The following is a 130000-nucleotide window of genomic DNA, read 5'->3' on the forward strand; positions in this document are numbered from 1 at the left end:
GGGGCTCCAGGGTGGGGTAGTGGTCCCGGAGGTCAAACAGCAGTAGAGGTGTCCCGTCTGGTCCTGCCGCTCTGGATCCTAGAGCTAGTACGCACTGCATGAGGTTAGCCACAGCTGACACCCCACACAGCTCCCTGAACACTGCTACTGAGTTCTGTTTAGAAGAAAAGAGACAACAGACAAATGAAATCTGCAGATTTAAACATGAGCACAAGCCTTTCCCCATCTTTCTCTTTCTTATTTCCTTTTTCTTATTTCTTTCTTATTTCCCTTAACATATCGACATAAAATAAACATAAAATCGGTGAAATCTCTTCCACACTGCCTACCACTTGATTTGTTTCATTCTCTCTCGCTCCCTCAAACACACACACACACACACACACCCACACACACAGGCAATCAAAAGCTACTCCAGCGATTTGTCTTTTCCTTCAACTATTGATTTGCTCTCCTGCTGTTGTGTTGTTGTCGTTTTGATTGAAATGGAAGAAATCAAGAGATGCGGATTCCAACAGTCTCACCACACTGACTGAAAGTATAATTACTGTTTTATTGCCCAGGGGTGACACAGACAGCCACAGACCCAATTGCTGCCTGGCTCATTAAAGTTGTGCTATTCACAAATTCTCAGTGGAGATGAACAATAGAGCTAATCTTTGTTTTCTTTCTTGACAACTAAATACACAATCAACACTGAATAAAATATGAATTCATTAATTGGTAATTATAAACAACATTGAGAAGTTCCTGTTACTTGTGATTATTATTAGGGCTGCAATAAACAATTCTTTTCCATATCATATCATTTGTCAACTACTTTTTATAAATAATAATAATAAAATAAATCTATAATAATAGATAACAGTTAGATCTTTAAATCAATCAAAAAGCAACATAATCACACATTTGGAACCAGTTAGTATTTTACATTTTTTTCAAATAAAAGACTCAGAACTGTTCTCCTCACCTGCATGTTTTCCTTCAGGTCAGTGGCTTCTCTCAGCAAAGGGGCTGCCATCTTGAAAACCTCATCCACAGCCCGGACCCCCAAGTCCCTCAGGGCTGTGTAGTCCCGCCCTTTCCGGGCCTTCCGCACAGACAAACCTCTTTTGTGAGGCTTTCCCCCTCCTCTACGATTGGTGAGGGCCACATGGACAAACAGCTTGGCATGAGGAAGGTCTTCTCCTGTCAGAGACTGGAGCGGTACGTGTCGGTAGCCTGGCTGAAGACACTCCAGAGGGATGGCATACTGACCTGTGGGGGCAGGGAGAGGAAAAAGAAAACCTTTTTGCAGTAAAAGAAAATGTACAGACTAATCCACTCCTGTAAACTATGAAATCACCACATATACATTGTGATTTGACCTTTGACCCTGACACCAACCTATGAACTCATCCACTATGAAGTCATCGTCCAGCACCACAAAACGAACCATAGCGAGCTCCGGCAGGTTGATCTGGAACTCAAAGCTCTCGTCGAAGATGGGGTTGTCTCCGTTCTGGAGAATCGTCCTGGTGCGGCGCTCTGTGCAGTCAGCTGGGATGCCGTGGATCTCCACAAACACATAGGGGTCCACCACATCCCCTTTGGTCCCAGAACCCCTCGGCTTGGGCAGGTTCTGGCCGCTAATCACCTGGGAGAGGGATCACCACATCATCATGATTTTAAAGGATCACTGCAGTTTATTACAACATAAGTCAACCTGCTTAGTTTTAAATCTGTAGGATCATCTGACTACTACTGTTTTTAGTGATGTTTCCAAGTTCTCACATTTGTAAAGAAAAAGCAAAGGTTGCCAAAACTAAACCAACTGGTTGTAATAAACCTGAATTATTAGTATTTTTAAAAAACAAGGGGTGTATCCACTGCAGGAGACACATTTGTTAAGTTGTGTTATTTCACCACACCTTCACATGGAGCAGCTGTGGAGCCACACCGGGAACCGTGTCTCTGGTGTCAGCACTAAAATAAGACACCTCCTGCCGCATAATGGCGGGCCGCAGGACATAACCGCAGTTTCCGTTCTGCTGGAACCAGGCTGTGTTGAGGTCCATCATCAGTCCTGCTGTTTGAAAATTCATAGACACAATCTGGCAACCGCACTTCCACAGGTCCTGAGGGTTCATGTTGCTTGAGTCAATGCGCATGGGGTTGGGGTACACTCGTGACAGGAAGTGCTTGTTATGGTTGACAAAGTCGCCAGGGCTCTCAGCAACCAGACGCACAGCCAGGGATTCATGAAAGGAACACAATTCCCAAGGCTTTTGGCTTTTAGACGATGTTGGAAAATCAATGAAACGGATTGAGTGGCAAAGGGTTACCAGGTCTGAGAGCTCCTTCAACAGTTGGAACCGTTTCGGAGGGAAATGAGGAGGATTACATTGAGTGACGGCTGTGAAAGAGACGCTTTTCTGAACCACGTCCTTTTCGCTTCCTCCAGGTGCTGACCCTCCACTGTCAGCTGCTTTCATCTTTTGACACATCTCAGCCCCTTCATCCTCCTCACTTACCTCCCCGTCACCCCCTTCCCAACCTGGCTCTAATTTCTTCCCCTTCAACAGGATCCGATGCCTTAAGGCATGTGGCGACGGAAGATACGACTCCTCTTCGTCTGCACTGTCTATATATAGCTTGTCCCCAAGTGTCCTCAAGAGATGCTGCATCATCACTTTCTGCTGTTGAGGTGAACAGTGGTTCTCAATACACACAATTAACGGATACTCCGACGCCACAAATGCAAACTTTCCAATTGCTTCTAACACACAACGTAGGGCAAGTGGTGGGGAAAGGGTGTGTCCAGTGCACACCACCGGCTCCTCATCAGGACCATCCCAAACATCCACTTCCACACATCGACAGCCCATCTTGAGGGCACGGATGTAACCAGAAATGTCAGAGGGACCTCGATACTGGTCCTCAATGAGGTAGGTGTTGTGGGAGGAGTTGATGTAGTAGTGAGACAAAGGCTGGGACATGTCCTGGCACACGGTGTCGTGCTCCCTGTCGAAGAGGCGGCACTCTTCTGAAGTGAGGTAACTGGTAAAGCCGTCCAATGACAGGTATCCCTGCAGTCGCCCCTCCTCCGATGGCTCATGGGACTGGATGACTTTTAAGCTTGTCTCCTCACTCACCTGGAGGAGATGAAGGAGAAATTGGACAGGGGAGTAATGACATACAACAGGAATGCTGACTTGTTTTCTGTTATTTGTATGTGTGATTAAATTGTGTTACCCACTTGAGCCATTCCCTGTTCAGCCTCGAGGAACCTCATCAGGTCTTTGGTGTCCAGGAACTCCTTGTTGCTAGAGAACTGCACCAACAGAAAGTAAATCTCCGGACGTGTGCAAAAGTCATGGAAGACCTCAATGAACTCCTGCTTGGTGACTTGTTCGTTTCTTCCTATTGGCCTTTTGATTTCACTGTAATCATTAACTCCTGATCCATTATCTAGTGTAAGCCCGTACATCTTCTCCCTAAGTCTCTGAAGCTCTTTAAACCTGTGCTCCACTTTGATACTGCTCACCCCAGGGTTCACATTTTGTATCAACTTTACAGCCGACTGCAAGCAAATCCCTTCTTCAGTGTCATGTTTGTCAGTAGCGGAGCAGAACAACTGCTCCAACCACCCAAGACGAAGGCTGTTTTGACTGCTGGCGAGCATGTCCAGGGCATGTTTTCCATACTGCATCAGATACCTGGAGGCAGATGAGAGAAGTGTGACCAAGGCTAACACACACACACACACTACATCACAAACATTTCCATTTTAATCTCAGGCATTTCACTGACATTCACATAAAGCATGATAACTGCAGCAGTAAAATCAGTTTGCAGCCAAGCCCTTTATCACAGGGAGGTCTCAAAGGACAATAAAACATTTTAAAAAGTTCTCACTCTACACCATAAATTTACAATACAACCAACACCCCTGAGAAAGCTAAACCTAAGACGCAAGATATTGTGTTGGATTGTTTAGGACTACTTGAAACACACACCCTGTGTATTCATTGCTAAGTGTACCTACATTTTTGCACCCAGACAATCATAAAGGTGTAATTTTTCTCCCTTTTTGGAACCCAGATCTTCAGACTCTTTTTTTCAGTGTTTTGTAGACTAACTACTGCTAATCAGTATTTTCATTATCAGTTAATCTGTCAGTTATTCTCCCAATTAATAGATTAGTTGTTTGTTCTATAAATTGTCATAATATGGTGAAAATGTCAATCACAGACTTTCACAGACTCTTAAATGTCTCAAATTGTTTTTATCCTGACAAACGGTCCACAACCCAAAGATACTCAGTTTACTGTCTGACTGACTTTTTTTCATTGACAATGACTCAAAACAATGAATTGATTATCAAAATAGTTGCAGATTAATTTAACAGTTGGCAACTAAATTATTTATCACTGCAACCTTAATGTCTTGACTGTCAATTAGGTTGATTTGACAATGATTGGTGAATTATTTCTTATTAAATTCTTTCTTATTAAATGCTTTATTTAACAGAGAGGAAAATGCCGGAAAACAGACAGTCAGCAGTCTGACTTGGTTGTGTTGTCCTCAGTAGGCTATACACTACTGCCAGATAAAATGTTATGTACGAAAAAGCTCTTAAAAGGTTCTCAATCTGAATAAAGAGTATACTTTGTGGTTAGGTCTAATTTAATAAGTGAACAGTGTAAGGCTGTTTTTGCTGTGTCATACCTTAGGCCTGTCACCCAAATATTAGCCACTTCTGCTGAGTTTGCCACCAGGTCCAAGCTCTCATACATCTCTCCATAGATAATGGAGAATGCACAGTCCTCTGAAATCTGCTCATAAACTCCACTGGTGCGGAAGGTTTCTGTGTTACGACCCGTCCGTACCTAGAATTTGAGGGGTGCAAAAGTTAACGTCACACACAATAAAAACAAATCAACTGTTGTCTTCCATATAATACAGGTTTGTAAATATTGTCATCGCCTTAGTCTCAAAGAATCAATGAGGACATTTATAGAAGCGATAGCCAGAGACACATGATTTAGAAAGCCCTTTATCTGGACACTGACCTCTCGTATGGAGGCCAGAGAGATCCTGGCTTTGTCTGACTCCTTCTTGGATGGTTCCCAGCACAGAGCCTGGAGGCCTGCATCCAGAAGGTAGTAGCGTTGGTATACACGCGAGTTGGGCCGCACCTTCTTCAGCTCACTCCCCTCAACCTGGAAGCAAAATATGGATGAAGTTGTCACCCGCTAACTTTCAGACTTCACTTCTGAACAAGCAGAGTGTTTGACAGGCTCGAATGCCTGTGTTCTACCAGAAATCCTTGATGCATGCATTGCACATTTAATATTTAATATACTGGTATGTATAGTCTATATTTTAAGTCACACAGTAGCTGACCCACCATAGAGTGTATACAGTCGGCAGCGCTGCTGATCTTCTTTTCTGAGAGGCTGCTACTGAAGGACACCGTTTTCTTCCTCTCCCGACCAGCACGTGACCCATCCTGAGGAGGAAGGAGGGAAGGAAGGATGAAAAGACAATATAGAGAGTATTCTTTACTTGGGCATGACAAACAGTTTTCCTGTCCAGCATGGATCTCAAAGGATTAAAGGGCATATCAGATTATATCATCATACATAAACACAGATTATTAGTCTACCACATAGAGCCTCCTCCTCCCAATCTGTTATTGTTTTTCCCAATACCATGCTAAAAGCCTTTGCTTGCCCTTGCCCTTGCCCTTCACCATTACACCATTAATCATACCTGACTAGACAGAAGCAGCAGGCTGCAGCATTCTAATTCTGGCCCGCCACATAGACACTGGTGGGCCCAATCAGTTTATCTGAGCTCACCATCACATCTCATCCATCTGATATATTGACCAATCAGATGTCACCCCAACAGAGAACCTTATACAAACAGATAAGATCATATAAGTGGGCGACTTTATTGAATTAGTGATATATTAGAGTCCCGATAAAATTAAATCAAAGACTTCATTGAAGCTAATCTATGGCAGGATAATGTAATTGTAGATGATTCAATCCCGGGTAAAGTGATTGAAGATGCAAACACCCACATACTCGACATACTGTCTCAGTACATACTATAGATATACATTTCACAAGCAGAGCACCCAAATCTAACTCCCAAAAAAACATCTTCAAACTGCCAGTTTATCCAACCAAAAGTCCAAAACTTTAAGACCTCTTCAAGGTCTACAGTTGTTAAAGAAAAACTGAAAATCCTCTCATGTTTGACATATCTCCTTGATTTTAACAAAATTATGAGATATAACTGACCAACAGACCAACTTTTCCTTCACTATAGATTCATTCTTCTCTTAGCTAAAAATGATTTGAATACTTAAAATTAATTTTGTTTGTTCACATATTTTTTTATCAGTGGAAGATGAAATCCAGCAGTCTGTTGCTCTTTGGCTAACAAATACTGAAAGTTTTCTGGAATAATTAAGACTTCCAATCAAACATCAGTGAGCTGACTAATATTTATAGTTAACATTTGTGGATACTGATCAGTGGCTAATTAATCTCTACTCATCAGCATAACTCTGGTTTCATTCAAATAAGAGTTCATATGAACCGTAAGAGCACTCTGATCTTTTATAAGAGAAGAAAGGAGGGAAACTTCATAGAAAAGAAATCTGGAGGGATACAAAAGGCAGAAAAAGACGCAAGAGAGAAAGAAGAATAAAAAAGACGTGTTTCATCTAAAGAATATGAATGAGGGGAAGCATGATTCAAAAAGGATGTAAAGGTTTCCCTCAGAGAGTGGGGGAGGGCACCTAACTGTCACAAAATCTCACAGAATCACAAAATTAAGGGTGGAGAGTGTTTCCAAAGGCGACAACTTCTTTCTTTCTTTTTTTTTTGAGCATCTGTGGTGAGGTCGGGGATGGCACTTTAAAAATACCCTTGATGCCTTGGGGCATGATAGAGGGAGTAAGAAGGGGTGTGGTTATGGGGTGAGAGAGAGAGATTAGTGTAAGCCATTCTTTAAACACTCCACCCTTCCATCACACCATTAAAATTGTAAGAAGAGAAAGCATAAGCAATTAATTTACCAAATAAAACACTAACTTGTAATTAAGCTAATCGCTTTTGTGTTCTCATTATAAACCTGCCCCCTCGGGTGTGCTTCAGCAACGCCTCTAAATTTGACTCTACCTCAAATAGGAAGACTCACATGCAACCACTCTCCCCGGCAGGGTGAAAATGAAAATGAGAAACGAATCAGGCTTCTCTTTCCAAAAAATGAAAATCGAAATGTTTTTTTTGTTTAAAAACTCACAAACCCAGACGCAGAGTCAACTCACAAATATGTATATCTGCACAGAAGCGTACAGTACCGCCCTATCATTCACACTTTCCTTTCCTTTCATGCAGTGCAGTGCAGTGCAGTGACAGGTACAGGAGATTAATGTTAGCCTCAAACTATATCTCTTCCTCTGTGTGTGACATTAGCAGAAATGGTCCCTCTGTGGCTGTATCAGCACCAGTCATTGTGCACACATTTGGCAACTTCACATAAATAAAATGCTCTCCACACATGCACTGTGTGACCACTAGCAAAGACATCATCCTTGATAAATAGAGGGGCAGTGGACAGAAATCATATTGAAGCAATGGATACCTTCTCTAAAAAACTAATAAACCTCATATACAGTAGTGTGCACCTGTCACAAGCTGTGTTTGAAGCAGTGGAACAACAGGGTTCTCCATGAGACGCTTTTAACAGCTGGGATTCAATTATCTCATGTGTGGAGGCTGCACATTCACCCCTGTTAGGCTACAACATAAATAACTGATGAAAAAGGAGACAGAGTTCAAACATACAGCCAAACAACGCTGACGTCACTGCAGACTCTAAATAAATTAACCTGACAAGATAAAACTAGAGGGCACAAATATTCACCAGCACCTGAATAAAATACAAAGATAAATTACTTTTTTTCTGTGCAAAAAAGCAAGAAACACTGTCTGAACAGATTAGAGTAGCTACACATACGCACACACATGCATAATGAAACAACACAAGTTTGGCCTGTATTCGCTGATAAAATTCTAATTGATAGTTATTTAATCTGTGTTACAATGTGCCGTATGTCTCTGTCACAAAGGCCCTCTTCTGTTTTCTCACAGACAGTGAAATGACTCTCCACAACCGCCACTGGGCTTCAAAACAGGAAGTTAGAGTTTCCTGTGACTCCAAAGAGAGTCAAGTGAAAGAAAGAAAGAAAGAAAGAAAGAAGAATACTGTTATACAGTAATAAAAGCAGATGTCACTCATTTCGTGTGAATTGCACATATATATACAACATATGTTTTTTGAAAATAATAACCCCCAATGTAACTTCAGCAGTATTTTAGAGCTCAAAAACCTACATCAACCCTTTTTTTTGTCAAACTGTTGAACAGCACTGATATATTATAGATCGTCTTTAAAGTTGACACAGCAAAGTTCATAGCAAACAGAAATATGTGTCTCTTTAGCTGCTAAATGCTCCTATATGATCACCAGCTTGTTGCTAATGTTGTCTCCTGTGTGGTGCTGTTCAGGTAGAGCACACTGAGTTTATCCAAGCATGTGTTGCTTCCAGCTCAAAATGAATGCTGATAAAAGAACAGATAAAGCTAAAACAGCTGAGGGAAAGTTCAGAGTGAGGTCAAATTCACATAACACTTGGTCATTTGATCACGAATTGATGTAGAAATATTGATCATAGCAGCTTTAATTTCAATATAAATCATTAAACTAAACCTCAGCTGGATAATAAAGGGGATATTTTTCATCTCTGTTAATACATTTTGATTATTAGTTACTATAAGATTACTTTTATTCCTGATAGGACATCTAGACAGGTTGAAGGATATGGACGGATGGGCAAATGGGGATATGTGTGGCAAAACAAATTTGATGCAGTGATTAGAGAAGATGGTAGAGACATCACAGAAATAAAACTTCATAAGAGGAAGTATAAGAGAGATAAAAAAAATATACATAGAGGAAGAATGGAGATAAGTAAATAATGAAGCTCTATTGCAGATTACTGTATGTACATTATGTAGACACTCAAAACTTCTGCACTTGGCATTTGCCTGGGGAAGCAGCATGGCCTCGAGCCATCATTAGCCAGCTTACATGCATGCATGGTATGATGCATGAGAGCATATGCGTATGGATGCAACAAGCCTGTACTGTGTCACTAATTACGGCACCTCCAAGTCAGCACAATGAAGATGTGGGTCACTGGTGGGTGTCGTCTTTGATCTGCTAATTAAGACAGATAGAAAATCAGAGAAAGAGAGATGGTTGTTGGATGAGAGAAAATAGTGAATACAGGATTGAAAATTGGTAGGGAGGCTGAACCTTCTTGTATGTGGCCTTGTGTGTTTGAGCAGATCATGGATGATTAATGGTATACTTAAATGCAGTGCCTCTCATCCTGGAGCTCAACATCACTGTTGGGTTAGGTGGAGATTTACAGGGAATCGTGAGATGATGTACGGAAAAAGTGAAAGAGGCTTTCAAAAGTAAAGTAAGGAAAAGCACCTTCAAGATTTCAACATCATTCTTTTATGTTCTTATTTTCTATTATTTATTCTAATTCATTTAAGATTGTTATTATAGATCCTAAATCTTTTTTATTACATTTTTATCATTGTTATTTTCTCCCACATGCATTGGTCTCATAACTGCTTTTGTCCCTTCATCATTTTTGTCGATTTTCTTCATGTTGTACTTGGTCTACACTTGTTCTGTCTTGTTATCAGCTTGCCAACCAGCTGTGAAGCACTTTGTACTACATTAACCTTCATGAAAGGTGCTTTATAAATAATTTTGATTGATTGATTGATCAGTTCATGTAGATGATATTGAGAAAACAAATCTTCACAACAATACGTGTTTCAGAGCTAGGGTGCCTACAGCCACCATCACATGTCAATCTAGCAATCTTAATTCTGATTGGCAGTGAGGTGTCTATTAAAACCATATATGAGGGCATATTTACACTCAAAAACAGCCTATGCCACTTCTGAGACAAGACAAGTTTCTTAGATGAGTATTTTTAGTTTTAGTTCAGCATCACTGTAAATGGCATGATTACTTATATCATCATCGTTTTGGACTGTTGGTCAGACAAAAAAGATTTTCAAATGATGTCACTTGGGATTCTGGGAAATTTGAATGGGCCTTTCAGCATTTTCTGGCATTTAATAGACTAAACAATTAATTGATTCATGGAAAATAATTCTGAAAAGAATCATTAGTTGCAGCCCTAATCAGGACACTTCTTCATGCACTATCACTTTCTAATCAGAAAGTGTGTCATGAACACATGCTGCGTCTCTGTGTGTGTTGGGTTGGGGGTGCACAGGTGCGTGACTGCTACAGAGGACAGAACATTAGGGTTAAATAGGGCATGGAAAGCAGTATGTGGTCAAGCCACTCTATCAACGGTTCAGTGTATGGGAATAATGTTCGAGAGGAAATGTGGTGAGTATTCACAGTAACTCAACTGCTTACTGACTATAAACCCCTGCCCTTGTGGCAAGTAGAGCAGCAGATGCTCTTTTACGCTTCAAACCTTTGAAGTCTCATGTGCGCGCACTCACTAAAACAGACACACACACACGCACAAAATGAAACAAGTAAAAGGTTGACTTGAAAAGGTCATCTTGTCAGAGAGCTAACCACGATTTCAGCTGACTTACGTCACACATGCATTTACCGAAGATAGCACTACCACTTAAACAAAAAAACAAAAAAAATGAGAGTCAGGCCTCAACTGCAGCATCAATACAGCAATCAAAGTGCAGAGCGGGGTTTCCACACGCTTCAGTGATGACTTAGTGAGCCTTGCTAACCGGCACAAACTCAGAGCTACATGCTACAGTAAGTTCTCATGCCTGTTTAAATGTGTGTGCATGCACATATTCTCAGTTTTGAAATGCTTTCGAGATATGCAAATATTCATGTCTTATTGTGCATTTGTTGGGAAGGGGGGTTACACATACTTCTCTCTACAGCCTTGTACATGCATGGCTGGATGTATATTATTAATGTAGAGGGTGTATGTGGAGCAACTCAATCATCACAGTGGCTCAGAGTTGGAGTATTTTCTGTGGCTCCATCACAATTGGGGAGAGAGTTTATCCACCAATCACGCATGGCCACACTTATGCAGTCTAAAATGGTTTAAAGCAGGCTAAAGATGTTGATTTGAACTGTAAGAGGTGCTAAGGGCTATACTCTGACTCAAACAACTACCCTCCCCAGCTGTGTGCTAACGCTTCTGGCTAATGCTGCCCGCTGGATTATATCAGATTCTCTGCCCTGTTTTCCATGATTAATAAAAAGCAGAGATTTTAGAGATATGCAGTTTTCACAGGACAGCAGTATACACACATGCACACTCCCGCACATACACACATAGACATGCCAACCTCTTATAATGTGTGCAATTATTAAAAGATCTGGAAAACAGATTTGTTGTGCCTGGTTGTGTGTTTGTGCAGGCAGGTCTGTACATGTTTATGTGAGTGTGTACATGTGTGATTGTGTTTGAAACGAAGAGAGAAAGGAATAGAGTACCTGATGCTTATCTACAACAAGATGAACTTGAAACAGACAGACTGAGTGGGCACCTGTTTCTGCATCTCATTCACGCACAAACAACTGAGACAGAATAAACGAGAGGACGGCCAGACGGCATGAAGTACATACTGATGAAATACAATTAAGTTTAGTCTCATTACCCCCGCAGAAGCAAACAGGAGCACACACACATACACATACACACACACACAGATATAGACACAAATCCCCGGACTCCTGTTAAAACCAGTCTGGAATGTCATGTTTCCTGTTTATCTGCCTACATACCACCCTGACCCCTATTGTGTGGAATCCTGATTTTCGGCATATGAGCAATTTAGCAAACAGCAAAACACACTGGTGTGTTGACAGGTGGATTTTTCAACAGAGCTCTATCTCATCAAAGCCTCGGGAGTTCATGATTCTAAACACAAGCACCTTTGTGGCGAAGGCGCAAACATATGTGGACTGTGCTAGTCGCTTTGTTGATTGCTGCATCGCATCACTAGTGACATAATTTTTTCCTTCACAGCATACACATACAGTAAACTGCATGTTTTCCCATGCTGTCGTGCATTTCCACTCTTTAAAGTACAGACACTACCCAGGGTGAGGGTGACGTCCTGAAGCCATTAAGCGCCGCACATCAAACATGGCAGTGGAAATTGCCAAGTTACTTAACGCCATTTCAGACCCAGCACGAAGCACTAGAACTTCACTGAAGCAAACAGAGTTTTTCTTAAATCATCTGTGTCAGGCTATGGTTGCACTGTAGAAAACTAACAGAAGAAAGACAAGAGCAGGCCTGTGTGTGGGCAGGGAGGTGAGAAACGCTTGAGCGAAGTGTCATCACCAGCTGCTCATGACTTAATAGCAATATTGCAACATGAACTGTACAAGGAAATTGGCCAACTGGCCGGCTTCCTGTCTTGCTGGGATCGAGCCAAACAGACCTAGATGAAAAGATGAAACCGGTGTCATGCTTAAAATTATAATCATGTCTTTGCAAGCAGCAGCTCTGCAGACAAGCAGTGACTAGAGATCAATACAAGACCTCCTGCATGCCTACAGGCCAAATCAGATCAGGGCAAAATCAGAGGATGAGTATTATTAATTAGATGTTAAACTGCTTTAAATGCTGTTTGGGTCCAAAACCAACAGAAACTGTAAATAAGCAAGACATCTTTATCAAAGGCTGTGTACAAATAAACTTGTGAGAGCCAGACCAGTGTAGGCAGCGGGGTTAATTGGACAGGGGCATTCAACTGTGTGCCACAGAGGGCGGAGATAATTCAATTTCTCATTCTAATCAAAGTCTACAGCAGGTGGTTTCCCTTATTAGTTCCTCCTCCTCCTCTCTAGCTGGATCCACATATGGAAAAGCACTGAAGTCAAGTGTTATTTTCTTTAAATTATAAGACTCATTTGAAACCCTGTGTGCTCATTAGACAAGGCATCTAAATGGTTGATAGGCAGCATTCAGATCTTAGATGTGATATGGCCCGGCTTCATCTTGAAGAGCAGAATGTTTCAAATGCTTTATCCTCCAAATTTCCTCAAAAGCACTGAGGTGAGGTGAGGCAACTGATTATTCTGCTGTTGGCACAGACTGAGAGGAAACTGGGAGGAAGCAGAGTCACACTGTATTAACAGTTTATTTTCAGGTGGCTGCAGGTTGATTAACATCCAGAAGTGTTGGGTGTATATGTATGACTGAGTGTCGGTTTTATATTGACTTCACTGTATTTCATATCATTTGTATTCTCTATAGCATCAACATGCCATTCCTTTAGGGGCTTATAGTTAGTTAGTTAAGTGGCTTTTAAATAATTCTATCATACTTTGTCATATTTGATCTCCTATGGAATCGTCACAGATTATTTTGTATGGTCTATTCTGGATTTAGAGCAGTTTGCATCCATTTTCTTATTCTAAAGTCTCTGTCATCTCTCCTGAGGGACATGGTGGCCTACCTTGATCAGACTGCTGCGTCGAGGGATTGGTCTGGTGGCTGAATCTGAACCCGCGCTCTCCCACGTCGGGGACTCGCAGCTGGATTCGCTTTGGACCCTCCTCGCGGTGTCTGTGCCGCTGCAGTTACCGTTAGACACCGGCTCTTCTCCGTGCGTCTCCAGGCTCATTCCGGCTCCTCCCGACGCAGCTTTCCAACCAGCAACCGGTGGACTGCTCTTGTTCTCTCCAAATTCAGCCATGGTGACACTTTGTGGGGTTTTTTTTGTTTTTTTTTCAGTTATCTTGAAAGCAGCAGGGCTCCCAATGCAAGAAAGCTACACACGGATACAGATGTGCCATCGTGCGAGATGAGCGATCAACGACCGCGCACGAAGAGCACAGGAAACTTCTCTCTCTCTCTTTCTCTCTCTCTCTCTCTCTCTCTCTCTCTCTCTCTCTCTCTCTCTCTCTCTCTCTCTCTCGCTCTCGCTTTCTCTCTCTCTCTCTCTCTCTTGCTCTCTCTCGTAACGTCTTCCTCCTTCACACACACATACACACACACGCATGCACACACACATAGAGGAAAGGGGTGGGGGGTAACAGGGCAGCTAAGCGACAGCAGGAACCGACACACCTTCCAGACCTCTGCTGTCAATACGCATCACGTCTGCGCGACACAGCTGGATGAGCGATTGTTTTCAGGAAATTAAAGATGCTGAAGACGAAACCTGTCCGTTCTGTCGCCGTCTACATCTAAATCTGCATCACACCATGCCTCCGAATGATGTAAACCATAATGATTTTTACATTTTGGCCAGCGCTTGCAGTCGCCCCTCTGTCTCCTCCTCGCTCCCAGCCTCCATCCAGAGTCACTGGGTTTGTGAGCGCAGCGGCATCGGCAAGCTTATAAAGTAATCATCTGTCACCAGCAGCCTGTTGTTAGATTGGTGGGTGGTTTTGCTTTTCCATCCCATCAAGAATAAAGTGCACACCCACAAAGTGTGTGTGTGTGTGTGTGTGTGTGTGTGTGTGTGTGTGTGTGTGTGTGTGTGTGTGTGTGTGTGTGTGTGTGTGTGTGTGTGTGTGTGTGTGTGTGTGTGTGTGTGTGTAGACCTACTTCTTCCCCACTACTGTTTAAAAAGCAACATTTCCCTTTCTAATGACGTTGTAACTTTCATGGTTACAACTTCATTAGGTTTCATTCATGCTTAATAAAAGATTTTTAGATCAGTTATCACTAAGAATAACTGTAATAATAACTAATAACACCAATAACTGTGGACAATATGTTTTATTCTTCTTTTATTTAGTCTGTCCTTTCTTATTCCCTGATTTGCTGGTTTGGTCTTGGTCTTAAAAATAGGAACAGGCAGGAAAAACATTGTCTTCGTAATTAGTTTACTGGTAGCCTACCCTTAATTACCTTCAGCACCTGCATCTGCATGAAGTAAGGGTCATCGCAAAAGGCACAGACTATTGTTCTGGACACTCAGCATCCTTTACATGTTAAGTGCCAGATGCTTCCATCAGGGTGGAGGTTTATTCTCCTCAAAGGGGGCACTAATAGCTACAGATTGTCCTTTGCTAAATCTGCTATTGGTTTTTTAAACAAACTATAACCTCAGATGTCATTTTTCTTTCTTTCTTTCCATGATTCATGGTGACAGTGTAGATACATGGATCTGTATTGTGCTGTGTTGAGTGTGATGTATTTGTGTTGGACTGTCTGTACAGCAAATTGTCCGTCTGTGACATTAAAGGTTTTTCTATTTTATTTTTGAGAACAACTTGGTTGTTCAGATTGTGAAAACTCCCTTTAACTGGTTATATAATCCTGCACCAAAATGTTTTTTATTAACAATCTGTTGCCATTTAAAACTGCACACATAATGATTAACACCCCATGTTAATGTCTTATTATCATTGAACAACTGCAGACTTCATTATTAAACCGCTTTATTAGTTACTTAAAACATGTGTAATTGTGTGATGTGATGAGTATTCAAGTCAATTACATTTGTATAGCACATGTCATACACAGGTAAGCTTAATGCACTTTACAATAAAACACAGAAAACATTAAACAAATGAGATAGAAAACACATTTATAAAATACTCCACATGAGTAAAATAACCACCCATACAACACACACGCACACACACACTTACAAACTACCAAAAGTGTGAGAGAAAAGAAATGTTTAATAAGGGCTTTTGAAAGAAGATACGGTTGCCGCAGATCTCAGGTCACCAGGCAGTTTGTTCCAGTAAACAGCAACATAGTGACTAAATGTACCTTCATCTGATTAAGATTTAATTCTGGGTACATTCAGGAGGCACATGCTGAATGATCTGAGGGATCTGATTGGTCTATAGCCGGTGAGCAGGTCAGGGAATATAGTTAGGAGCCATAACATTTAGAGCCTTGTAAACAAGCAGTAATCATTTGAAATCAATTCTATATTGTGCCGGGAGCCAGTGAAGAGCTTTCAGTACAGCAGCAGTGTTGTGAATACACCCTGTATGCATTAACATTTATATTAGTTCATAAATAACAAAATTGTATGAAATAAATTAACTCCATTATTACTAAACAATAGTCAGGATTCTTCCACAGCTTGCCAACCCAACATTTGTTCTTATCATGTTAGATTAAGAAGACATTTCTCATGACATTTTGGCTGCTGGGAATAGTTTCTGCAGTTTCCTGTGACCCTGTGTAGTTTAAAAATATGCAAATCTGCAGTCTGACTGTATTTGTGCCTGAAGGTGATGATACTGTGAAAATGTTTCATCCAACAAAGGTCATGTTTGTATTTCTGTGTTTTGACTAAATGTGAAATTTAGGATACTTTTGCATTCTGGTCTTTCCTTTCTTTCTTGATATGCACTTTCAAGACAGTCCTTTACATATATATATATGTATATGTATGGATGTCCCATCAACTACCTTTCTAAAATTTAACAGAAATCAAGGTCATGGTTTTTGCTCAAGGATTCAGGGGCAAATTATTGTGATGCATTGCTCAGGGATAAATGCCAGAATGCCTTCCTCAAGGGTAAATGCCAAACTAAATGAATGAGCTCCTCTTTTTTTCAGTCTGAAATGCAATTACATGAACTTTTTCACAGTAGGATACACACACACACACACACACACACACACACACACACACACACACACACACACACAAACAAACACACCTGTGCGTCCTTTTGGTTCAGTAGATTATTGCCCACATTTCTAGGGCTGCAGTATTTCTGAGACTCTCTTCAAGACTAACATCATGCTCTTAATAGCTGAAATGATTTTGCATGTTGACTCAGTTATTCCTATACCCGCACAAATCAAGGTCACAGCAACATTTACTGACACAAGACCAATGTGTTCTGTAATTTATGTGATGAAGACCTCCTCCATTTTCAGCGTAATTCCCCCCCACAGTGAAACACTACTGCTCATTTAAGGGAACCTTATCTGAAGAGACAGGAGGTTCTTCCATTCCATTATCAGCTCTACATTAACATAATGTAATGACTAAAAGCTGTACAACGCAGTGTCCTTGATCAAAAAACTGAAGTTAAATATCTGTAATGCAACACTGAGGGGTCACAAGTGTTGGAAGAGATGTCAGTTTTTCTGCATTATAAATGCTGATGTTGGCAAACACAATTCACTTTGATCATTTTCATTAAAGGGAAATGGTCACATTGTTCTCCAGTGGATTCTCTCTGGAGAACATTCACACAGCTTAGTTTAAGGAGGCCCGAGATGGAGAGATAGAGACGAACTTAACTGTAAATTCTGGTCCCTTTGTTCCGAATCTCAGAACTCTGTTATTCTTCCTTTTTTGAGAACAGCTGATATTCATACCAAACATAGAAAGCCTGACCCATCTTTAGCATTATTCTGTTTGTTGTTCGATAGTTAAAATCCAAAGTTATGGCTTTGAAGGCTTCCAGTATGGCTCCCACCACCACTACACACACGTCACTGCTTAAGTTAGGAGCATCCACCAAAGAAGATTCCATCAGCTGCATTTTATAATGTACAGATTTAATGTGGCAATATTTTATGCCATATAATCTAGGGTGGGTATTGATGCAGCAGCTAAATTTAGATGTGAAGGGAGTTATGGACTACTCCACAAGTGCTGACTGCAGGGAACATCAAGCAATGCCGACATAAATACAGCATCAACCAGGCAGCACCACTCACCAGCAACCTCATCTAAAGTTTCAGGGTTGAGTGTGAAAGGAGAAACTACAACACTAAGTTTATGTTGTAAACACCTCCCTTTACAAACATTTAGCATCCACCATGGAAAAGATCAATGGTGATTCATGTGTTAGGCCTGAATGCAGATTATCCAGTTCTTAATCTCAGCATTTTATAAATCATGAATCTGCTTGTTGGGATGTAAAACAATTTGGTCAGATCAGTGATGATGAGACAAATCTTTGGCCTTCGGAATCATATTGTCCCCAAGTGTGGCCTGTGATACACTCACTTTCATGTCATTCCTGTTAAAAGTGAGACCTCAGTAGAACACAGGTTTGTGTTTGCTGCCATCTAGTGTCTGCCTTCAGAACACACTGCAGGGGAATCTGTGAGTATACATATCAAGGCTACCATGAATAGTGATGTTTCACAAGGGTTTTTTAACTCAACAATCAAATAGCAATTACTGAAAAATGCTAAAGATGGGATCAGTTGCTGAGAGAGCACCATAAAACCTTTTTTGAACATTTTTGCCAACTTTATTCATCAAGTTATAAATCTGTATCATGAACAATCACCCTTTCTAAAAAAAAAAGAAAGTACCATATAGAAAATTAAACTGTGGACTAAAGTGCTTTATAGTGAAAATACACATCAATAACGCATTGGACTAGAATTAGTATGTAAAAAACATTACACACAGATAATCCTCTATTTTCTGTGGAGCCCAGAGCTTCAAAATGTAAATTTAGGTTTAAAATCTTGGCAGACACTCAAGTCCGTAGACATCAGAAAAAGTAAAACGCCAGTGTTGGTCACTGCTATGATACCAATCCTACCTATGATCTGGATTTATGAAGTACATTTTTCATGCACTGAAAAAAGTACATTTCCAGTAAATCCTGCTTGACATGCTACACAGGGGTGACCTCTTCCAAATACAATATTACTGGAAGATGTCACTTGCATCAACTATGGAAAGAAATTTAATTTGTGGTCATGGTTGCCAATATATGACAGATGTGCTTTCAGTCAACCTCTAGAGCCCTGACATCTGAGACTACTGTTATTTAATATGTTAGCCTGGCATACAAACATGTAGACATTTCTTTTTAGCATTTACAGTATTTTAATTGAATCAGCTGTTTCACGTTCTTAGTCATCCAGCTGACAGAGGCATGCCACCCCTCGGTTAATCCAGTGTTTCTGTGGCTTGTCAGAGGGCAACTCGATGGACATTACGTAGTTGGTAGAGTGGCCTGTGGTAGACAAGGTTCCTCGGCGGGCGCTGGTTTTGTAAACAGGACTACAATAAATGTTTTCATGTAGAAACTTGCCCATTTCTCCAGGTCTGAGCTTGATGATGGGCAAAGAGTCAAAGAGGATCTTGGGGAGGGACTCTCCTATGACCATGTTCTCCCTGTCCCAGCGTGCCCCCTCCATGAAAAGGCCCTTAACATAAGCTCCATCCTCTGGCTTCTCATCCATATGAATCTCTGCTTTGGTTACCTGCAACACAACTAAGAGTATGAATATCCACAACGAAGAAACAACTAAAAATAATTAATATTTCTACATATTAGTAAAACCACTGAGGAAGGTTAGAAGCACATGCCTCAAATTCAAAGCCAATGTAGTCTATGGGGATGGTGTACTTCCTGGCAAAATTCTGCGACACTCCAGTGAGAAATGACTGGGTGAAGTAGAAGCCGGAGAGCCAGAAGACTGTAGGTGGACCGTTATCTATCCAATCCTGCCAAAACAGACATCCAAACACATTCGAGTTAGTTAGCCTATCGAAAAAAAATGTTGCTTCACTAAAATCTGAATGTAATGAATTCGTTTTGTGTAATACCACTCATTTTGTGGGCTAGAGGTGATTTTATGTAAGTGTACATATATGTTATAACAAGTACTTTAAGTAAGTCCATACGTTCCCTTTCATATATTTCTTTCATTTTGCCAAGGTCTGTGTCACCTGAAACAATCATATTTCTTACTTGTAGGAACTGCAGCCTGGCTAAGAGGTCAATCACATAGCTCCCCATTGGCTTGAGAGATGGGTACGACTTGGCGGCCCACAAAGCTGGCACCTTGCCCACCATCATACTGTTGAATACGTTCTCAAGTTCAGCCGACATAACAATCTGACCTTTCAAAGCTTTGCGGGTGTTTACCAAGCTGACACGCACCACAAGCGTGAGTCTAGTGAGAGGGGAGAAAAGTAAAAATATGAAATGTAAATCTTTTCTCAATATAAACATATTAATGAACATGAGCTCCTCATACTAAACGTTTGTCTTTTCCAACTTAAATATTGTTATTACCTGTTAAAGCGGATTATTTCCTGCCTTAAAACAGTATTCATAGACTCCTCGTACATGACCGGGTATTTATCTATCACCATTTGTAAATCAAAGTCTGGGGGCAGCTTGGAAAGGATGTCCTCTGCAAGCTCGTCCACCACTTCCTACAAAACAAACAGAAGACAAGTTTACATTTAAGGCAACAAGTCTCAAGCCTGTAATATTTCCTCAGAAGGATAAACGAAAGCTGAAATGTTAAAATGAAAGACTGACTGCTCCAGACAGTAGTGCAAACCTGAGGAGATTTTGCCCCGCCTCCTGTCTGCCTGGGCAGAGTCAGCAGCACTCCATCCAGAAGCTGATTGGTCTCTTGATTATCTTTCGTTATGTCAGCATTGCTATGAAGTCCGAATACGCAGGGATCAGCACAAATTGGTAGACTGCGAATGTAGTTGAGATATGTCTGGAATAAAGAAAACAACTTGAAGACAACTTGTAATAATAATATTCAACACTGTGCCCTCAAGGCCCAAGATTATCTAGACTATTACAAATATTACACTCTGTGATTGAAACTATTAATTCTCCCCTGTTAACCTTGAAATCAGCTGCGGTAGTGTTTATTTTAAATGAAAGCAAGTGTTTAATTAGGCTATAAGCCGATTATACCACAATATAGCAGTTTTACATTGTAGCCTTAATTAGGAACTGACCAGATCAGAGCTTTGACAGTACCTGATAGGGGCCATGAGCTGGGATATAATACAGATCTCCCTCAGATAGGGGACAGCACTCTTGCTCTATGACCTCCCAACTGTAGAAGATGGACAGAAGCGACAGCAGCAGGCGCCTGTCTTTGTCATCTGTCACCCTGCCACCATAGTTGCACTCGCCTGAGAAGAGAGGGTTCATCAAAGAAAACATAGAGGAACTCATTTTTATGATTGGTATTGACAGGTTTTGGTCAAATTTTCGATCATGCTAATAAACACATACAGTACATTTTTATGTGTAGAGAGAGAAAGCCGTGATCTGCAACTGGAACTGGGGACCTCACAGTTACACATAACCAGTATACTTACCACAAGAATATTCAGAGTAATCTAATAAATACTGATAATATTGTGTTGTTTTCATTTCTTAGACCCTAAAAGGACCAAACAGAACATAAACTTGGGTTATGTGGCATGTTACTTCTTCTTATATCAGGGGTGACCTACATATGCAGATTATCACCTTGCTGCAAATTTCAGTGTTGTAAATTGGCTCCTTGTTGAGTTTCTGAAATCCCCACCTGTAAGATATGCGAGGGCCTCCAGTGGAACCTCCTCATACTCATCCAGGAACATCTGGATCTGCCTCATGCTGATCCTCAGATCAGACTCATTGAACTCATAGGGAATATTCCAACCTAAGGAATGAGAGAGTGAAAATGAAAAACAAGAGCAGGAGCATTTAAATGATCCAGTGTAGAAGAAGTTTCACAAAAAATAGCAGATAAGAATTACAGTTTATTATATTTCTCACCTAGAGGTCCAAAGTTCCTCCTTTCCTGCACGAGTGCATGGAAGAAGGTGAGACCAAACAGGAACTTCTGCCAAATGACCTGTTTCTTGGAGCTGCTGAAGAAGTCAGGATCAGAAATGGGGTGACTGAGGTAGGAGCGCATCAAGTTGGCTCTTATTCCTTTAGGAGGCTCATTAGTCATCTTCAGCCCATTCTGCAGGATACTGACTGGAAACTTGTCGGATGGATAACTGGTTAACCACAGCCTGGTAAAAAGTGTACAAAAAGAAGTAGAGTAAGTTGCTCTAGTGATGTTTCTCATGTAAGAGCATGGTTCAGTGGAGCTCAGTGTGGGTTTGTCTGTTACCTGAAATTAGTGTGTGCAGTTTCTGGAGTCACAGTTTCCTCGCAGATCCTATCTAGAGCAGGCATCCAACTGGTGGCCAGGTGGCAGTTCTGCAGTACCACCCAGGTGCCCTCTTTAAGGGCTTTATCTATCATCTGAGCTGCTATTGGTCCCTGTCCCTGCCCAAGGGAAATGGTTTGGGTCTTACTGCCCCCCATTTCTAGGTCATCAGCAAACTTTAGCAGACCTGCAGGAGCAATGGAATACTGGATTAAGTTTTTGTGGAATGCAAACATAAAATAAGGCACTGAGAATGACCTTTATTTTTTAATGTCGTTATCTCAAGATCATGAAGTAATTATTTTGTCATTTTGACAAAATGAGCTTTGTTATCTTGAGATTACAAGAAAATCAACCTGTTATCACAACAAAACTCTGACCTTTGTACTGTTTGGACTATAAAGCTGAGAGGTCATATTTTCTTGGATGTCTTGGAATACAACAACTGGACAACAGAGGTGAGAATGCTTTAATGAGTTATCTATTTCATGTGAACAATTCAACACCTCAGGATATGAAATAAATTAACATAACCATAACAATTCACTGCCTTGTGTACTTCGTTAGCTATCATGGTTCAGTTTTTACTATTAATAGTTTAGATATTTTAATTATCAATAATAATAAACCTAGAGTATTTTGTTAATATCAGAGATTCTGCTCTGTAGTCTAACTTTTGCCTGTAGGACAGTAAAGTTAGTCAGATGTGCTACCGCAGAGTGTATATCTTTTCAAACTTCTTGCATGGAGAAATGAAATGCATTGATTATCTTGTTATCTTGAAATAACAAAGCTTGTTTTCTCCAGATAACAAAATAATTAATTCATGATCTCTAGATAATGACATTAAGAAAAATACTTGCAAGTACAGCCTTCCTTAGCTTCTGAAATAAGGATTGTGGGGATATGATGTATTTGATTAATCACCTGCAGTTGGATCAGATCCTGGTGACAAGACAAAGATGAGAGGAGAGCAGCAGTTGGAATCTTTGTAACTCCCTGCCAGGTCAAAAGTGGGTGGTTCAATGTAAGCCTGCCCCATGTTATCCACTATGAAATCTTGAACGGCTGGAACCAGTTTATCTGGCCTGAAGCATCTGATCACTATCATTCGGTCCATTCCCACCACGTCATTCCACTGGTCGGGCAACTGGTCCTTATGAGGTTTTCCTGAATCATAGAGCTTCTTCCATTTGGGGATGTTGTCTTGGACATGTTCAAAGAAACCAGCAAGGTTTGGAAGTTTGGACGCCCTGACAATCTCTGACCAAGACTTATCAGTCAACCACTCTGGAGCGGGGTTGGTGTAAGGGTTATCCAACGCAATGCCACCTGTGAGGAGGAAGCGCCAGACCTGGTCATCAACCTGACCCTTACCCTGCATGATGCCAACTGTGAGCAGCAGGGAGAAGAGAAGTTTATCCTTCTCAAAAAGTGAGCGGCACACATTATTGTATATGCTGAGGGTAAAGTGCTCCAAAATGTTGTCAATTCTCTCAGTCACATCATCACTCTTCAAGCTATTGGCAATGGAACACAGGTAGAGGTTGATGAACCATGTGAGGGAGTACTGGTACATAGGTTCAATGTTGGCCAGTTCTGAGATGCAGAAAAACAAAATGGATGAGTGCTCAGCCACAGGACGGTAGCCCATTCGAGTGTCATCGATCTCTTTTTCTGTGACACTGGCAATTTTTTGCTTCTCTGAGATCTCCTCAGATAGGATTTTGGAGGATGACAAGATTTTAATAGCTGTTTCATCTTCCAGGATGTTTCCTTCAGAGGAGGAGAGCACTTGTAAGATCTTATCTTCAATTTCCTTCAGCTGCTTGTTGTTGGCAGCACTTTCCAGAATGAGCTGATTCTTCTTCTCTTCCAGCTCAGGTTTTTCTTTGGCTGCTACAAGCCCTAAAAGCTGGTCCTGTAGACCTTGTGGTGTGATCATGAAGTTCAGCAGACAGACTTTGACAGCTACCTCTGGAAGGTAGTGCGGGTTCCTCAGCCCGGTGGTCATGTAGAACAAAAAGTCTTTAGAATATTCCACAATATTCTCTCCTATTTTCATGTACTCTACACCCTGCTGTTTGAAGGTCTGTTTTAGCAACACAGACTCAAGTACGGGATCAAGCTCCTCTCCGACATTCTCCAGGAGAACCGGGGTCCCAAACTGGATGGAATTCTCCAAGATTCTCACATAGTTACCATCTGACATTTTGATGACAGCAAGCTTATTGGCCTTCTCCATGTTTTTGATCCACTTGTTGGCTTGACCCTGAGGGTCTATCATAAGGGGCCACCGACGGGAATTAAATACAATGATGCCATTGTCTGTGGAGAAGGAGTCTACTGGTAGCCCAGCGATCTGCCATGCCCTGATGGCCACTTGATTACCCAGAGTGTTAGTGAGAGTGAGGTCCTCAGAACAAGGTATTTTCTTCTCCTGGCAAAGGATGTGCCACTGTTCCTGGCACTCTATGCGGTAATCTACTGTAAATGCACCAAGGTAAGACACAGTTCCAGAGGAAAGAAGTATGTCACCTGTCAGGTTGGTGTATCTACAGAGGGAAAATAGAGTGCCAATCTAATGAATAATAAACCATGGGTACACCACAACACATGTCATTCATTACCAAATTCTATTCATTATCATCAGATAATATTAACTGAAATTAAATACTGTATATATACACACCATGAAATATATGAAATGTATCTACAAATATAATTTTGATGTACCTAATCCCAAATTGCCTGGCAGCCTCTGTCCACCTGTCCTTCTCGCCACCCAGTCCTCCTATCAGCTTTTCTGCCCTGATCAGCTTCTGAGAGCACAATTCAATGTTGTCCTCCAACTCATTCTTCTTGTTAATCATGGCCTGAAAGTCATCATTCAGGCTCTGCAGTCTGTCCTCGACTTCTTTCAGCTCGCCTCTCTTCACAGCCAACATTTCCATCTGTACACCCAGCTCATCCTCAGCCAGCTTCAGTTTCTCCTTCTTGGGGGCTACAACTTTGGCAACCCGTTCATATACTTCCATTGCCCGCACCCATTTGCAGAGACCCTCACAAGCTGAGGAGACATTTTTAATAACAGAGGGCTGGAATTCGGGGTTTTCAATGAACTTATCTCTGATTTTCTTAATGTTCGGGGCGGGTATGTTGTCCTTGTCGTAGGCTTTGAGGTTTTCCAAAAACTTCAGGTCTCCGAGGAGCTTCTTAGAGGGACCCCAAAAGTCCTCAACCATCTTACCTGAAATACAAAATCTTCATATTTAGCTGAAACAGTAATACTGCAATCATATTTTATATTCAGCTAAATATGGTTCATGATTCAAAGCTATATTAAGATAATTCTGTCAAAGCTAATACTGTATCTTACCTGAGCCACTAGGATCTGGCTTTCGCTCAGGTTTGATGCCCTTCATGACACAGATGGACTCCATCACTAGTTTGACAAGACCAGGTGGGTTCTGCATAGATTTAACTACTGTAATATCTGAAGGTTTCAAAGTGTCCAGGGCTGACAGAGCAGCCTCCAATGCGGGCATTGCTTCTGCTAGGTCACCCTCACACTCATCCTAAAAAGACAACCAGTACACCACAGTCAGTGTCCAAATTTGTAAATGGCTGCAAACCAAATACTGCAAGCTACCTTTTAACTTCCAGAAAGCAACTGAAAGATACATTTAAAAAAAAATGTTTTAACTCTGCATAAATTATGGATATTTTTTCTTCTGAAATACATGTGCTACCTTAATGGCTTTGGCTGCAGCTGCTGCATCATTAGCAACTTTCTCATCAGCAGATACTAGTTCTTTCTTAGCATCCACCTCCACTGTTTCCTTCTCTATTTTGACCATCATCTTGTCTGTCTCAGCTGAGGTCTTGATGAGCTCTGGCTGCAAGGCTGTCAGCTCCAGCTGCATCACTGACACCTGTAACAGTGTAGTAAAAACTTAGCTGAGGAAGTGCAAGTATCATCCATTTTGTCAGAGAAACAACACTCAAGGCACTATTGCTTGTCACCTGAGACGCTGCAAAGTCCAGCTTCTGGAGACCAACGATATAGCGGTTCCGCGCATTATCCACTTCATTCCTCTTAAGATTGAGCAGAGTCTTGAAAGTGAGGATGAGTTCAAGGTAAGAGGTTGGCGTGACATAGTTGTGTCTCCTCAGTCTAGAGAAGTACCTTTCAGACATATCCCTGACACTCATCTGGAAGGTCTTGCACATCTCAACCACCCTGAGATCACACAAAAACAAAAATGTAGGCATACTATGCAGTGCTAGTCACAATAGCCTGGCAGCTGGAACAATTACTACTTCTTGCATTGTTTGTTATGTCCTTACTCGTGTCTGATGTCACTGTTCATTTCCACATCTTCTAGGAACTTGTGAGCTACCATCTCCAGAGCATCATTTGGCCATGCATGGAACCAGTCAATCGTGCAGCAGTTGATAAGGGAGGGGAACATCCTAAGACGATTCCTAAACGCATCACCGATGGGACTCATGGCTGTTGAATACAATAATTCCCAATTACTTATACTTAACAATACATCAGTTATACAAAAGAACAAAATCCAGTTAAAGGTGCCCACCTAGCACAATGTGAAGGTTGGTCTTCACACGGTCAATGAAGAAGTTGTACATTGAGAGTGGAGTGGCATCAATCTTTTTTCCTTCAATCCGGGCAATACCCTGCGCTTTGTCAATAATGTCAGCACGCTCATCTGCAGCAAAGATGTTAGGCACATCACCAGTGTTCAGTAGCATGTTGATGTCTTCCAACATGGCCTCATCTTTAATTTGGCTGTCATTGAAAAGGAACACCAGACTCTTGCCCTCAATGCCTGCTTTAAGCATTATCCGCTTCAGGTCATCACGCCAGTCTGACATGCTATAGTTCTTGGTCAGCTCAATCTGGAACAGTACATAATCATTGATGTAGGTGCCCAGCTTTGTGGCACTCTGACGCCCTGAGCCACCAATACCGACAAGCAGAAGGTGGCCATTGTCTTGTTTCAGCACACGGCAGATGCGGGAAATGTGTTCAATGGCAAACTTGAACATTACAAGGGACATGGGTGCCTTGGAGCAGCTGTTGTACTCATCTAAGTAGAATTCCATCACTTCTTGCAAGGCATGCAAATCTGTGATTTCATCATAGGCCTTAGTGTCCGCATCAGGCTTGGCATAGTCACCGAAGAACAAGTTTCTAACGGTCTCATCTGCTACCTTGCCATCAGGGCTGAGATGACTCAGGAGCTACACAAAAATAGGAAAGATTTAGAATTAAAAACTGGAGCTACAGTCTTAAATCTAGACCATATTTAATTAAACAAAACAGCTGTTTGTCTAACAGTTTGTTCATTGTTCGCGTTGTGGACCTGACCCTTTAAAAAAAAAGAAGCTTGTGACTGCATTTCTGTTTAGTGGATGACTAAGTCCTTAGGCTGGTATTTTTACACTAATGCAGAAACAAATATCTCCACCCAAATCTGCTAAACTGTGCTTTTGCCACAAAATTTCATTGTCAGCGTTTTTGAAATAACATATACTGTACAAACAGAGAGACAGAGACCATAAGCTGTGAAATGATTTTGAGTGTGTGTCCATCTGTACATGCACTAATCAAACAGGTACCTTTTCTATACTCTGCTTAAAGAAGAATGAGGTTCTCTCCTTGACGATGCTGAAGAATGTCTCCTTGTCCTCATTGTCAATGAGCCGGTCACAGAAAACACGGTAGACCTCATGGATCCACAGGCGGATTAGTTTGTCTCCATCCTGACATAAATGGTACACATGAACAATGAACAGATGTCAGTGCATTAACAATTCATTTAAATATTTCTCTTTTGCTCCCACTCTTACCTGCATGTGTGTGTGTGGAGCTAGAAGTACACCACGTATCACTCGAGCAAAGTCCCGCAGGTTGAAAATGTAGTGAGACTTAGATGGGGTCGGGAGGAAGCTGTCCATTGTATCCTTATAGACTGCCATGGTGGCCTGGACCATGATCTTGCCCAGCCTAGGACATTTATATTTATATATATATTTAGTTATATATATATATGTGCTATTTTATAGCATTCTACTACTGTATGGCAACAAAATACATATTTGACAAGTTACCTGTAGAAAGAGGCATCAAACCCCTTACTGAAGTGCCAGTCTGTAATGGAGCTGAATATCTTGGTCAGTGTTTCATCATCAAAGGAATCAATTAAGATGACATTCAAGTGACGGGTGAAGCGGCCTAGCATTTCAAACATTTTGTCAGTTACAGTAAGCCTTGCAAGTGCTGCTTTCTTAAATCATGAATATTATTAATCATTTCAACAATACCTGTAATGTCATTCTTCCCACCACCAGGAGGGCCCATTGCAGACATAAAAAGCATGTCCACTATGTTCAGTCTGGAGGTGTCCTTCTTGTCATACCAGTGGTGGTGGTCTATCCACTGTCTTAGCAGCTCAATTGGGGGCTGTGCACCATATATTTCCTTAGCAGGCATGTTCAGATCATCTACATAAGAGCGATAATAACCATCAGTTTATACATGAATTGAAGGACTTTTAAACATTTTTAACATTTTTTGACATCAATAATAGGAATGGGGATATTAGGTATGTGCATCCTTCTTTACCAACATAGACGACACACTTCTTTCCCATAGGAGGTCCGAACACGCCCTTCCTTCTTCGATCCAGCTTGGCCATGATGATGTCTTGGGTCTGATTTGCAGAGGTGCGGGCTGAGAAGTTGATACAGTTTGGTGTGTACTGCTCCTTAGGAAGTGCAACCAAGAAGCTTTTATTGATGACAGATTTGCCTGTGCCAGTCGGCCCTACAAACAGGGTGGGTATTTCATATGCCATGTAGGTACGCAGGAAAAAAAGCTGACGGGCCGTCTCCATTGTGGGGATGATGAGGTCTGACACCTGGTAGTTAAAAACAGAGTTTCAGAAGGCATGGATGTCAGTGGCATCTTTGGCAGCAGTAACGTGTGATATAACTCACATTGGCTCCAGCTGGGATCGTGTTCTGTTCATTTGTGATTGAATCGGTCCACACATTCCACTGCCCTTGCCCATCCTTATGGAAGTAGTAGTCATAAACAGTTCCTGCAAAACAATAAGACCACATTATGGATCACTAATGTTAAAAACTGTATGATTATTACATGTATACACAATAATTGTTCAAAATGTGTGACCTCTCTCAGGAAAGATGTTGTTTTTCTTGAGCTTGATACTCTTGGGCCGTGGGTTCTCATCGTCCATGCCCATGATCAGATTGCGGTAGAATACATCAAACTTCTTACGGCTGTCGCCAGATATAGTTCCACCCAGAGTCCATACAGCTGCAAACAGGAACAGGCCCTGCAGCCACATGGTTATTTGCTGGCTGGACATACTCTGGTCACCACTGGTTACTGACGCAGTAATTTCATCTAGGTATAGACAGGGAAGTTAAAACGTATATTATCAAAAAGAAATATGTGCTGATTGATCAATTAAATGTAATTCTTACTGACCCATCAGACATGTATACAGTTTCATGAGACTGTAGGCCAAGTGGATTGGAGATGTTTGAACCACAAAGCGACACTCCCTGTCTATAAAGTCCAGACAGGGCTGAACTAGCCAATCAAATAGGTCCACTATCTATGGGAAAAAGATCAAACAAGCAGAAACAAGACATACAATATATCAAGATAATGAAATAGCAAATACTACTTAAAGCATGCGGACATGCAAGTTTGTAATCTCACCAGTTCTCTATGTTCAGCGCTCAGGCTCTCAGGTAGTGTGTTCATGTAGGAGTCTCTAAGAGGAGACCAGCCCAGCTGATGAGGTTCCATGTAGATCATACCACACCTTTAGAGTGATAGATAACAGTCAAAGAAGGAGCAGCAACTAATCATACGCCTTTCAAAATGAATGCTTTCTATTTATATACGGCAGATACTGGTTCAGCTTCTGTCTTGGCTGCTTACCTACTGACGGTAGCTGGAGAGGCTTGCTCCAGGTCAGCAGTCTCAAAGATCAGACTCATCTTGGCACTCATTTGGATGATCTCACCACTCATCAGACAAAGCTAGTAGAGAACACAGTGAGTGTCATCAGCATGCAACACCTGGGAGAACTTTTGGGCAGCAGTAAAAAACACAAAACAATACAAAAACAGACAGCATCAAAATGGCCAGTACCTTCTTATTATCATCCAGCACAGTATTCATGTTCTCAATCCAGACAGCATCAATGGGCCCATCAAAGATGATCCACTGTCTATTTTCTGACGTGGAGATAGCCTGATCCCTGAAGGTGGTGGCCAGGACACCATCAGACCACTCGTGGCTGACCGGATCAAAGCAGCCATACAGCTGACCCATAGTGATGGCCTTGGGGTTGATAATGCAGTAGTTCACTGCAAACTCCTCCATCAGTTGGGCTGAATGAGGAGAATGACAGAGTATACACATTTATGCAAATCAATAGCAAGAAGTTTAAAAGTAAAATCACACATCTGTATAACTAAACAATTTTCAGCTAGAGATTTCTAATGACTTACTAGGGGTGAATACATAGATGTAATTACCTTTGAAAAGGTCTCCAAGGGCAGCAGCAAGAACTTTGTAGGCAGAGGTCTTTCCTCCTAAAGGGTCTCCTACTATCATGAAACCATGGCGTACCAACATCATCTCATACACCTATTCAAAATGACACAACAGAATCTGTGTACATTTTATGTAGCTGAGGTGTTACAACTAGACAAATGTTATGAGTCTCATCAGTATTAGAGAGAAACACTTCCTTGATTGATACCTGGATAATTTTGCCAATGAACCACGGGACAGGCTGGAGGTTTAGCTTAGCGATGTTGTCATTTAGAGCCTTGAGGAGGAGATCATAGTCTGGTTTGGGAAGAACAACTCCGGGGAATAAATCAGAGATGATACCCTGTGGGCAGCAGCAGGAGAAGAAAACTGAATAATTAGTAGCCACTTGATAAATAAGAAGTTTCAGTCGGATTAATTAAATGTAATCACCTATATAATCACTGTCCTATACAAATGTATCACCTGAAAGAGTGGAACATCCTGTGAGAGAAACTTGGCCATGTTGACATCCATCAGCGCTCTAAGTAAGAGCACACTCTCGTTCTCTTCAGGGTAGTTCAGTTTCAGATTCCCTGCTGCAGTCAGCACAGACTTCACAGCTCGCATACCGTAGTCATAGTGGTGTTGGGAGGACAGCTGCTCAGAGCACAAACGGTAGGTGGCGACAATCTTCTGGGCCAGACTGTCAGTAGAGTTGGAATGAGAGGTCAGGCAATGTGAAAAATATACTCACTAAAAATATTTTCTGTAGAATCTTTTAATCAGTACCTGCGTGAATCAATGAAGCCCATGGAGTACAGTGAGATTTCTCCGATGAGACCATAGTCTGGCACCATCATAGCCACTGTCCGGAAAAGAGCCTACAAGAAAAGATGGACAAATATATTTGATCCACATCCAATTGTAGTATCTAATAATCTATATTATGCTGTTATACTACTTTCCCATTTTTAATATACTACAGTGCTACAGTAATGTACCTTTAGGTTGTCAGGCAGCTCAGCCCTGCCAGCGTAACCAGGGTTCATGGTGATGAAGACAGAGCAGGTTGGGTTAAGTGACAGTTCTGTTCCCTCAAACAAGAATTTCTTTAGATCCTTGGCAATGGCCTGTTGTATGCAGAGGATCTGCTGAGCCACCACAGAGAGCACCTCCACCTGTGACGCAGAAAAACAAACACATCATGAGTAACCAGTTGACCGTCTCTGTAAATTAATATGTATTTCAATTATCCTGCCTTCAGCAGAGACCATCAATCCAATATAACCTGGAAATAATATAATACTTATCATCATCCGGCCATCATCATCCTCATTTCTGTTTAAATATCAATTTGAAAAGTGTTAAAAGACCCACTTTAGAACCAATGTTTAGTTTGTCTGTTCTGGGCTGCTGTAGGAACAAAATAGCGGGTTTCATGGAAACACAACAACACAACAATTCTTAGTTACAGGCGATTATATACTAATGAAAGTGTACTCATGAATGTTATATTCAATTTCTGCCAATAGGTCTCCCTAAATCTTACACACTGGTCCTTTAAGCTACTGCTAAGGGTTATGTTTACCTTAGAGCTAAGCTATTTGGGTAACACTCACCTCAATACGATTGAACTCATCAAAGCAGGCCCAAGCTCCAGACTGAGCCAGTCCTTTGAAGAACTTACTCATGGCCTTGTAGTCCAGACCATCGGAGCAGTTGAACACCACACACTAGCAACAAAATTAGGTTTAACATCAATATTAAGAAAATAACACAATTTTATATTTAACTGACTAAAGTTTTGGTATACCTGTTTAGCTAAAGCTTTAGCCAGATCTTTTGTGGTCTCAGTCTTGCCAGTTCCTGCAGGACCCTCGGGAGCTCCCCCCAAGAACAACTTCAAAGCCCCCATAAGAGTTCTGGTATAACACAAAGTCATTTGACCCAGTGATATTCTGAAGGAACTTCACATCTTCACAGTATGCTATTTTTTTACCTTGACATTTTTATCATTATATTACAACAATCTGTTTATAGCATACATGTCTAAAAGGACAAGGGCTCAACCAGACTGAAGTTTACCTGTAGCAACGGTCAGTAAGTGGTGTGATGACCAGACGAGGGGAATTACCCAGATACTCATAGCCATATTTCAAGCAAGTGGTGATCATGCGCAACATCACATCTCCACCCTCCCAGAAGTAACGCAGCTGAGAAATCCATGCAAAGTCATTCAGCGAGGAGATGCGGTCCTCTGCCAGTTTTGCCACAACATCTCGCGCTAGGGGAGGAAATAAGCATCCAGTTTTCTGCACCCTAGATTTAATCAATGGATAATATTTCTTATCTCTTTATTTAATATATGAGACAATTTGGCATGCAGACATTACCATGGACATCTATGACAGTAAGAGCACCAAGGGTCATCCTTGCCCCTCCTGGCAGCTTTCCACGAACCAACTCCACAATGTCAGAAATCTGGGCGTTACACTTCTCCACATAGGCCTTTGGTAGAATGGAGAATTAGTCCACAGTTAAGAATACAGTTTAATAATTATGTAATTTGTGAGAGCAGAAGTTGTCTTTCTATGTGGAAGTTAGCAGTGGGTGTACTAGTGAGTCTAAACTGACAGGCAGGGAGTTGGTCTGGATGGCTTCAGACACTTCAGTTGTCCAAAAGATGGAGGAAGCACATATGACAACTTGGCCAGGCCACTGCAACACCCACTTCTTCCTGGGCAACTACAGGAACAATTTAAAAAATATTAAAAGCAAAGATGGGAGACTTATCTGAGCAAGGATAAATGGTATTGATACAATTTACATAAATATCCTTTTTTTTTTTTTTAAACTTTCACACCATATTCTTTTAAAGGTGCTTAGACAAAAAAGAAAACTTTAATTAAATTAAATTAAATTAAAATGAATTAAATAAGTCCTGCTGTGTTACTTTTAATATAATAATGTAATATATACAGTATACTCTTCAGCAATTCCTTAATCTTCCAATTCTTATATTATAGGAATACCTCAGCATACTGAATCACCCCTTGATGGATGACATGTTGGACACTCCTTAGCATCATGTTTTCCACCTGCAACAGCCATTTCTCTACCATACCCTAAAAGTCACAAGGTAAAAGTCAACCTCACTGTTAATAAAATACACGTGATTCGGGTCATAGCGGCCTATGACCATGTTATATTCAACAAAGTAAAAATAACAACAACAAAAAAGTGAAATATTAGCACATAAAAAGAGATAAATACAGAGAATATAAAACACAACACAAATTATATAATCACTGTCTGCTCTACCTTTGCTTGGGCTGGACAGATCTTTTCTGTGAAGGGAATAGTCTCCTTCTCAGAACTGATCATGCCAGCAATCTCCATGTCCTCAGTGAACTCCAATTTGGCGATACCCTCAAAGCACTTCTTTAAGTGGGGCTGCACACACAGGGGGTCTTTGGTCTGAGACAGGATCTCCAGCAGTTCATCATTTGACAGGAAGAAGAACCTGGTTATATGTTGAAGATGAAAAGGGGACAGGAAACTGAAAAAAGCACTAAAAAAGACAAAATAATGCTATTTTAAGTGTTCATGATGTGTTTTGTAGTTGAAGTTGAAATGAAAGCACTACGCTCATCATATAATTTGAATCATGTGAGTAGAAGATCTTTAACATCCCCATGGGGTAATTTGTTTTACAGACAGAAGTCAAAATAGTCTAAACTGTTAGTATCACTATTAGAGGTAGTAATGGTAGTCAAACCTTGGGAAATAGAGCCTCTTCATTTCCAGGTAGGTATTGAGGCCTTTCTGGATGTCGTCCAGGAACACATTAGACTCCTGTAGCCTTTCCAACATGTTTGGCTGGCCTGTAGCCACCAGAACATGTGTATCCTTCACCTGTATCAATGTAATCACACAACAGTTGAATCAAAGTGCGTGAGATCTGTTTACCCAAACTAAAACAGAAGGTCATGAGGATCTTACCGCTTCGCCAATGATATCCTTCCAGTAGCCGTCCACAATGGCAAATTTGCGTCCCTCCTCAGGCATCTGGGCGATGATGTCCTCTGAGCTGAAGATGGGCTCAAGGTAGAGCCAAGTAGCCTGACATCTCAACATGGAGTCTAGGATGTCTTGCATGCTCACTAGCTTGTCCTCCCATTGCTAAAGTTAAAAGGAAGGGTGATAATAACAAGCTAGTGTATCTTATAGAAGTAGCATTTCTACAGTTTAGTTTACAAAACTCTTACAACAAAAGCAAACATCATACCCAGAATAAATGAGTTAAACAGAAGAAAACACAAACTCAAAATTACAAGTAGTGGGGGTGGGTGGATGAATGGGGTATGAAGGGTATATCCCTTTCTTTCTTTTCCCTTTTCTTCCTTTTGTCTCTCTCCCCCTTTTATTTAACACCACTTTTGTGAATAGTTGAATATTTGAAGCTGCTTACTATTCTCTATAAAGGTTGAGATTTTTGCACAAATGCCTCCTAAATACACTGCGTAAAAATTAAGGGAATGCTTGATCATCACAGTATAACAACACCAACTCAGTTAAACTTCAGGGATGTCAATCTGTCCATTTAGGAAGAACAAGTGATTGTGAATCAATTTCATCTGCTTTGGTGCAAATGAAAGTGACAACAGTTTCCATTGACCATCAGTACAGATTTTCAACTTGAATAATTTGTACATCAAAATCCACTGTGTGACTTAACTGTTCCCCTTAATCTTTTTGAGCAGTGTATATTTGAAAAAAACAAAACACAAAGGAGTAAAAAAATAAGGTGAAAACTATATTTTTCAGTATTCAAAAATGGTAGTGTAAAAGAAATCACATAAAATCAAGTCTATAAAAATTCAGATGATTGTTGTGTAGCAATTCTAATAGTTTACAGTACTCAAACAGGTTGTTACAAGCCTTTTTAGGTAAAGGTATGGCTCCAGACACAGCCATTATCATTGGTGGGTGAAGTGGCACAGCTGAGGTTGAGTTTATGCAGGTCAATCAATTTTGTTACATATTCTGGTATGAAATAGTTCTTGCATTTGTGCCTGCTCAAACCACCTTATTGTAAACCCACGTAGAAAGAGTTATTGTTGTGGCTTTAGTTGTCAGAGGCTCACACACAGACTTCTCTTTACACCTTACTACAAATGCTTTCTTTGCTTTAATACATACTTAAGCCAAGTTCAGTGCGGCTATTTGTAGTATTAATACCTATTGACATAAACAGCAACGGCTTCATCCCTTTTTGTTGTCTTACCTTACATTCAGTCTCTATGGGCTTAATGAAAGGGGAACCTCGCATGGTCTGTACTTTAATAATATGATCATCCAGGAGCAGTTGGATATCATCTACTGCTGATATAATGTTGGTACCCTATGACAAAAAAAAGAAGCTGATGTCAATCTCATGAAAATTCATGGCCAGTGTGAGTGAAAGGTGAACAACATAACAGTTTCTTATAAAATTCAACACTCAAGATGACAATTTTTGATCAGATAGCTTTGTTTGTTGTGAAAAGTACTGTGTATGATTATATGTGTTAAACATACAGTATCTCTATATGCTGTAAAAGAGAACTGGAGTTCAGTCCATTCATTTTTCATCTTCTCCATGGATTTTTCCAGGGAGAACTCCTTACTGGCCGACGCTCCAATGTCTTCCAACCTAGTTGCAAAGACCATTACTTTTTAATCACATTATAAAAAATTGTGTAAAACTCAGCCAATGTGTGATTGTTTTTCTTACAGGCCAGGGTATTCTTCTTATCATGTTGAATTCATTTTTGCTCTGTATATATTCTATTCTATTATGCTGTATTGCAGGTAAAGTGTCTTACTTATCAGAGAACTTCGAGAGTCCCAGGTCCAACATGTTCAGAAGAGAGCTGGTCACATCTGGTTTGACTTCAAAGCCCACAATGCTGCTTATCTGTACAGAGACACAAGCGTAATCAATTATTCACAGTGGCTTCATGGATCACAGGAGTGGCAGGACACTTGATTCTTACAAAGTGAAGCTGACACTGGATTTCTATCAGTGTCAGCTGATATGAGGAAGCTAAAAAACTAACATTCTCCCAGTGGCGGTCTTTGATGCCTGGGTTACAGATAGTTGTCAGAATGGGTAGATGCTGCTTGAATTGGTCTATCTTGTTCTTGAAGTTTTTGGCCACATGGCAAGGCCCAGGAAGATTTGAGAGAGACTTGGTCAGTTTATGCATGGTCCTCCACATAATGTCCAGCTCCTCAGATATTTCCTCAGCATCCAGGTGCAGGAAAGGACCTAGTAGTTAAATAAGAAGTGAAGAACACTAATGTGAACACAACTGTTAACACTTGCTTTGTAGAATTAGTCATACTTTGTAGAATTGATGTACAGTCCTTATTGAGTGTTGCCTACCATTCAGCCACACGTCTGACATGCTCTGAAAGTTGAGTGCTGTGTTCCAGAGCTGGTCGTATGGCTGTTTGTCAGCAATCAGAGTCTGCAGCATCGGGAACTGGCTCTCTTCCTTCCCCAGCAAAGTCTGCTCTTTGTTGATATCCTGTGGAAAACGAAAACAGTACATTTTCCATTTAAGGTTTGAAATGTGACTTTCTAGATTTTAAAATCAAAATGATAACCCCATGTACATTTGTTTTTTTCTCTTACCTCCAGTTCAGTGACAGAAGCCTCCAAGTTAGCAGTGATCTGAGCTAGATTTCCAACGTTGTTCTTCATCTCCTCCATACCCATCATTTCCTTCTTCTTGAAGGCTTGTATGCTTTTGTCTAATTCCTGCAGCCTTTGGTCAAAGTCCATTAGCCTGAGATGGTTAAATTACAGATATAGCAGTTATCATCTCAGTTACTAACTTTCAGGTGCTATGATTTCTTTGCTAGGTCATGGTCATGGCAGTAATTTTTTGCATACTGTAAAAAGGAGGTGAGACAATATGACTGTAAAAAATGTGGATATATTGTGTATGACATTGCCCATAGGTTTTGGAAGGTTTGGTCTAAATTTTGATTTACCACCTTTCCTCATCTTTGAGCCTGAAAATTCCAATGTGGGATACTGTGTGTGGCCTGGGTGAAGATGAGGAGGGACAACAACCATGTTTTTATTCTGTAACCTTGTTTGGAGATAGTCCTCAGCCTGTTCTTTCATGGTGGCCAGACGAATCTTGCTGTCATCAAGCTCAATAAGGATGTCATTGGGCCACTGGAAAACACGGGAGTTCAGCCTCAAATCATCAGCTGGAAGAAGAAGAAAAGCAAAATGTATCAACTATTGTGTATTCCAACTACAACAACAACTTATTTAACTACATAGGAAAATGTAATTTCTTTGGACTCTTATTGATGCGTTTCACATACAGGGCAGAGTGGCATAGTCCAGGAGGAAGCTGAGACGGTATGTTGCCTCATCAATCTCATCTAACAGCTTGTGAATGGTCACCTCACTGGTCTGTTTAATGTACTTGTTGAGAGCCACTAACTCCTCTGTGGTTTCTGGGGTGCCTCTGATGGTATTGGTAATCTCCTCATACTTCTGACAGATCCTGGGGGGAAAAAACAACATCTTGCATGTGTTGACACTCTGTCTTCAAATTCATGTGAACATAAAATCAATTTACTGTTTGAAAGACACAAACATAAGGAATTAAACCCTTGACACTGCTCTTCAAATCAGGAATGTTTAGGGAGGTTGAAATGTTCTTCCCACCTCTGATTCAGCTCTCTATTTTCCTCCACTTCAAACATGATGATCTCTTCTTTCAGCTTCTTGGCACGGTCACACATGTCATCATTCAGCTTGCCGGCATACAGACAAAACATTGACAGGGGAACTGTAATGCACAGTGAGGCAATCTCCTTCCACACGTGATTAATACTCTCAATTTTCTGAGGATTCAGAAAGAGAGAGAAAGAGAAAAGAAATTGTATTTCAGTTAGTATGGAAATATTATTTGACAAAACATTAACAGCAAAACAAGAAGGCTTTATCTACCTTGGTAAATCCCTCCAATGAGTGTTTCTCTTTAAGGAATGCTGTGATGTCCTGCTTTGCTGTATTGTCCAGTAGATTGCTGTATTTTTGATATACATTCAAATACCTGAATGAAGAGATGTGGTAATATGGTTACTAGCATCAAAAACATTGAAAGGCACATGAAAAAAATTAATTTGACATTACTTTTCAGGGCCCACAGTGTTTTTGTGGAAAACATCCTTTGTTTTGCTGATTATGTTTGTAACCAGCGACTCATCAGGACCGACTGTTCGCAGGTAACAGGTCTTGATAGCGGGAAAAAGGCTACATTCCACCTGGCCACAAAAGCATGTCAGTCAGATATTATATGCATGTTTGTTGTATAAACATAAAAACAGACTAAAATCTGTGATATAATATATGGCAATTACTTTAATTGTCATCTAAAATAGTAAATAGTAATAAAAGTTTGTGGTGATGAGGGTATAATGTACCCTGGGGAATTCCTCAGCGCTCTTGATAATTTCCATAAAGGTTCCGTGGATGAGCTCCCAACACTCCTGGAAACTTGGATTAAAGTGAATGTGAGGCTCATCCTCTTGTAGCTTAACCAGCAGCACTTGAGTCTGAACATACTTCATCTCATCAAACACCTCACCAAAGTCATTGCCTTCCTAAAGGACACAGACACGGGACAGATGATAATGATGATTCACAGTTCATTCAGAAAAGAGTCATAGTCAGTTTTGCACAACCATAGTGTCTCTTTGGACTATCTTAACATGATGAGAATAAATGGAACATTTTGTCTAAACCTCATGTATAGTGAAGAAATACAACAGGTCCTGTAATGAATCTATGACGAGGCTTCGGAGCTGCAATGACATGAGAGCGGCCACACAGTTGAAGAACTCCTGGACAAGATCTGGAGACCCCTGTTCACTGTGTAGGAAGGGCAACCACAAGTTGTCAAAGTTGTCAAAGAGTGATGCACAGTTGGGCAGCCATCTGAAACAAGAAGATGATGGTGATACGTAAGTGCCCTGAAAACAGTTTTTATTATTTGTAATGTGTTTAATATCAAAACATAAAAAGAACTTTATATTCATATCAACAGTCACTTATGTATGGGGACTAGAGTGCATCAAAAGGACTAAGTAAAGGAAAGAGGGCCAAGATATTATATTTTAGGCATCACTTCAATATTATTTGACAGAACATTTTTTCTGTTTCAAAACGTACAATATGTTGTCTTCACAATATGCTGACTGCTCTAGCTATTTCTGTTATTTTATTCTTCATCTATTGACATTTACACAACACAGGGACACATAATGTCCACAGGATTGAGTATGGCTGGCATGGGAAGCTGAGCTGACAAGAGAATAATGGTATCCAAGCGGGTACAAATTATCAACATGAAAATAAACAAACAGCTACCAATTTCTACAAATTACAATGGCTCATATTTCAACCATGCAGCCAAATATCCTACAGGGCAGCTACACAGTCTAACAGGCTATACAACAAGTGTGCAACAAAGGATGCACTGCAATCCTAAAGTGAGGCAGTGTGTAAAGTAATCCCCTGAAAGGCAGCATGACACGGGTCTGACAAAGTGGACAAGTGGGAAACATGAGCCTGTGCCTACAACAGGATTAGCTCTCTTGGTTGTGTACCGACCGACCAACAAGCCCACTGGAAACACTACAATGATTAAGCCTGGACATCCACTTATGGTCTCACTGACAGATGGGATGTTTAGATTTCTGGCACACCGGCATTACTCACTTTTGGACAAGTTCATTTCTGGTTGCTTGGCACTGTCTCTTTACAAATTCCTCAAACTCAGATGGCAGGAGGGGGAGGCTGGTGGAGAAAAGGTCCTCTAGCCGCACAAATCTCAAAGATGAGAAGCTGAAACAACATAAAAGATGATGTTCAATTCACATATTTTCCTGTTTCACATAAAGTTGCAGTATACTTTTAATCAACACATTGTTTTTGTTTGTCGAAAATTCAAGCTAGCTGTTGTATCAAGTTCATGTTTAGTGGTTGCACCCGACACCACATCTCTTGAGTCAAGGAACAGGCATAAGCTCAAGTGATCAGACTGTTAAGGAATGTGAGCATTATTAGCTTGGAAGAATGTGCATTTTCTGTGCCCTCATTACAGTAGTTTACTTCACCAAATATACCATATTTAACAAGATAAAATCTGTCTTTTTAACACTTTGTGAAGTTCAAAGTTTTCAGTTTCAGACTATATATGACACTTCATGTGATCTGTGAACATTTATATTAATGCCACTTATTCAAAAGTAAAATATAATTACACTTCTGTATTACCTGTTTAGCCAGACATCCTGCAGTAGGACCATAATGTGATTGATAGTAAACAGATGTTGGCTTTGCCATGTCTGAGCCTCCCTGTAAGTAGTAGCCCAGGGCACTGGCGCACGGATCACCCTCATGGGAAAGGGAATAGGAATGCTGGATATGGACAATCGCTGGCGCTCAGACTGGTCCATTAGAATGTAGTCCACTGGCAAGGAACATGGAAAACAAGACATTTTCAGAGTAAGGGAGATATTTTATTAGGAAAATATTAGTTAACTAAAGCACCAACTACCTTTTGAACCCTATGGTTATATATAAGAAGAACCATACTTCATTGTGTTCAATAATGCCTTAAAATGTGCTAGCTGTTATAAAGAAAAGTTGGTGTGTGTTTGTATTGGTCAAATTGTCTATACAAATCAATGTTAAAGTCATACTGGCTTGTGCTTGGATGACTAAAAAAAACAATACTGCCATTAAAGAATCACTTATTGTTTTATACCTATACTCTTCTTGAGACTGAAGTAATAATCTCTTTTGACTTCCTCTTCCATTTTAGCTCTCAGAATCTTGATGTCTTTACTATAATCATCCGTTTTCGAAGGCAGCAGGCACATGATGTTCATCATCTGCTGACATGGCTGTGGGGCCAGCACAGAGGTGGGGACAGCAGTGGTGATGTAGTACAAATACCTCTGTGGGAGTAAAGTTAAGATCAAACACATGTCAGAAAAGACTCCAAATTCTAATCAGCAACTGACTAGTTCATCACTGAATTAACTGAATCGTGCCTCCAGGTCTTTCTCAGTAGGTTCTTTCTGAGTCGCCCTCATTTTCTCTTCTTTGCTGTGGATGATGTCCAGCTGCTCTTTAGGACTCATAGGCCTGCTGCTCGGAGTGGGGAGGTTTCTAGGTCTAGACTTTGGCCGAGTTGACGCTGACGCATCGCAAGATATATCCCTGGGAAAGCATAACAGAATTGGATCAAGTGCTTCAAGAAAAATATCATAAAAGATACCTAAGCTAGTGCTGACGTGTTGCTTTCAAAGAATAATTACCTTCTCCTTGGTGTAATTGCTTGTCTCTTTCCAGGTGGGGTAGGTGCTTAAACCTTCATTAAGATCAAATATATGTTCTAATTGGTTTTGAGAGTGGTCTTAGGAGTTAACATTCTGAATTATCATCAGCCATTAAAGTAAAATGCTTGATATGAGAAGAACTTGAAAGGATACAAGGCCCTGATGGTTTTGCCAGTGATTGACGGAGAGTCTGTCGTCTTTGCTGGAGTTTATTAATTTTAAGATCCTGAGCCCGGGGTCTGTAGTTGTTTGCAATAGACTCACTGGGAGTGCGATGTTGACGTTGCTCTTTAAAAGGAACTGCCATAGTCCATGAATTACTCTGGAGGATGGGTGGGTAATGACTGTGCCTTAGGACCATCTGAGGTTATATAACAGTTTAAATGTCAGGGGTTGGATAGCAGATTAAAGGTTGTATGTGTTTAACTTGGCAAGTATTTGAGCAAAACTTCCACCTAGATTGACATTCTTACTTTATACAGCTCTGAAGGTTCTGCATTGCATCTCTTGGGCAAAGGTGGGGGAACAGTAAATCCTCTGCTCTCACTCATGTTGTAGATAGAGTCATCCTCCATCTATAGTTCAGACAAAAACACAAAGGATTGCACAGAGGGGATTGCAATTTTACTTATTAAAGTAAATATATTTTGTTTACTCAAGATGAAGTTTTAAGGTATTACTATCATTGTTTGTATGTTGTATGCACTTTTACTAGCTTTATTTGAAGTAAGTAAAAGTGTATAGCCTACCACAGTTTAAAAATAGCCTTGAACCTTGAAATTCATGTGAACATAAAATCAATTTGCTGCAACCGTAAACTGTAATTGCAAGTAAGCAATAAGGGGGAAAACTCTGTTTTAAGTTACAGGGCTAGCGAATTAAACCGTTAACTATAAATGTTAACCAAATGAGATGACTGTATAATAAAGATGTAGCTAACGTTAGCTTCACAGGTAAAAGTGGATCCTCAAATCTAAATTAGCTAGGCACGTTACCTGCTTCAGCCGGTCCATCTTGCTCAACTTTTCTATCAATGAAAGAAAAGAAAACACAGATAAGTTGACGTGCAAGTTATAACGTGACATTTGTTTTATCAGTGTGACAGTTTGTAAAGAGCAAACAACCACCGGTAAACTCACCTGTAACGTCAACGTTAATAACAATCAACGCTACCCTCTATCGGTCGCTATAAAGGTTGTACCGGCGGCATTTTTAATTCATTGCTGAGAGGGAATGTAAAAGTCCATTACCCTTCCATTAGCAGCTTTGTTTATCTGTCACTAACCTGTTGTACAAAAAACAGAACAACTGTAGGCTAGTGAAAGTTTAGTTTTGCCCTGTCACTGCTGTGACTGAGCAGATAATCCATCACGTTGCTGTAAACTGAAACAGTGTTGATCCCATCCGGGAAGGTCTCCATGGTAACGCACCACCTTGTTACTATCTGAAAAGCTCAACTATGTGGTGGGCGGCGCCCTTTTCTTTACACACACAAGAGGGGTCTATACACATCTGTGTGTCTGTGTGTCACAATCACAGTAGCACCACTCATATAGTGTTATAATTTCTTATATACAGTCTATGGTTATAATAGGGCATTTGGTGGGTTGGGTTGGTGGGTTGTCCTAAGCGTTTACCTGGAGGCGTCATCATCCAGCAGTTGTATTGTGCCATCTGCTGGCAGCCACTGGTTGTACCATCAATTCAGATTGTGGGTGTCTAAAGGCTGAAGAAAACCATAGCCACAAATATGAATTTTCATGTGGGAAAAATACTTGCAAAATGGCATATGGTTGTGCACTCAAAATGAATACAAATAAGCACAATAAACGATAATATAAAACATATACACCATTTTAAAATGTACTACTACTATTACTACTAATAATAATAATACACCTCACTGAAATCAGTCCCTTTGTAACCCATAGTTGAATTTTCAAGCATACAGAAAGAGCACTCATAAAATATTATTTCTGACATCGAGTTAATAATAACAGTAATAATAATGCTTTTAATTTGTACTGCACTTTTGCAGTGAATCTCAAAGTGCTACAGCATTTAAACATATAAAGACAATAATAACAGTGAATGAAATGCCTTCCTGAAAAAACTCTAAGGTCTGTGCTGCCCTCAGATGGCTAAGAAGGTTGTTCTACAAGTGTGGTGAGGCAGAGCATTGTAGAGCTTGTGTAGAGCTTGTTATTGGGGGCCGGGAGGAGCAAGCTGCTGGCAGATGTGAAAGTGCCGGTGGAGGTTTGTGGTGTGATCAGTTCCTGTTGGTAGGGAGGTGCTTGCATATCTGTTGATGGATTTGTATTTCAGTAGCAGGACTTTGTACTCGATCCTGAAGAAGACAGGGAGCGAATGCAATGGAAACTGAATTGGTGTTAAGGTCAGTCTTAGGGCCACAGTTAAGTTCAAGTCAAGTTTATTTAAATGGTCCAAGATTTTGCACACTACAATCAGCAGCACTCCAATGAGTCTTTATATTAGTCACTTTATAGCCATTTATTTAATAAATTATTTGATAGTTTGTCCTTCAGCTATTTAAATTTTGCTTTATAGGTTAATATATATGGTAGTTTTTTTCCTTCTTTAAAAAAAAAAAAGTTAAATCTCCATTACATGTCAAATGAGAATTGTGAAATATTACAATGTGATTTTCATGTCATTGGTTCCTCAAAGGTCATTGCTATTATGCCAATATTAAATTGTAGGCAACTTTACATACATTTACTCACTGGGCTTCTAACTCTAAGATCATTTATTTATGTGATGTTTTTTGGGGTAACACACAATCTATATTTAACCCATTCAGCTAAGTCAACAAATACTTACTACACCTTGCAAAAATAATTATGCAAGCACCGTTACATCTGAATTCACATTTAACGCTTGTTAAAATTGAAGCTTATTAAGGTATGTAACATTTGACAGGCTGTTTCATTAGTCATGTGACTGACTGGGCGGGGTTAGTTGCTGCAGGCTGTGGTCTGGTCGAACGAGCGGGCGGCTTTCGTTTGAGTGTCTCGCTAATTTATTAGTTTTAATTGTTTTAACTATGGTAAGTTTTATTGATACTTGTATTCACACAGTGTGCCATATTGCAAGCAGTTGTAGTCATATCATCGTCGTGTTTCACTGACGTCTTTTGTCATCATATAAGGCTAAAATAGTAACAAGTGCTAACACTCAACACATTAATGTTCGCTAGCTAAGCTAACAGCTAGCCACCTGTGGTCAGAGATCCGAAAAAAGGCGCACAAGCTTTTCTTATCACATAATCATGGGTGAACGCAGCTTTGTTGTATTTAATATTGATAACGACTTCCAGTAGGTATTTCTTCATATATATGTATAAATATATTCCCATTTTCGAGAGCGTTTTCTCAATTTTGTCGCTCCTACCAAGTTGGACAAAATCGGATGGCTAACAGTCAGTCGAAGTTAGCTTAAATTTACCTAACATATGAAGTAAGCATAGCGGTGCTTACGCTAGATACATGTCACTTTGCTATAGTAGCTACTTAATTGTTAAGCATAACTTTAGCCACAGTAAAGTTAGAAAAAAACATTTGGTTTATTGGTTGTATTGTAACGCAAATTATCGCATTTTGCTAATTTGGCTTTAGCTATAACATTGTTCAGCCCATCAAAATATCATGTTTTCAGTACACCTTGGAAGCAGCGCCAAACAACCTTGCTAATCCACTTTCAAAACATGGCGAAATCCTTCAGCTTCATGCAGTTGTTGAGCCATGCACTTGACCTAGCTCCAGCGTGTGCCTGTTGTGTATTACCCGCATTGTGAGTCTTGTTTCCTAATCCAAATAAAGATGGACTTAAATGGCTATAATGACCCCGATAGAAAACAGAGTCTCGAGAAATAGATGTTTTGCTCTGCCAATGTAAAGGGTAATAAATGTAAAAGATGAGAGGTACAAACCACACTTCACCATGAGCATTAATTGACGTTTTGCCACAAGAAACTATGAGTTTAAAGACTGTAGAGTAGTTGATCATGCAGTCTAAGTATATTTATGTTTTATTGTAAGGATATCCACAAGCCAAGAGGCAACAACCAGACCTCACCTTCCTTTAAAATGTCTAATGGCTACATCCTACCTGAGGGCAAACTGACTCCCAATGCCCTGTTTGTCGGTGGGATTGATATGAAGGTAAGATCACGTGTTTACTTTTACACATCTTTTACTTTTGCTCACCAATGGCACAGATCAGTTATGTTACAGTTAACCAGTCTTGCTTCTGCAGAACATAATGGAGTGAAGCTGATCATCTATAGCAATTAACACCTAGCTTTCATTTGAAATTCATAACAACCTGTAGGTGGATGACAATGAAATGCGGGACTTCTTTGCAAGATATGGAGCTGTTAAGGAAGTAAAAATTATCACATACCGTGGAGGGATCTGCAAGGGGTGAGTTTTCCTCTGTAGAGACGTCCACTAAGCACTTCATTTTTTATCAGTACATGTTAAATGCATGGTCACTTCTATTGTTTTTCAGCTGGTGGGGTTTAAAAAGGTAATGAAAATTGCCCATTACACACTTCTGTGCTACGGTACTGTTCATGAAGCATGAGTACAATAGTGGCTTTGCAGCATTATTGTAGTCTTCAACCCCAACTGAAATGTACTCAAGTGACATAACTTGATTCATCAGACTTCTCACAGCTCCCTTGCTGGAGTTACTGTACAAAATACTTTGTAGAACTTTTTTCACATATACAGTAGTACTCCTTAAGACCTGTAAACAGATGTTGATGTGTAATATCAGATGATTATGATTTGTGTTGCTCATGTAAAATTTAAGAGTGTAAACTTGGTGGGGGTTTTTTTCATCAGTTTTATGAATATGAATGAGCTTATTTAATTACTTATGTTTTTTTCATATTTTACATTGACTATTGTTTTTCAGTGATTGTGTTAATGTGTACTGTCATTCATTTTGACATTTTGTTTTCTCTCCTAGGTATGGGTTTGTGTACTTCAATGAAGATGTCAACATTCAGTCAATCATTGATGTAAGTTGAAATAAATCTGAAGGGCAATTTATGTTGTTTTTCGTTCACAACTGAAAATAACATTTTCTCTGTTCGTATTTTATGCCATAGCAACAGATCAGCTTTAAGGGCCGGAAACTCAAGCTGGGCCCTGCCATCATGAAAGAAAGGAGCTCTCGTATGTATTCTGTTTGACATCAGAAGAATGTATTTTGGGTGTTTGGTTGGTAGCATGAATAGAAGATTTTGCCAGTAAATGTACACTTCAAACAGTGATTTATTTCTTCTTTTTTAAATCTAGGGTTCATGCCATCCCGTCTGGTTGGCCCAGCTCCATGGATGAGCCCCACTCAGTACGTCTACTGCCCTTGCTGCTCGGCCATTGGAGGGGGTATGGCACAGCCTTCACCCATGCTGAATGGAGGCAGCCCCTACAATCAGGTAACAGACACACACTAAGTTGCCAGGTAGGCTTGTCAAGCCAAGCTAACACACTGTGTGTGACAAAAGGCTGCGATACAAAGCCTTGTCGTCACTCAGTTACACTAAAAATAAAATGAACCTTATTTTCTCTGAGGGGAAGTTGGCTCATTACCAAGGCCAAGAATAGAGGTGCAAGGTGGAGACCAATCTGTCAATTTAATTTCAATTTACTGAAAAAGATGACAATGGTGTGATTAATGCCATAGCTAATAATATCCAAGCTGATGAATTATTCAGACAATACCAACTGTCAAAAACATGAACAGTTACAGTGCAAACCTTACATGAAAGAAACATAAGATGGTTAGTTGTTGCTGTGGCCTTGACCTGCAGTGATTCAAGACTTTAATACACATTTTAACATCTGCTTAGCACCGAATACTTCGTAAACATACTCCTTTACTGTGGTTGAATGTGTTCTCTCGGGGTCTCTTTGCAGCCGTACTCCTATTCCAACTATGCTGGGTTCATGATCCCACAGATGCCAGTGAACTACACACAGAATGCCTATGCTTACCAGGTACGCACGCACGCACGCACACACCAATTAGTCAACAGCATCCAGTGCAGGGTCTCCCAGGCACTGCACATATGCTCCTGCATATGAGATGAAGGGTTCAGCCTGGTTTAGATCCACCTGTCCCTGCCCAGCACTGCACAGCCTGTATCCCTCTGGCGGTGGAGGTGGGCCTTGGTTTTTTCTATTGCTCTCTGTTTGATGGCTGACCCCTCTTCCCCGACACGCAGTACACTCCACCTCACTGGACGGCAGACCAGAGGACACAGCCTGTCAATCAGGTGACTCTGCATTTAGTGGGAATATGAATAATATTAGTGTAATTACAGCACGTTTTGAAGCAATGCAAGATACTTGTTAGGCGAGAACCAGCGGGATCAAAACATTGTACATACCTTGGATGATTTCAGAATCAGCTGGGTTTTATCAATTTGTAAATTTCATATTAAGTAGTTGTCTTTTTGGAGAATGCGTTTTCACCTGATAGTTTTTTTCCTTCAGTACTGTTGTAGGATCAAATTGTCCATAACCTGCAATGTTTATGTGTGCCACTAGATGGCAGTGTCTGGTCAGCGTTTCCATTCAGAAAGTGGACCACGAGAATCAACAATGAATTCTTATTTTCCCCCATTGTACAAAGTTGATTTTGTGTACTTGACTATTTGTGGCACTTAAAGTTTTTCGGGGGAAGGATGCTGTTTTACAGCTGCTGTATTTGTCTTTGAAGCATCTTCACTTGATTGTTCTCAGCCGGCTCATTTACATGAAATGCTCTAATCTTGTTTCCAGAGCTATGTGGACTCTGGAGTACAGACCATGCTGACTGTGATGTAGTCCACAGCTACTGTGCCCCATGCCAGGTATAACACCCCTTCAAACAAAGTGCTATCATAGCAGGGATACAGTAGTTAACAATGTGACTTTCATTTCAGCCTGTCAGTGACTCCAACTGGTTTCACACATTTGCATCAGTTCTTGTGGTAGCAATTTTGTTGGAAGGAAAACCTGAAAATTGTTAGTCCTGGTAGTTTAGCTGTTTCTCCATCACTTTATTGTTCCCTCTCTGCAGTCATGTCCAACAGTGTCCCTGTCCTACTTTTATTCTTTACTACAGTTACACAAACATAGTAAATCCATGTAAAGAATTTGGGTTTTAATGACCAGCACAGTTTTCTTTAGTACTAGTGTATTGATTCCACTTTTTTAGAACCAGTGTTTGAATGTGACATAAATGTATATCTTCTGCTCCCTCAGATCGAGGCTACAGTGAGTCAAAATGCAGACAAGAAGACATCTTGATATTCTGGACAGCTGGTAGCAACCCAACTCATTAGACTGTTTTCAGAATGCTGTCCTCTCTCATCCCTTCTCCTCAATTTCTGAGATCAATTTTAACACCAGACTACAGGATCTCTCCTCTTCACCTGTACTAGTTTGATCACAGTCACTTTGACCACAACTGGTTGGGACGTGGGGCCTTGTGGTCAACTGCTTTTAACCTACATGGATCACAGTAACAGTCGCACAGGAAGAGCAGAGCACCCTCACCACACAAGCTAAGAAATGGGCTCACGTTTTTTTCTATTTCCTTTTGTTAATTACCTCCAGCAAAAAATGGAAAAGACTTTTAAGCTCACCCTTTGTGCCTATTTATATTTTATGTTTTATTATTTATTTTTGGAATTATTTTAAATGTTTGTTTGTTTGTTTGGGGCTTTTTTAGCCTCCTTAAGGGCTCTCTGTACATAAAAGGTACGGTTACATATATTGTAACAATGTCTTGACAGCAATCTGGTTGTTTCAGCAGTAGAATGCGTCTTTAACTCAAGTTCAGGTCAAATACTTCTCAGATTAAACAAAAAAACTAACTTGGTTAACTATGGGCACATGCTCATTCTATTAATTTCAAGCATTATTATTTTGAGCTCTTTTCTTTCATTCTTTTTCCATTGAGTGTCGATGGAGGCAGTAAATGTCAGTTTTGTCACATTATAGTGCCTTGTCAGTATCACTGAATACCCCTGTATGGATCAAATGGCAGATTTTTCAGGTTGATTTCTGCAGAGCCCGTTGTGGCACATTGATCAACTGTGTGTTGCGGCTCTAAACTGTCCCATCCTGTGACTGACGTTTCACACTCAAGGACAATCACGGCATCAATTTATTTTCTCTTATAACTCATCAATCAACTTTTCGGAAAAAAGAGTGCAAAACAGTTTTAATCCACTTTGAAAATGAAGGAAATGATTTAAAATGATGCACTCTACTGCGTTGGTTTCTTTAGGAATATTTTTTACTGTACATGGTTCACTTTATACTGGTTTGTTTCAGCTTTTGGGTTTTTATCTAGTCATAGGTGATCTTGCACAAAACATTTTACTGGCATTGCATGAGTGAGCAATACTTTTATATATGTATGTATATTTTTTTGGGTAAGTGCACTATATTTGTCTTGAGTTAACTTTTATACGCTTTAAAAAGAGCTTGGTGATGCATATTTGGTGTCTGGTGTACAGATTTTCTTTTCCTTCACTCAGTTCTGCATTGTTTTATTTGAGCATTGTTGGGCATTTACAGTATTTGGGCCACAGGGTCTCCTGTGTGCAGACATCTGATTATATTGATAGAATTGTTTTGTTCAGAGAGCCTGGGCACTGCACCGTTTGGTTTGTGTTATTGTTCATGTTCATGTTTTGCAGGGTTTGGGTATTTTGTCTTGAGAAAAATAAAAATTGAACAATGTTATCATTTAATCTTGTGAATGTCTTAAGTTTCTTTGCGTCATTTTAAACAGTACCTGTGTATTTTAAGGGTATTCATTTTGCAGCCTTACTCTTTGTTTCATACTTTTGAGATAGCAGGTGATGATCTGCATGCAGACTGCTCCAAGCCGCCTCCTCATCCTGTCAGACGCTACCGGTTTCCAGTCAGGGTTGAATTGCCTGTCTGTCCTGGCAACAAGCCCATCATCTTTCAGTCACAGACGTTTTGTTTTTGTCACAGTCTGGTGGTGTTACTGGGCTCCCCAGGGTGTCCTGTCCAGCCTGTGACCACCCAACAACCCCACCCACCCACCCCCTAGTCAGACGTTTCTGAATTATGGATAAGTCTGGATAGCTTTATGAAATATGAATTTTCCAAAGGAGACAAAAACACAACACCTCCAGCCAACCTCAGTAACCTTGGTGTAACCTGTACTTAACTACTGGGACAAAAACATCTGTAAACATGGCAAGTATTATGAATCTCTTCCCTAATGAGATTAAGCAGTTTGTTAATGGAGCTCATTTTCTATGATGCTTTATCCTACCTCATGGGTGCTTTTGCTGTCACACCCCTGAGGATATATTACTTTCACTGTGATTGTTATCTCCAAAAAAAGAAGAGTCTACAATAGGCTTCATGATGTTTTCTCGTATATCTAGGCTTCATAAAGTGTTACAGAATATTTAACCTGGAGAGCAGTGAGTAAGGATGAGTGTAAACCCTCCTCTCTTCGCTTCTCCTCCTCCACACACACTGTTGGCAGACAGACAGCGAGAGGTGGACGGAGTGTTTATCAGGAGCTGCCCGTGAGATTCAGCAGCAGTCGGTTGTAGTTTCTAAATGGAGCATTCATGTTTTCTCCCTATTGGATCGCAGCCGCTGCGTGTCTCATTTCAGCAGCCGTGACGGGGACAGACATTAAAGACAGTAGGAAAGAGAGAGGAGGGACGCTCAACGACAGACTCCAGTGAGACAGGAAGCTATCAGTCCGGCACACACTCCGCGCAGCCTGGCAACGACTTGATTGGTGAGTTTAACTTCATTGAATTATGCAAGAAACCATATTCATGTCTGCTTTGGAAATGTTTTGCATCACATGTTTAGAGTTTTTCTCTGCATTATTAGTGACCGAAACTAATTTGAATGCTACCAAATAACACTATTGTCTCTGGTGTTATATTAAGATTTTAGACAGCTTTGATCAAACTTATTGAACGCCATAAACTGGGAGACAAGCGCTCCTGAAATAAAGATCAGGAGTCGTGGAAGCCTTATATGGCAGCACACAGCCCGTCATTTGATTTGTGTGTTGATGTTTGCCATTTGTAATCGCGGCGGAACGAAATGAATAAGCCCCTCTGCTCGCTGTCACAGGTTGAAGTGAACTCAAGATATGCGTAAATGTGCCGGGCGCAGATGGAAGAGAGAGAGGGGGGAGTGGGTGGATGGAGCGTGTGCGTGCGTGTCAGAGCGAGAAAGATTTGGTGCGTAAGCGACCTGTCATGTATCATTTCCCGTTCACTAAACTACCACCAGCTAGCCACGTGTTGTGGGGGGGCTTGTAGAGGACTGTGTGTGTGTGTGTGTGTGTGTGTGTGTGTGTGTGTGTTGGGGATGAGGTTGAGCACACCAAAGAAGGGGACTGAAAACATGTAATTTCAAGCTAGGTTGCACCCACAAAATGCAAGGGGCATCAATTAGTTGCATGGTCATGTATGGCCGCTCACCATATAGCTGGAAATCTATTTGGAAGCATTTGAGAGAGTGCTCATTAGCAGTGAGTGACAACCAGTTTATCACACTGGTCATGCAAACAGTAGGTTAGTTATCAGTTATTCTTACACCCCCAGAAAGAGTCAAAACATGTTAAATGATGGAGCAAGAAATCATAATCTACATCTTTTTCATTTTTCCTTTTTTGTGGATTGATGCCCCAGTCTCAACAGTCTTCCTTTGTTTATAAACTATTCTTTTTTTTACATAAAAATAGGCTATACAAGAAGCTGCACTACAGACCAATAAATCAATGTCATAATTTTTTTTTATCCTCCCCATGCAGCCTCATTAAAACACCGTTTGGGGTGAATACATTGTTGCTTGGGGGAATCACACCTCCCTCCAGGCAACTTGACATGTTCCCGGTCTGCGCTCTGTCTGTCTTTCTCTTTTTCTCTCTTATCTGTCTCCGTTACCCCCTCCTTCTCTCTTTCTCTCCTCATTCTGTTCTTCCCCTCCCCTCTGTTTCCCCATCAACAGCATCCCCCATTCTTGCACGGTGACACAGGGGAAGGAAGCCCACTCCCCAGGACTCAGTCTGTCACCTTTTCTTATTTAAAGATTCAGTGAAATGCACACAACTAAAAGCCAGTGTGTTAAGAATAATGCAACTGTTTACACTGGCATGCCTGTGTTTTTGCTGTCAAACAACCACACCACTATAAAAAGCGACTTAATGCAGAGTCACAAAATGTCAACACACCACAAATTGCATACTTGTAGTAGTAATAATATAAGGAATAGGAAATATGTCTTCAAAGGAAAGTGCAGTAATTAAGGAGACTGGACGCCATCAGAAACTGTTATATTAGCTGATAACAGTTAACTCGCGGCTATGGATAAAATTAGAACTCCAACAACTACTTGGTTAGGAGAGGATTGTGGTAATTGTTAAATAATAAAAACACCACTGCTGTTAGTTTGAGAACATCATAAAGGCGAGTGCATGTACGCCTACTCCCTCTGACCTCCACAAATGCACCTTTTGTTGAACGTCACACAACTTCCCAAATTGGTACTTGGTGTTGTCATGGAACATAAACTTAACATTATTGGGAGATACTGTTGTTGTGTAGACGGACATACTCATAGGCCTATGTGTAAGCAATAATATTATGAGGTAATATAGGTAGAAATAGACGGTTGGAAGACTGCCACAATGGGACGCAGCTATAATTTAGCATACAATTATTTTTTATGTTTCCTTCAGGATGGATTGTAACTGTGGCGCCCTTGAAGCTTCCGTAAAGAGCCTGTACTGTTTAGTGCTAACTGCCAAATGTTAGTATGCTAACACACTAGAGTAAGATTTGAGTGACTTATAGGTTAAAATCATATATCAGGACTACCCGTAGGTAGTCAGCACAGCCCTGGACTATGATTAGTTGGTTTAATGAGGAACTCCATACTAAATAATTATTTTGTACTGTACACATATTCACATGCAGTGTCTTGCATAAGTATTCACCCCCCATTTTGCAGGTGTTAAAACCTGGAACTCAAATTGATTTTATTGCTTTTTTACCATTTGATTAACACCAAATGCATAATGCTTTGAAAGTGCAAAATACTTTTTGTTGTAAACAGTAATTAAGACAAAAAAGCAGACAAATGTTGGATGCACGACAGAGTCAATACTTGGTAAAACCATCTTTTGCTGCAATTACAGCAGCAAGTCTTTTGGGGTAGGTCTCTACTGGCTTTGCACATCTAGAGACTGCAATTTTACCCGTTCTTCTTGGCAAAACAGCAATTTTCAAGTCTCGCCACAGATTCTCAATTGGACTGAAGTCTGGGCTTTGACTGGGCCATTCTAAGACTATACCATTTTTTGCCTTAAAGCATATCAGTCAAGCTTTTGCTGTATTCTTAGAGTCATTGTCATGCTGGCAGATGAATCTCCACCCTAGTCTCTACTCCTGCAGACTGAAACACGTTTTCCTCCAGAATTGCCTTTTATTAGGCTCCATCCATCTTGCCCACAATCTTGACCAATTTTGCGGTACCTGCTGTTAAAAAGCATCCTCACAGCATGATGCTGCCACCACTGTTTTTCACTGTGGGGATAGTGTGCTCAGGGTAATGTACAGTGTTGGGTTTTTGCCAACCATAGCATTTTGCAGCAATTTTGATCTCATCTAACCAGAGTACCTTCTTCCACATTTGCTGTGTCTCCCACATGGTTTATGGCAAACTCCAAACAGCTTCAGCAATGGCTTTCTTGTAAATATATGGGTCAATGACGTATAAGGATTTAGAACAACTCAATTGTAGAATAATAAAAAACCAGCATATCTAATGCAGTAGTTCAAACATTCAGAATGTTGTGTAACTGAAGATCCATATTATACATTTGAAATGAAGTGATTTTAGTGTTTTTTTTCAAGATTAATTGGCACTGGCCTTAAAAAGAGTCATGTGGTGCGACCATGATTCATCTTGAAATAAATCAATTTACTTAACACGCTTCACATCTTTTTTTTACAAGTTTTCAGTAATATAAAGTGTTTGGAAACAAAGTATTCAAATTTTTTTAAAATTTTTGTAAATGATGATCTTTTATTTAGATAAGATATTTCAAGATGAATCATGGTCGCACCAAATGACTTTTTTTTCAGGCCAGTGCCAATTAATCTTGAAAAACCCCCACTAAAATCACTTTCAAATTGTAATATGAATTGTCAGGTACACAACATTCTGAATGTTTGAACTACTGCATTAGATATGCTTGTTTTTTTATTCTAAAATTGATTTGTTGAAAATCCTTGTACGTCATTGACCCATATATATAAAGGCCAAATGTGTGAAGAGCTTGACTAATAGTTGTCTAATAGTCTCTGTTGGACATATTCTCCCACCTGAGTTCTGGATCTTATCAGCTTCTTGAGAGATAAAACTGGCCTTTTGATTTCCTCTCTGATTAATGCTCTCATTGCCCAGTCCATCACTTTAGGTGCAAGGCCTTGTCTTGGTAGATTTGCTGTTGTGCCATATTCTTTCCATTTTATTATGAAGCATTTAATGGTGAGATATTCAAAGCTTTAGAATTGTTTTCCTCCCTAATCTAACCTTGCTTTGTTCTTCTCCACAACTTTATCGCAAACCTGTTGGGTGAGCTCTGTGTCTTCATGATGCTGTTTTTTTATTATTCTCTAACAAACTCTGACACCTTCACAGAACAGATGTATTTATATATATATTGACATTGAATTGCACACAGGTGGACACTGTTTAACTAATTATGTGACTTCTGAAAGCACTTGATTACACCTGATCATAGTTAGGGGTTTCACAGCAAAGTGGGTGAACACATACGCAATCAACACTTTTCACATATTTATCTGTATATACATTTGAAAACCGTGCCATATTTTCCTAATGCAGGTGATTTTTGACAGTTAATGACAGTCGCTGAAGTAGCTAATTACACATTTTTGTAAGTCTGTTTAACTGAAAACATTCGTAAGTTTAGCCATACTCTTTACAGTGTGTTTATTTTTGGTACACATGATGACAGGCTTGGTAGGAAGAGATGAGAAGAGAGAACATGTGAATTTTAACACTGGCACTGTTGGAGAGTCTCCCTGGTGGTTCTATCTATATTAACTGTGAATTTTCCCGAGCCGCAGCCTGCCTCTAGCTCTCCCTCTGCAGTGAATGAATAGTGCTTCTTGGAAAGCAGGAATCTCCCCCCCCCCCCCCCCCCCCCCCCCCACGAGTGGCTCGGGAGGTAGCAGAGCAGTGGCACAGCGCAGACGGATTATGCTCTCGCGTAAATCCGCTGTCATTTCAAAACTCTCCGTTACAAGAGATTGTCTAATGAGAACCCCTCTGCTACTCCCTGTCTGTCTTCCTCCTCACTCCTTTCTCTCTTCTTCACTCCTTTTATCTGTCTCGCTTTCCTGTCTCTCCCAGTTTAATGGATGTTTTTTGCTGTCAAGGCCTTTTTCTGCCTGTGTGTTTGTATGAGAGCAAGTAAGAGATTCTGTTTGAAGTCAACATGTAGAGAAAAAGGCCTTATATGTAGGAAAAAGGCCTTGAGTCTTGAACTTAGAAGAGTTTCTCTGCTACTACAACCTTGGTTTTTCATACACTGTTGTGTCCAATTACAGAGATCTGTTTCGAAACCTCACAGAGTTCATCTGTTACAGCGACGCCTTTGTTTTGAAACAGAACTGTCAGCACACAGTGAAAAAGATGATAGATCAAACAATAGAGCTTTGGGCTAGTCATGACCAGAACCAAATCACATTTTGAGTGCAATAAAACCAACTGCCACTAGCCAAATAGTAAGCAAATTATTCCAAATTGTTATGACTTTTTAGCGCTGCATTATGCATAAAGTAGAATAAGGACAAGAAATGAAGAATATTGTTTTTTTTAAATAAAGATTATTTGCTGAAGTGTCTCAACTAACATTTTTGTCTTTACCTGTATACCTCTCTTTATATACCCAATGTCAGAGAATCATCATCATTATCCATGTGACCACATTTTTCTTCTTCCCTCCTGTGTGTCATCATTCCACCTACCCTCAAAACCATGAGAAGCAGCCTGCTCAACATCCCCACATTAACCTGCTTTCTGTCCCTGTAGCAGACAGAACGCATTAAAGCGTAGCCCCGGAGGGAAATGTTTGGGAGTGGATTTGCATGCTCTAACTTAGTAATAACCTGGACCCACTTGGTTGGCTGGCTGTCTAGCTGGCTGGAGACATTGTAATAGTTTATGGGACTTAACAGGCTCAGCAGGGGAGCGCTTCTGCCGCGGAAACTTACTGAGCCACCAGAAATGTGGACCGAATGGTCGGAGGGATGGATGGTCAGAGGACAGAAAAGGGTGTGCGTAATGTAACGTAATGTAGTGACAGACAGGATCGAAGAGGGCAGGAAAGGATGGCGCCACAGTGATGAATGAAGGAAGAACATGGAGAGAGTTATTAGGAGGGCTTTAAGGAGCAAGAAGTTGTGAAAGTGGAAGAATGTGGAGAAAGTAGGTTGAGAAGAAAGTTGTGAATTCTGGCAATCAGGCAGACAGAAAAATGTAGATTGGCAAAAATGAAGGGCTGACGGTAAGACTAATCAAGGCTATTGTACCAATAGAAAGAAGGGAGTTGCCCCTCTCCTAAAGCGTCATCATGCCATCTCTTCTCATTTGTCCTCATTACGAAAGAGCATGTTGTATTGAAAGAATAATGAGTCTTAATTGCTTGTTCTTAGGGTGATTTAGAATGAAGGAGCGTACCGTCTCAAGACAGATGAGGTATTAAAATGTAAGATGCTTCCTTTTGCAACTTTCTAACCTTTCGAGAACACACGTACCATGCAATCAAAGCTGAGAGTCACCAGACACATACACACATATACTAACACACACCAAGCTTAATGTAGTCTGTTAGGATCGTTAGCCGAGTTAATGTCCGTGCACTTGCCCCAATGGGAGTAACTGTGTCATTCTCCACGCTCCCAGATACAGAGATACAGATATAGACCTGCCTTTGGGAAAGATATGCACACACATACACACAAACACGTAGACCTGCAGACACGCACCTCACCATGTGGCTCCTACAAGCCGTGGCAGACGGGAATATTAAGCGTATCTATGGTGATGGTTTGAGGGTAGCGATGCTGTCACATCAGATTAGCTTGACAATATTTAGCCACACCCTTTTTTTTCTTGTCCTTTACCCCTGTATGTCTTCTCTTTTTACACCTTTCACCCATTTGTCATTCCTCTATTTTCCATTTAACATCGTTTGTCTGAAAAAGCCACCTTGCTCTCATTTTTTTCTTTTAATGAAAGTCAAATTTTGGTGTCTAAATTGCCTGTTGAAATTCAGGAGAGGAGGAATTTAAAAGGGAATGCCAAGCTCCCTCCAAATTGTGTTTCCAGTCGCCTGTTTTTGAGGGGATACAATGGTTCTCGCACAATCTGAGAAACTCTTAAAATAACACATTTATTCGTGCTTCAAGGCTATCCTTGGATCAACATATAAATTGGTTAGCAGTACAATATGCTTAACATCTCAGCCCTCCTCTCTCTGTCTATCTAGTCTCATGCCGCTCTGCCAGACAGGGCAGGAAATCAGTCTCATTTCTACTTTAATTCGTTCTGATCAAACATGTCGCTCCCAATCAACCGCATTTGATTAGGAGATGCCCGTACCACAGTCCACCAAGCAAGTAATGGCTGACACTTTCATATTTCAATATTATTGCAGTGTGTGTGTGCAAGATACACATATTATTTCCCACAGCTCGAGCTTGCACCTGAGCAGTAGCATTCAGGCTTGTGTGTGACTCTCTCACACGTTCTATTGGAAGTGCTAATGTGTTCTGTATATTTAGAAACTCTTTCAGTTCCATGTCTCCCACTCGAGTCTTTGTTAGCAGCCTCGTCTGGTGTTTTTTCACTTTTGAGCTACCATATTTTTAATGCTTCTCCTCTCTATCACAGAGATATGGGGTGTAGGCTCCCCAAATTGAGGAAGGCAGAAGAGAGGCAAAGCCCAGGCAATATCTACTCCACCCTCCGACGGCCTCAGGTGGAGACTAAAGTGGGCGTGGCGTACACTTACCACTTTCTGGATTTTCTGTTGGGGAAAGAAGGTATGGATAAGATTGCCAATGTATTGTCAACCATGTCTGTAAAAACAGGTATTTGTGAGCACTTATTATTGTACATATCCACCTGGTGGAGTTTGGGCTGGGCTTGTGAAACCCACCGAGTGGGTGACTTGACTTCTCTCACACATGCATCTCCAGTGTTGGTTGTTATACCACCAAAGTGTCAAAATTGTACTGTCTATGAAAAATAGTCTTGGGCAGTACCCAACTCAGAATGTTGTCAGTTGTATCAGATTTGGCTATAATATGAAGATTCAACTATTAGTTCCCTTTTTCTTTCATATAGACTATCTGGCAATTAGAAGATGCAACAGAGTCAGGGGAACTGAACTGAATTGTCTGTTGCACTGCCCCCAACTGGCCAAAAATAAATAAATCAATAAATACAGGTTGATCCTTTTTATTTTGAGAACATTACTATTATTCTTAGCTATCCTTTAGCTTCTTTAGCTGTTCTTTAGCTTTAGCAAGAGATTCATTGGGGTAAAACACCAACATATGGTCAAATTTGACCAAAATATGCAATTCAATTTTAAATTCAAATTATTGTATTCTCCTCCTCTGCGGGGTTGATCGATGTTAAGTGAAATCAACAAATTATTGGTAATATCTATAGCATATATACTATATATATGCCTCTCCTTAGCACTGGAGATGACATAGTTGATGATTGTGTCTAAAGTCGCTCCTTCACCTCATTGAGTGTTTATGATATACTGTAGAGAACAGGGAATGAAGGAGGTGAATTCAAACACAACAAAATCTTGGCCAACAGATGCAGCAGGCAGGCTTCATTCAGATCTAATTCACATGATCTGTCCCAGTTCCAGTCTGGAGGGGGAAAAACAGACTTCAAGGGATATGTCTTCACATTTGGTCATAAGCCAAAGCATTTCAAAGAAATAGAAGTACATGTGGAACTAACGTTTGGTGTTCTTCTGTCATCCTGACCTCTGTCTACAATGTTTGTATGTGTTCCAACTCATAAAATAGCCACAGTTGCTATTCCAACTTTTACCAGTTAAATGAAATGTTTAGGTCAGCACCTCTGTTTTTTTTCATACAGTACGTATCTCGAGGGTGAAATGTGGCTTATAAGCTGAAGTTGTCTGTGTCGGCTCCTGTTGCAGGGAGTTCAAAGAGTTCTCTAATTCTCAGATTCAGCTATATTGTGCATGCTGTAGCCATGCCCTCCAACTTCCCCCTGCCTCTCCGTCACACAATGACAATATACTAAAGCTGATATTTGTTGTTGCACGCTGTCTTGGGAAGTGTGTGTGTGTATGAAAATTGTGTGTCTGATAATGCGTGGGTGTGTGTTTGCGTCTGTGTGTGTGCATGCTTGCAGCGTCTTGAGAATGTTTGATGAGAATCCTCCAGAGGCATCTGGTTTCTAAAAATACTAATTCTGCCATTGTGTTGGTGGTTTGGACTGCGGATTGATAGAAGAGAGGGACGGAGCGAGGGAAAAGAGAGACGAGGAGGAGAAAACAGATATAAAAACATCACCTCTCCTCCTCATGGCTTAATGCTTTCTACAAGCCCCCGCCATGCACTGCATCACCCGACAAGCTGAAACAGGTGCAAGAAGCTCGCACTTAGAGGAGTTTCCAATGCAACACTGTAACAGACAGCAGGCACAATGCTACTGCCAAGTGGCAACTGCCTGGTTGCCAGTCGTCTTCATTTTCAGCCAGCCTTGTTATGTTTGGCAAATAGGTTAGGAGTAGTGTTTGCTGGAAACTAGAGAGATCTGGCAACCCGAAATGGTTGCAGTGACCAAGGCAGACAATAGACATGAGGATTGCTTGTCTTTCTCATTGCTAAAGGCGGTAGCAGATAAATTGTCTAATCACATTGGCTGCAGCACACACATATAGATACAGAGAGACCACACACAAACACACAAGTGTTCATACAAGCAGCCAGGGCTTCTCATTCACACTCTCACAAAACACTTTATAGCACTTAGGCAACAGAGTTAGTTTTATCTTTCAACAGACAGGCAGGTCATTTATATGGTAAACTCACTGATGCCACCTGAGCTGCTTAAGATTGGTATACTGTATTTTAGGATAAACACAGCTACTGTGAATTGATTGTGTGTGTGTGTGTGTGTGTGTGTGTGTGTGTGTGTGTGTGTGTGTGTGTGTGTGTGTGTGTGTGTGTGTGTGTGTGTGTGTGTGTGTGTGTGTGTGTGTGTGTGTGTGTGTGTGTGTGTGTGTGTGTGTGTGTGTGTGTGTGTGTGTGTGTGTGTGTGTGTGTGTGTGTGTAGTTGTGAGTGGGTGTATGCTTGCCTCTCTCCCTCGCTCTCCCTCTCCATTTGTGATAGAGAGACCAAGAGAAGTGAAGGATTCCTGAAGGATTATCTGATTGTTTGTGGAGATTGAGAGACCTCATTCCCAGCAAAGGGATTTATTTATGTTTGTGTGTGTGTCTATGTGTGTGTGTAGGAGGCCAATATAGGAATCTGTATGTCAGTCCATGACATTGAGGAAACCGCACGGTCAAATCCATGCTTTAATTCAATTTGGCTTCCATTAATAATATTATTTCCCTGTCAGCGTGACTTGACGACTCCTACACAGTAATGAAAAACAAATATCTCTGCTGGTGCCCCTTCGAGATATGTGCAGCTTGATGACTGTTTATTAAACTAAGTAGTGTTCTCTGAGAGATGAGCTGCATGTTCTGGCTGAAAAGGAGTGCAATGTGGTTTCTAACTTGACCTTTGACAAGAGAGTGATGAAACTGACGATACATAATGTGGCTGATAATATTGTGTCTGCTTTTGTTTTATGAGCTCTGCTCTAACTCCAGCAGTGCTTGGGCTGAGAAATGTTTCCGTGTGACTAAGCCCAACTCTCTCTCTCTCACGGGTCACAGCAACCTGGTTGTAAGTCCAGGGAGCGGAAATATCTTCAATATTTTAGCCGCTTGGCTTTTAGATATTTGGCCTGCAGTTAACACACTCTCTCTCTCTTTCACACACACACACACACACACACACACACACACACACACACACACACACACACACACACACACACACACACACACACACACACACACACAAACAGACGCACACACATACTTGATTTATAAGGTATTTCAATCATATTTTATGGCCTGAAACTATAGTTATTCTACTAACCTCTCTAATCACCAACCTACTGTACCTTAAAGGTAAACTTCAGAACCTCTCTATTTTCCCATCATCATTTGTTTCTAAGTGACTAAGGCGGACACAGTTTTAGAAATTGTTCCAGTATTGAGCCAATGAGAGCGCTTCAGCCAGCAATATAATCCTTTGGGGCAATTGCGCCCCTGTCAATGTACGTCCACTAAAACACATCGTGCAGAAGGATTACATTGCAGTCTGTTGGCTGAAGCGCTTATCTGTGCTCTCATCTGCTCAATACTGGACCAATTTCAAAAACTGTCCCCATTAGTCCTTTAGGTATAAAATGAGGGGGAAAATAGGGTTCAGGCTGAAAAATCCCAGAGTTTCCCTTTAACATGTCACCCACCTTACAAAAAGTGCCACGATCTTCATTATCCCTGTTGTAACATGGATTGGTTACCTTGACATGTCAGCATGAATGTAGAGTATGAAATGAAACAGCCAGGTGTGACATTTTAACCCAGCTTCTTTTGTGCCATAGCTGTGCCGATAATGAGCACAAGAAATGGAAAGAGCAAAGAACATGAACAGAGATGGGAGGGGGAGAGAAAAAAGTGGTGAAAAAAAAACAAAGTAGAAAGGAGGGAGAATAAAGTCAAGGATGTGTAACGAGAACAGAGGGTGAGGGAATGAGCAGAGCACGAAACGAGAGTTAAAGCGAACGTTAGTGAGGTCTGGAGCAGGAAAAGCGTCTGGAGAGCGAGGGGAGGAGAAGTCGAGAGAAAGGAGAGTTAGAGGTGTGAGAATGAGCGAGCGGGAGTCAGGAATCTGAGGATGTGTGATGAAGTAAGTTAGGTGTGATGCTGTGTGACTAACGCCGGTCTCTGGAGCAGACAGTGAGAAGCTGAACTCTGCTGATGACTTTCTGCCACCCTGCAGAGACAGAGACCCACTCGGCTCATTAAAACTTACAACGTGGCTAATGCTCAGCAGTGTGCTTGTGTGTGTGTGTGTGTGTTGGTGTGTGTGTTTCCAGTGCTACTGTATACCTGTAGGCAAGTTGTTTATTATGTCAAGATCTTTAGATTTCTGCAGTGCTTATATGTGTTTACTGTATGTATGCTTTTGTGTGTAGGCCTATATGTGATATACACCTGAATGGAATGATGGATATAGTCTCCTCTGTGGAGTGATATATTTCTTCTGCCTAACATGATATATCTGTGCTATCACAATCTGTGTATGATGTATTTGGCTCATAGAGCAGGCGAAGCAAAACAAATCCATCAGTTTGCAAGATCTGCACTCAGGTTAAATACAGGAACATTTTTTATGAAAGATTGTTCAAAATGCATTTTTCTGAATCATTTTTTTATTCATATCGTTTGAATCTGATTGGCAAAAAGCCCGGAGCAAACAGCAGCGAAGATGGGAGAGAGCTGCTATGTGTCAAAAGTGAGCCAGTCTGGAATTCACAGCATCACAAGTACACGGTAGTGTATGCGCCTTAAGTGCCACGCTGTGTTCCCACCACAGCAAACCTTTTTTTTCCTGCTTGTACTTGTCAGCCATTTTTGTGAACCCGGCACTCTCTCAGACATTTCCTGTAAAGGCAGCGCTCGGAGAACATCAGACCCCCATTTGACAAAGCTTAGATGCTGACCAACAACTGTCATAGCCTGCGGCTGCATTCCCCAAACAGTGGGGAGCTCCTGGCTCCAGGAAGCTGATTATTTTATAGTGACTGTTTTGGCACGTATCCTTGCCTAAAACCTCTGCAAGTCATTAGAAGGCTATTTAAATAAACGTGAACCTCCAGCAAGCAGAGGGATAAGCCTTGAGGGTGGCTGTGAGTAGTAATCCTCATGCATCACCTAGCAGGCTTAGTGCAAACTCTCTCTTTCTCAGGCGCGCACACTCAGACAACACAGGCACAAAGATGGCCTGTACACACTTTCCGAGCTATTGTGGGACACATACGCCACAAAATGTGCTTTAGAGTCACCCACAGAAATTCTGGGATTTGTACAAGGAATTAATAAGGCCTTTCATGCAGCTACAGGAAGTGGATGACTCTAAATACAGCTTGTGCAATCCGGGGTCAAAAAGTGAGGCGTCACTCACAACACACAGCAGCTGTCATTAGTATCAGTTTTATTACAGCTTAGGTTTGGTTTGTTTTAATAGAAGAGAATGAGATAAATGAACACGATATTGACACAGAGTAAACAGCATATACAAGTTGCATTAATGTAACATGCCATGTAGGATCAGAGATCACAGATGTGAAAATGTGAGATGTGGGGTGTTACATTAATATAATGTGTAATGTCCATGGGGGGGATAGAGGTCATGTCAGTGGGGTTCCTGGGCCTTGTTGATGAGGCCAGCTGCAGATGGGAGGAAACTGTTCTCGTGGTGTGGGAGGGGTCAGCCATAGTTTTTCCTGCTCACCTCAGTGTCTTGGAGGCACGCAGGTCCTGGAGGGACGACAGATTGCATCCCATCACCTTTTCGGCTCCTGTCCTTGGCAGTTGCAGCGGCGCACCAGATGGTGGTGGAGGAGGTGAGGATGGAGGCAGTGATGGCGGTGTAGAAGTGCACCATCATCGACTTTAGCAGGTTTCTGCATCTGCTGAGCCCTGTCGATGAGGCCGCCGATGCCCTGCTGCCACTTGGGGTCCTGGCTGGTCGTGGTTCTCAGGAATCGGAAGGACTCCACAGGATGATGGGGGCGGGTGGGGACTCATTCTTTCTGAAATCGACAACCACCTCCACTGTTGTTAGAGCACTGAGATCCAAGTCATGTTGTCAAAGAGAGCAGGGACCAGCGATCAACAACTGAACAGCTCCTCAGCTACTTCTCATGTCTATTTTCTCTCTCTAACACTTGTACACACATGTATGCAAATGTTCCAAATCTATTATATACACAGTCACTGACACAGACACTTCTACTACTCCTCTTTTTTCTCTTCTTTGACCCACAAAGTCACACAAACACACTTGTACTTTCACAAACAATATCATACAGAAACACCATACATGGTCCCAGTCTTTTGCAAAATCACACTCTTTAACACAGCACCTCTCTACCCTCACTAGCTGGCACTATAAACCCATCTATTCTGCCCTGAGCCGTTCCCATGTTCCCATTCTGGAGCGGAATTGCGGCCTCTCTTTAAATCCCACAGTGGCAGACAGTATAAATGAAGTCGCTTCCCAGCCTAAAGCGCTGCATAACACCCTAATAACTTCTGTATGCCTTGCCTTGCCTGAATTAGCTGCTGCGATGCCTTGACTGCATCTCGTCGGTGGATGAGTGCCAGTCGTGCAGAGCTAATGACTGCTAATGACTGTTTACGGTGACAGGATCGTTGTTATCCCCCACCACCACCACCACCACCCTCCTAAAGTCTCCAGCTGTTATTATTATTATCACTGTACTGCTTTTGATAAGTCCCCGCAGACACCCGTTTAAGTGTTTGGTTGATGAAAGGCTCTCGTGGTTCCAAGCAGTTATGCCAAGGCGATGTGATGGTCGGGTTTTTCTCAAGGAGTTTTTCCTCCTATTGTTTAACTGAGGTGTGTGTGTGTGTGTGTGTGTGTGTGTGTGTGTGTGTGTGTGTGTGTGTGTGTGTGTGTGTGTGTGTGTGTGTGTGTGTGTGTGTGTGTGTGTGTGTGTGTGTGTGTGTGTGTGTGTGTGTGTGTGTGTGTGTGTGTGTGTGTGTGTGTGTGTGGAGCCATTAATACTGGCCAGTTTCTCATGAATGTGTGTGTGTGTTAGGGTTTGTGTGAACACGCCAGATGATGGAGAACAAATTGAAAATGAGATGGCTTGCACATCTTTTTTCCCCCCCTCCCGCTTATGTGTGTGTGTGTCTAGTTAATTTATTCAGGTTATTTTCTCTTCTCCAGACCCATGCAAATGAGATTGAATGGGAAAGGATGACAAGCATTCAGGCACAAACAGACTCATATCTCTCTCTCTCTCGCTCTCTCTCTCTCCCTCCCTCCCTCCCTCTCTTACTCTCTCTCTCTTTCTCCCTCTCTCTCTCTCCATCCATGCCCAAACCCAGCTCTGTTAACTGCCTCCCTTTTTCCTTACTTCACTCCTCTTTTTTTTTCTCCATGTTTGTCTCTCACACACCTGGCTTCACTCAACACACACACAACTCCCTTAAAAGCCTCTGAGCAGAGAGAGAACCTAACTACAATACACCGACCCCGAGAGGGTGGTTCTCACAAACACTGCCCCCCCCCCGTGGATTTGCCATGACAGTTTGCTTCCATACGATAAGCTCCGCTAACCATTTCCACTGAAGTGAAGGGGTTTTCTTTCCATTGTGTTTGGTAATAAGGGACCCAGCTCTGCGTTAGTGATTGCTGCTAATAACACACACATCCAAACAGGCAATGTGATAGCATTGTCTTTCTAAGCTTTTGATGTATGTGTGCGTGCATTTTATTCAACTGCGTCTGTTAGTTTAGGTGAAAATGTGCACAGAGTCTACATTTGTGATATGGGTGAGCGTGTGTGTTCAAAAAGTGTATGCCTCTGCACACTTTTGTGTCTCTGCATGTGTGTGTGTTTTTGAAAAGCCAGACTGTGCCGGTGACAGTGAGGACAGAGGCTAATAGTTCTGGTGTAATTAGTTTCAGATTTAGCGAGAAGATGCCATGTGTTGTTGCTCAGTGGGAATTATCATAATGAAACATGCTCTCTGTCTTTGTTCCTTCACACCCTTTGTCCCTTTTCCCTCTTTTTTCCCCCTCTTCCTCTTTGTTCCGGCTTGTTATTCACTCCCAAATGTCTCTCCACTACTTTGCCCTGTCTCTTTTGAAACCTGTCATTCCTTGTCTTTACCTCTGCTCGTTTAACCTTGTTTTTTTCTCCCCCCTCCCACCTGTTCTCCTTCCAGAGGTGCCAGTGTCATCGGTGCTTTGTCTCTCCTCAGTCAGAGAGCTACCGGTTCAGGTGAGGGAACTCTACGCGCAGGGTTTCGTCCTGGTTGCCGTCCATCCGTTCGTCCATCCCTGCGGCCCTCGCCACGCGCACATCCAGCGGCAGCTCCACAGGGCCGTGCTGGTCCGAGAGACGTCAAGGTACGCAAAACTGAACGTGCCCCTTTGTCTTCAGCATCACCGTTGCTGAAGATAAATGACATAATGAAACAGCAGTCAGAGTTTGGAGAAGAGTTGGCAAGTAGAGGCTTTCGTGACTTTACTGCTTTGACACGGAAGCCAATTGAAACCCATTATCACAAGATGGTTTCTGTACCTCACCTTCATCTGTTGAAGGGGTATTAATTGCAGATGAGTCAGCCATCAAACATGTCTAACTTTAGCTCACTGTCCCAATTCTTTCACTTTTGACTGTACATGATAATATACTGTACTGTGTCAGTACTCAAGTATCAATTATCTCTTCTGTAACCCAGTTATACTTTGGTGACATGAAACACTGCAATATTCACCACCATATTTGAGTGGAGCATTATTTTCACATACTTTCCCACTCTCACCTCTGGTACAGCATGTAATCTAAGTTTATAGTCCACATCTCAGCGTGAAGGTTACTGCACAAAGCTCCAAACTGAATTTATGCACTCATGCAGAGACCTCCTAACATGTAATGTTTCAGCATATGCCCTGTCTCAGGATCATAAAGTAGCACATGTGCACAATTGTTCCCTTAAATCTTCCTTGGCAAGAGATTCGCAACATTAAATGATAACAGCAACAATTGCATCATTCTTTCAGTCCTGTTTGTGGACTCAGTTTGAGCTCCATTCATATTTGAGGCTTGAACAGTGCCCATTATTCCTATTTTCTCCAGATGTTGCTGTTTGTAGCCTTAAGATATGTTTGTTCCATGTAATAGTTTACTTTCTATTAGCAGTATTTAACTAATTATCTTCAGAGAAATTACACAAAGTTCCATATAACTCATTGGTATCTTGCATCCTAGGATATGTTGTAGCACTTGAACCATTTTCCAAACTAGTTATTTTCTTATGCTTCAAAAAATATGTTGTTGTCTTACATCAGTAGATCCAGTCTGTCTAACATTTCTGATGTTACTTTACTAGAACCCTGTCTTTCACTCAGAGAACCATGGTTACATATATAACGCTCCGTTTATTGTCACATGCGAGTCGCAATTAAAGGTGTTATTTTGCTTATTCTACCGTTTCCTGTGTTCCGTGCACTCTTTTAATGTGAATTCATGGAGAAGCGTACCGTATAAACACACACGCAAACACACGCACTCTACAGCACAGGCAGGTGCCGGGCTGCTCTTTTGATGCCCCTCCTGCCAAGTGGTCCTGCTGCTTCCTGGCACCTGTCACCGTGGAGATGGCTGATTGCATCATCAGCGCTTGCCAGAGGGGAACGGCACGCTGAAAGAGAGAAACCATCTCTCCATCCTTTCATCTGCTTTCTTCAGTGATGGCCGTCACCCCTGTTTCTTTTGTCCTCCTCACCCCCCTTCGTCCTCTTTACTCCGCCTTTTATCTCCCCATCACCACTGTCCCCTTTCATCAAAAAACCCTAAAAAAAATGAAAGAAAAAAATCTGACAGATCAACTGTTTCAAATCTAGCTGAGAATGTCACTCGCGCCTCAGAGCACAAGATATTACCAAGGCCTTCCCGCTGACCTCAATCCAAATCTGAAGAGGCATATCTGAATACTCCTTTTATGATTGCGTCTTGCAGTAGGAGCAGAGGAAATTCAGTCCTTTTTTCTGTTTAATAAGTCTATTGTGAATGTGGTGAATGTGTGCTCTCTTTAAATGGAAAATTCACTCTGCACCAGAATTGAAATTACGTTTCTGCTGTGATCATTACGGGTCAATGAGTACAACTGTCTGCCAGAACCTTTAGAGGCAGGGCTCGTTTAAACTGTAATGTTACTGTGTGATGGAACTGCTCTGGTGATGATGAAAAGGAAACTAACCTGGAGGAAACATTCCAGGGTAATGTCATAACAGTAGGAGCACATTTGACATTTTCTGGTTCATAAGATTAGATTTGAATTTAACTAAATGACATATGATTGATGGTTTATACTGAACATTTGTTTCAATTCTGTCATTTCTCGCCCCCGTAGTTCAGAGAAAAGCCAACTGAGATGGTCGAGACATCGTCTGGAGACAGATGTGTGCGTGGCGGGTCATCAAGTGGCTGACCCAGAGGTGATTCAGAGCTATGTCAAAAGGGTGAGTACATGCCAAAAAAAGCTGGTTTGGTCTCATATTATTCACTTAAATATAGTCATGTCTGAAGCTTGCGATGAGAGTAATGTTCTTTGTTCTTTTTTGTGTTTTGCCATCAATGTGATCTGTGTTAGAAGGGTTCTTAGAAAGGAACTTAACGCCAGGCTTAAAAACCAGGTTTTGCTGTGCTCTCTGGTTGAACGTACCAAGCCTGTTTACCCCTTTGTGATCAGTCGCTCATTTGCACCTGTAACCACATCTAAGAGTGATGTCACAGTGTACTGCAAACTCTGGAGTACACTCCTACATCGCTGCAGCAATGTTAAACCAATGGACATCACTGAAAAAAAAAAAAAATCAGGACATCAGATTGTAATTTCCAGGGTTGATTTATTTTTTTTTTTAAAGAAAATGGATCTTGTGCAAAGAAAAAATGTACTCTAGCTTTAGTGATGAGGCCTCTGCTCGGGGTGGAGGGCTTAACATTGCCATAATCATTTCAAAGAAGAAGCACCTACGACTGAAAACATGAATGCTATCTGTATTTAGCTGAAGGACACTGAATGCTTTTAAATCAGTTTAAAGAAGGCAGCGGGGCAAGGAAAATATGTAGTATGTTTTGAGTGTGTTATGTTCGAAAGCCATGTGGAGATCAAGAGATATGTCTGCGTCCTTTACTTCAGAAGGATGTGTGCGCACCATAGTGCATCGAGGTGGCATACTCCGTTTAATAGAATGGGTGATAATATTCAGCCCTAATGGCAAATGCTAGAATTTAATTAAAACATTGCAAAGACAATTTTCCCCCTCTTTTCTTTCTTATCTATTCTAGGAATCCAAATCTCAAGGACTTTTCTGCCTGCTATTGTTAATTTCAGTCAAATTAACAAAAGCATTTGACGTAGAGTCAGCCACTACCCCCGTCTTTATTTCCTTACTTGTTGCACTGTGTGTGTGTGTGTGTGTGTGTGTGTTTCATGCTGCTGTGACAGTGAAGGAAACATTATGGGGCTCAAAAGGCTACAGGCAACTGCCTATAATTGCCTGTCTGTGCCATATGGTAACCCTGCCTCTGGTACTGACATGCAGAGCTTCTCCGCTTCAAATCCAGCAAATTTGATTAATGAATTTCCATTTTAAATACTGCAGATTTACCTGACTGGAAGGATTTCAACTATTAATCGTGAAGGGAGCTAAGTGAGAATCGAGTCAAGTTGTTGTGTTGGACTGAAATGGCTCATAAAAATAGATGGACTTACTGGATTCCCACCAGTTGAGTCTCCTGTGACTAACTGAGAAACAAAAGGAGGAGCTATAGTATATAACAAATGGTAAACGAGTGAGACTTAACCCTAAGATACCCTGCCAACCACAGCACTGTCACTGGCATTTATCAGCTGTAAAACTCACTTTTAGTCTCTCCGCTCATGAATTCACCAACAGTCCAACAATGGGGAAATGAAAATGTGCTCTATTGAATAGATTTGCATCTGAACACCCAGAGAGCACAAAGGGAAACCTGATTGGATGGAAATGCACATCACTGAGTATAATGTGATAGGCTCCGGCAGCGTGACATGAATAACCAATCAGATCACAAGCTGCCAGAGAGTTCGAGATAAGAACCCAGGAGCTGTACCGGGCAGACTGACTGACTGACGTGTGTGTGTGTGTGTGTGTGTGTGTGTGTGTGTGTGTGTGTGTGTGTGTGTGTGTGTGTGTGTGTGTGTGTGTGTGTGTGTGTGTGTGTGTGTGTGTGTGTGTGTGTGTGTGTGTGTGTGTGTGTGTGTGTGTGTGTGTGTGTGTGTGTGTGTGTGTGTGTGTGTGTGTAGGCGGGCACCATTCTATACTATCACCAGCTCACCCACTCTCAATCTGTCTCTGGACATAGTCACACAGTTTTATCTGAGGGTGTGTGTGTCTAATTGCGAGTGTTTTGGGTGGTAATAGAGAGACTGATTCATATACGTGATTCATGCATGTGTATGGATGAGTGAAGTGTCAAAAGTAGTGGATAATAGGGGAAGATGTGTCTCATTATTGTTCTGTGGTAGTTTACAATCTGATTTCTCTCCTGTCGAGCCTGTCTAAAACTGTCAGCCCAAATGTCAACTGACAATTAACTACTAGAGCTCCGTGAGAGGGAGCGACACACACACACACACACGAACACACACGTACACACTCGGATGCGTGGAGATAATGAGGTCCTTTTGTCATTTGAATATTTGATCTTTGCAGATGATTAGGTAGGTTGTTATTTTGCAGCATTTCTACTCTGTGTACGTCAGCCTTTGTTTGTGTAAATGAGGCTTTGTTTGTCTGACTCTCATAGAAGAGATTGAAAATGTATTTGTGGCGCAGTCTTTTATATATATGTGTCACTCAAATGTGTTTTTAATAGAGTTTTGGGTGTGTGTAGATGATAAGATTGTGTGTGTTTGTATGTTACCTGTACAGATCCAGGATGTAGCAGAGCAAGGGGTGATGTTTGTGGGCTTTCTCCAGCAGCCAGGAGGAGCACCCTGCTTCTTGGGGAGCTGGGACCCCGAGGATTTGTCCTCCCTTCATTCTAGCCCTTCCCCCATACATCGACACCCCTTCAGCGCCAACACCAGCCCTACAGATCCCGCAGAACCACAGCATAGTGATGCAGAAGCTGACCATCATTTCTTTGAACCTCAAGAGTTAGATCATGAAAGTGTAGAACATACACAGGAACGCAGGCCATCGCTGCCCAGAGAACCAGACTTCATCCCTCTGAAACCCATCCAGTTATCAGAGATCAACCCAGAAGAATCTAATGAACAAATTCAAATCTCACACATCAGCCTCAGAGAGTCACTTGAATCAACAAACCAACCTCAAGATCACAGAAAATTCAGTGAGGATGCAGTTCAGTGGTGTTCAAATCAAAACCCAGTAGAGACCCTGGGGAACCGGCTGCGTCCCAGTACTCCAGACACTGTGGGGACAATCAGGCGGCATCAGCGTGATCCGCCAGAACTCAAGGAATCCACAGAGAAGCATTTTAAACTTCCAAATCGGGGAGAAAGACGAGATTCAGGCTCAGACGGATGGCTCAGCTCTCCAGAACTGGATCATAACCGTGAAAAAATGCTCAACTCTACTTGTGCAGACGGGCAAGGCAGAGTGACGACACACAACAACAACAATCATATGCGGCTCAAGAATTCAGAGAAAGATAAGAATGCAACTTCACCACCAACACAAGCTAGTAAGTAGCACGTTTCCTGTTCATTTCCAGACAAATCATCATGATAAAAGGCTGTCCCTGGTGTTTTAACTGTCAGTTTCTCTATCTATGTGCCTGCAGGGATGCAGCTCTTTGCCCTGTACAACAACACAGGAGAGCTGAACACCTCTGTGAGGTTTTACTCACTCAGGGTGCCACTGCGAGTACAAAAGGAGGCAGGGCTCCTCACAGACGTTGATGCACATTGGCTTGACCACATGACTCAGCATTTCACCAGCGGCGCTCAACTCATCGATGGCTTTTTCCAGCTTGGAGATGATAATGGTATGTTTCATAGTTTTAGCAAGGAACTGCAGCTGATTGATGTTTTCAAAGTGATTTTCAACTCTTCGGTCTAACATACTAAAAAGGTAAAGCTGTTAGAGAGTTGTGATTGCTTTAAAAATCAGCAAAAGGTGTGATTTGAGGTTAGAGCTCAAACACATCACATATGCGAAATTAATTTTGTGCCCTCACAGAATTGCTGGTGACTATGTTAATTGCAGGTTGTATGAAACAGCGAATACAATTCCTCCAATTAGTTTTGTTTTGTATGATCAATCCACTATTTTTTTCAATCAATCAACTATTCTTTAGTCTTTTAAATGCCAACAAATACTGAAAAATACCAATTTTCCAGTATCCAAGGTGACATTTTTAAATTGCTTGTTTTGTCTGACCAACAGTCCAAAACTGAAACACATTCAATTCACAATTACATAAAACAGAGAAAAAGCAGAATATCTTCACATTGTACAAGCTGAAATGTATGTGTGTGGCACAGGCATGAACGTTAATGTTTAAGCGCCATTGATTAATTAATCAATGTACGCAAGTTATATGAGTTATATGATTAATTCATTGTTCTTTCTCTCGATTAACTCAGGGCTAATTTCAGGTAATTTTCATTCATTTTCAGGAGTACATAGTTCACTTAAGTTGAACTGCATGTGAAAGCACAATGTATTTCTTCTCTTGCAAATCCACTGATTGCAGCAGCCTTTTGAAAACACATTGATTATGGTCTGAACTGACAAAGCCCTTCAGCAGTGTCTAAGCCAACAGCCTCAATTAAAACTCCATCAAGACCACAGCACAAATTCATTACCCACAAAATCTACATTATATTGTCTCATAGTCTGTGAACTTCTTAAAAAACGGTCCTCATTCGATCCTGGAAATGTTTTTTTTTCTCATATTTACATTTGGTCAAACTTTTTCAGCACATTTGTCAGTCTACTGACTGGAGAAATTTCACTGGTGCTTGACGAGAGGAAAAAACTGCTCAAGCTGACCATTGGTTCACTGCTGGGAAATGGATGATATGCATGGAGTTGTGTGCCGGAAGTTGACGGCTTACACCATAAGTCACTGTTCAGTCACCCGTGGAATAAGTAGGCTTAAGCCAAAGGGAAAGGGGGGATCAACAGTGAAAGATTGGCAAGTGGAGATGAGCTTTAAACTCCTGTCTGAATCACATACATGCTGCTCTTGTTTATCTGACTCTGTCTCCAATTTGTCCTGTTTCTCCAGATAACGGGGTTTCATCTGTGGATAGCGTGTTCATCCTGCAGAGCTCGGCAGAGGAGACCACAAACGCCTCCTACGATGCTATTGTGGTTGAGCAGTGGACCGTTGTCGATGTGGGTCTTTGACTTTTTAATACTGTATTTCACTCGGGAGAAGATGTGTGCTCTGAGGAAACCTTTGTGACTGAAATCTTGAACTGTTTTCTGTCAGATATTACATAAGGGAGGGGATAGCGTGTTTGCCTACCTGCAAACGACCCGTAATGTGTTTTAACATTCTTTCCTGTGTGTACATATATATCGACGTGCTTACATGTGTGTATGATCACATATGTGTTCAGTATGTGAGTAATGCGCTTTTTCTTCCTTCTGCTCAGGGTGTGGTGGTGAAGACAGACTACATCCCACTGCTCCAGTCTCTTGCTCCATATGGATGGAGGCTGATGTGTGTGTTACCCACACCAATTGTCAAGACCAACAGGTACAAAATACACCCCAAATACCACCATTTCAAACATTAACTCACATCTCTACTAAACCAGTCAAACAAGTGCTCTGAATAGCATCGCCTATCATAAAGGACTAATTACTGCTTTCCTAATGAAGGCTGCTTTGTTGTCATTATTCTGTTATCCTAGATGTTGCCCATCCTCATTCTTTTTGGGATTAAGACTGACAGTGTGTCTTAGATACGCAGGACAGATGGTTCAAGATCTGACAAATCATGATCATATGCTCATCTCAACATGAAACTGCCTTTGAAATCTGTCGGAGCTGCGAACAAAAACACAGTTGCTGACTTGCTGCCGTCTTGTAACCTGTCACTTGACAAACCGCAGTGAACAGAAACTGGATTGAAATACGTGTAGAGATATGCCAGCTCCTCAGGTTCCAACATACAGGTAACAGTAGTTAAAGGGCTGCTCTTTTTCTTTCTGCAGTGACGGGAGTTTGTCGACCAAGCAAATCCTTTTCCTTCAGAGGCCCGTTTTGCAGCGCAAGAGAAAAGACTTCAAGGTTCGGCCCCCCCCCTTTTTTTCCCACCTTCGCAACAAACCTGTCACTTGTCTCTGTTGTGCCTTTAGGATACGTGACTTTATGTCACAGAAGGTGCCATTAAAAAGTCATGTTACTAAATATGGGATGTACAGCAAACCTAAACTCACTAAGGAAAAGTCTAATAATAGAGAAAAGAGTCTGCCTCAAACTGTACTGTAAGAGGCATCAATGAGCGTAGCTTTGTTGTGGTTTGTCAGGTGTCTGGAGAGAGAAAGTGAGAGAAAAAGACACGGCACAAAGCGTAAAACTGTCTCAAACACATCTATTTGATTTCAGATGCTGAACCTCAGGGGTCGCAGCAAGGCAAAGAAAAACTCTACTGGAGAATCGCCTGAAGAGATAGAGAACAGATCCCCCTTGATGGAGACAGAGATGGACATGTTGAGAAGAAACACAAAAGAGGAAGAGGCAATTGGGAGGAAGAGCTGGGACAGCGGAAGGAGCGAAGGAGCGAGCCCTCAGGAAGGTGGTAAGGAGAGCGGAGGGGATGCACAATATCAAAAGGGCCTCTTGCTCCTACCGGGCAGCAGAGCTTCTGTTGAAGACCAGGAAGAGGAAACCGACATCGACAAGATCCTAACGCCCAAGCAGGAAAAGTCAGTAAGATGGACAGATGTGTGTCGGAGAGATGACGGAGGGGTCAAGGAGGAAGTGAAGACAGAAGAGCGGATCAAACAGCAGCTGTTTTCTGGCGTCTGTTGACACATTGGGCACATAGCAGGCAATGGGGAGCTGAAACCTGGTTAGTTTATCAAGAAAAAATCCTTTTTTAAAGGGATGTTTTGTTGATCTGGATGTTTAGTTCCTCTGTGGACAACACAGACATTGTATCCGTATCGCGTACTGTGGCTAACGCTTCAATCTGCTCTGTTTAGGGCGCTAACAGAGTCTGTGAGGTTGTAGGGAACAAGTGATGTGCAGTTCTCTGCTCTGGGTCAGTATTGCTACTGTATTTGATGTGTCCTCTTTATATGAAATGAGAGCGTACAAAGCTACACAGTGCAACCTAGAGCAAGTCTATATTCCAAGCCTTAAGTATTATTTTCTTGCCAACTGTTGTATTTTACTACTTTCTTGTAATAGGACTGTTAAAAAAGGGAGTATTGATTTCACTGGGCTTGTCGTATTTTTATATGTAAAAAGTAAACTGATGCTAGGAAAAAGAGGAGGAAAAGTAAACAAAGTACATTATGTTGATGTATTACCTTTTACCTTAAAAGGTCACTTCACCCACATTACAAATAAATAAATCTTTTCCAATGTCTTAAATTTCTTCCATGCCAATATAATGCAAGTGAATGGAATTTTGTTTGTTACTCACATTTTATGAAGTTTTCCATAATCTGTCCTGTTTACTGTAGATAGTCCCCACTACTATGAATAGGTTTTATTAGAACTACCTGGTTTCAAAGGAATATCTAAAGTAATGGGGACAATATTTAGGAGATGGAGCTGTTGACATTTATACATTTTTCAAAGCTGTGAGAATCACAAATTAAATTCTTTTCACCTCCATTTCATAGCGGTGGAAGACTCTCAGATAGATACTACTGTATGTAAAGAGGGAGTATATATTTCTTGGTAGTTTGGATAAATTGACCATAAAAGGCTTTCCTCTTCAGAAATTGTGTAAAGTAGAAATCAGCTATTTATTACTTATTTCCTGGACCACCTGTGTTGTGCATAAGTAGTGTGACATGTAAGTCTTTACATAAAAGCAGAGGTCAATAAAGTGTTTAAAACGGATTGACTCAATTTCTTTTATTTCTTTTAAATCTCACGATACCGGCATAAACAGTTTTCCTCATATGAGGAAGAAATGCAGAAACAACTCAAATGAGTCAATAGAGAATCCCCCACTGAGGGACAACAGCAAGAAGCCTGCAACCATCTCCAAGGGATGTTTGGTGATCCAAGCCAATCACAGACCACCTGGAGGTTCCATTACAGTGCGCCATGGGATACTCACTCCACCCCGGGATAAGAAAGCGTTTATGGGTATGTGAATGTGTGTGATTGAGGGAAAGTGTGTACGTGAGCTAGGCACTGTGTATGCATGTAACAGTGTAAATGAGTAAAATGAGGACGCTAACTATGTGTGAGAATTAAATTCTTGCCTCTAAAAATAAACTGAGTAGTGTCAAATTGGCGAGTATACTGTAAAAAAAAAAACATTGCTCATAACTAACAATTCTAAAATCTTCAGCTCTGCAAATAAATAGTTGTTTCACCAATTATATATATACTCATTGTATAGCATTTCTAATAAAATACATTTCACCAAATTAGAGGTATTTTGATAGAAAATAAATCACTCATTAACACTGTAAAATAGTGGCACAGATTGCAATTGTTTGTACTGATCCTTGATGTCCTTGAGCCTTTAAAGGAATAGTTCCACATTTTGGGAAATGCACTGATTCACTTTCTTGCTGAGAATTAGATGTAACATTAAAACATGCTGTTTTTGGTACATAACATAATTAGTAAACTTTAGAGGTGGTGGTAGGTGGATTTTGTTACCTCTGTATAGTGAACTGCAAAGTTAAAGTCCGTGTAAAGTAAGAATAAATATGTGTTCTGAGTTTGACATACCACAGAAAAGTGTGTTGTTAACCACCCTGCCAAATTTGATTGATTAAAAAAAAATCACCAAATATATGAAATTAGGCTTCAAAGTTGTGTAAAAATCAACCTTTTTCTCTGCCCCCAAACGCTGTGGGCGTGCCCGCCGAGTTCGCTGAAACCCCGCCCCCTACCAAGTGTCACCTGTCAATCAAAGTCACCACCTCTACCAGAAACATGGACGCTAGGTCTGAGAGCTTTCTGCTGCTAACTCAGCTGCCAGCCCGGCGGCTAGTTCAGCTGCTAGCTCGGCGGCTAACTCAGCGGCTTACTCAGCTAACTGGCTAACTGTAGACTGTAGTAGTTGTAGTAGTTGTAGTAGTAGTAGCAGCAGCAGTGTGCACTGAATGTATTTATACCACTACAGCAGAAGGGGCGGGTTTATGCCAATCACTGCCGAGCCGCCCACTAAATCCTGATCACAGAAATCTTGAAACACAGTTTGTGAAGTCTAGCTCCACAATTCAAATCTAAATGGTTGAAATGCTTTTTGCACCTTTATTAGAAATACATTTATGACCTATTTCATGTGTTTAGAAGAAAATGTCTGAATTCACTTTACACGGTCTTCAAACTAATTTAACTTATTAATGTGAGAGTAATCATAATTTCTCTTCTAACTCTCGGCAAACCGTATTTCCCATAATGTCAAACTACAGCTTTAAGACAGGCTTGTTAAGTTTAATTAATGAATAAACATTCAGGTAAAAATAACTAAACATCATCCATTAATTTGTTCTATGCAGTCATGTAAGTTGAAGCTGGAAAAGAGATCAGAACTGAATCTGTCTCAATGTGTCCATCATACACATGTAGGGGACACTGGAGTTGCAGTGAGATGAACAATGGCTTACTAAAAGTCTATAAGTACAGTCTTTTGTTGTTGATCATAAGAAATAAAATTCATGTACTGTCTTTGTGAGTCAGCTGCTAGCTGAAGAGTGGGCGGTCCCAGCGGTCTATCACAGATCAAACACAGGTCAGGTTTCAGCAGCAGGGACTGGAGGTTGAATTCCCGCAACTACTTGAGCACTCACATCAATGTTCACATCACTGGAATATTTCAGTTCCTTTCCATTCTCAACACACCCAGACCTAAAAAAAAAAAAAAAAAAAAAGGGAGCAGGAGCCGGGAGAACAACCTTGTTGATGTTTCTGGGACTTGTAGGAGTTTTCTACCACCACTTCTCAAAGATGATTCTGTCTTTTGAGAGGCCAAGCTCCATGAGGGTTTTTGAAATGGCTTCAATCATGGGCGGGGGCCCGCACAGGTAACACAAAGTCCTCTTTGGGTCCACACGAGTCCTCAACTCTGCTTCTGAGATTCTTCCATCTAGGGGGACACAATGGAAGTCAATCAATTAATCAAGAATTGGTTGCTGCTGCACCTACTCCTTGTGGCATCTGAGGTACCAGTGTGGAGCTTTGATAGTGGCTGTTCTACACAGTGACACAGATTCATCAACAAAGACAAGACTGTGGTAGAATGTGACAGTCACTCAATCATTTCAGCTTAACAAAGAAAGGTGGATGTGCCTATGAGTGAGTGAGTGAGTGAGTGAGTGAGTGAGTGAGTGAGTGAGTGAGTGAGTGAGTGAGTGTGTGTGTGTGTGTGTATTACTTACCCTTGACAAATGGTTGGAGGTGCGGGTCGACATCTGTGCTTTGTTGCGTGACATGGAAATCACAGGAGACCTTGTCAGGAAACTCCTGGCATGCCTGTGTGATGGACCTCTGAAGACACAGAAGATAATAAGTATTACATTTGTACTAGTTTGTTTGTATACACACCTTCACGTGAGCACTGATGTACTCCTACCAATCGGCAAGCAAAGCCCCCGTTTCCTAAAATCCCTCACAGCTAACTCCAAAAGCATAATACAAGTACGCACCTTGAAGAGGAGCTCCTGCGTGTTCTTAGCGCTGTAACAAAGATGGGTGGAGCCTATGTTATAGTCTCGCCCGCCTGAGGCTTGGTTGAGATGCAGCAGATCTGTCGTGTGCAACAAAATAGAGTACAGGGGGTTGATCCCTACACCGCCGGCCACCAGCAGCAAATCCACAGAGGGATCAGAGGGCGACGGGTCGAAGAAGAAGTCCCCGCCGACACGCATGGCCACGTGGGAGCCCACTGTACACTGAGAGGAGAGCATTCAATATAAAAACAGACTGTGTTAAGCCTGATAACTTTGACATTTGGACTCCTGACATCAGCAACTGAAACACCTTTTTCCGAGATATGATGAATGAATAAATAAATAAATACACTAAATCTTAGACTAGCCTGAGGAAATAGCAAAAAGACACCTTTAAAATCAGGATGCATACACATAACAAACCTGTTTAACAGTACAGGTGAAAGCAATTTCACAAGTTGCACAGAGGATGTCTTTTGAAATCAAAAGGAGCAGAAGAAATGCCTTCATCTGCTTTTGTACACATATGAGAGCGTGTACGCATAATAATGCATGCGCTCTTAATCGGCTATCGCGGTCCCTACACCGTTCCCGCTCGCAGAGAGGAAAACAATATCAAACAAAAGGATTATCAAACGATCCCAGAGCTGAGAGCTGCACGTCTCTGAACACTCAGGCACATCACACTACTTTCTGTTACTTATTTACACACAGCGGAGTAGCTCAGAGCTATTTATTAGAGCCCATCATCAAACAAAGAAGCTGCAAACAAACACGCAGACTACAGAGAGGTTAAGGTGCGCTGGAAGAAAACGTTCTTTATATTTATGCAGCTACTCATAGAGAAGAATATTGAAGGAAAAAAAAGACTTTTTGAAGCTTGGTAGACGAAATATAATGTTACACATTTTGCATTATTTACTCTACGTGGGTTTGCATAGCATAAAGTGTTCAGAATGTCCTGCTCTACACACAGCTACATGGTTAAAAACCTGCTCCTCTCAAGTTTTTTAGATTAAATTTTACAATTTGGCTTCAGAAATGTTGTCAACTCAATTAAACTAATACTTAACAGCAATTACACAGAGATGGAGACATTTTAGGGGAGTATGGGCAAAAACACTTAAAAGGTAGATTATGAAAAAGAAAAGAGCTATTTAAATGTTGAAATGTTCAATCTGAGTTTGTAATAACTTCTCAACTTCTGCAGCGTCGGACCAAGAAAGAAGAAATAAAACCAAAAATTTGTGTGAAAGGAAAAAATAAATTAAAAAAATCAACATTCGTGACTGTAATTCCTGACTCATGTTTCTTTTGTTGAACAGCTGATACAATTTGTACAGAACTCCTCAGCTTTCTCCTGTGTGTTTAAATCAATACTGCTATGACTTATACAGGTGGTGCAGTCTCCCTGATTCCTATCAGATAATTGCTTCTTTCCAAGTGGTTCTGATACTTACTAACAAATGACTTGCAAGGTTTACTAAAAATAAAATATAGCAGACTGTGGCACAGAGTGAGAAGGAACGGTGGAGAAAGCCACACCAAGCTGGTGCCTTGCAGCTGAAAACCATCAGCTGACATGATGATATAGATGACGGCTCTGATTGTGAAAGTATCATCTGACTTTTCACTTTCAGAGGTGTAATTCATTTCTTAACACCCGGATGCTCCATTTGTTCCGTTTCTGCATTTCTCACTGTATTAATGGGAATTTTCAATATCATAATTGCATATTCAGAATGATGCATCTCCATATCCTTTAGACTGAGAGTGACTGTCCCACTCACTGTGGTGTGAATCCAGTGTGCTGGGGGGTGTTTGCTGTATTTGACGGCCAGTTCAATGACTCCCTCCCTCTGCAGCAAACCTGGGTTGGAGCACATGGAGAAACCTCCCACCTTTTCCACACCAGGAATGATGAAGTCCACCCTGCACACAACACACAATTGTCAGATTATTTTGGGCTATTTTGCAGGCTAGAAGAAAAAGCTGACTATTCTGACCTCTAAACAACAACTTAATTCAAAAGTAAAAACAAGTTGAACTCCAGGTCAAGTGTGATTGTGGGCAGAGAAGTGCCCCTTGACCTCAGTGAGGAGGGCAGCCTGTTCTAGAAAGCAAGCAGGACAAAACAAAACCAGATGGAAAGTTGCCTGCTAGTTACGTTTATTCAAAGTGTTGCATCTCGAACTTACGCCCAACATGGCGGCATCTGTCCATCAGCAGGCAGAGCTCAGTACCCCCAAAGGAAAACAGCAATGCTAAACAGTTGGGCTAATGTTCCACCAACACAATGACCCACTGTTACGCCTGAGAGAGACACTGACTCTACAAGCCTCAGAGGCATCATAAATATGGATTTGCTGTGGAGCCACACACATATGTTCCACCCACCTCCTTCTTCTTCTTCTTCTCCTCCTCCTCTACCACCTGGAGACCAACAACTAAACAGTCCTTTTTTTCTCAGAAACACTAAAACTCGAGGATTTCCATCCATTTACATTAATTATCAGACACCACGGGGCAACTGGTTGCCAGTTTTATATCTCACCACCGCCCACCTGCAGTATGGGCTCCTGTATGTACTGTATCCTGCATGTGCATGGTGCAGTAATTAACACTGGCGGCACTGACTGACAGACACAGAGTCTGAAGAAGGCAGAACTTTTTTCTAAGAAATACTTCACTTGCTATCATGATAGAAAGATGGCAGATTGAAAGATGAAGTTAGCTGGAAAAGGCTAAAACATTTCCCAATGTGGTACATCAGTAAAATAAAAATAAAAAGCATGCATGCAAATCCTCTGCATTCAGCAGTAAACAACACAAACACTTGAGCTCATTAGTCCATAAAAACTATTTTACAAAAATCTCCAAATCATTCAGAGGCTTTGAGTTAATCCTTCTTTTGTTTCATGTGATACATCCCTTAACAGCACACTGCCTTCAAATGCTTCAGATATAAATGAAGCAAGACTGTAACTCATGTTTACTGTAAAAGTTTCTAAAGAAATGAAAACCTTAAGGCCTGTGGAGAGAGAAATCAAACACAATGCCACCATCTTGTGGTGACAATGAGCACTACAGGCAATATTCTTTAATATTGCCTGTAATTTTGGGTGGAATGCATGTATTTTCAAATATATATTCTTCAGTTGTTTACTAAAATCCTATTATTTTACTATGAAATCCACTACGGTGAGAAAACAGAAGAGTGTGACAAGTGTACAAGTGCATATTCATTATATAACAACAGAGCAATCTGACACTTATAGGTCAAATCATGGTGTTGAGTAACAGACAACCAGGCTGAATCACTAAACTCTATCTAAGTCTTAGTCGTTGTCTTAGTCCACTTACTGCAACACAATGTGACAGGTTTAGATTGTTCTGATGAAAAAAGCAAACCTTCAATGAACAAGACAAGACTTAAAATGTGTCTACTCACCACTGTCCTGATTTGAAGCTGAAGTCTGGATGGACGGCTATTCTCAAGCGTTTTACTGTCTCTGACTCCTTTATGATGCCACATACTTGGGCTGGATACAGAGCCTGTACAGAGTATAGGTATAGGTTAACTGTCCAGATCAGAATTTGATACTGCACAAATTATGGTTGTAGTCAGGATGAACATATCCAGAAACAAAATATTAACTTACATTTTGTCTGCCGTTGCTCGCTGTCCTCTCTAGATGGTCCATTTGTCTTCTGGATGACATATTTCTTCTGAAAAATAAAAAAAGATATTACTTGTCACTTGCCTTGAATGCCAAATGTCCCGTTTGAGAATCAGTTAAGAGAGACAGCAGCCTTATGTGACAAGAAGTTATGAAAAAGTGGACTTTGCGCTTATTGTTAGCAAGCTTGAACAAATTTAAAGGGCCGGTTCATCCACATTACAACTTACACCTAATCACAGATAAGTTTGTGTGGTAAAATGTTGAGATGTCACTGTTTGGTGCTGCCCTAATACAAAGGAGATGAAAGTAATTCCACTTGTGGTATTCAAAAAATAAAAATAACAAGAATAAAAATATATGTTGGTGGTGAGTAAAGCCCAGACTCTCTGAGATAACTTTTTAAAAAAAGGCTGAAAAACTTATAGTAGATGAAAGTTGATGTGGCATGACTAACAAATGTCAAAATATAGTTCCTTTATTGCCCACCTCTCAGGAGTGAGCAGCCAGGACAGAAAACACCCCATAAAGAAACAATAACAGGTATATACCAAATCAAACCCACCTTTTGATCGAGCTGGCTCCCAGCAGGCGGGAGCGGAGCAGACCGGCGGCGGGACACTGCAGACTGAAACCTCGCGCAGCGGATACCAGGATGCAGGGGACGCTCATTGCGACCTGTGTGGACAGCATGGATCTATTGAAGGCTGGTTTGTGGTAGGTAGCTCGCCCACCTGTAGGATTTTGTCCTGTCGCGGCCACCGTCATATTTTGTCGCGTCATGTGATTGGGTAGTGTGTCGCCATGGAGATTTTAGTTTTCACTGAACTTCCACTTGGTCTGTAACTTATGTAACTTGTACCTTTCCTTGTTTAATTAGTCCCGGTCGGGAATATATAAATTATATAATGTAATTAAACAAGCCGGCTGAGGGAAAGGCTCTGGTTACTATGGAAACGATTGACACATTTTGCTTCCACTCATGTTGAGCGACACTTATCAAAAGTGTCTAACTTGCCTAAAACCTAAAACAATTACTTGTGAATATGAGCAAAGACAGCACAGGTTTTACTTTATTTCTCTTTAGACTTATATATTCTCTAAATTTAAAGCTTGAGTTTCAACCACTGAGCCCTTTTGTGAGCTACCCCTCTCACAACAGACCAGACTCCCCTCAGAGAATGATCGAGTACACCTTTGCCTCCCTGTCAGGTAAATGTTATCCAACACGACATGAAAACGTGACACAGTTTAACTAGAACCACTCTTATCCACTCACCGGTGTGTTTTTAGTAGAAGATGATGAAATGAATAACATGTGTGTCAAACCTTAACCCGTTACTGATCTGAAAGCTACAACATGTAATATTGAGATTATCTAAACGGAGTCTGGTGTGACCTCTTCCGTCATACGGCAGATGTTTAGCTCACTAGCTAACACACACCGGTTCATTATTAGACAGACACACCGCTCTAACAAATAACAAGCTGCTGATTCATTATTCTTACCGATTTAAGACTCCACTCTTTTTGTCAAATGTTCATATTTTGCTCCGGTATGTTCAGGATAACCTTGGTCGCGTTTACATTACATGACAGTAGCGTTCCTCTACTGTAGCTGCCTTCTTCGTCTTCTGCAGCGTGCGGTGATTCACATCCAATTTGTTGAAGTGTCGCCCTCTCCTGGGAGGTTGTAAAATAGCTTCTAGGTCTACACAAATGACTGTTTTCTTTCACACCTGTATCACTCAGATGCATGAATCCTCCAGGCAAACGTGTACAAAGTGTTTGGGCTTCAGATATTTTTTCATTTAATTGTTAAAAAAAACTGAGGTTACTGGGTCTTGTTCCGTGTCCGTGTGTCATTCGTTTTTCTTTTTCATGGTCAAAAAGGGGTGAGCAGAAATTTTTATAATAGTTAGATTTTCTTTTTATATTTAGAATAGTAAAACAAACAAAAAAATAACTGGCAAACAGAAACAAAAAAATTACCTGCTTTCTCATGTCGTGTAAAATCATATGTAAAATGTTTGTTTCTATTCATTTATTATTTGAGATTGAAGTTACAAAATATAAAACTGCAACTTTTTTGAGGGGCTATGGTGATTTTTGTTACTATTTCAAAAACTTCACCTATAAAACATGTGTCCTGATATCTCCCAATTCTATACAGGTTGATATTGTGGGTAACTGAGGCCATTTTTCTGCTAGGGAGAATATAAACATCTGCTCGGATGCAGCCAGAATGTCTAGCAGTCAAAAAAAATACACAGACAAAATATACACAGAATTAAGAGGTCTTAAATAGTATTTTAAAAAGAAGCATTTACAGTGGTAGAAAATGTAAGCCACAAAATTTAAAAATATAAAATATATTTTGCTGAGAAGATCAGCTACTCATTAAATATTAAATAGACGAGAATGGGATAAACGTACGGGATATGTGCCAGGAGTAAACAATATATGCAGTATGCATTATTTGTAATAATAGTAAAACATGTAGGTTCAAAGATCAATGATGTGCATATTAGTCTCATAAATATATACACAGTTTATATGTTTCTCTGACACACTGTCACATTAATAAAGAGACATGACAGGAAATACTGGCAACAAATGTATTCAGTGTTTTCACCTGTGAACCCCACTCCTGTGTTGACCCAAATGCAATACCATCAAATATTTAAAAAAAGACATCTGGAAATAAATGTAACCCCATCTAGTGGCGAAATAACATGCTTGATTTGTAGTGAGGTGCAGCTTGAAGCAGAGCTGTAGATTTGTCATTCTGTAAAGAGTTTGTAGTCAGGTTCTCAGTATCTAACCTTATGCTGTTTTTGTGTTGCTTAAAACCAATTTAGGGCTACTTACACTGAAATAATAACATACATTCTCTGTTATGAATTTCATCATTGTATTGATATTGCAGAGAGATGAAAAGTATGAAGTTTCATCTTTTTTTAAATGTAGATAAACATTTTGTTCTTACAGTTCAATAGGCCAAAAGTTAAATTAAACGAAAAATTAAAAGTTTAAACATTACAACTGCAGTCTGTGGGCTGCTTAGTTAATGTTAATGAGACATTATGAGTGCATAAGATCTGAAGCTACAATAAAATGACATGGTTGACTGTCTTTCTACTGTCACCCAAACTTGGTGAAACAAGCTTTTAGCATCATGTCACACTATGTGAGGAGTGTTTATATAATACAGTTTTGATTTACCATCTATAGCCTGTAGTTACATTTTATAGTTTCAATTCAATTTTGGAAAAAAAAGAAGTAAAAATTCAAGTTCAATCACTTTCCAAACAAAGCTGGGAAAATGTTATCTAACCTTGAAATGAAATGAGGAAAATTCAAGAGGAATGTCGGCAGAATTTGGGATTTGAGTTAAAATAGAAATATAATGACAACAAATTGAGGATATCACTTCTACTACAGTCTCATTTAGGTGATCTAAAGATGAAGTTTGGATATGACTTGTTTAATATCATGTATGTAGATGTGTGTGTGAGATCATGGTTGCATATTGATGTCTGTGTGCTCTTCTATCTGAATAACACACAACGATACACACACACAATAAACAAAGAAAATGTAACTGTTAAATTCCTTTCTGCATTCCACAGGGTTTCATTTCTAGTCTGCCGAGTGCTGATCATAGGTGAAGCTCAGCTGAGTTTCATCTGAACAGCCTCACTTTACCCACAGTTGAATAACTCAACGAAAAGCACTTGAAGCAAACCGGCCAAACAATGCGATCCTCAAATCAAGCATGAGCACACAATGCAATGCACAGAAACTTGATTCATTACAAGAATGGAGTTTGTCCTGCTCCACCGACATTCTTGGAAGAAACAACTGTATATTTATTTTGTTTGCACAATCCCTTCTATTATTATTAACCTATAAATATATCAGTGGTAGTAGTTACCTGAGAGGTAGCGAGTGTTTAAAGGGCCAATAAGGTTTGTGTTGTCTGAGAAGGCCAGTAAACTAGCTATGTGTGTGTATGTGTGTGTGTGTGTGTGTGTGTGTGTGTGTGTGTGTCTTGTTACTATCGTTAGATACAGTAGCCACTCACTTCCTTTGAAATGTTTTTGCTAGCCGACTCTACCTGTCCAACTGGCTGCCTCCCTGCCCTCTTTCCCATGGCTAGCACATCTCTGTTCAACCTGTCTTTCAATACTGCACAATGACAAAGAGATTTTCAGGTTTATCATTTCACAATGACTTACTGGACTCATGCGTATGTAGTACATGGGTAATGCAAACAAATTACTGTCATCACAGACAAAAACTCAAGCATGGACAGACGCGTGTATTATGTACCTGGAGCATCTGAGTCAACACAAATATTTATGCGCAGCTGAATGAGTTCAATGTGTCTTCCTTTGTATCAATCAATCAATCAATCAATCAATCAATCAATCAATCAATCAATCAATCCATCAATCTATCAATCAAAGATATTAATCATGATCAGGCCTTTTGTAGATATTAAAATAATTATTGACATCAATTACAAGCTGATTATAATGGAATTCCAGTTACAATAAATAAAATCACAGTTTTACTTCATGTATTTATGGTTCAAAATAAATCTCCAAGTAACTGAAATCCATTCATGTATATTTTTGCATTTGGCAGTCAAAGAATATCTGATATTGACAACAGTACACGTCCATAGAACAAAAGACACTGGAGCACATTGATTAATTCACAGCCTTTAGTTTTGCAAAAAGACTAACATTTCTACACGACTGTTCATCAGAATCAAGTGGGCATGAGGAAAACAACATTTAATCAACCTAAACCATGCAATTATCAACACTTAACTGCAGCAGTGCAGAGCAGATCATTTGTGTCTTAAAGCAATGTTTATACTGCAGTTTGATATCTACATGGATGTTTTCTTTATCTGATCCGGCTGAAGTTAATGATCTACATTCAGTGAGAATGCCTGTGGTCTGTGTAGAAGAAAGCAGATTGGGAAATCTGGGGCAAACAGAAAAGACTAGCAACATCACAAGATCTCATCACGTGAGAATGGCGCGTCAGGTGACACAGAGTTGGAGAGACAGAACAAAACCAATGGGTTATGTAATAAATGAAAGTCCTTTAATCATAATGCTGTTTGGAGCAAGAAGAAGCTGCATCAGTTTGAGATGGGAGTGAGTAGGGAATATGGCAGTGTCAAAATGATAAGCCAATTTATTTCTTTAATTAATTGACAATTTGGTTAAAGTTTAAACTTTTTTTTAGTCATGTAAATTTAACATTTTAGGGTTTTGTGTTGTTGCCTGGCGAAACCAAGCATATTAAATACATCATCTTGAGTTTTAGGAAACTTAAACTGTGATGAACATTTTTCCACTTTTTTTTTCAATCAAAAAGTTAACAATTATTCTATTAATCAGTAAATAATCAACATATTGATTGATAGTGACGATTATCATTAGTTCCACCCCTAAAATAATTATCTGTATGACGATCTGCATAATCTACAATGTATGTATTCATTTCCATGTATGAGAAAGTGCGTGCATGTCCATTCCATTCATGCCTATGTGTACGTACCGAGAATGAAGTGCAATCAGACATGCTGTGTAGTGGAGCGAGGAAATTACTCCGGAGAGTTTCGACTGGGATGGGAGATGAGAGGAGAGGGAGTCCCCCAGGTATGCAGCCTGATGCACGAGTGAGAGAGAGAGAGAGAGAGGTATGACACACATTCCTGTTGCATCAACAACTTTCACTGTAAGTCTGGACAGGCGAGACAGCAGGCATTCCCTGATTCCCTCCTCCTCTCTCTGTTTCTGTCGCTCAGCCCAGACTGAGTCTTCTCTGTTGGCACCGACCCACACAGAAACCATGTGGCCAGGGATTCCAAAGGTTCATGGAGAGAAACCACTTTTCTTAACATAACATCTAGGAATTACAAGGATCCAGTGACACTTCGAAACTTGGCCTGTACACATAAGATTTTTTTAAAAATCGGTTGTGATGGATTTTAATCACTGATGTGAATAATGTGGCCTGTATGAATTCAAATAAGGGGAGTGGAGATGGAAACTTTTGCTCTAGTTCTTGCAAACAAGTGTTTTAAGAATGCATTGTCACTACAGACTGTTCTTATTTTTTAAACTGAGTTTTTTCTTATTGATATAAGTTTTATTGTTTTATACAATGATTTAATAAATTATTTAAATAATGAGGCTGTAGACAAATTTCATTGAGGACTATAAAGTTTAGTGTGGTATCATATTGTATTGTGTTAAGTCATGTGATATGAATGAACTTGTAATGTAATCGACGACTAATGCACTAACTGATACATTTATTGATTAACTACAAATTCAAACATACACTGTGAAATTTCTTAGGCGGGTAACTTTTTCTATTAAGGCACCCTTTATAATATACATTGTATTATTCTCTTGTTCTATAGTTCAGTTATAAGCTAATAATAAATTGTTCTTCAGGAAAATTTCTCAGATGTACCACTTACTTTTTGGATAAGATTTCTTACTTAAGTAAAAGTAACCATACAACAGTGTAAAATATGCCATTTTAGTTTGTTTTTTTCAAATTTACTTCAGTAAAAGAATGTAAGTACAATCAGCAAATGTACTGTAATAGTAAAGTGTCAAAAGTTTAAGTGCTGATTGTGCAGAAAAATGACCCATGAGTGTTGTATTAAATATTGTATCATTTGGTTTGATCCTGATGGCCTCAGTGTGTGAATTTCAGTTTACTCTGTAGCTGATCCGGGTGTTGGTCAAGAGCATCACATATTGTTGGTTGTACAATTAAACAATTGTTGGTTGAACAATTAAAAATACAAGCAATTCATCATATTTCACAAGATTTTATCATGGAGTAAAAAGCACAATATTTCACTCCTAAATGTAGTGGAGTTGATGTATTAAGTAGCACTAAGTAGTTCCTCCAAGTAAAAGTGTACTTAGGTACAGTACTTATGTAAATATACTTAGTAACTTTCCACCACTAATTATTTACACTAACAGTGGATTAATAGTGGATTATTGCAATAACCACGTAGAGTGAGAAACATGTGACCTGTATTACTGTAATGACTAACTTTCTAACTTGTTCTTAATAACTTATAATTATCACATTATATATGGTTTGTAACAGTGGTATCCTTAAGGATGATATAAACCCTGCTATACATTTTGTGATCATACACATACAACTTAATAGCACTGTTGTTGTTGGTTGCGGATGTTGTACATGTACAAGCCAGAGCCAGAGTTGATCTGGGCCATGGATAAGTGAGCTTGCTCTAGTCATGTGTGTATGTCATTCTGAGACTCAGAGAAATTGCCAGAAAACATACAAGGAACTTCCAACAAACATGACATCAGACTTGGACTTGAATGTACAGTAGGGAGCAAGCAGAAGCATCCGGAAGAAAACACATGTGACAAGTACCCCAGCAGGTGAAACTGGCGCCAGGCCACACTGCTTCCCCTCACTTAATGTGAATTTACAACAGCAACAATTGCACGTCTAGTGTGTTCATGTAATTTTAGGATACCTCAGACTTCTTCCTGTCGCACGCGCTCCTCAAATAATTCAGCACATATTTCAGACCATAACTGCATGCTGCTCACTACATCCCTTTTTTGGATGGTGGGTTGCTATTATTACCATTAACTCCCTTGAATATACATCTCACTAATCCACTCCACTCCTTTGCGTGACAGTGCACGTCATTGTCGCCTGAAATAATCGGCATACAAAAATTGGAACATAATTTGGCTCAATGGGATGGGTTGGGTCTCACCGATACAAAGGGCTTTCTCTTTAATGTCACTGAGGAGGCGCAAGCTCCCATGGGGTATGCTGCCAGGCAACCACAAGCCCCACCTACCGTTTACAGTGGATTCACCTGAACGGCTCTCACGTGACGGACTCTGAGTTCTTCATCCAATCAGGAGTGCGCACAGGTGCTTCGCGATGAGAGTTTCGGAGGCGGAAACCTGCTGGTTCAGTAGCCGAAAGCCTGTCCTTATAAATGTATCACTAGCACGTTTCTGAAGAATAGCCGAAGAAGAGTGGAGATATTTGACAGGAGGAATAGAGGAAAAAGTTAACTTTTTAGAGGTGGGAGATGTTTGGAGACAGGACAGTCTACCCGTGCGTAAAATGGATACTGCTCTGACCCTTTGAAGGATTGCTGTCACAGTTGTTGGAAGTGCTCCAGCGGTGAAGAAGAGGACACTGATCCGTCCTGTGGCTTCATTTCTCTGCGTAATCAAGAGTTTATCACCTACTCTTGGTTTGGGTCGTCAGAAGTGTCCTCACCATCTGTTCTGTCTCAGGTAAGGGATCAGGAGAACCTTTTTGGCGCATTGTTCCCTCATGAATCACAGCTTGGGTTTGCTCTTAAGTTCTCACGACTCATTAAACCAGTTTTACAGAGAGGCTAAACTTGGTTACACTGGTTATTCACAGGATTAGTTGGTAAGAAGCTCTCTCACCAATAGAAAAATGGTTATCAAAGGTGAATTAAATCAAAGCACGTTCAAATATAGAGAGGGCAAATACTGTAGACAGTATTGCAGACATTTGAAAGGTATATTTTGATGTTTCACCATACAGTATAGGACATTAAGTAACCCTGTTCAAAGCTGAGACACACTTGGACAGCTGATAAAATTACCTCACAGATGAAATTAGATCTGTTACAATAATATTGGAGTACAACATTTCAACTACAGCTAAATACTGATGACATTTTTACCTTCTTCCAGTTCCCTTCTCAAGTCCAAAGATGACTGAAAGGACCCCATGGTGGAAGGCATTCCTGCCAAAGAGGAAGAGCGGAGGCTCCAAGGATACAGGTTCAGCCCACACTTTTGGCGCAGACTTTGACCCTTTTGCACAACAGACCGAGAGGCCAAAAGACCCTGCACCAGCATCCTCTAAGGCCACTGGTGACCAGTCTCGGTCTCAACCTGAGTCAAACAAGAACTCCAGCCTCATCAGTGATGAAACCTATGACGACTCGCTCCTGGAGTCAGTCTTCAACGAGCAGACATGTCGCAGAAACATGAAGGTGTCCCGCTCAGGTCGATTTAAAGAGAAGAGGAAGGTGCGTTCAAGCCTTCCTATAGAGGAGAAAGACACAGAGAATGCAGCAGCGGGGAAAGAAGACAGACGGTGATGGTGAGGAGTACATGAAGATGCTTGTTACATAAAGATGCTTTATTCTCTTGAGGCATATCAAGAGGTCCACTGTATGCTGTTGAAGATGAAGAAGACAAAGAACATTTAACGTTTAGCCCAATACTGCAGGAATGAGGTTATGTGGTAAACTTACAGTGTAGCTGTTTAAATAAGAGAAATTTGTACCTCTATTGATGGACTGTGCCTGAAGACCACAGAATGATAAGTGACTTTAAAATGGAATATTTATTTATTCCACATTATGTTTATTGAACTATTATTATCCCACCAAAAAGCCCAGAAAAAAAGATTGTAATGCATTGATGCAGTAAGCACTTTAGGGCCCCGAAATGAAGTTACTCTACCACAGTTTCCCTCTTTCATAAAATAACATACAGTACGATCCCAAAAACAAGTGCACATTCTTGGGAATACTTAAGAAAAAGTGTGATATGCTTCAGGAAAATATTTTTCATAAGATGCTAACATGACTCTAGTAATAAGATTAATATATGTGTGTGAATGAAGGACGCTCCTTTTTACCAATCTTTTTACAAATATAATGATTCTAAAGGATTATTTGAAGGATGTTTATGAAGGTGTAAATAATTTAATTATTATGTGTGGGGAAACAATCTGCTATACTGGAAGAAATTACAGAATGCTTGTAAGCAGCTTTTAGTCAGATGCACAAATGTAATTAGGATGAGAAGAAGTAAACACTTGCCAGCTAAATATATAAATAATTTGTATGAAGGATATTTTATACAACACAATAGGTCCTAAGCTACTGACAATGAAGTAAGAAGATATTGTTGTATCCAACTGAATGAGCTATGGCCATGATATGCTATGGAAGTCTGATCCAGTTTCTAATGTAGTTTGCTTTGTGCAGTATGTAGGAATACTGTATTTTATATCATCTGTGAAAACTTAATGAAGGCAAAAATCTGAGAAATAAATCTGACAACTGCTATATGTGAGTGTGTTTTATAACCTTACCCAATCACAATCAAATCTTCTCTCCAAAGCAATGTGCCATGGAGGAAATGTACATACAAATGAGACATTTCACAGTTAAAACTATTTTGAAAGTCACATGAATTGAATTAACACAGGAAACAGAGGTGCAGCAGGCTCCTATCACTCCTCCTTGCAGGTGTGTTGGTGTCTGGTTATCACCTAACTGGAAAGTGGGCCCTAATGTATGATTGTCACATTGTTACAACAATTACAACAGATTAGTGCTATCTATATAGCGTCTGCATCGTGAGTCAAATCCAAGCCTTAATGATACTGCTCTGTCAGGTAAAGGGAGGAGCATGCTGGTGTCACTGCATTCCTGTCACTGTTAAAGTTTTGGGGGTGTGTGTGTGTGTGTGTGTGTGTGTGTGTGTGTGTGTGTGTGTGTGTGTGTGTGTGTGTGTGTGTGTGTGTGTGTGTGTGTGTGTGTGTGTGAGAGAGAGAGAGAGAGAGAGAGAGAGAGAGAGAGAGAGAGAGAGAGAGAGAGAAACAAAAAGGAGAGAGAGAGAGAGAGAGCTTGTGTGTGTTTGAGTATGTGCCCGCAGCAAGATGATAACTGATGCACTGTGATATTCAAATAGAAAACATTAATATCATACAAATATCTCTCACCATCTTGTTGATGATAAGACAATAAGTGGAAGAGACACAGGGCGGCTCGGATAAGGATTATTTGCAATATCATATTTTGAACACTAGGGAGCGACAATGTTCTACCATCATACAGCCGAAAATTAGAACTGACTAAAACTGAATTGTGTTGAAAAAAAATGCATGGAGTATGCAAACGTCAGCACCATTTCACATGCATGCGTAATTCTTATTTTATTGCACAGGTGTAATTCAAGGTGAGGGCAAGTTTCTTGAAGATGCATTTGAAGATGAATTGATGAAGAGCCAAGCGTCCTCCCACTCTCTCTCTCCATTGGTCCTGGGTTGAGTGTGGGGCTGTAAAGGTGTGGCCTCGAGCTGCTCGCCTCCAGCAGTGCGCTCGCAGGGGAATAAACAGCCAGAGCCATAAAGAGACCATTGTGTAAGAGATCATAGTTGCATGTTTGCAGCCTCTTCAGTATCGACACAAATGTGAAGTGAAATTCTCTGAAACTCACTGAAAATGTTTACAGGAGCTCAGTGTTTAAGTATTGAAGTGGTGTCCCCATTTAACTAAAAATAACTTGCTGCGCTGAGAGGAGCGCACTATGAGTCCAGATTGCTGCGCTTCTTCTCACTGAAGCTTTCCCTGCAAACAGGTGGATATTGACTTACTTTCTGAAGGTAAGACAAACTACTATGGGCTAATTCACTACTTTTCTTTGTCATTTAATTCATGGACACATGTATGTGACAGGTGTTTGTTCTTATTCTTACAAAAGTGTGCCATGAAATGTGTAAAGATAAGACAGCCTTCAACGAGAACTGATTACAGCGAGTTGTGTTTGTCGAGCACCATGGCTCATCAAATGTACCTGGGTCTGGGTCTTGTTTCATAGCATGTCTATTACAGTGGATAGGTATCAAGGTGGAGTTTTGCCCCCTTATACTTTAAAGGACTACATACATACATACATATAATATATCATTTCTGGCCTTTCATTGTAGAATCAAACAAACAGTCATGCCAGGAGAATAACATAATCGTTTTGTGCATATTAACAAGGAAACATATGCTTTGTTTTGTTTTTTGTTGGCATTGACTTTACTTCTTCAGTGTTTGGGGTCCCTCAGTCAGACCCCACTGGTGTAAAAAATATTAGTAATAACTGTATCAACCAATGTTTACATTTTTTATTCGCTTTAAGCTGAACATGCACATTTGAAGAATATGACAAAATATGAAAATGGACATAAAGCATTATTATACCAAATAACGAATTATTTAATGTTGCATATGACATGCATGAAAACCCCTGTATTGATAAAACTGACAAAGAAATGTATGGTATACATAGTTAGGTTACTTATAATGTTTGGGCTCAGAGGTTATACATATTATGTTATACTGTCAAACTCCAACAACAGATATTGGAATAGACATATTTGGGAGGTGTAATAATGCTTCAAAAGCACAACACCAGAAAGTGATTTATAGAGCATATAAAAATCGGTTGCATTTATTAATGTACCATGTACAGCTGGGGTCTATGAGATCCCAAACTGAGGTAGCAGATGTTCGCAACATGTTAACAGTTTATTTTATGAATGTCATGTTTAGAAGTAATTCTCATAAAATTAGGAAAAGTCATGAAATATTAAGGTCGTAAAATGACGTTATGACTTTTGAGTTGCTGAAGAGGGCCTGGCGTCTCCAGAATAGAATAATGTGCATTAAACGTTACACCCAGTCCACTGATTCATAAAGTTACAGTATCCCCAAATCACAGAACCTCCAATAAGAATACAGCCTCAACCAGGGGTCTTTGGTCTCATGAAATGTTTGTGTATCTCTTTGATATAAAAAGTGTGTGAATCACTTGTTCCGGCTGCAGCAGCTGCTGGTTCCAGCTGCTTGTCTGTGTCATGTCAGATCTTCTCTTCCTCAGGAGGAACAACAATGTTCTACAGGTCAAAGGAGAACAAGCAACTGGTGCAAGAGGTGCATTTCCGCTTTGTGTCCCACCTGTTCTGTGTGAGCTCAGCTAACCAGTGCCCCCTTTAAAGACTTAGACTGGCAGTGTCACAGAGACGCTTGACACAGATATAAAGATAGAAATAGCCATGCAGGACAGTCTGCCAGCTGCAGGGACGGGAAGCATAAAGCATGAGTTACATAGAGATTCAACAAAAACAGGTTCTGTTCTGTGTTTTATTAAATTGCTAAGGAGGAGCATGTGGAAATTCCACAGAGGACTGAATGTGCACAAACCTCAGGCTGTTTTCAGTCCTTCACAGACATGGAAGACAGCTCCTTAAGAATTTATGATGTCAAGAAGTTGGGTGGAGGTCTGAGTGACTGTTGCTGTGGATCATTTATCAGCCAAGTTGCTGACAACAATGACGGAAATTGAAGCATGGTGACATAATCCTGGAAATGAGCTGTTCTTGGCAAATTGTTAGTGGACACTGGTGGTTTTTTACTTTGTTATTATTTTGAGTACTTGCTGACTTACTGATACTTGCTGTTGACGACAGCACCACAACATGTAACTATTATATGTTCAGTGTAATCTGAGAAAACAGAACAATGTGTTTGCACTGTAGAATTTTCCTGTGGAGTTTCCTTAATGTGTTTTTCATCCAGTTAAGACGTTAACTTCAACGAAGGCCTTTGGTGATTGAGGGGGCTAAAGGGTAGGGGTCTATTACTTTTCGCACAACACTCACTATTGTTCTTCTCCCAAGTCCCCACCACAGGGCATTGTGGGAAGACGAGGAGGACAGAGGGTGGGGGGATGTGTGTCGAATTTCTCTGGAGAGGATGGAGTGCTCGCTGTTTCCTGTTTTGCGCTGCATGGTGGTGAAAGCTCTTCCTGTTCAGGGAAGAGGGGGAAGAGGTCATAGAATGTGGGCCTTTAAACAGTAGCAGCTTCTAACATGGAGGAGTAAAGACAGCTAGAAGTTTGTCAGTGGCTGCAGTGTGAGAAAATGATGGCGACTATGTTATAGTGTATGCATTGTCTCCTACAGGTATCTGAGACCTAGGCATGCCAGTTCCACCTCCTCCCCCTCCGCCTCCACTGGCACCCCCTCCACCACCACCGCCCAGCTCTGCCCTGCCACAGGTACCAAAGACTATGTGCTTTTCTCTGCCTCCAACTCTCTCTCACGCAATTGTAAACACTGGCTCGTGTCCTTCTCACTGACCATCAACCAAACACCTAGCGGCTGTTTGCATTATTGATCGAGGTAGTACACTCAACACACACACACACACACACACACACACACACACACACACACACACACACACACACACACACACACACACACACACACACACACACACTGACACACACTGACACACACTGACACACACACATACAGTAGGGCAGCCAGCAGACTCTCAGTGGCAGAAGAGTGTTATGTTTCCACTGCAGTCTCTCAGTGTCCTCATGTTAAATGAGTTGCCGCTGCCATGCTGCAGAGTTAACTAGTTTCTAAAGTCATAGCCCTTCTTCAAATTGGGTATGTGAGTTAAACAATGAGCTGTGAATTTGTCTATGTAAGTAAAGGGCATATTCTAACCTTCTTTTTCTCTTGCCCTTGCCTCCCTTTCTTTGCCCCCTATCCATTGGCCGTTTTAGGGCAGCAACTGAGGATTATTTTCATGAACAATTAATGTAGATTTTTTAAATGAATCACTTAATTGTTCACCCTGTAAAATGTCAGAAAATATTGAAAAATAATCACATGCTAAATAAGACTCAGTGTGTTGGAAATGGACCCAGTTTGAGTCAGAGACAATGAATCATTGACAATAGTGATGCATACGTTTTAAAATAGCTGTACTAGATTATAGCAGTTCACAACAACACCATGATTTTAGTTTGGGCAAATAACCCAGCAGAGCCCAGTTGTGCTTGAGGTTTCTTCCCGTTAAAAATGTTTCCCTTCCATTGTCATAAAGTGCTTGCTCATGGGAGAATGTTGGGTCTATGTAAATTAAAGAGTACAGTGTAGACCTGCTCTATGAAAAAGTGCCCTTGAGATCATATGAAAAATAACAGTAATGGGTTTTCTACTCTTGAGTACTGGGTAAAGTTATTCCATTATTGCTTTGGTGCTGTATTGACTCTGTCATTTTTAGCAGCACAATGTCAAACAGCTTGATTTGTCTGACCAACTCAACCAAACTCAAAAGTATTCAATTTACAGTGATATAACATGAAGAAAAGCAGCATGTCAGCAAATGCAATTAAATAAATGCATTTTTGTTATTTATTATCAAAACAGTTGGTGATTCATTTTTATATCATGTTTTTTAAAACTGAATATGAGGGGTAATGATTGTGCTGTGGTGGAGAGTCAAGATTAGATATACATTACATATATTATATGTGAAAAAATGTGGTCAAAGCTTTTTAAAATGGCTGTATTGTCTCTTTTATGCGGCAGTGTCCGTTGGATCCTCCTAAGCAGTCTGGTGGAGGAGGAGCTGGAAGAAATGCCCTGCTGGCCGACATCCAGAAAGGAGCCAGGCTCAAGAAAGTCGCACAAGTCAACGACCGCAGTGCCCCTGCTGTCGATAGTAAGAAGAATAACTTGACCACCCTACAAGCACACAGACACAGACACACTCAATCTACGTTAAGACAAACCATCCAGTCATTCTCAGAGTGAAGAATATGGGATGGGAGATTCAACAATGTGTATTTGTATGTTGAGATGCAGGAGGAGAAGAGATAAGAGATGAAAGAAAGTGAGGGAAGAGGGAGAAAAACAGGAGGGAAGAGACAGACTTTAGTTATAATTCACTGGGGGTAAGTTGTTTTTCTCTGAGCTATATTTGAGCATAGACACACACTCACACACTGAGAGCACACTTCAGGAAGGAATTCCCTATAGCAGATAAGGATGCAGACACTATAGGAAACCACTGTATATGGTGGGAAACACAATAGACAAGACACACATTATATCTGTACTACACTCTATGGTAACAGAAAAGACTGGAAAAGTATACAAGTATACAAAAAACTTTAAAAAAAATTGATTTAACATGTATTCAGTCACAAACATTCACATCATACCATAGTGTCTGTTATGATAAAAGGTTCTGTTGTATGCTCAATTAGTCAAGAATTAACCCTTTCATAATGTCATATTTGACCCATTTTTACATTTAAGAGCAGTAAAAACACCTTAAATACTTTTTCATTTTAGCTAAGATTTAATGACTTCTCCTAACGTGACCCAGAAAATGCCCAAATTGAAATATTTCAACTTGTTAAAAAGATTTGTGTGTAGCTGATACATACTTTTTTCAGATTTTGATCCATATTTACCATATGTTAATACTGTTGCATTCTTCACATTTAAAATGTGTCATTGAACTCATTATGTTCCACTGTTTTATGTAACACGTGAAATATCTGAATTGAACAGTATGCAATGAGTCCATTGGCCAGTATATAGCAGTTATAGTTATAGTTATAAGTGGCGATGTCAGTTACATGTATGGAGCCATACTGGTTGGAATAGTCGGCTTTCTTTCATGAAATGTTAAGTTGGCCCTCAGGGAGATCAGGTCATTTGGGTGGTGCAAAATGTATTCATGATCCCACCTGAAGCCTTTCAAGAACAACATTCTCACGAAAATGAAAGCTAACACCTGACTTTGTCATTTTGACTAAACAGCCACTGACATTCATGAAATGAATGCTCACATGTGATGTGTGTGTATGTGTGTTGTTCCCCAGATGTCAAGGCTAGCACTGGAGATGTGTCCAGCAGTGTTGGTGCTTCTCAGGGTTCATCAGGAGGGATGGCACCCGCGGGGCCCTCTTTAGGTGGGCTCTTTGCTGGAGGGTTTCCCACTCTGAGGCCTATAGGTCAAAGAGACTTAGCAGGCAAGACTCCAGGTTGGTAGAAAATGTCTTGATCTCACTAGATCTCTGTATTTTTGACATATTTTGTGGTCTTTTCTGAATTTCTCTCTTCTCTTGTGTGTGTGTGTGTGTGTGTGTGTGTGTGTGTGTGTGTGTGTGTGTGTGTGTGCGTGAATTGAAGTGTCACGTTCAAGCTCCTCAGCCTCCATGAAGCCGCAGTGGAACCCGCCTGCACCAGCAGACTCGAGCAGCACCTATGAGCCTCACAGGACGATGGAGCGAGAAAGCGCCGCCTACCGTCCACTTGCTCCCTCGTCCTCTGCCCCTCCCTCCCCTTCTCACAGCAGCAGGCACCCTCCTCCTCTCCCTGCTTCCCCTCCCCCTCCACCTCCACCTGTCCCTCCCTCTGCTCCTCCGCCACCTCCCCCGCCTCAAGCCTTCCAGGACCGGCCTGCCAACAAGCCTCCACCTCTCCCTTCCTGCCCTCCTCCTCCCCCTCCATCCACAGTCACGAAGCCCACCTGGCTCCCCATCCAGCACTCCCACCACACCTACATCTCCCAGCCCTCTACTCCTCCTCCTCCTCCTCCTCCACCCTACATATCTCCCTCCGCAGTCTCAGGGGACCGCTCCTCGGGTTGCTTCTACCCTACACCCCCGTCCCCTGCTCATTCTGAACCGTCTAGGTTCCCCATCCTGCGGGACAGCCCTATGGGACCTCCTCCCCCACCTCCTCCTCCCCCTCTACCTTCCTCCTTCACCCCCAGCTGCCCAAGCACCCTCCCCCTTCCACCGCCCAAATTAGCCCCAGTGCCTTCCCCGACCATGCATTTTCTACCACCCTCATACCCATGCAACGCCCCCACCCGACGGCCACCTGCTGTGCCCAGAAGCGCAGGTAGGTGAACACCAAAGCTGTTTCTCTTATTTCATCAATCTGCATTATTCATAGCGATAAAAAGAGATACCTTCAAACACTATGCACAGCCGTCAGCAGTAAGATGGAGACAGGAATGACATCAAAAGTACAAAAGAAGAGAGAGACAGCTCACTTCAAAACAATAGTTGACGATTTTTCATCTGAGAGTTTCAAACAACAGCATCATTTTAAAGAATCTATTGTAAACATACAAAACATGTAAAAATGTACAACTATCATGGTTTGTTTATGGCACGATATAATCATATTTTCTTACTTTACTAATTATAGATAATTTAATGAAAAAAAGCCACACATAATACACATGAAATACTATGTAAACAAAGAAAAAAACAGTAGTAGAAAGATATGTAGTAATTGCTAGCTCTGCGTCTTTTATGTGACTGAACCAAGTAGTGGTTTGAAACTGTGACATCTGCTGCAGCCTGTCATTAAAGAAAGCATGCGTGTTGTGAAACCTTCTACTTTTTTAGCAACATTCATAACAACTCTTTTTGTCAGATAAAGAAAAGAGTGTGAGTGTGGTTTGGCAGTCTCAGTTGGGATTGGGATTAGAGAACAGCATATCAGATTTAGATGTATTTTTCATGTTAAAGATCATATAACGGGTGACTCATATAACGGGTCGTCTTGTCTCCCTTGTTAACAGGTGTGGGTCGTCTGGCTCCTCCTCCAGCTCCTCCAGCACGTTCACCCACCACTGAGCTGACCACCATTCGCATTCCTCCCCCTCCACCACCTCCTCCGCTTTTCCCATCCAGTCTCAGGAATGGACACCTGCACAGTCTGGGTGAGATTGGCATTTTACTGTATAAAAATGTAGTTATTCAGATTAAATGCCCAATACCCCTGTGATGGTAGAATATGCTTGTAAGAGTGAAGGAAAAGAGTAGAGAAAAATATTAGTTTTCTTAATTTTAAGAGAGTGATGTAAAGAAAGCCACGAGCTATCTCCTGAAGAGACAGTTTTGGGCCCTTGATGAAAGTTGTCTAGCTGGAGTGGAGAGGAAGAGCTAAAGTAGCATTCAGCATTTAAAAATGAGGACAAAATGTCAGCCTCTAATTGCATCTTTGCTCTAACCTTGCAGATGACTTTGAATCCAAGTTCCAGTTCCACCCTGTAGAAGACTTACCACCTCCCGATGAATTCAAGCCTTTCCCTCGGATCTACCCCAGCAAAGAAAACAGCGGTAGCAGTTCAGTACACTCAATAGTGCCCAAGTCTCTGCCGTGATGTCCTTTTCTTCATTTTTCCTCTGTCTTATTACAGTGAACCCCAAACCACCTGGGATAAGGACACACCTCAGATGAGTTAAAGCCTCGCCCTGTTCCTCATCCCACGCGCATAAAGGACTTCAATCTTCCTCCTACTCCTCTCCTGGATGACAATAAGACGACAGCCAAGGACTTTGTTTAGTTTGGATGCAGACTCTATGTGTGTGTGTTGGTGTGTGCTGGTGTGTGCATGTGAGTCAAACTGTGTCCCGTCGTATTCTGACTACGTGACCTCTGACCGTTTCCAGTGTGGAATGTTTTGAATGTGTGTGAGAGGAGGGCTCTCCCTACTCGTGAGCTACATACAGTCTCTACACACACACACACACACACACACACACACACACACACATACACACACATTCACACTGCAGGGACAGTGTCCTCCAGTAGCTATACTTAAAATGACTCTTGACGCAGTTTGTAACAGTTTAAGCAATTGAGTATTTCCATATAGTATAGAAGAAAATAGATTTTTATCATGATGTATGCTATATAGTACAACTTTTAAAGTCTGGATGTAACTCAAACATTTTTAAACACACAGATTAATGCTTGTAAAGCAGTGTTCCACTCCCAAACAAGAAGATACTGTTTAACCACTTGTATAAATGTTTGACATTTTCCGATAGTGCTACTTTTTTTAAATTCATGTTTCGGTGCTCGAGCGGAACAATTCTTGCAAGAAGTTGTATCTGTTTTCCTCTCTTTTGGGAATTCCATATAGCCAACACTGGCAGGAGATGTTGTTGTTTGGCTGGTTTGCAACAAGTAAGCATTCAAGCCGGACAAAATTTGAAACAGTGTACTTTTAAGTATTGGCTTAAACAGCAAGGTATACAGCCCTCAGGGTTTCATGAATCTGTACACATACTGTTGTGCTCTTTTGTGTTTATGTGATTGTTTTTATAAAATATTATCAAATAAATCTATAAAAGTGTAACATAAAATGCAACATAAAGATCACTGACATTGTGAAGATTATGGGAAAGCATCTCTGTCTTCAGAATTGAAAATTAATGAGGTATACTGTTTCCTTTCTCCTAACACATGTGAAGACAGTGCCACCTGCTGGTTAAATTTGTAAAATATTGCAAGGTGCTACCACCAAATAAAACACAGTATTGAGTTTGTTTTTAAAAAGTCGATGTATTCACTTTATTGATCACATTGATTTGAAGATTGAAATGAATATACAAATCTGTCCTGAAAAGAGCAATCATGTGCTAACTGAGTTGAGTCTTTATATGATAGAAATCCACCCCGAAGCTACAGAACATTGGTTTAAGACTTGTGTGCAATATCTGAAAACAGCCATTAGTACATTGTTTAAAAATTCACAGATACATTAATCTCCTTTGTTTTTTTTGATGATTTTTCTCTGGATTATATTTTGTAGCTAGAATTGTTCATTATTAACACAAAGAAGACCAACTATAAACTCAATGTTAGGATCTTTGTTAGAATAGAATAAAACTGCACTTGATGTAGTGGGATAGAGCTGAACAATACATTTCAGCACAGATTTCAGTGCATGTGTGTGCAATGCATCTTTCTCACAGTTAGTTTGACTTGTCAAACACAGGTGTCACTAATAACATTAATAACAGCCTCAGTTTCCTACTGGGAGCACTTAAATGGAGCTAGGATTTTATGTTATTAATTACACCTGCTTTTCCAATAACAAGTCATCACGTCTGCCATGAGGTACTCTCTTTCTCTCCAAACACACCTATAAAAATGAAACATTTTGTAAAGGAAATGAACACTGAATTTCACCTAAGGGGAATTCCACCTCCAAATTTAGAAACAATTATCATCTTATGTTACCTGCCAAAATGATGTGCTGTCAGTACAAGCATTCACTCCTTTGCCATTATGTTCTTGGGAAGTTATAGTATCGTGGTCCAATTCTTCTAAATGTAAAAGTGCTATAAGGTTTTTAAATGTCTGAAGTCAGAAATGTTGAGCTGATTGTGGTCCCAAAAGGGGCAAAATTGGCAGCTTGCCATTCATAATCTCCTGCAGAAGTAGACACATAAATGCAAATATCTGCCAAAGTTAAGTATCACTAGAAAAATACCAGAAACAAAATTTGGCTCAAAGCCCACCACGTAAATCTTCACAGAGGATGGGTTCGAGAGTCATTCACCACACAAACACAATTCTTCTGTAAAAGTGAAATATGTTACCTGAGAGAATCCTCACTATAAAGTATTTCCACCACACATCAATGAAAACTGGAAGACAGTGGATGAGTGAGTGAGAAGCAGCACAGGAAGTGGCTTTAAAGTTCATCGTGTTTGTAAGTAAACTCTCTGGAGGATATGACGCCATCTTTGTTCTCGTCTTCTTTGGCGAAAATATCTTTCACCATGTTCTCATGCAGTGTGTCGTTGGGAGGGTAGCCGTGACGCTCAAACTCCTTCCTCAGGTATTCTTTCACCTGGCAGGGAGAGAGCAGGAAATAAATGAGTGGGACTGAGAGTGGCTGAAGAAAGAAAACACTGACTGAAGCAACAAAGACATGATAAATAATGAGAAACAGAGTCTAGTTTCCTCCTTTACATGATACAGAAAGTAAAAAATGAGACACTAAATGGAAATGGCCTCTGGTTACAATTTGGGCCAAATTATAGTGTAAATCCCTTAATATAACTATATCATATCTTCAATTAAAATAATATACCTGCAGTATAACATGCAAGCTATACAATAACTTTAATCCTCGGCTACACAGATTTCAATAAAGCTCATATTGTTCATTTTTAACAACCATGTAAAAAGATTACATCATTTTACATAAAATTACATCACCACAGTATTTGTACCATCAGAATATCAATACTGTTAATTAATGTGCTTCTGCATCTTCGTAATTTCTTCTCACACTGTGATTTACTTGTTATGAACTGATTTTGATGTCTGACAGTCTGATGGGCTCTGTGATTGGTCTGTTCACCTACAATTAAATATTTTTCTTGCAGTTTTAATTTCACTTATTTTCTGATCTTTATGAAAAGCTTGTTTACCTTTTTCTTGTTTTTTCTTGCTTTTGTTGTATGGGCCCCAGCAAGACTACAACCACTTTGTGCAAGCTAATGGGGATTCAACTAAAGAATAAAGAAAGTGCTTTGCTAAATAAATCACAATACAGTCCTTGTCTGCACCTCATTCCAGGAGAGCTTCCAGTCATCATTGAGGTCCATCTCCTGGAAGGACTCATGCGACCGTGGCCCATTTCTGATCTCAAGCACCTCGATGATGAAGGTCAGGGTGCTCTCAGGAGGGATCTTACCTGACCATGACAGAAGACCTGATATCACCTGAGGTTTTTACAAGTTTCTGTAAGTGCTTCAATATGGACAAACAGTTGGCTTGGTTAGTGCTGCAGGAATGCTGGTACCTCTGTGAGTGAATAAGTTAGAAAGCATTTTGTGAGTATTAAGAGAAAAAAACTACATTACTAGTCATATCAAGTCATTCATGTTTTTGTTGTCATGGCAAATGTTAGTAAGGTGCAGGAGGGTTAGATGTTACTGATCAGAGTGGTGTCTGCTTACCAGGATGAAGCTTAGTATTGTTCACATGCTCCATGTTGACATAAAGTGGACTAGTATTACTGAATGACACGTTCATTCACTGCAGGTGTCCTAAAGAGCCATTCAAACAATGCAGTTTAACATACAAACATGCACAATATAAATAACAACAGTTTGTAAAACCACTTGCTTTTATAAGAAGACAGTATCATGCATCTTTAGCACAGGATATAGTGACCTTTGTTGTACATGCATGTGTAAAAAAAAAAAAAGAAAAAGAAAAAAGAAGTACCTTTCCCTTCTTTCCCATAGGCCAGGGCTGGAGGTACGATGAGTTTCCTCTTCTCTCCAGAGCACATATCCTTCAGGCCTTTATCCCAGCCTCTCATCACTTCCTTGATGCCAAGTGTGAACCACACCGCATCCTTGTCACCATGCGTTCGACTGGTAGATGGATAGATGTAGAAAGAGTGAAGGGTTACAGGGATGGAAAAGGAAACACTGCAAAACCTCTGCTGGCTGTTTCAACACTTTGCAATGCAAATAGTATGTAATCATTATTAATTATTGTTAACATTATGGTGTCAAAAATATTTTACATTTTTAAAAAACTTTGCATTTCTTGTTGTCATGGATATTATAATACTAAAAAACACAATTTTGAGATGAAATGAGAAGAAAAGTCAAGAATTCATAGCAAGAATTTTCTGACAATACTGATGTTAAACTCAGAAATTAAAGGCTCAGTTCAACTAACTTACAAAAAAAGAGGTTTTCTCACTTACCCTTTAAGCCATACGGCTAGTCTCAGCTTTATGTGCTAACATTTTCATATATAACTTTTGTCTCTGACATTTTTACGTAATGTAATTCTGTTTATCTTGTCGTATCAAAATAGTTGGCAACTGATCAATCATCTAATCATTGCAGGTCTCATGCATACATATCAAATAACAAATAGACATCTGTGGCCCCCAGTAAAATGGAGGAGATGTTTTTTGGGTAAAAATATACATCTGACGTCTGGAAAACGTAGTTAAAAAATGTTAAAATTCAAATTCTAAGAGATAGATCTCAAACCCTCATCACATAATAGCAAAGATATCCACATAGATGGATAACACTAGAGGAATGAGAGGGAATACGTCCTCTTCTAATTTGGGTGAACTGGCCCTTTAAAAAAGTTGCGTGTTGAGTGAGAAATTAACTTCTACTATCTTACCTGAAAAACGCATTAATTTAAAATACTGTGTCAGACATACGTGGTGTGAAACATGGTCCCATTCTCTAAGTATCCCTCATGATGCACCAGCAGGATGTCTCCATACTTGGATTTTCGGTGACAGAGAAAAGGTCTGTGCATAACTTCAATCTGCACCTCAGCCTCAGGCACCTTCCCCCCGCTGACAGACAGCAGCAGGTAGGAGCAGAGGCAGCTCAGCACACTCAGCAGCATACCGACCGACACACTCAAACCTCCGGAGAAACAGCAGGACGAGCAGACAGCTAGAAAAAGTTTGTAACAAATGTGCAGAAACAGCAACAAGGCGTGCAGTTGCTCTCCTTCGTACGTGGCAGGGACGTTTCATCATGCATGTTGTTGCAGGAAGTCTTCCTCTGATTGGCTGCTCTTGCCATAAACCCCACCCACACAATCCCCCTTTAAAAAAAAGAAACTTTGAATGAACTCAGAACTGTATAATCTTTATTAATCTACAGTGTTTTATGAAATTTACAATCATGCAGGCAGGTTATATATTTTCTGATTTAGTTTCGATCCTGTTTGAAGTGACGGAGCAGTTTCTTCATGCTGCTACAATAATCACATATTCTTTTTTGGCTCCTGGTGCAGTATGACATTCATTTTCTTTCTGTCGGGTATTTTAACATTCACTTCAAAAGGTCCACACTTTGACTGGTACATCTACAGCACTGGTTAAAGCAGTCCACTGTGCACCGGAACACATTTACATGCAATAACACAGCATTGTACTTCATAAATATATGTTTTGTAATGCATTGCACTGGAATAAAAACATTTACACACCCCTGAATTGCTTACTACAGTACATATAGAATTATTGCCTCTTCGGAAAAGGCTCTTTTTTCCTTTTTCTCATTAGAAGAAGTTCAGCTTATTTCTGCATTAACAGTCAGCAAGTCATACACATTGTAACTACTTTATATGATACAATCATTAAATCGTTAAACAGTTCCCCACCATCACCAATGTTCATAACAGTGCTACAGCCGATGGTGTGACAGTCGCAAGGAGCTGCTCCCTGAGGCCCATAAAAGATTTAAACCTCCAGGGGGGACAGTTGATTCAAAGCTGACTCCTGCAACTTTTCTTGGCTCAGAGCAGACACAAGCGCTTCCCCTTAGTACTCTCTCAGTCCATCAGTTAGTTTTTTAGGGCGGGGGTGGAGAGGGCAAGACCTCAGGGGGAATCTGAAGTATAAGCCCTGTAATCGTAAAGACAGGCTGCAAAGTTGCAATGTGGCCATTTTTCAAACATTTCCAGTTCAGGTGAAGTACTTGCAGCCAGTAGAGTCAATGAGGCAAGAATCAGTGCATCTGAGCTGCCCGAAGGATCTGCGGAAGACACAGAACATTATTTATGAGTGCAACTCACTGATATGTGTATACTTAACTCACCACCTAAATTCACGTGGTTTTATTATTTTTAAGGAATAGTTCAACATTTTGAGGAAATATTTGTATTTGCTTTCTTGTTGAGAGTTAGATTCATAGACTTTTATGTCTGTGTGGTAAGTATGGAGACTAGAGCTGAGAGGCAATTAGGTTAGCTTAGCATAAAAACTGGAAGCAGCAAACTTGTTTGTTAAATAAGTAAAAGCAAAGCAAGTTGTGGTTTTATTTGCTGGAACTATTTATGGCTCGGCCAGTGAGTCCCAAGAAGCTTTGTCATTTATAAGGATAAAACACTTTAGAGGGGCTAGTAAGTAGAATTATGTTTACTTTTGGACAGCTACTTGGACAGCTAGTTTTTTTTCCCCTGCTTACAGTATTTATGCTAAGCTTAGCATCTCCTGGCACCACCAAATATTTATCTAACAGATATGATAGTGATACTGATCCTCTCATCAAACTCTCAAGAAAGGGAATATGTACTTAACTATCTAACTATTCAGCATGAATGCATAAAAGCACACAGAGTTGTGTGATTTAAGAAGCTTTAAACATCCTTCTACAAATATACCATCAGGATTGGTTTATAAACACAGCAAAAAAGTACAGCAGTTCATTCGAGTGACCTACACAATCCCAAGATTAATCATACCTGCAGAAGGAACTGCATTGTGTTATCCTGGCACAGAGGACCTCTGTGAAATGTTGGCTCATAATAGCAACTGAATGCACATAAATAAGTGGACTGAATGCTGGCAGCGAACATACCCAGGAAGATAGGATTTGCACGTCTGATAACCAAAATCTTTTCCATCACACTCCTCCATGCCTTCATGTCGGTAGCCATCTCCACAGTAGGCCCACTTGCAATCTGAAGTAATGAAAAGAAAGACATTAAAGAAACAACAAAAAATAGTGGGAGGGATAGAGTAGAGCAAGGGAGGGAAGGGAAAAAAGAAGACGTAACTAATTTCTTTGGCACTCTTGCGTGCCAATACAGCATTTTCCCGATAATTTAATTGAACGGAGAAGCAGACAGTAAGAGTAGTGAGGGGATGGCAGGAGAAAAAAGAGGTTGAGATTAATGAAAGATCAAGGAAAGGTTTCACAGTGTGTACTTCTTTAAATATCTGCCATGTGGGCTCAGGCTATGCTCTGCAGGACATCCCAGAAGCAGCTGGGTTTATGGCGGCATGGTGGTGTTGGTGCAGCAAAAAGCCTGACCTACTTAGTACTTGAAGAACAGTTCTGCATTTGTAGATTAATAGGATTTTGATCTAAAGAGTGTGGTAAAAAGTTTGTCTGAGGAAGATGTGCTTTAAATACAAAAAGTAACTTCATATATAATTGGAAATTGTTTTCAATGACAACAGTTACTTGGGTTATTAGCATAGCTGTCTGTAGGTCATTCCTTTTCTTTAACTCTTACTTTACTGGCCGTATGTGCAAGTGAACTTGAGAGGCATGTAACTCACTGAGACAAGCATCAGTGACAATCTGGTTTCCGTCATCACACTCCTCTCCGTACTGGGCCTGCACCTTTCCGTCCCCACACATGCCAACTCTATCCTGGACTTTCTCCGTGGACTGGAACGGCTGGAAGGGCTAGAAGAGTTGTAAGAGAACAAGCGCTGACTTGACATTTGCAGGTTCTGAGAAGTCTTTTGAAGCAGCTTTGTGTTTTTGCAGGTGAAAATAGGCCAAGTTACCTCGGCTAAAACTAGGCTGAAATGTTTTATTTAACCCAGTTACTTATAGTGACACTTAAATGTAGTATAGTTTTAGCTGAGATGCAATCATGTGCTCACTGGCTCCTGTTTGAACATCTGCAGTTCACCCTTTCTCAACAATTACTTAACACTCCAAATATACCTGTATGGGTTTCCATCCATCTTTATCTCTGAAGTACAGTGCCCTCTGATCCTTCCTGAATGCTATAGCGTTGTCGAGATGTAGACGTGTCAACTCCTCTTCGCTATTTACCACAAATATCTGCACACATGCATACAGATGATAATGAAAGCTGATGATTCAATATAGGTAAATATTCAGTTTGAATGTTAATATTGTGAAGGAAAGCACTTTGATGTGAATGGGGTCTTACTGCAGGGACTTTATTAGGACTACCCCGTTGTGTGTAGCTTCCAAATGGAGCGTTGTTTGCTCCGAGAGAGGTGTCACAGTCACAGTGACCTGGTGGACCTGGGAGACCCTTCTCTCCCTTTTCCCCGACTACATAGCGACCTGCAAGAAACACAACCCATATAATGGGCGGAGGGGGGTTTGATGAAAAACACACACATGCCTAAAGCATACAAACAGTAATTAGAGACTGATTGTGTGTGTTACCAGAGGCAGGTGGACCAGGTGGTCCAGGCAGGCCGTTTGGCCCAGCAGGTCCTGGGGGGCCCATGACTCCTGCGCCTCCTGTCTGGCCCTTCATACCCTGTGCAAACGAGGCCAATATTAGAAAATACACTCACATTGAAAGTGACCTACATGCCACTGCCACTAGCTGTGTGTGTACATGTATGTGTGTGTGTGCATACAAATGTGTAGGTTGAGAAGATGCCAAGACTCTACAGTCCCTGCGGAAGTCTAAACTTAGAGTCGCAACTTAAGTTGGAGTGACTGAATTAGCCACTGAGATGCTCCACATGAGGGTTAAATGATGCTGGTGTGTGAAAGTGAACTGTGCCATATCCAGGTCTGTTACATATCAAACACAAACATACATATTTTAGAGGGCACCATCTTGTGCACTTGGGCATCAGTCTCTTTTTTCCTCACCTGTTTGCCTCTCTTCCCAGGTCGCCCAGTAGGTCCTCTCTTTCCTGAGACTCCTGGCTCTCCCTTTGGTCCCTGCTCACCCTGGACGAGGAGTAAAGTTCAGGAATAATTAGATCAAATCAAGTGGCTTAATTCTGCAGTTCACATTGCTTAGTCATTCTTACCTTCTCTCCAAGCATCCCAGGCAAACCAATGGAACCCTAAATAGAGACAAAATGAGAACTTGGTGTGAGTTTCCTCAGCAGGAATCATACAATTATTTAACATTAATTTGATCTGGCAGTGAGTTAGAAGTCTTATTAAAACATGTAAGAAAGCATGACATTTTAAGACCTCTAAGAAAGTAGCACAAGTCATGAACCACTTTGGGTTCCAACCAATAGTTGAACAAGCAGGTGTTGAGTATTTCACTGTCCCATCAAATTATTGGGTCCAGTATCAAGAAGCATGAGTTGCGATGCCCGTAAACCAACATACATGAAGGAAAAAGGACATTTCTCCACCTACCTTATCACCTTTTGGTCCTTTTATGCCAAAGTCACCACGAGCTCCCTTTCAACAAAAACGCAAAGCCAAAAAACCAATAAATTTCCTCCCTTTTGGTTTCAGTTTTTTTTTCTCAAAAGGAGAACACATGATTTAAAGAGCTGATATGTATTCTGTATTAGTAAACCCAGACAGTTGAATTTAATTTGGACTTTTAATAGTATAACACTGACAAACGGGTACAATGTGACTAACCTTATCTCCTTTGTATCCAGGCAAACCCTGACATAAAACAGAAGAGAAGTTTAACAACAGATGAAATCAAACACAATTCAATCCAACATGTCCAACATGTAAGATTGTGTGTATGATGTAAAGATGTGACTGACCTTTGTCCCTGGTGGTCCTCTAAGTCCTGGTAATCCCATCAGACCTGGATCCCCCTTCTCACCCTAATTTAAAAAAAAAAATCATACTCATATGACTCTCTATATGTCATATACTGTATTTCTGACAATACATGATTACTGTGTAGGTTATAAAAAACATGAAAGAAGGGAGGCATTATGTCACCATGAAACTTACCTTGGGTCCCTCTGGACCGGGCCATCCTGGAAGTCCTTGTTTCCCAGGAAGGCCTGGAGCTCCAGTACGACCCTAAAGAAACACAAATGTTAGTCATTCAGCAGTCAGTAAAAATATTAGTCAAATGTGCCTTAATGCCTTAGTGCATTTTCATCTCTGTTATCATAAAACATGCTGCTAAAATGATTTGAATCTGACACAATCACTCACTTGCTGAGTTTAATCTGCATTAGGTATTTTGTGAAAGACTCGAGTGGACTACTTTGTTGTGTCAGGACCTACAGTAGGAAATCTCAATAAATCTGCAAGCCTAATATAAGTCTAATATTTGTTGTATTTGCAGATAACCAGTAACGGTAAGGACACAAATTTGTTACTGGAGAAAACTCAGTTACAGTTTTTGCAGCTTTCTCTCTGAAGCCTTTGAGTTTTCTTTGTGAGGTTTTGTGTAACTGTTAACAGTCTGACCTTTGTGAGTTCTCTTAAATAAAATCATGTTTGCATTTTTAATTTACTTCAATTTTGACTTATTTCAGCTTTTTTATTGTCGATGATCTGCAACTTTTATGTTGATCATGATGCTTCTTCACTTACCCCGTTTATCTGAAATGGAGGCCTTAAATTCAGCAGGGACTGACTGGGTTAAACAGGGACAAAACCTAGTGTTAAAAGCTTTAAGAATGCCACTGAGATTTGCTAATTAGTAGACCAGAATAAAGCTTTAATTGATTTCGCTCTATCGCCAGTGCCCTGTAAGCAAGTGAGCCAGATACAGTTTATTACACAACAGCCTCACATCTCTGTGACACCTGGACGAGTATCCCAGAGTGGCTGCCATGCTAGCAGTGTGCTCTCATTTTTGCTGCCTGTCATTAAAACAGCAGCCTGTAGAGACACAGCGGACCTGCTGCTGTGTGGAGTGATTTATCATAAAGAGCGAAAGCACTTAGGGAGATTAAAGTGCAGAAGAGCCTGGATCAGCAGGACTGGAGTTCAGTACAAGGGCTAATGGAGCCAGGCCAAGGCAACAAGGAGAGAGTGGAGGAAGAAGCAGAGGGGAAGGAAGGAAAGAGGGGAATGACAGAGAGGAGGAGTGGGAGGATGAAGGGAGACATCCAAGGATGTGATCAAGCTTTGCTACATTTTCAGAGTGGCTTCCGAGACTAATGTGGCATGACCCATTTAGCAGCTGCAGAGGATATTCTGGGCACATCAATAGACAAATCACATCATGGAGACTGAGGATGCATAGATGGGACAACAGAGGGAGAGAAAGAGATGGAGAAATCCAGATCCCATTATTCCAAGGACATGCTAGATGGACCGGAGACAGACGAGCATGACATGCAGGAGGGGAGGAGCGACTCACCTTCGACCCAGGACGTCCAATTTCTCCCTGCAGGAGGACAAATGAGGGGCAAGGGAGATGTAGTGCTCGTTAGAGCAGAGAGGAACACAAGGACACACACACAAATACTTCTACAGCAAAATACATTAGAGACATATTTCAATACGTGAGCTAGTAGACCACAAAAACATTCACCTTCTCCCCCTTTGGTCCTCGTATGCCAGGTAATCCACTGTGACCCTGAAAAATGACACCGCATTTATATACAGCTCACATATTCCCTATTGAGCTTGGTACATTTGTAGATAGATCAATACTAAAAAGGTAATTTAGTTTTATTTCCTCGCTTGTTTAACAATATTTCCATCTTCTCTCGTAAAATGGCTACAACAGTTAATGGATTGTTTTGAAGCAGGGACCTTACCTCTGGGCCGCTGGGTCCTGGAGGTCCTGGAGGCCCTTGTGAGCACCCTGGCGTCACAGGTTTTTCTATTTGTTGCTGTTCTTTTCCAATAAGACTTGGCTCTGACATGCTGATACCATCCTTCAAACACACAAGAGCCATGAGTACAGGTTTTGAAGCAGCAGTGTACTATGCTTCATAATTATATGCCTGCATGTATCAATGTGTGTCTGACACCTACAGGGTTGCTCTGCTTCCAAAGATGAGGCGGCGGGGGGAAGAGAGGTGGGGGAGGCGGTGACATGAGACAACAGGGGTCAAACCTCAGTGGCTCGTCCGGCAACCCGAGGGCTGAGAGGAAAACAGAGAGCAGCACACACCACTAACAGTCTGCCATGATGAAGCGCATGATGAAACGTGCTCCTGTTGTTCTAGTCTTACAAACAACTGCATAGGTTACCTGAGTGGGGTGAGAGGATGCTGTCCATGAAAGAGTGACGGGACAGGGCCCATGCTGCAGGACACAGGAGAATTTGGAAGGACACTGCAATTTTGAGCATATCCATCCTGCTGGTTCTCTTTCCCTAGAACACACAACAGAAGCTGTCACACACTCACACACACTGTATTTCTGCTGCCGGAGCTTAATGCAGTTACTGGCAGCTGTCACTTCTCCTTACTCCCTCTTAAGGGTGTCACTGTTTCATCACTCCCGAACCTCAGTCTCCAACAGCCTCTCTCTCTCTCTCTCTCTCTCTCTCTCTCTCTCTCTCTCTCTCTCTCTCTCTCTCTCTCTCTCTCTCTCTCTCTCTCTCTCTCTCTCTCTCTCTCTCTCTCTCTCTCTCTCTCTCTCTCTCTCTCTCTCTCTCTCTCTCTTCTCTCTCTCTCTCTCTCTCTCTCTCTCTCTCTCATAGCATAATAAACTTGTTGCAGCTCAACACTGCAGCAGATGCAGCCACCGCTGTAATTCCAGCCGTGCACCAACACCCTCAGCCCTGTGCCAGAATTAGACCAAGAGGGAGGCCACTTACTGACAGAAGTAAGAATAGTAAGGCTGTAACAGGTTCATGTACACAAACATTTCTAGTAATGACACATGGTGTGTGCAGGCCCATGATAGTGGACGAAAGATGTTAGAACCCCCCCCCCAAAAAAAAGATAATCCCGTGTTCAAATACGTGTATTGCACAAGAATATGATTCCCTCATTAAACCATATGTTCAATTATATGCTTCCACTGCGTCTATCTCATCTAATTGAATGCACAGTCTGCCTTGATGTCCTCATGATACATAAATGGAAGCAATATAAGCAATGTCATGCACATCTATGGCTTTTTCATTTCATGCACACACATATCCCTTACCTTATGCTTGAAATTGCGCCGCACTTGTAGACACGTTGTCTGGCGCTCCTCCTCTGCACGGTGTGCAGTGCCACAGGCTGTGGGCAATCTGGACCGCTAATAAATCTGATCCACTTATCGACCCGCTTCTTTCCCTCCGCCGGTCAATAACAACAAAATTGTTGAGGGAAGACCTTCACTACCGGCGGCTAAATGCCCAGCAGAGGCCACCAGTGGCGGGCAGCTCAGTCTCAGTTGGTCTGCGTGAAAGGCACCTAACTGTTGTGTCATCTGGATTCAGCACAGCTGGCTGGATAACTGGGATGTCTATGACACCAGAGTCTGCATGCGTTTGGCACGTTTTATGTCCTACCATAGTGATGTTGATGGTTGCTTCAGCAATGAAATGCCTCCCTCTGCTGGAGAGTTTAGTCCATGCAAGAACGCAATATTCCACCTACCGGGACTCAATGTCTTTTATATGTCTGTCAATACAGGTGAGAGAAGTTTTTGAAAATATTAAGGTGGCTAAGTTGACTAAATTGTCCTACATCTATGGCACAACTCATTTGTTATATTGTTGTCCCTTGTAGGTCGATTGTGTATTCGTTTTTTAATCATTGTATTCATGTATTTAAAAGTTCTGTTGTTTTTTGATGGAATTCTTAATGTCCTTCCTCATTGATTGTTTTGTGTTGGTGTTACTGCTGTGTTATGAAGACTAACTAACTAACTAACTAACTAACTAACTTTTAGCTTTGTGATTTCCATCTTTTTTCATTTTTTTTGATGGAATTCTTAATGTCCTTCCTCATTGATTGTCTTTTGTTGGTGTTACTGCTGTGTTATGAAGACTAACTAACTAACTAACTAACTAACTAACTAACTCACTTTTAGCTTTGTGATTTCCTTCTTTTTTCCCCTTCCTCCCCATCATCTGTGTGTGGATCTGATATGGGTGGCAAGCTGCTGCATGCAATTTCCCTTACAGGGAAAATGAAGTTATATTAAACTGGATTGAATTGAATTGAACTGAATGCATTACAGAGCGGAAGGAAACAATAAAACACATTGCGGAAAGAATGGGCCGCAGGCATAATTCACTAAAGCAGAGGTACTTTATTGGCACATCTGTTTACTCAAGTCAAGGTGTTGTCTTGACAACAACGAAGTGTAAAACAGTAGCTCAATAAAATGTATTCAACAGGTCATTATCAGACCAAGTTACAGGGTTTTAAAAGTTATTATTACTATTTGACCTGAGACAAACACACTCATTTTGATGTGCAAATTAAACACAGTCAGAAACAGCCATATGCAAAAGGTCTGTAACAATGTAACAATTACTTAAAATAAGAGGAAAAAATAAAAATGAGTGGAGTGTCCATTTAATAAAAAACATCTTTTCTACCCATTTTGAGGCTGCAGCAGAAAACTACATATAAACAGAAAGAGAGTCAACAAGTAGTGAACACAATCAAATATAAAAATAAACTTTAAAAACAGAGATCAAGAATGCAGTAAGAGTTAAAGTGGCAAAAACGCAAACAGATTCTGTGCAAGCAGTAGTAAGATTTGTAGGTAAACAACTCTGTGCCCAAGTTGCAGGAAGGCTGAGTCATATGATAATTAAAAGCAGCCTCTTATACACAAAAACAGTGTGGCAGCCATGTTGTAATGTGACATGACACACAGATATTAACGGCTATTGTAAATTATGAAATCAAAACTAATAAAAATAAAACACTGTATTTTTCCTTAGATGTTTGATACTTCTGTCCACAGCTGTATGTGTACTTTGTCTTCTGTGTGTCTATTAGGAGGTGGCGTCCTTTAAATAGGCTATAATATCCTGTCTTTCCCTTTTCTTTCTGATCCCACTGAAGATCATCTTGGTGCCAGGAATATATTTCTTTGGGTTTTGAAGGTAAATCATCAGAGTGTCCTCATCCCATATAATACCTAGAACAAAAAAACAACAACACATAAACACACATCAGGTTTCCAACATGATTTCCTGAGCTTTAAGTATACATCCATCTGCATTCTCACACATCTGATAACTGTCTTTAGTTTTTATTGCCTCATGTTAGAGCAGAGTTCAGATTCACAGAGGACACGTCAGTGCTGCTGTGCCTGTTCAGACCTGCTGCTCTCACTGTCAGGCACAAAAAGCTGCTTCTCAGCACTACAGGATCCACTGGGACACAATAACTGGACATGTCTGAACTTTCAAATGGACATTATTACATTCATGGCAACACAGAAAAGCTAATATGTTATCACTGACATTCACACATATAAAATAAAAGAGGATGTTCAATGAAAACTTTGAGATTGTCCGCAGTCCAGTGCATGGGTTTTAGCACATTTGTTTGGGATGCATGGAGCATGCAGTTACAAAACTGTTTATTCAGCATTTATCATTTCCACAATTGTAATCTGATCAGAAATAGATGGAGTGCCTTTGTTTTTTCCAATTAAGGGCAAATATCAAGCAAGACTTCTTCCTGGATCTTGTTTTTTGTACTTTCACCTGCCCCACTAAATAACACCAGTCATATAAGCCATCAGAACCTAATTTTATTACATTCATTGAGATGTCATCTCATCTGGGCTTTATATGTGCTCTCTTTTGTTTCTGATACGCCTTTATTTGCTTCTTTCTTTAGTTGCATCTTGATAATTTAGCTATGGGCAGTTAACTGTAAATCAACCAATTAGACAGTCAATAGATACACATCCATACCTTTTTCAATATTGGCCTGTGTATACGAGTAGCCTGACGCCTGTCCTGTCTTCCTCCCAAACAGACCCCACAGGTTGGGTCCCACCTTGTGGCGCCCGCCCTCATCCACTGTGTGACACTGGGAACACTTCTGGACAAAAACCTTCTTCCCTTTCTTTATGTCACCCATGATCAGCAGCTGGGATGAGAGAAAATGATCAGTCAGTATCAATCAATGTGAGTTATATGAATGTACAGTAATGCGCTGAATGACCTGAAGCCAACTAGTTAGAGAAATATGAGAGTTTAGCAGATCTCATTTTGGGCACTGTGCAGCCCAGGGCGCGGTGCTGATAGATAAAACAGGAAAAGTTTGTTGTCATGGGCTACTTCCGGAGTTTTTTCAAATTAGTCATGGCTATAATATGACAATAACTAGGATTACACGGAAAAAGCGTCCGGATTGAAAGGTTAGAATAAAATAAAGAAACTCAACGTCTCTCTGTTCGCTCTTGAAGTAGAAACCAAATAGCCTACAAAGTTTGTTGACTTTTGTCTGGATGAAAAAACCAAAACATCAGCTGTCACATACAAAGTGTAGCTATTTCATAGCTGACTTGTCGACACATGATAATGCTGCGGGATAAAGAGCAGTAAAGGAATAATCCTGCATAAACACAGATACACAGCCGCCCACATTGTGATACCACCATGTTTTGTGTGTGGTAGATAGTTAAAACAACAAACAACGAGCGAATATCCCAAAAATAAAGCTCAACTGACCTGAATGTACTGTATGTCCCTCTTTCCCAAGTCAAGTTTGTCTAACTTGAAGTTTTTTTTCTGGTTGTTTCGGGGAGGCGGACGGATTTGAAAGTTAGAGGAAAAAAGAAGTGAAGGGAGCGGTAGAATCAGGCTGAATAAAGCTGTGATGAAAACGCGTTATACAACTCATGACGCAGCGACGTACACACCCGTTTTTAAAGACAGGTGAGGTATGTCTGCAATGTGTGGGAGTAGCTTAAATGACTGCTGTAGCATTAAAACCAGTTAAAGTAAGTATTTCTTTAACGTTTTAAGCCATTAGACATATTAGGACACATATTGCAGCAGCCAAACGCTTCTCTCATTTAAATCTGTAACTAGGGTACGCGATCCAGTACTTAACCCTTGATGTCCCCCAGGTCAGTCCTCTCTGACACTTGAAAGATTATTAACTGTTGTTTATGATCCTTATTATATTTTTTTATGAATTAAATGTTATTGTGTAGTTGTATTGTGTAGTGTATTGTGTGTTGATTCTGTCTGATGATTGTCTTCTTGTCTTGTGAATATTTCGTACTCTCAGGTCTATCTGTAAAGAAAAAAGAAAAAAAGAAAAAAAAAGATCAGATCAAACTGCCTCAGCCTGATTTAATAAAGATTCAAATTAAAATAGAATCTACTGTGGTGCCTATGTGTGTCTGAGTGAAGTGAGGCACTGGAACACATTTTACTACTTTCCACTGAGAGCTGTCTCTGCAATGTCTGTGCAATGGAGACCTGTGTAAACATCTTCTACTACCTTGGGACCCCAAATATCATCCCCTGTCCTGAAGTGAAACCTCTCAAGGGGAGCCCATTTATTTTTTAATGTTGTAGAGAAAAAAACACACCAAATAATTAATGAAAATAAACCATATCATATCATATTAGAGCCAGATCACAGTAGACTCTATAAACAAAATCCAATAGGCCTATTTTCCTCAAACACAGGAGATAACTGTGATCGGTGTTGCATAGAAAACTGAGCTCAGCTTAACAAGCAGGGAATTAATGTGTGAAGCGTGTGCTGAGCATATATCCCTCTTATCACTGAAGTCTAACTCACTTTGGTGTTTATATTTTAATTAAATGTCCACCATGTGAAACACTTGAATGATAGTGATATAAATACTGAAAATATACTATGAATATATTATGAATATATTATGAAGTTCATGTTTCGAGATACAAATAAACACTGTTGTATGAAATGAGCATTGTGAGAACTTTTTCTATAGCTGTTGTTTTCACAGTGGGTCAAATGAATGTGTCCATTAGTGGTCCATAATGTTATACCAGTATGCAATGTGTTTATGCTGAAGTTCCTGCTCTCTTCTTTCACTTGTTAGAAATCCTGATGACCTGTTGGAGAGAAATGGGACTGTGAGGGATTTTCCAAAAGTACTGGCAACTTTTTATTTACCTCTCACTGGCAGAAAGGTACATAGATAGATAGACAACAGTATAATCTGAATCCAAAAAATAATAACACTTTATATTTCCCTTTGGTCGTTTGAATAATTGTCAAAAGTACTAAAGTTAAAAAAGTGATGTGTACTCCGTGTTAGTCCAAGGACTCAGTGAGACTTTGACTTGATGTTTGTCTCCCTCTTGTGGTATAATTGTACTTTATGATGCTTGTCAAAATGATGTTTGCTCATTGTAGCTTATTGCCCTCATAATTTGTTTATTTGGGCTTGTTATTATAAGTCACTTTAATTAATATAATTCAATTGTACAATCACAAATCATGTGTCACAAACATAAAAGTAAGCCTGATATCAGGTTGCAATAGTTCTGCTCAGTTAAAATGCATTATAGCCAAGTAGAAATAATAACTTTTATTAGATATATTTTCCATCACATTAATACAATGAATTACAGTAAAAACACAGTGTGTTGACCTCGGTGCAGTCCAAGTCTCTTTCATCCTTTTTTTTCTCGCATCTCCACTTCTTCTGAGCTGCTTGTAAAGTCAAAATCTTCTTCCCTGTATGAAAATAAAGAATACACAGTTTGTATTTTTCACAACTAAAAAAGTGCATACTTGATATTTCAGACTTTGATAACACAACACAGACTTTGATTCACTGTACTGTAGTGTACTGTAAATACATGTTTGTTTTAACTGCAAACTGAAAAGTTATTGTATCTTTTAGGAAACAGATAATAATGTCAGTCATTATGGGTGAGAGTTTCCTACCAGAGCAAACCAGGGTGGTTTAATGACTGTGTATTAGCCAGAGTCCTAAGAAGGCTCCAGTATAGGCTATTTCTCCAAAATCTCTGAGAGAGCACTGGTCTCGATGCTGCCTGGGCATCAGGACAGTCTGCACACATGTGAATCATCTCCCAGGACCTACCAAACCTCTGGGGCAAGTTGGGGGTCGAGTTTGGTGACCTGTCATCAGCAGGATCACTGTCCCTTCCAAAGCGCATGGGCATATTGGCGTGATGGTGGAGAGGTTTGGCAGTGGGCGGGTAGAGCTTGATGATGGTCGGGAGGCTGATTCTGTTCGTGGTCGGCCTCACTTGTATGTTGAAGCTGTTGGGATCCAAACTCCTGCTGATTTCATTTTTCGTCTAGGAACAGCAGAAACATATTGAAGTTAAGATCAGTCTAGAAAGATTTTGATGTGTTTTACGATAACTGAAATTATTAGATGATTCATCGATTCGTCAACTAACAGAAAATTAATTGGCATGTGTTTTGATTAGATTGCTTTGATTAAATGATTAATCGTTTTAGTCACTTCAAAGCAAAAATGCTGAACTCTATCTCTTCAAATGTGAGGAATCTCTTGCTTTTTTTAATCATGTATGATAGTGAGCTGAATATTTTGGGCTCTCAAACAGTTGATCAAACAAAACAAGCAATTTGAATATGTTTTTGCAGTCTCTGGGGAATTATAATTGTTCATAATATCAGGCAGTTTATGGGGGAAAAACTCAACAAAATAATATGCATCAATAATGTGAATGTTGTACTACTAATACTTTTAGTTTAGTCACACCATTTTATATGAGTTCATATATTAATAATGCCTTTATTTATAGACCTTTCAAAACAAAGTTACAAAGTGCTTTACAGTAAAACAGATAAGGTAAGTAAAGAAGTTACAAAAAAAAAATTAGTACAACAAATACCATCAGTGAAGAAAAAGCCAGATGATAAATGAGTCTTAAGAACAGAGTTAAAAGATGACACTGAGTTTGCCTGCCTGAGATCTCCAGGCAGGGAGTTCCACATCTGAGGGGCCCAAACAGAAAAGGCCCAGTAAATTTTAAATTTGTTCCCAAACTCACAGATGACCAATGAAGGAGCAGCAAGGATTGGCGTAATGTCGTCACTTCTCTTAATACATGTTAAAAGCATGTCAGCTGCATTTTGGGTCAACTGTTGGATGCAGTAATAAGTCTGGAGGAGATGAAAGCACGAATGACCTCTTCTATGTCTGCAGATGAAATAAGTGGTCTGATTTTGGTTAGCTGTCTCAGCTGGGCAAAGCAGGCCAGCACCATTTTGCTCACCTGACAAACTGGAGGTCCCTCTAGACTAGAGGAGAGACTGTCAATGCTGCTAGTGCTGAGGCTTGAGGGATTAACGGTTTCTGTTTTACAGTCATTCAACAGCAGGAAGTTGTTGGACATCCAGTTCTAAATGTCAGTGAGGAAACATCCCTGGTTCCAGGCTCTAATCACACATACAATTGGGTGTCATCCATGGAGCAATGGAAATCTATACTATGTCTATGCATGATTTAGTCCCTGACATACATGAAAAGCAAAAGCAACTTTTCAAAACCTGACTTTTTTAAAAATGACTGAAACGAATAATCAATCATCAAAATAACTGCTGATTAGTTTCTGACAATCAACTAATCAATTAGTCTTTGCTGCTCTAGAAAACTTCAGAGTCTTCAATGCAGGAACACGTTAAAAAATCCCAATAATAGGCCAAAAATGTGTAAATGTGACATAAATTGTAGTTATTAACACTGTGGTCAGAGCTTTTTTTTTTAACAAATAATTACTTTCCGTTGATTATGCTTACTTTGATCAATATCTTGACAGTTTAAGTACAGAACTCAAGGGAAGTCAAGGTGATACAAGGAGCAACATAGATTAAATATTTGATATTGGTTCATTAAATGGTTCTCACCTGCTGGTGTGGCTGTTTCCTCACAGTGTGTCTTCCGTCATTACTGCTCGGCAAAGTTTTATCACTGTGAATCGATTTCCCATAGACCTGAGGGTCAGACACCGCCGCCCGGCCAAGACACCCCAGCATCAGCAGCACTGACAGTAAGATTGCCGTCAACATTTTAACAGCAGCTTCTCTCAGGACAGCACATGGACACATGCCTTATTTCCTGCTGATCACACTGTCCCCTGTTATTAAAGCCCACTGAAAACATACGTCACCTGAGATAAAGACACTCTCTCACACACACACACACACACACACACACACACACACACACACACACACACACACACACACACACACACACACACACACACACACACACATATATATATAAACACACATACATCCTCTGCATTAGCCTCATTCATTTAAATTAATCACATTCCTTAAAAAATAATGATCCAGCTCTGGAGAACACATTTGAAAAGACATGTATGTCCTAATTGGGCTGCTGAATGAAGCAGGGACATCATTGGATTGGAAAGAGTGAATGGTAGCGACACTCATCTTCAGTATGTGATTTAAATTTGTATTGTAAAATCTAGAGAGGTTGTATTTTCTTGTTCCTACAATCTTTACTAATTAAACCAAAGATATGTCAATTAGGAATATATTCTTGTCTTCACTGATGAGCTGGAAAGAGCTAAAGGGTTTCTTGAAGACAAAAAGGAAGAAAAACATGATGTTTTGCAGCCTTTTATTCAGCTTTTTAGTGATTTAGCTGCCATTTGTTTAATGAATTTATTTATTTCTTCTACTCCCTTTTAAAACAGTTAAAAGAAAGAACAAACTGTTCAAAGTGAAAATATCTAAACATCCCGTCTTTTTAGTATAAAGAATGTCGGTGTTTTCCTGTTCAGCTACAGTGAAAGGATTGTAACAAAAAAGAAGAGAATTTACTGTAGTTTTGAGTGTAACTGTAAATATTCCCTTGATTGGACAAATTTGAACAGCTGGAGGCTCATGTTAGCTTCACATAAACTTTTAAATACATTTCAAAATGCATTTGTTTCCGCATAAACAAGAGGAATGATTAAGAAAATTCTGTTTCACTGTTCATTTGGGCACCTGTATGTTTTTTTCTTTGACAGAATTGAAAAATGTTGAACCTATCTTTTAAAGCAGCCTTTATTGGTTTTACTTGACCACTTGGGATACAAAACAAAACAAAACAAAACATTATTTTATCAATTTAAAAAGTTGTTATGGTGAATGTGTTACCAAACACCATATTTCTGTGTACATGATGAATGTAAAATCCAATGTTAACACTCTTCTTAGCTCTGATTTGAAACTCCTGAAGGAAATAACTGGCTCTTTAGATGCTAAATGCTCCACTATTTCCACCATCTAGTCACTAGCTGTCTCTGTCTGCTGTTTGGTGTTGGACGTTGGGTTTATCAGAGCTTTTTCCACTAAAAACAGTTTTCTGCTGCAGCTGGAAATGAGATTGATGAGAGCACTGAGACTGATCCAAACAGTAAATTTGTGGCTTGTAAAACTAAAACAATAAACTGAAACTAGATAAAATGCTCCGGACAGCTGAGGAGAACTGCAGACTCTAATTTCCTTGCGGGTTTGTCACTAAGAGCCACTATTCACACACATATTCACACATATTCATTGGATCCATTTTTAATACGTCAGAATTATATTGTTAGCATTAAATATTTTTATATTAACAATAATATTAGTGCAGCTATTGAAGTAAGGTGTATGAAGAGTTTACATTTCCAGGAATAAAGGATGACACTATGAAACGAGAGATCCTTTAATCTGTGTGAAGCCTTAATGGATATGTGGTCAGAGGCTAATCGGAAAAATCTTTGTTGGAGCACAGAAAACCCTATGTGAAACATTGTCCCCTCTCTGCTTGTTATAACTGCTTTTCATCCAGCATGCTGCATCTAGCAATGGTTAAATAATTCATCTTACACAAGTATTAGCAGTGGGAATGAAGTCACTCATCATTCCTGCTCCTGAATGTGTCGATAATATATTTAGATGCACAAATGACTGGAGCTGCATTTGCATCCAGAGTAGACAGAATGTGAGAAATGCCTGCTGTGAGACACAGGGTGATAATGACAGCCCGCAGGGAACTTTAATTTGATCCATGCGTCATGACCCTGACATTGTTGCCATTTGCCACGTTGCCATGTCCAGTCCCACCTTTGAGCGCAGAGAGCATTTAACCTCGCAGTTTGAAGTACCTCAGCAGCAAAGTATCCGAATCGCATCTGGTTTTAGTGATTCAGTATCAACCTTAAGATGTTTTTTATGGCTATGGTTTCAGTCTATCTTTCTATGTTATCATTTACCTCCCACCTCTCCTCAACCCTTCTCTTTGTGCTCTCCCTCGCTGACCCTGGCCCCAGCTTGCAGACTATGGGGTTTGGGATTTACGATCCTGTCTCCAACACTTATCCAGAGTCTTATCCACAGAGGGCTTCCCTATACCTCAAGCTCTCCCTTTGTTCTTTCACTGCTCTCTCCGAGCACTCCCTCAAAGACCTTGTTCTCTGCCACTGTAATTCTCTCTTCTTAATGTTTTTAATGTGCATCCCTCGCCACCCCGGCGGCCTTTTTCATCTTTCCATTTTCTTGCTTTCAGCCTTCTCTTCCTCCCTCCCCTCCTCTCTGTTTTTCCCTGCTGTCTACTTGTTTGAAAACTAACAGTGCCTCCTTGACTGAAATACAGCCCCGCTTTTATTTAATGCACCCTGCTTTCATATATAATGTATTTTTGACTTATCTTACATCCATGTTTGTATTAGTTGTATATTCTATATATGAGACATGTTGAACTTCCTGAAATGTTCATCTACCTGTGCTATGATTACATTTCTTGTGAAATTGAGGAAAACTAATGAAGAATATGGAGGAAATAAAACTGACAGAACAATAAATACATGTAGATCTGAAGAAGAGGCAGAAAGATGAGGCAGAGGGAAACAGACTACAGTAACGCTGTTGATCCTTGCCTCTCTCACTCTCTATCTCTGTGTCCGGGATCTGGCAGTGTTCCCAGAATTCCTCTCCTGGACTGGGACACCCTCGGATTCCCAGGATGATTTGTGGGACTGTGCTGTTATCCCCCTGTTGAGCTGATTTATGTCCAGTTTTATCCCCCCCTCCCCAACTTAGACATCAGCCGGGTCATCATCACAACACTTTACATGCCCGTACACTCAGCAAGGAGACACATTCATCAAGCCCCTTGTGACGGGTTATAGTTTTGTCAATGATCAAATCCATTTCTGCGGAATCACTGCATTGTGATGTATGGGAAGACGTGCTGACGCCGGGCAGACAGACACACAGGCTCATACTACAGTGTGTGTGGCTGGTGTAATTCTGTGTTGTGTTGTTGACGATGGAACCACATCTCTCACACACCAACAATCCAATGAAAAAAGCAGCCAAATGAAAACTTTCAGCCTATCATAGGTTCAGGAGAAGGACGAGGAGACAGGCAGGAAGTGCTACTTCTATTTGTTTCCACAGAAGGACAGAAAGAGTTTTATGTTAAAGTATTTAACCTGTTACACATGCAGGGAGCATGGCTGAGCATTTTTGGGACCGTAAGCAGAATTTGACAGGCCCCCCACTGAAATCCTTCAAGTGAAAGACAATAAATTATCATGGTTAGTTTCCTTCTTATGACTGGTAGTAAAATTGCACAAAAACGGGACCAGACATGATACTACTTAAAGGATAATCTTGCCAATCTTCTCTGCTTTTTTGTCATCGCCGACAAATCTCATCATGTGTCTCAATATTATCCAACTTTCTGACCCTGATTTGAATCTTTAAAAATGGGTAGCTATATTATATATTTTTAAAACCATGGCTTAATCATTTCTTAAAATAGATGGCAACAGTTAGTTTTTAGGAAACGTTACTCAAACAGGAGCAAACAAAGTGTAATTGTTGGCAACTATATTCAGCCACTGATTCGATGCCCTAGTGAGCATTTACATCACCATGATTGTGTATGTGGGGTTAACTAAAAAACAACAAACAAACTACAATGACCATGTTCATTGTAATACAGAAACATATCAGACAGTTCTATCGTTCCCAGGAATAAATAACTATGTCTTTGGCTACACAGAAAAAACTTAGTAGGTTGAATTCACAGCTGATTAGGTCTTTTAATGGAACTTGTTGATAAGAAAAATGTAGACTATCACCAGCATTTTAATATCCTTTTAATGACAAAAATGAACACAAGTCTTCACATTTCATCACTGTAGATAAAGACTTACTTTTCCAATTGGGGTCATTTTCATTTATTTAGATAATTTGAAGGATTTCATGCTCCTCTAACCCTTAAGGCTCATTAATCCTCCTAAAAGCTTCTTGGATGGTACTCAAGGACATTTTTCTTAGTTCATGAAAAGCTTTTTGAAGAAAGACATATTTCACCTGACAACAGCAGTTTCTAATTTGCTGGTTTGGGGTCCCCCAGAAGGCACACAGGAGGCCTGTATGTTTGCTTAGTTTACCTGTGCCTCAGTACAATGAAAAGACAATATATGTTATGCCTTTAACTTGACAATTTGTTTGGCCTTTAATCTATGATGCCTTTGGTTGATATTACCATTTTAAAAAACATATTATTTAAAATAGTAGAGTTCAGTTTTGTCCACTTTTGTTCAATTATTATGTCTGATAACAGGAATTGTTCATTTTTGCATTTATTTTAACAAGTATTGCTCTTTTCGTACTTTAAATTTAAAACTTAATTGGTGTTGGTGCTTTACCTCAGCTCGTAGTTCAATTGTAAAACCAGAAGATAGAACTAGAAGCACTCTAGGTTTGGTTGATCATTTCTGAAGTTTGCATATTTGCTCTCACATCCAAAAAGTGGGTTTTTTTTCAGTAAGTCAATCACTAAAGTTTCAGTTCAGTTTTAGGCTTTTGTTAGGAGATTAATGTTATATTTAGCGCAGGATAGCATGAGTTTTAAACAGCATGGTGTACAATGTGGCAGGTGTGATCCACCAGGTGGCACTCTAACACACTAATGTGCATTTGCAAGAGGAGGAGGAGCACAGGTGAAGAGGCGGAGAGTTGCAGGAGAAAGAAGGAGTGTCCCTAAAAGGGGAGGAGTTTTGATGATTGTTAACAAGGGGAGGTGCCCATTGCAGGAGCCTATCAGATGCTAGAAGAAATTCACCAATCAGAGCTGGAGAGGAAAAGCCAGGAGAGGCAGGCAGGAAACTGAGCAAATGACCCTTGATGAGAGAGTGGGGAGGTGGAGGATGGGAATGAGAAGGGGCCCTGGGAGAGGGGGGTGTGTGTAAGAAGTGAAGGGTTGGTTGGAGAATGTGCCACGGCACATGTTTTGTCTTATGTTTTTATTATAAGATATATTCCTTTTTCCAAATGTAAATGTTAAAGGTCCATTCAAGTGTAAAGAGATAAATAACATATGTCAGAGAAGATGAGCGATTGAGTTGCAGCAATAAAAATCCATTAAGAACCAAATTTACTGCGATGAAAGAAATAGAGAGTGAGAACGAAAGTACAGAAATAAGAGAAACATGGGGGGGGGGGGGGGAACATGGCAGAGCTTGTCTAATGATAAGAGACTGATGTGGAGCAATAAGAGAGAAGACAGAAATATTTGAAAGATGGATATACAACGATTTCGAACATACTGATAGATTTTTAAAAAAATATTTCTGCTGTTTTGGCAGAGAAATACAAGTCCCTGTCACTCTTGTTTTCCTTTCTCCAAGTTGATTTGAATGTTTACTTGGTCATTTATCTGTTGGGTGAGTTTCATGATCCCTGGGCCCTGGAAACCTCATAAAGCCCTGGTGCATAAATTCCAAAGACATCGGTGTCAATGGGAAGTCAAGCGTCTTTTTCTTCACCCCTATTGCAAAATAGTATTGAGTTTTGTAAATAATATTTGTGAGGTGGATGAACTGAGAAAAAAATCAATAAAAGTGAAAAGATGCACAAAATGGAGTTAAAAGGCTGAGAAAATGTTCTTTCCCTCAGTGTTTCTCTTGGCCTATGTGCCTTCTCTCTAGTTTGGCTGCTGCTCAGCAGGTCAGAGGAAGTCAAAGGTCGCCTCGACACCCACACGGGGAGCAGCACCGTGACCTGCAACCCCTCCCCACCATGCAGCTGAACCCTGCACAGCACCTAAAGCAAAGCAGGGAAAGAAGAAAACAAGTCATAAGGAAGAGACAGGGGATAACCTCATTTTTGAACGCACAAAATGACATTTGTTTTACTCTACCACATATTTTTAGCATCATCCAAGCCATTTATAATTTTCCACATGGAAAAGTCAGTCGACTAAAAATGATCTTTTCTTTTCAAGAATTCAAAAAATGGTTGTCTCTGAAGCTGTAATGATGGAGATGTGACTGTTCGGCATTAACGCTAATTAAATACATGAGACTTTGATACTCTAAGTCAGAGATGGGAAGCATGTGCTGCCTTGATTCATTTACTGCTCATTTTATGTTGGGTGTTAGGGGGCGGTGGGAGGATCTGCAAAAGTATGAGGGGA

General features: G+C 40.6%; 11 protein-coding genes across 12 annotated transcripts in view; 4 read left to right on the forward strand and 7 right to left on the reverse strand.

Moving 5' to 3' along the window:
- The window catches only part of LOC133997082 (inactive phospholipase C-like protein 2), a 23112-nt gene extending 9002 nt beyond the window's left edge, over positions 1-14110 (reverse strand). The window contains exons 1-10 of the mRNA XM_062436638.1: positions 14096-14110; positions 13587-14043; positions 5393-5494; positions 5055-5204; positions 4711-4871; positions 3239-3698; positions 1911-3134; positions 1387-1636; positions 971-1257; positions 1-154 (exon numbers count right to left, since the gene is read on the reverse strand). The exon at positions 1-154 is cut by the window's left edge and continues 50 nt beyond it. Of these exons, the coding sequence (XP_062292622.1) occupies positions 1-154; positions 971-1257; positions 1387-1636; positions 1911-3134; positions 3239-3698; positions 4711-4871; positions 5055-5204; positions 5393-5494; positions 13587-13826 (3028 nt within the window). The 5' untranslated portion in view covers positions 13827-14043; positions 14096-14110. The remainder of the gene's footprint in view (positions 155-970; positions 1258-1386; positions 1637-1910; positions 3135-3238; positions 3699-4710; positions 4872-5054; positions 5205-5392; positions 5495-13586; positions 14044-14095) is intronic.
- A 4833-nt stretch (positions 14111-18943) lies between these two features.
- dnah3 (dynein axonemal heavy chain 3) lies at positions 18944-43051 on the reverse strand. Its single transcript, XM_062435507.1, has 62 exons — positions 43034-43051; positions 42512-42613; positions 42192-42399; positions 42015-42063; positions 41751-41889; positions 41462-41654; positions 40969-41164; positions 40411-40536; positions 39435-39627; positions 39114-39293; positions 38824-38954; positions 38638-38743; positions 38353-38531; positions 38004-38188; positions 37760-37883; positions 37297-37450; positions 37045-37189; positions 36716-36927; positions 36482-36573; positions 36195-36309; positions 35902-36018; positions 34617-34796; positions 34393-34529; positions 33936-34137; positions 33647-33739; positions 33249-33359; positions 33008-33122; positions 32700-32898; positions 32428-32536; positions 32234-32347; positions 31616-31792; positions 31404-31495; positions 31098-31317; positions 30841-30975; positions 30614-30725; positions 30225-30466; positions 30012-30112; positions 29787-29892; positions 29550-29679; positions 29229-29465; positions 29033-29136; positions 28659-28953; positions 28358-28537; positions 28145-28268; positions 27884-28040; positions 27653-27796; positions 26608-27274; positions 26357-26522; positions 26033-26249; positions 25759-25941; positions 25386-25584; positions 24743-25256; positions 22934-24561; positions 21968-22193; positions 21622-21866; positions 21389-21505; positions 20830-20987; positions 20390-20557; positions 20116-20258; positions 19789-19993; positions 19404-19541; positions 18944-19297 (listed from the first exon to the last, which is right to left on the reverse strand). Exons 1-62 carry the CDS (start codon positions 43049-43051, stop codon positions 18944-18946), a joined length of 12108 nt encoding a protein of 4035 aa, XP_062291491.1.
- Positions 43052-45762: 2711 nt separating this feature from the next.
- On the forward strand, positions 45763-48898 carry dazl (deleted in azoospermia-like). The gene is made up of 9 exons (XM_062435445.1): positions 45763-45834; positions 46097-46219; positions 46389-46480; positions 47034-47085; positions 47176-47242; positions 47366-47505; positions 47987-48067; positions 48295-48345; positions 48854-48898. Exons 1-9 carry the CDS (start codon positions 45763-45765, stop codon positions 48896-48898), a joined length of 723 nt encoding a protein of 240 aa, XP_062291429.1.
- Positions 48899-51813: 2915 nt separating this feature from the next.
- On the forward strand, positions 51814-76126 carry rftn1a (raftlin, lipid raft linker 1a). The gene is made up of 10 exons (XM_062436461.1): positions 51814-51857; positions 59066-59217; positions 67282-67465; positions 69475-69583; positions 72041-72818; positions 72918-73121; positions 74370-74479; positions 74743-74846; positions 75307-75382; positions 75701-76126. The coding sequence occupies exons 2-10, from the start codon at positions 59070-59072 to the stop codon at positions 76124-76126; spliced, it is 2139 nt and encodes a 712-aa protein (XP_062292445.1). The 5' UTR covers positions 51814-51857; positions 59066-59069.
- A 2662-nt stretch (positions 76127-78788) lies between these two features.
- On the reverse strand, positions 78789-85170 carry oxnad1 (oxidoreductase NAD-binding domain containing 1). 2 transcript variants are annotated; one of them, XM_062436106.1, is made up of 8 exons: positions 85155-85170; positions 84211-84323; positions 83628-83694; positions 83417-83520; positions 81756-81897; positions 79942-80187; positions 79675-79783; positions 78789-79382 (listed from the first exon to the last, which is right to left on the reverse strand). In XM_062436106.1, the coding sequence occupies exons 2-8, from the start codon at positions 84315-84317 to the stop codon at positions 79225-79227; spliced, it is 933 nt and encodes a 310-aa protein (XP_062292090.1). In that variant the 5' UTR covers positions 84318-84323; positions 85155-85170; the 3' UTR covers positions 78789-79224. The 2 variants fall into 2 exon arrangements, with proteins under 2 accessions (XP_062292090.1, XP_062292089.1); XM_062436105.1 differs by lacking the exon at positions 85155-85170 and having other exon boundaries at positions 84211-84338.
- Positions 85171-92451: 7281 nt separating this feature from the next.
- Positions 92452-92844, forward strand: LOC133997067 (proline-rich protein 15). Its single transcript, XM_062436623.1, has one exon. The coding sequence runs from the start codon at positions 92452-92454 to the stop codon at positions 92842-92844; it is 393 nt and encodes a 130-aa protein (XP_062292607.1).
- Positions 92845-95038: 2194 nt separating this feature from the next.
- On the forward strand, positions 95039-102875 carry wipf3 (WAS/WASL interacting protein family member 3). Its single transcript, XM_062436442.1, has 8 exons — positions 95039-95144; positions 97494-97588; positions 98922-99054; positions 100226-100387; positions 100536-101252; positions 101944-102084; positions 102383-102484; positions 102565-102875. The coding sequence occupies exons 2-8, from the start codon at positions 97511-97513 to the stop codon at positions 102603-102605; spliced, it is 1374 nt and encodes a 457-aa protein (XP_062292426.1). The 5' UTR covers positions 95039-95144; positions 97494-97510; the 3' UTR covers positions 102606-102875.
- An 829-nt stretch (positions 102876-103704) lies between these two features.
- On the reverse strand, positions 103705-107694 carry LOC133996191 (peptidyl-prolyl cis-trans isomerase FKBP14-like). Its single transcript, XM_062435768.1, has 4 exons — positions 107374-107694; positions 106404-106555; positions 105740-105867; positions 103705-105015 (listed from the first exon to the last, which is right to left on the reverse strand). Exons 1-4 carry the CDS (start codon positions 107565-107567, stop codon positions 104857-104859), a joined length of 633 nt encoding a protein of 210 aa, XP_062291752.1. The 5' UTR covers positions 107568-107694; the 3' UTR covers positions 103705-104856.
- Positions 107695-108636: 942 nt separating this feature from the next.
- Positions 108637-114941, reverse strand: wu:fc38h03 (acetylcholinesterase collagenic tail peptide). The gene is given in 17 exon segments (XM_062436104.1): positions 108637-108706; positions 109532-109634; positions 110239-110368; positions 110636-110755; positions 110868-111007; positions 111113-111209; positions 111554-111634; positions 111718-111753; positions 112061-112105; positions 112295-112321; positions 112429-112491; positions 112625-112696; positions 113994-114020; positions 114168-114212; positions 114397-114604; positions 114606-114726; positions 114836-114941. Coding segments are annotated over 17 exon segments (1491 nt in total).
- Positions 114942-117327: 2386 nt separating this feature from the next.
- Positions 117328-119336, reverse strand: LOC133996528 (cytochrome c-a). Its single transcript, XM_062436112.1, has 3 exons — positions 119232-119336; positions 118470-118647; positions 117328-117682 (listed from the first exon to the last, which is right to left on the reverse strand). The coding sequence occupies exons 2-3, from the start codon at positions 118636-118638 to the stop codon at positions 117537-117539; spliced, it is 315 nt and encodes a 104-aa protein (XP_062292096.1). The 5' UTR covers positions 118639-118647; positions 119232-119336; the 3' UTR covers positions 117328-117536.
- Positions 119337-121178: 1842 nt separating this feature from the next.
- On the reverse strand, positions 121179-123615 carry npvf (neuropeptide VF precursor). Its single transcript, XM_062436269.1, has 3 exons — positions 123415-123615; positions 121456-121835; positions 121179-121242 (listed from the first exon to the last, which is right to left on the reverse strand). Exons 1-3 carry the CDS (start codon positions 123613-123615, stop codon positions 121179-121181), a joined length of 645 nt encoding a protein of 214 aa, XP_062292253.1.
- Between the last annotated feature and the right edge of the window lie 6385 nt (positions 123616-130000).

This window comes from Scomber scombrus, chromosome 16 (genome assembly GCF_963691925.1).
Source record: "Scomber scombrus chromosome 16, fScoSco1.1, whole genome shotgun sequence".
NCBI lineage: Eukaryota > Metazoa > Chordata > Actinopteri > Scombriformes > Scombridae > Scomber > Scomber scombrus.

Coding starts and splice junctions, on each gene's coding strand:
- dnah3 (XM_062435507.1), bottom strand. Junction 36,928..37,044: donor GTCAGACGTGTGGCTGAATG/GTAGGCAACACT, acceptor TTTAACTACTAG/GTCCTTTCCTGCACCTGGAT. Junction 27,797..27,883: donor CTCCACACACACACATGCAG/GTAAGAGTGGGA, acceptor CATTTATGTCAG/GATGGAGACAAACTAATCCG.
- dazl (XM_062435445.1), top strand. CDS start 45,763: ATGGCGAAATCCTTCAGCTTCATGCAGTTGTTGAGCCATGCACTTGAC. Junction 47,086..47,175: donor ACATTCAGTCAATCATTGAT/GTAAGTTGAAAT, acceptor TTTATGCCATAG/CAACAGATCAGCTTTAAGGG. Junction 48,346..48,853: donor GGACACAGCCTGTCAATCAG/GTGACTCTGCAT, acceptor TCTTGTTTCCAG/AGCTATGTGGACTCTGGAGT.
- rftn1a (XM_062436461.1), top strand. CDS start 59,070: ATGGGGTGTAGGCTCCCCAAATTGAGGAAGGCAGAAGAGAGGCAAAGC. Junction 67,466..69,474: donor CTGGTCCGAGAGACGTCAAG/GTACGCAAAACT, acceptor TCGCCCCCGTAG/TTCAGAGAAAAGCCAACTGA. Junction 74,847..75,306: donor CCAATTGTCAAGACCAACAG/GTACAAAATACA, acceptor TTCTTTCTGCAG/TGACGGGAGTTTGTCGACCA.
- oxnad1 (XM_062436105.1), bottom strand. CDS start 84,338: ATGCTGTCCACACAGGTCGCAATGAGCGTCCCCTGCATCCTGGTATCC. Junction 81,898..83,416: donor AGCTTCAAATCAGGACAGTG/GTGAGTAGACAC, acceptor TGTTGTGTGCAG/GGTGGACTTCATCATTCCTG. Junction 79,383..79,674: donor CCTCCAACCATTTGTCAAGG/GTAAGTAATACA, acceptor GTGTCCCCCTAG/ATGGAAGAATCTCAGAAGCA.
- LOC133997067 (XM_062436623.1), top strand. CDS start 92,452: ATGACTGAAAGGACCCCATGGTGGAAGGCATTCCTGCCAAAGAGGAAG.
- wipf3 (XM_062436442.1), top strand. CDS start 97,511: ATGCCAGTTCCACCTCCTCCCCCTCCGCCTCCACTGGCACCCCCTCCA. Junction 97,589..98,921: donor CCAGCTCTGCCCTGCCACAG/GTACCAAAGACT, acceptor TTTATGCGGCAG/TGTCCGTTGGATCCTCCTAA. Junction 99,055..100,225: donor CAGTGCCCCTGCTGTCGATA/GTAAGAAGAATA, acceptor GTTGTTCCCCAG/ATGTCAAGGCTAGCACTGGA.
- LOC133996191 (XM_062435768.1), bottom strand. CDS start 107,567: ATGCTGCTGAGTGTGCTGAGCTGCCTCTGCTCCTACCTGCTGCTGTCT. Junction 105,868..106,403: donor CTATGGGAAAGAAGGGAAAG/GTACTTCTTTTT, acceptor TGTCATGGTCAG/GTAAGATCCCTCCTGAGAGC. Junction 105,016..105,739: donor GGAAGCTCTCCTGGAATGAG/GTGCAGACAAGG, acceptor TCTCCCTGCCAG/GTGAAAGAATACCTGAGGAA.
- LOC133996528 (XM_062436112.1), bottom strand. CDS start 118,638: ATGGGTGACATAAAGAAAGGGAAGAAGGTTTTTGTCCAGAAGTGTTCC. Junction 117,683..118,469: donor ACAGGCCAATATTGAAAAAG/GTATGGATGTGT, acceptor TTTTTGTTCTAG/GTATTATATGGGATGAGGAC.
- npvf (XM_062436269.1), bottom strand. CDS start 123,615: ATGTGTCCATGTGCTGTCCTGAGAGAAGCTGCTGTTAAAATGTTGACG. Junction 121,836..123,414: donor GGAAACAGCCACACCAGCAG/GTGAGAACCATT, acceptor TGCTGTTCCTAG/ACGAAAAATGAAATCAGCAG. Junction 121,243..121,455: donor AACCACCCTGGTTTGCTCTG/GTAGGAAACTCT, acceptor ATTTTCATACAG/GGAAGAAGATTTTGACTTTA.